The 119,808-nt window shown below is 47.1% G+C and overlaps 1 protein-coding gene and 2 pseudogenes across 2 annotated transcripts; 2 read left to right on the plus strand and 1 right to left on the minus strand.

The window, feature by feature from the left end:
* Nucleotides 1–62,405: 62,405 nt before the first annotated feature.
* LOC144096652 (uncharacterized) lies at nt 62,406–65,291 on the plus strand (annotated as a pseudogene).
* A 1,263-nt stretch (nt 65,292–66,554) lies between these two features.
* LOC144116973 (uncharacterized) lies at nt 66,555–68,867 on the minus strand (annotated as a pseudogene).
* A 24,935-nt stretch (nt 68,868–93,802) lies between these two features.
* Nucleotides 93,803–118,158, plus strand: Kpc2 (Kip1 ubiquitination-promoting complex subunit 2). 2 transcript variants are annotated; one of them, XM_077649012.1, is made up of 10 exons: nt 93,803–94,224; nt 94,401–94,462; nt 94,539–94,646; nt 94,797–94,899; nt 95,743–95,851; nt 100,572–100,696; nt 103,160–103,281; nt 103,376–103,462; nt 105,493–105,631; nt 112,745–118,158. In XM_077649012.1, exons 1-10 carry the CDS (start codon nt 93,969–93,971, stop codon nt 112,885–112,887), a joined length of 1,254 nt encoding a protein of 417 aa, XP_077505138.1. In that variant the 5' UTR covers nt 93,803–93,968; the 3' UTR covers nt 112,888–118,158. The 2 variants fall into 2 exon arrangements, with proteins under 2 accessions (XP_077505138.1, XP_077505139.1); XM_077649013.1 differs by having other exon boundaries at nt 95,755–95,851.
* The last annotated feature ends 1,650 nt before the right edge of the window (nt 118,159–119,808 follow it).

Below are 119,808 nucleotides of genomic sequence, written 5' to 3' on the forward strand. Positions count from 1 at the left end.
CATGGCTATCGGCGGAGAGCAGCGGGGGTGAACTGTCGGATTCAGCTTTCATAAACTCATGTACGCTCAAGAGTGCACTGGGCGGATAGTCCACCGAGCGCAAGACGCGCAAGATGGATTTGGGCTTTGAAACATAATTAATCCTGGCTGCGTACAGACTGCAGCGGTGGCACTTGCGCAAGGCAGTGCGTGTAGCTGGGGCCGTTCGGGGGGGCGGTCGTCTCACTCCCGGCCACCGCGATGATGCGATTCCACCCGAGAAGCTGTCAGACGAGGGCCACCGCGCGAGAGGTGATAGCGGCGGGACAGCCGTAACAACCGGAGCACGAACTTGTCCGCGGGAATGTTTCCGTCCGCGAAAAAGAAAAAAAAAAGAGGGGCTCATAACGGGAAGTTGCGGCGCGAGTAACAGTTTCCGCGTTTCTTTAAAGCGACTGGGGGGGATGATGTCGGGGAGGCGGTTCCCGCGGTGGCGCGCGCGCGGCGAAGGCGTTTCCAAGGTCAGCCGCTAATGGCGGCGGCCTTCCTCGTGAACGCGTCCACGGTCGAGACTGAGCTCAGCGAACGCAAGGCACCACCGCGCGGAAGAGGTCAGGCTTCCGAAAGTGCTCCGCCGCCGCCACGCATGCTTTCACTGAAGGAGCGGAGCTCTCGGGCAGGCAAACCGAAGTGGCGTAACGATGCGGCGGAAACCGGCGTCGGGGGAACGTGAGGAAGGGGGGAGGGGCGGTCACCTCTTCGCGCCAGACCCTCGCGCAAATACAAGAATCAACGCGCACGCAAAAAAAAGGGGCGGCCGTGGCACGAAGGACCAAGTGCGCGCGATCCTTTTTATCCGCGCGGAAAGGGCTTTAATTGCCCCAGAAGAAGCACGGGCCGGGCCGATTGCTCCCGAGCTCCTGCTCGTCAACATTTTTTTTTTTTTTTGCTTCTGCCGCCGCTAACGGGCCCCTCACGGGACACGCGCCGCGAACTTCCACTTCTGGGTATGTTTCTCTTCCCCCCCCCCCCCCCCCCCCCCCCCCCGACTCCCGTCATCCTGCCTGCTTGCCGGCCTGACTTTTTCTCGCTGAGAGCCACTCTTCGCCTCTCTGTATACGAGCTGCTGGCAATTTAGAGCGCTCTGCCCTTGTCACGCCACTGCACTCACTACGCAAGATGTGTTGCGAGTGCCGCCGGCCCCGCGCACGCGGCGCTCTTAATAGGCGGCATCTTCGAAGGCGCGCGGCTTTGGTCTTGAAAAGGAACCGCCCGAAAAGCGAGACTGCACGCGCATCCGTTGCGCGTCGGTGCGGCGGGCAGCAGTTGGGACGAAAACTGTTTGCTTTCGCGCGTTCACCCGTCTTCATTGCTTGCTTATTATACCGCGCGAGCAACAAAAAATCTGTAGTTGCATGTAAACATTGGGCCTACTGCGTGCGATGCTGAAGCATACAATGCCGCAAGCAACGACTTTTCTTTCATGCTTCGTTCTCGAAGCACATGTTGCGTCCGTTACACGTTTTTCTACACTTTTCGAGCAACTTTCCCCCGCATTAAACTAATACGCGTTCTAGTTGATGAAAAAAAAATTCAGGACGCTTGAGCTTCACCCCGGAACGTCATCGCCCGTTCGGCGCGACGCCTTGCCCGTTAGACAAATCCCTCTGCTACAGGTACGGTGAAACGGACGCGCGGAGCGGCATACCACGCTGAAGCGCTGCCAGGCGCCTTGCCGAAACGCGCGGGACTCAGGTTGCAGTCGTAGTAGTTCGTCGGCACATCGTTCTCGACAAACCCGATGCCACGAACGCCAGCATAGCTTCCGCGCCGAACGAACGGGCAGCAAGCCGCAAGCTTCGTGGTGAACGCGCTTTGGGTGTGCGCCGCGTTGTTCGCCGCGCGCTGGTGTTCCTGTATATATATATATATATATATATATATATATATATATATATATTATATATATATATATATATATATATATATATATATATATATATATATATATATATATATATACACGGCGGACGTAGTACGTCCTGTGTGTTCCCACACGGAGCATATACAGGAACACTAGGAGGCGCTGCCGTCGCGCGCCATCTGTTGGGGCAGTGGCGTACCTTGCGAGGAGGGAGGTGGAGAGATTTTTCGCTCACCGGGAGGACAAAAATTGAATATTGGCATTTGGGGAAAGGAAATGGCGCAGTATCTGTCTCATATATCGTTGGACACCTGAACCGCGCCGTAAGGGAAGGATAAAGGAGGGAGTAAAAGAACAAAGAAAGAGATGCCCCGTAGTGGAGGGCTCCGGAATAACTTCTACCACTTGGGGATCTGTAACGTGCACTGACATCGCACAGCACACGGGAGCCTTTTGAGTTTCGCCTCCATTGAAACGCTGCCGCCGCGGTCGGGTTCGGACCCGGGAACTCCGGATCAGTAGCCGAGCGCTCTAACCACTGAGCCACCGCGGCGGGTTAAGCTTCGCCTTTAAGAGCAGGACGCGACTGCGTGTTGCAGCATTGCCAAGGAATCGACGGAACGCCATCATCCTTCGGTGCGACCCCTTGCCCGGACAATTTAAGGAAAGGAAACATATCTTGGTGGACACCCGAACCGCGCCGTAAGGCAAGGAAAATGAAATAAAATTTTTCAAGAAAGGAAAGGAACGACGCCTCTCTCACATATCTCGGTAGACACCCGAACCGGCCCGTAAGGGAAGGAAATTGAAATGAAATTTCTTTTAAGGAAACAAAATGACACCTGTCTCACAGTTATCGCTGGACACCCGTACCGCGCCGTAAGGGAAGGAAAATCCCTCCCCTTACGGCGCGGTTCAGGTGTCCGCCGAGATGCGCCATTTTTCGCTCACGGCCAAAGACGACGACGACACCGGCTTTTGTGCGACACAGCTCCTTAACGCTGACGCGTTAAGATGCAAATACTCCAGTAAATCTGACTAAGGGGGCTGACTACTTTTAGAGCGGCGCTCCAGTGGTTCCGAAGCGCAGACACTTTGCGAGCCATATAAGCGTTAAGCTGCGCTCGCACGCGACTAAAACGTTGAAAGGGCTGCAGTCCTTCCAAGCGCAGCTTCCACACGTGCAGCCCTATTAACGTCGTTTGACTACCGCGTTTACGGGCCATTTCAACCTCCCCGTTAAATCACCTCTAAAGCTGAGGACAGGACGTCGGGTAGGGCAGCCAACGTAACCACCATGTTTATGTTAAGTACAAGCCTCCTGTAATAATAATAATAATTGGTTTTTGGGGAAAGGAAATGGCGCAGTATCTGTCTCATATATCGTTGGACACGTGAACCGCGCCGTAAGGGAAGGATAAAGGAGGGAGTGAAAGAAGAAAGGAAGAAGAGGTGCCGTAGTCGAGGGCTCCGGAATAATTTCGACCACCTGGGGATCTTAACGTGCACTGACAATCGCACAGCACACGGGCGCCTTAGCGTTTTTCCTCCATAAAAACGCAGCCTGTATCCTCCATTTCGGATTTTGTTTCACGTCGTGCTTTCAGATTTATTTCTGGCCCAGTCTACTAGACAAGAACAAGCACGTACAAAATCGCCAGGACAAAACAGGGACTAAATGTAGTGGAGTGAGGCGATATATGCCCACTGGTGCTTACGTATGCTGCGAATGAACCCATCAGGAGGGCCCAGAATAGAGCAGTAAGCGGCCGAATGTGACGTCTTGGCACATTGCGTTTCTGCTACACACAGGCGTGCGCAGTTTGGAAACCTTGGCGACCGAAGGTAAAGAGGTGAACAGAATGGTTGAGCCGTGACGGGGGTACCGTTGCGACGTTGCGTGAAGCACACACGTTTGCTCATCATCTTTGCCGTGGATGTTTACATTCGCATAACGACCGGAGACGAGCTGCAGCGGTGGGGGGTCCGAGCCAACGAGGACGACTCTCTCGAGCGAGCAGCAGCTGGCGTACGGCTGCGCCTGCAGCATGCATACCCGCAGGGGCCGTGCAAGCGTCGCTGCTTGGCCGCCTTTGTGGACGAAGGGGGAAAGCGGGGGGATGAAAGCCTCATCTCCGTTGTTCTGGCGAATCGCGGGGCATGCCTCCAACAATGGGGCGTCTTTCGAAAGCCCAGGGACAACAAACCCGTTCCGGGGCACTCACGCACGCGCACAAACATGGCCGACGGTCTGTTTATTTCTGCGAAACAGTCCCTCGCGGCCGGCGATTGCGAAAAGACGGCTCGCGAGAGGTTTCGCATGCAGGCGACGCGGTGTCAACAGCGCGCGAGAAGTGTGCCGCCTGCGTACGACGCAACCTAAACATTGCTTCCTGCCCTCTTTCCCCGCACGCGCATTTCTCCTTCTCGACCTCTCTTCGAGTGTGAGGCACTCTCAGTTTTTTGTGTAACCACCGCTGGCGTTGCTCTCGCTGCTCGGACTGTTTGTTGCGCACGTTGCAAGAGACTAGTGCCGAGCTCGTCTCAGTGTTGCGCGTGCGAAGACTGAAGAACAAAACAAGTGTTTGCACGGGTTTTCGCGCCGTCATAAACCCCGTGCCATCCCGCGATGTCTCCGGATTCTTTGTCTTCGCCGTCAGCCTCTCTACCGTCTAAAGCCGCAACCTCTTCATACTTGTCGCGCCCCCGCAGCCCGGTGCCTCCCATGTTGACGCGCAGGCGACAAACGCATACAGAGGAAGGAGCCCCTTCGTGACAGTCACGGCCTCTCAAATACATGCATTCGTGAGTGACGCAAATGGACAAGTCAAACGAAGAACGCGCACACGCGGCAGATAACGGCCGTGTCCACTTTCGCTGCCGTGATTACTCTGCCGTGTCCACTTTCGCTGCTGCCGTCTTGCCGGCACTGCCACTTGTCACGACCCTCGCACGTCATTCCTTCTTTCCCTCTCTGCTTGGCCATCGAACGTGAGGCACGAAGAAGCTGTGCGCAGGAACCGCGGCCGGATGCCTCTGCGGCGAGCCGAGGCAGGCATTCGAGAAGTATGCGCGGCCCCGCCGCGGTGGCTCAGTGGTTAGGGCGCTCGACTACTGATCCGGAGTTCCCGGGTTCGAACCCGACCGCGGCGGCTGCGTTTTTATGGAGGAAAAACGCTAAGGCGCCCGTGTGCTGTGCGATGTCAGTGCACGTTAAAGATCCCCAGGTAGTCGAAATTATTCCGGAGCCCTACACTACGGCACCTCTCTCTTCCTTTCTTCTTTCACCTCCCTCCTTTACCCTTCCTTTACGGCGCGGTTCAGGTGTCCAACGATATATGAGACAGATACCTGCGCCATTTCCTTTCCCCCAAAAAAAACAATTATTAAACCAATGCGCCGCCGCGGGCGGCACTTTTGGGCACCTTCAACAGTAACAAGAGAAGGGCTCGATGACTGTCCTAGCGTCAGACTACTTCCGCAGCAGTGTTCGCTTTTCTATTTCTTTTAGAGCGCAGCGCCCGTTCCTGGCTTGCGCGTCGTCGTCTTTGCAACCGGCAAAGCTATAGCAAAGCGAAGAGCACTGCGAAGGATGGTGATAACGAAGAAATTTTAGGCGAGAATGAAAAGGCGGAGGAAGGTGTCAGAGAAAAAGGCGGAAGCGGAGGTGAAAAGTGGAGGAGGAGTGTACCGCAGGGGCAGGCGAGAGGGGTCGCGCTCAGTTAGCACGGGCTGTTGCGCAGACATCCTAAAACGCGTTCACGGCGCTTGCCGTATCTACCGGCCGCGGTGGCTCAGTGGTTAGCGCGCTCGGCTGCTGATCCCGGGTTCCCGGGTTCGAACCCGACCGCCGCGGGTGCCTTTTTAAAGCGAAAGCTTTGCTGGCCGCGAACTTCCGATTTCGCCGTGGCGGTGCTCAGAGGAGGTTACATGAGGTCACAACGTGCGCCTCGCCGCGGATATTTCTCTCTCTCTCTCCCTTGTCACTACTGCGCATGCGCCACAAGTAGCACCGAGCCACAGGTGTCCCGCCGCTGCGCAGCGCCGCGCCTTTCCTCAAAATCCAACTTTCAATTTCCTTCCAGTTTTCTCCTTTCCTCCCCTCCTTATCCCTTCCTTTACGGCGCTTTTCGGGTGTCCATCGAGATATGTGAGACGGTTACTGTGCCATTTCCTTTCTTTACCCGCCGCGGTGGCTCAGTGGTTAGGGCGCTCGACTACTGATCCGGAGTTCCCGGGTACGAACCCAACCGCGGCGGCTGCGTTTTTATGGAGGAAAAACGCTAAGGCGCCCGTGTGCTGTGCGATGTCAGTGCACGTTAAGATTCCCAGGTGGTCGAAATTATTCCGGTGCCCTCCACTACGGCACCTCTTCCTTCCTTTCTTCTTTCACTCCCTCCTATATCCCTTCCCTTACGGCGCGGTTCAGGTGTCCAACGATATATGAGACAGATACTGCGCCATTTCCTTTCCCCCAAAACCAATTATTAATTATTATTCATTTCCTTTCGTCAAAAACCAAACAAAACAACTGAGGCGAACGGCGTTCATAGAATTCATTGGCGTTGAGAACTTTGCAAGGCCGTTCATTTGCACGACAGGAAAGGTGCACAACCGGCTCCGTGGGCCAGCGGAGACCTCAATCTCGCTTTCATGTATGTGGCGTTGTGTCCAACTGCAAAAGTCTGCTTTGATTGCGTTCCGCACACTGGAAAGGCCGCGCGCCCTCCCTGCCACCTTGGGAGGTGGCATGCAGTTAATGGCTAATCGCGAGAGATTGATCACCGAATGAACGCTGCGGCCTAGCTATTGCTGCAGTGCCGCGTGTCAGCCACAACGCTGTCAGCGCTAATGCATTCAGGCCACATCTCTCCACCGCCACATGTATCAAAGCACGAATGAGGCGTCCGCATATCCAGGGAGCTAGTTATGCGCCCTTTCTTTTCCTCAAAGCCATCACTGTCTAGAACACTGTCAACGCCGCATCTTCGCTTTGTATATCCTGGATTAGCTCAGCTAATCCACATTAATTTTTTTCTCTATCTCTCGCTCCCTAGTCACTACTGAGAATGCGCCACTAGTAGCACCGAGGCACAGGTGTACCGGCGCTGCGCAGGCGCCGCGCCTTTCCTCAAAATCCAACTTTCAATTTTCAGTTTTCTCTTTCTCCTTTCCCTCCCTCCCTTATCCCTTCCTTACGGAGCGGTTCGGGTGTCCACCGAGATATGCGAGACGGTCACTGTGCTTCGCGCGCTCGCCGCGCCACCTGGCATGACGTCACACCGCTTTCCCTCGTCGTTGCGCTCGCCTCTGCTGGCTTCACCAGCTGCGTCGCATGCCTGATAACATGTCGGAAGATTAAAAAGGAGAGCTCGCGTGCGCCGCAACCACAGTTGAGGCGACAGTATGGACGGCGACAAATCTGAGCAATTTGCCGTGAGCCGTTTGCCGTGAGCCGTTTGCCATGAGAACGGGCACGCTCTACACTGAATGAGCGGGCCACGCACGCCTCGTGGCCCGCTCCAAACGAAGACGCGTCCTTTGTGGCTTCAACGTTCATCCTCGAAGCAATGAGACAAGCACGTTGCAACGCGTTCTCGTATAGAGAGCAGCAAACCCGGGAGAGGACGTCGCAACCGGGCAAGGACTGCACTGCACGGCTCTACACCACTGAGGAGCGTTCGTTCGGTGCGACAGTTTAGAGGCCTTGTACGACAAAGCAGCAATGCTACGCGTTGTACTCTCAAGAGTATCTTAAGTGTCGCCCAGATTTATGCCAAAATCAAGCATCGCTCAAATTTCGCATTAGCGAGAACCGTAATAGTCGGTGTTTTTTTTTTTTTTTTGCACTCTCGAGTGGGGCTGTTGTGGTCTGAATCGCTTGCTTTTCTGTACACTCCCCAATTGCCCGCCGATTGAACGTGGTCGGGAAGACAAGGAAAAAAAATCAACTTCCTCAGCTGCAAAGATAACCTGGCAGGAAACAAAATTTTTCTCAGTTAAGCCAAATTCGACTGCCAACTTGAGGTGTCAATACTGCTGCTATTACTGACTTCGCACTTCGCGGACTGCTGCAGTTTGCCTTTCTAGTAATCGGCCAGCGTTAACATGTTGAGAGGAATTAAACTGTAGGCGAGGCAATTTAAGGGCAAATGTTGACGAGGTGAATTACTCCAGGCAACACACGCGACAGCGTCGACCAAATTGCCCGTCTCCCACATTTGTATGCATTGTCATTTCTCTAGCCACAAAAAAAAATGGATACCATATTAAATGCCCAGTGAAACAAGTAGGGGCGCGTACATATACTGCCACAGGGTGCATCATACTGTCACATATACTGTCACATATACTGTGGAGGGTGCATATACTGTCACAGTGCTTCTCCCTCTCCTTCGATTAGTCTTGAGAATGCACACAACTCGAAGCATTAGTCATGCCCATTGACCCGTGCCCACGCAGCATAGTAATGCGAATATTTTAATTAAGTTTGTATCCGCCTTCCGGCCTGATCACAGCGCTGAAACATTCGAAGCACAGCGCCAGCTTTTAGTGGTAGCGCTGCAGACTGGTGGCAGGCTGTGGCATTGCCGAGGAGATCAAGGCTTTCAGGTGCAGTCGGAAAGGTATTGGAAGAACAGATGAGCCTCGATAATGCGGTCGGAGATCCGACCTCGCTGACCTCGACCAGTTTCGGCGACAAGAGTTGTTTTGAAAGATCTGGCGGTGAAGCTCTTTGGCTTCGTTTTTTTTTTTTTTTGCACCTTGGCGACTTTACGAGCGGCTGCTGGATTTGATTACAGAGTGTGTAAAAGGTGCGCTACACGCTGATGAATGGCCAGTTTGAAACTCGCCACTCCAATGGGACTAAAATGAAGTTGAAAAGTTTGTAGCGGAATGTTAAATACGCTGGGATACCGAGGACGCGAAGTGCTTCGTAATAATTATGGCGTACCCCGTAATCGTTACCGCGTCGTCTGTTCGCTAACCAGCCCCGTTTTTCAGGCATATCCATAACTGGTATCTCCCTCCCTGTCCTTCTCTCTCGATCGCATGGTAAAGTAACTGATGTGCACCACTACAAGTGGTCGTCGCCCAGCCAGTGGGTGACGAGCAATGTATTGCCCACCCCTTCGTACAACGACTGGCCTCGAGCCCCCGGTTTTCCTCAAACAGAATTACCAGCAACGCAGCGCGGTATCTCGTACAGTCGTCCGCCTACGGCATGCCTCATCCTTCCCCGGCTTCGACGGCCCACCAGGAATCTGCTTCTTGGCAAGAAAAGTAAGTCGACCCAGCGCACGTCTTCGGTCAGAAGAGGGAGCCTCAACTTCCTCCAGCGCCGGTTCGCGGGGGTCGTATCTGCTTCCCGCTTCAGCTCCGCCATTTGCATACATACGCGGCGCCGTTTCCCTTCCAACAGCCACGCTGCGCGCATCAAATCCTCTCGCGCTTCTCCGAAGTGGCACGTAGCGGACCCGTGTTTTTGTTTCCCGCGGGCCCCGCGACCGTTCGCCGCATGAACTCAGCGGAGGGAGGTCGCCAACAGCTGAGCGGAGGGTCGCCGCCGCTGACGCTGGGCGCCCCCGGGGGCGAGCCCGGGATAGCAAGGTGACGACCGCTTCTGCATCCTCTCTCCCCCTCGGAGAGAGGAGGGGAGAGCAGCGCTACGCCGAGGTCAAGCCGAGCATGCGCAGTCCTCTCCACGGGCGCTGAGAAGAGCCCGCGACGTTGGCTCCTCCGTGGTCACCCGTTAACACAGTTTTCTTACGCGGCGGGGGCCCGGTTCTGCCGGAAAGGTCCCCGGCGCGCGTAGTGACCCGCGATGCGGGCAGGTCAACGACGGCTGACCTTGCGGCGGCAGCGGCGGTGGGCGCATTCTGACGCCGACCGGACAAGGGGAGCGCCGTGTTCAGCGTCTTTTCGCGGACGTGACCGCGAAAACGGGGCCACATCCCAAGAAGCGCGCGCTCGCAACCGCGGGCTCCCCCCTCCTCCTCCGCACCTTGTCACGCGCCGGCCGTTCAATACCGCTGCCGCCGAGCTCATTTGCGTGTCGCCATTGTGGCCGCGTGTGTTGGAACACACGCGCGCCCGTTTCCGGACATCGCCCCCTCCTCCTCAGCGCGGTCCCTCGGGCGGCCGCCGCAACAAAGCGGACCCGGCGGCGGCTCTTAATTCTTTCCCCTTCCTCTTCCGGAGTCCTTACGCGCCGTAATTGTGTGTGGTAAGCGGCAGCGTAACGCTCTCCGTCGTCCAGCTGCTCCCGCGCTTTCTGTTTATTTCTTTGTTTTAATTACGAAATGGCACTGTGCGTGTTGGGTGGTATGCTCGTCACGACGAGGCGCTTCATCGACAGGAGTTGCTTCATTCTCCTTATGTCAACATGGCGAGCGTTAAGGCTGAAATCCAGCGAGACGCCGCAATATCAGCGCCCGAACGGTGAAGAAAAAGCGCCAGTGGAAAAAACGGCAAAAACCTGTTACACAAACTCGATGCCCAACGAGCTGTTTTGCTTCCTTCGCTGCGTTTGCCGGCGTCTTCTAAAGGTGGGTGTGCTTCAGTACGATGGCTTCACATTATTATACGAGTCGTACCAGTATGACAACTAAAGAACTTAGGTCACGAGCGAAGCAAACAAACAATAAACAGAGGGAGGCAAACGATTTCGTGACCATGTGTTTCTCCCATTAGGATGCGCGACAGCCGCAGCGTTCTTGTGGGCGTAGTAGTCGCTTAGCTCGTCGGGCTGAGCTCACAAGTATTAAAAGTTAAATAACTTCTCGAGTAAAATCTCTTAACCCTAGATGGGGTATGAAAGGCGCCTGAGAGTGAATGGCTGACATATCTCCTCCGCTCCCGGCACAGCCAACTATCAGAAGCACGTGCCGTTAGCCTCCATAAAAGAAAAGCGCAAAGCGCAGCACACGTGCCGTCTTTAATTGTTTGCTTATTTATTCATTTGCTCCTTCCTTTCCTCTTCGTTTGTTATTAAGAATTTTGCGCCTCTACATGCGGGACAAAAGGTTCCGAACTCCGCCTGAGTAGGTTTCTGACCCCGCACAATCTGCGCGCGGGCGGGGAAGCATATAGAAACATGTGGCTTTTAGGCGAAGAGCGGCATAAAAGTCTCCGTAATGCAAAGTGCGATGTGGCCTGAACGTGATGCACCCCATATAGTCGCGCATTTTGCCCCTGCGCACTTTTATCTTTTTTCCCCTGGCAACGGGTATAATAACAATAATAATTGGTTTTAGGGGAAAGGAAATGGCGCAGTATCTGTCTCATATATCGTTGGACACCTGAACCACGCCGTAAGGGAAGGGATAAAGGAGGGAGTTAAAGAAGAAATGAAGAAGAGGTGCCGTAGTGGAGGGCTCCGGAATAATTTCGACCACCTGGGGATCTTTAACGTGCACTGACATCGCACAGCACACGGGCGCCTTTTGCGTCTCGCCTCCATAAAAACGCAGCCGCCGCGGTCGGGTTCTAACCCGGGAACTCCGGATCAGTAGTCGAGCGCCCTAACCACTGAGCCACCGCGGCGGGGCACGGTGCAAGGCCACCGCTGCAGAAGGACAAGTAAGCAGCTTCTGTTCTCTCTACGGCCACGAACACAGAGTTGCCAAATGAAGCATTTTCTCTCTCTCTCTGAAGCCGGTGCAGAACGTGCGCTCTGGTCACTCGACGATCCATCCGACCATTGCTCCTGTCGCTGCTTCGGGTAGCATTTAGCGACAGCAGCTACGCAAACTGGCTCTCACCTATTGGGCAGCCGATTACAAAGCGCTCTTCTGTAAGATGGTTTATGGGGTTTAACGTCCCAAAGCGACTCAGGCTATGAGAGACGCCGTAGTGAAGGGGTCCGGGAATTTCGACCGCGTGGGGTTCTTTAACGCGCACTGACATCGCACAGTACACGGGCCTCTAGAATTTCGCCTCCATCGGAATTCGACCGCCGCGGCCGGGATCGAACCCGCGACTTTCGGGCCAGGAGCCCAGCGCCGTAACCACTCGGCCACCGCGGCGGCTCTTCTGTAGGATAATTGTATCTTTGACCTCTTTGTGATCACCACCACGTGCGCTGTTGCTTACTGCGGTTCGACACTGTTTCTTGTTTTACTTTTGATGGTTCTTACTGTGGGTGTGATCTGCTCCGTTTTGCAATAAATCCGCACTTGCCGTGCGCGTGCCTGTCCTGTCAATTTTGCTCGTGTACCTTCCTTTTTGCGCGCGGCTTCTGATGCAGTGAACGCGTACTAGCTTGCCCAAATTTCCGCGTTAATGTGGCTGCCCCGCCAGCCTCGCGCTGTAGTCCGCTGCTGAGAAAAACCTGTCGCCAATGAACACTGCGAGAGATGCTGCATTGTCAGTTGCTCGGCTACTTGCATTCGAATCACGAAGCGCTGAAATAGGATCACTGTCCCACAGCACTTCCTGCGCGCTCCCCAGCAAGCACAAAATGTATGGCATGCGAAGAAAAGGAGAATGAAAGCCCATGCTGTCTAAAGCTAGGCGGGTACGTTCGAGTTTGCGCACGGAGCTAGCAGGACAAAGTAATGAATGGAAACATGGCCGGCGAGAATGATTTCAGTTTGCGAGGTATAAGACCGAATAAGAATATCACCGTCGCCGCTCATCCCAAGCGGCTCAGTATAGAACGCTCACACACTATACTTGTTTCATTGTGTGCGCCCCCCCCCCCCAACCCCCTCAATTCTTTTTCTTTTTTGTCTTGATACCGGATACTGATCCGGAGTTCCCGGGTTCGAACCCGACCGCGGCGGCTGCGTTTTTATGGAGGAAAAACGCTAAGGCGCCCGTGTGCTGTGCGATGTCAGTGCGCGTTAAAGATCCCCAGGTGGTCGAAATTATTCCGGAGCCCTCCACTACGGGCACCTCTTTCTTCCTTTCTTCTTTAACTCCCTCCTTTATCCCTTTCCTTACGGCGCGGTTCAGGTGTCCAATGATATATGAGACAAATACTGCGCCATTTCCTTTCCCCAAAAACCAATTATTATTATTATTATTATTATTGATACCGTTCTGCCTGTAAGGACATCACATGTCAGGCCAAGATGCAATCATAAAACTCTAGAAGCCTTCAAACTCGGTTTTGAGATGACGCCACCGCGGTGGCTGAGTGGTTATGGCGCTCGGCTGCTGGCCCGAAAGACGAGGGTTGGATCCCGGCCGCGGCGGTCGAATTTCGATGGAGGCAAAATTCCAGAGGCCCGTGTACTGTGCGATGTCAGTGCACGTAAAAGAACCCCAGGTGGTCGAAATTTCCGGAGCCCTTCACTACGGCGTCCCTCGTAGCCTGAGTCGCTTTGGGACGTTAAACCCCCATAAAGCAAACCAAACCGGTTTTGAGATGGTCTCTATATCGCGCACTCGTATTCTATTTTGTATCACCGAGCACCAGCTCCAGTATTGTACCGCGCCTTTAGAAGGCAGATATACGTTGAAGGACAAAAATCTGAATTTCAAGCACGTAACTTGTTGTCTTTCGAGGTAAGGCTAAGGCGCGGCCAAGATACAATCGTGGCAGAGCTCTCGGTTCCAGGCGAAGTCATTCCAAGATGCAAAATGCGAATTCTTTCATGCATGCACTGTGACAACGTGTCGCGAGACTGTTGCATATAAAAAAGCCGTTCGTACACCTCGTGTGAAGACAGTGACGAGGTTTTAAGAGATGAACTACAGTTAATTCCGACACCGGCAACCCACGCCTCCTTGAGGACCAGATACACTTCATATTCCTGCCGCACCGTTATTCCCGCAAGCACTTTTCGAACACGGCTCCACGATATAGGGGCATCTATCATCGGCCACCGCGACATGCACCTCGAGTGGGCGTCTTCCAAACCACGCGCTCTCGCAGGCGCGTCAAAGAGGCCGCGATTAGTAACCCAGCTCTCGACACGCTGACAGAAACAACCCCTGACAGAGGCGTTGTCAGGAGTAGTTGTGTCAGCGCGGTGTCAGAGGCCAGCGTCGAGAATCGGTGTCCCTCACTGGCGCTCGCACTCACCGGTGCGCATGTCCTCGGCGCTGGTCGGTCGCTACAGCAGCAGCAGCAGCAGCGTCGGCGGCAGACGCCCGGCGCTCGCTGGGCGCACTTTTCTCCACTGGCGTCGTCGCGGCGCCGGATGCTTTCACCACGAGCGAACTGCGCGCGCACTGGCTGTCCCAGCGGGCAGCAGCTTCCTGGTCTCGGAGGAGCGACAGCCCGCAGGTCACGCGGGCAGCCGCCGCGTTCGGCAGCCGTTGTCGGTGCGCGGAAGCTGTCACACGACAGAGCAGCGAACGCGCGAGTCGGGATGGCGCGAGCACGCGGAGCTCACTGGCAGCTCTCGGCGGACGCAAATCATCGGAGCAGGTGCGGCGCGAGAAGGGGTCTCGGCGCGAGAGGAAAGAACCGAAACTAGCCGGGCAACCTTCTTTCCATGCTCCTTCCGCGCCGAGCGCCTCCTCGCGCGCGCGCTCAATACAACAAACACGCAATGTCTCGCGCGAGCGGGCAGCTGCAGCAACAGGCGGTAGTGCGGCGGCATCTTCACAGCAGTCAACAGAAACGACAACACCGGCGGTGGGGAGATGTCGCATGTAAATGTGCTGCAGGGGCGCTCCGAGATCCGCGAGAGCACCTGACCGCGACGGCTGGCACCTCGTACGCGCGTCTTCTTCCGAAGAAGCGAGTTTCGCGCCGGCGCGACCTTTTCCTTTTTTCTTTTTCCTTCTTATTTCTTAGGTCGCGGAGAACATAACCGTTGGACCCATCACATAAGCCGCGCACGTCAAGCGGACTGCAATCGCGTCACTCAAGGCGCTCGGCGAAACAGCATTTTGACAGGACTGGAAGGAAATGATGGCGGTTTCCCTTATTTCTCTGTTTTCCTCGCCGTCGTTTAGGTACTTCGAGGAACGCATTTGCCACTTCAAGGAGTGGCGAGATGCTTTTAATGTAAGGGCGGAGAAACTACGTTTTTGGTAGCGGGAATTACGCACCAAAAAGGATAAAGACAGACGTGGCCATTACAGCCTCGGCTTTTGCGCGGGGAATGCACAACTGCAATAGAAGGGAGAGGCCTGGTGGCACAGAGCGTCGGACTGCTGTGCGGGAGGTTCTTTTTACGAATCCTGCAGGAAGACACTTCTTAATCCAGTGGTACACAGCCGTCTCCTGGCCAGGTGGCTGGTCCACTCCCGGATGAAACGCGCTGAAAATTTGACGCTCGGTCTCTGACCAAACCGTATATATAGATTACGAAAAGTTGGTTTAGGTTTCAGTGCTGTTCTCGAAGCGTTAGCTCTCCGGTGGAGGGTTAAAGCAGCTGGTAGCCACCCGTTACTCGTGAGAACTGCGCGGCCTTCGACGTTTATCCTGTTTGCCTTTTCTTTCTTTTTTTTTCTTGAAAGTTTCTGCGAACAAATCCCGCTACATAGAGCTGAGCGGTGTTTGGAGCCTGCCTATCCGAACAGTTACATGATAATTATTATTTGGATACCGTTCGCTAGGAGTATGGGTACAAAACAAGAGGCCCGTACCGTTCAGATCTCTCGAGCTGTCTGCTGTACATTGAACCACGCCTCGGTGTCTTGAACCTATTCGTCTCACTAGAGCCACAAGATGCAATATCTATGAGGCACCTCCGCAGGCTTCCTACTCCAGCCGAAGGCGTACGTAAGTGTACTTCCGACTTCGGTCAGTAGACAGCGGCTTCGGATCACTATCTCTCTACAGAGGGTGTGTCACGCGGAACATGACGTTTAAAGGCCTCGCTGCAGGCTACACGCACGTGACGAAAGAGCGTCCGTACACTACCAGAACGTACTCTCTGTTATCAGGAGAAAAAAGAAACAAAGAAAATGTTCTGAGAGAAGCGATGGACCTGGTCGCTCATCATCCTACAGCAAGCTGCAGCACTCGAAAGATGCTGTGGTTTTGCGTGGCCAACATGCTAAATGGAGTCCAGGGACCCCTGTTCCAAAGTAAGGCAGCTAAAATAAACAGGGCGTATTGCATGAGCATCCTGGACCATATATTCAAGAGTACATCACGGATTTGGCAGCTTTCATAAGATGTCTTAGAGGGCTGAACGACTCGGCACTTTCCTTACGGGTCCACAGCGTTCAGGGAAAATGGCGGCCGTGGTTAAATTTGTTTTGCTTTTGTTAGTGCTGCGCAGATTCAATTGGTAGCTTCTTGTAAGGACACCAAAGACGACAGTGCTTAGCAGTCTGCCCGGCACAAGAGCTGCTCTGTCGTCGCTCTCTCGCAGGCGAATTGTCCGATATCCTCTCTGCGATCTAAATTCGTCATCACGTTTTGTGGCGCACAGAGGCAAGCGGAGTGAGCGGAGGTCGAGGAAGGTAAACTTCCATGCGATCAGTGATGTGCCCTACGGCCGAGTCTCCATTTTAACACATCCTAAGCATTTCCAACATCGTTCTTCGCGTGTAGCGATGGCAATGAAGACATCCTATGTAGAACATGCTCACTACATCGCCGGTTTGCACTCCGGTGCTTTTTACTGGTGCGGTGCCACTTAACGGCATGTGAGGACTCTATCGCAAAGAATTGTTCCACGAAAAAAAAAAAAAGCTCGGGATTATTGAGACCGATACTACCCCTAAAGTTTCTTGGTCTGTTTGAGGTTGACTGAGTTGTTTCATTCACATAGTCATGTATATGGGGAGAGGGATATAGGGGCAGGGGGTCCCGTCCACACCTGCTAGACAAGTGCCACCCCCCACCCCCCTAATAAAAGATATCAACAAGAAGGCGCTACGATAAACTCCCCCAACTGAAAGACTTGTGTACTCTTGTGCTCACCCTTGGCGAACGAATGTGCTGCCAAAAATGCGATTTCAATCAGCGCTGTTCGCGAAACTCAAGAAGTCGTGTATTAACCCTGGTATTTCTAAGTGTTCTTTTCTTTTTATTTTTTTCATGTATTACCAGCGTCTAATCACATCATGTAGCCGGGTAGTGGAGATTTTAAAACAATGTGTGACATAACCAGTGGTGTTGTTCGCACACGGAAATGAATAGTCAGTGTAGTAATGTCTGCGGACGTCTTTAGCCGCGTTTACATGAATGCGACAGAAGTCGACTCCAGCCCACTTTTTCAGGGAAAGTACGAAAACGTCGAGGAAGAGATCAAAGGACGAGTCACGCTTTCCTTCTCGAAACCTGCTCTTTCCCACAAAAAGTTGACTGGAGTCGACTTCTGTCGCATTCATGTAAACGCGGCTTTTGTCGACGAAAGCAGTGCCCTTAGCTCCACAAGTATGCCGCAAAAGCCTCACACTGTACGCAGTGGCTTTTCGCCCAAAATATCTGTTAGAGTCAATTCTTACTAGTATCCACATTTCAGCACTGCTGTGCGATAAAGACCATAAAGGGAATGTAAACCTCGATTAACGGGCAAGTCGTCAGCATCGCCTCCAATCCCCGCGCGACCCTCCGAGAAAGGCCTTGCTCACCACCGCCAAGTTTGCTCACAGTTTCTAACTTACAGTGTGCCCAACCGGTTTGTCTGAAATTCTCAGCAGCAAAAATTAGCGGACGCCTATATAATGCCCAGCCTGGCTTGCGATAGCACAAGTTGTAGCCTCGTGTGGCGTTTTGGAGGCGGCGTCGGCGGCGAGAAGGTGATGAAGACGACGACATCTAGATCATTGAGCGAGAGACTGGCTGTTTAACACGCGGGATGTTCTGGCTGCAGCAGTGGCCATCCAATACCATCCCATCCCTAAAGTTTCTTGGTCTGCCTAGGTTGACTGAGTTGTTTCATACACATAGTCGTGTACATGGGTAGGGGGACACAGGGGCAGGGGGTCCAGTCAACACCTGTTAGACGAGGGCCGCCTCCTAATGAAAGACATCCTCCTGAATGGTTGCTGGTTCTTGACGCGTGTATATGTCTCCCGCAATTTTGATGTGCGGCTGTATGAATGCATGGGAATGTGTGTTGGCATCGCGGAACTCTGATGTGTGCGCAAGTCGTTTGGCAGGTCACCGAGATTGATGTCCATGCAATAAAAGGAAAGAAGACATGCTGCAGCAATGGCGTAGCGGTCTGAAGCACCGCAAGCAGAGAGCATCTGTTCGCGCATGCGCGGATTGGAATCCCACTCCTCCCCCTGTGGCGTTTATTATTCCTTTTATTTCTTCCACAGGATGTCACACGAGTGAACGCAAACCACCTCAACGGGCTCCTTATGCTATCGCACAAAACTGTGATAGCGCTGCCTTACCAACGCTGCATTTTCCGCGTGTCCGGGGCTTGAACGAAGGTGTACCATTCAGCCAGTGCCACAGCTCAGACGGCTTTGCCCGTGAACGCCTAGGACACCCTGCACTCATTATCGTCTTCGGGACCGAGAGAAGAAATCTGCCTGTGCAACTATCGCAAGGGTGTTTCATGAAAGACTGTTAGTAATTTTTTTTAAAATGGTCTTTTGACTAAAGGAGCGTTCTATTCGGTATAATTCTGGCAGCGGTGGTGTGCATCCGAATGCAACTGAGACTAGCAGGCTGATTTATTTATTTATTCTGAGTACCCCCAGGGCCGAACGGCATTATAGATGGAATAATAATAATAATTGGTTTTTGGGGGAAGGAAATGGCGCAGTATCTGTCTCATATATCGTTGGACACCGCGCCGTAAGGGAAGGGATGAAGGAGGGAGTGAAAGGAGAAAGGTAGAGGTGCCGTAGTGGAGGGCTCTGGAATAATTTCGACCACCTGGGGATTATAGATTGAAGAGTTTATAAAAACAAAAGTAAATGAAATAACATAACTGAGGAAAGAATAATGAAATAGTTACAATGGCTGCTTGGTTTCAAAATATTAGTTTAGCTACTGGATGAGTGTTGGAAGTGTTACGGTACATCGTTAGATGGCTGCTGTCGGTACGGGAAGCCGATTCCATTCCGTTCGCGTAATGTACTTGGTAGAGATGACTAAAAAAATAGCGCTAGTTATGAAGGATGGAATACCGACCTTGTAAGCGTGATCAATACGCGCAGTAATATGATGCGGAGAATAGATAAGTAGATTTTGTAACGCGATTTGAATGTCATCACATTCGTTCCGGCTGAAACGGACCAAGAAATTTTTTTCTGGCGTGAGTGTCACTTAGGGCGTAACCAACATGACGGTGCACGATAGAGGAATTCTTCGTCCAGCTAAGCTCATGAATTCTTTTCTGCGTTGTTGCGAAAATAAACCATTTTAGAGCAGTTTATTTTAAGTAGTTTAAGCCTGAAGTGATCACCTTCATATAGCGGTTGACTTCACGCTGCGTAAATGTGCATGGCGAAATATTTTGTAAAAAAGACAAAGCCGCAAGATTTTACGACGAGAAGCGAGGAATGGCCGATTAAGATTGGCCTTCATTAGTGGTGTGCTGGCTGTTCTGTTACAAATAGGACGAAGCAAATCGAATTATTTTGCATCATTTCTAAGGAATGGATGAGGTCTTGATTACGGTCCCCACCAGAAGCCGCATATTCGAGTGTGGAACTAATGTTTTATATAACAATAGTTTAAAGGATGGAGGTGCTTCAGCAAAGTTACGTCGAATGGATACCAATATGCGGTTAGCGCTGTTCATTATGCAACTAATATGAACGAACAAGTTCAAGTTAGTAGTAACATGCACACCAAGGTATTTGAAGGATGTGACAGACCCTGGGGAACGCTGGTAAGGCAGTAGGCTAGAGGGCAGTTAGATGATTTGGATACACGAATGAATTTACATTTTTTAGCGTTTGGTTCCATCAGCCATTTTTCGCGCCGTGAATAAATAGCACTAAAATTTGACTGAAGATTAGCAATGGCGTTTTTTTTTTGTTTTCGATTCCCCGATGCATAACACAATCATCTGCAAACAAGCGAATGCCACATGAAACTCAAGATGGTAAATCATTGATAGAGACAAGACAAAGCAGACGATCTAATACCGGACCTTGAGGTACGCCAGGATGCACGGGGGTAAGGTCCAAGTTACAACTGCTCGCTAAAACAAGCTGCGGGTGCTGGTCGAGGAAACACTGTAACCAACAATGAAGTTTTGGATCAGTGTTAATTTTATTTAATTTATACAATAGTAGTTTGCGGCACAATTCATCGGACCGTTTAAAAAATCTGAGAAAATGTAGTCCGCTAATGGTCACTCATAAAGGACAACACTTAGTTCGTGCGTAAAAGTTACTAATTACATTTCACATGAATATTGTCTGCGAAAGCCATGATGTGACACTAATATAAACTATAGTAGGATACAACTTAGAAAAATAAAGCCGTAGATAGCAACGGGCCATGGTCCGCGTTGTCTTTTGTTACTCCGCTGAACGATCACAATAGTAAACAGAACAAGCCAGATCTGGCATCCAAATTTTTGAGTCTATAATTTTTTTCGGTGGTTAGCTTCTTGAGTATAGAGTTTTGGGCTAGTTGGTGTGGGTTCATCTTAAAAACAGCGGAAAGGACGAGACAAGAAAGCGCTCGTCCTGTGTGTCTTTCTTGAGCCGTCCTTTGCGCTGTTTCTTTTAACTTCTTGTTTAGGTAAGAAGAAAAGAGTTAAATACGGACTACTTTTTTTTTAGTCGAGGTATTCTGTGCGGCAGTCCTGAACTATAATATCTAAAAGTTAACTTCTTTACTATTTACAGTAACGCTCCTCTTTATTTTCTACGGCTTGTAGCTCACAGTAAGTAATATCCGTACCACATTTTAGATAATGCAAAGAATTTGGGCCTGCACACAGGCGATATCGAAATCGCGGGGCCGACGAGCGCCCGTCACATAGCGGCGCGCGTCACGTGCTCTCTCCCTGCTAACCGCTCCAACCGGGACGCTGCGGCAGAAGCACGTGACACCCGGGCTGATGTGTGACGAGCGCTCGTCGGCCACGCGATTTCGATTTCGCCCGTGTATATATAATTGGTTTTTTGGGGGAAAGGAAATGGCGCAGTATCTGTCTCATATATCGTTGGACACCTGAACCGCGCCGTATGGGAAGGGATAAGGGAGGGAGTGAAAGAAAGGAAGAAATAGGTGCCGTAGTGGAGGGCTCCGGATTAATTTCGACCACCTGGGGATCTTTAACGTGCACTGACATCACACAGCACACGGGCACCTTAGCGTTTTTCCTCCATAAAAACACAGCCGCCGCGGTCGGGTTCGAACCCGGGAACTCCGGCTCAGTAGTCGAGCGCCCTAACCACTGAGCCACCGCGGCGGGTTTTCGCCCGTGTGCAGGCCCAAATTCTCTGCGTTGCAGTGGCAATGAGAACAGAATTCTTAAAAATCTAAAAACTGATATGAATATTACTTACAGTGAGTTACGAGCCTCTCAATAAGTGAGAAGCCTAACTTCAATAGCTATGCAGGTAACCGCCCGATATTACTTAACCAGCCTGCTAATTAGCACTTCTTAGCTGTATTCTGATGTGCACCATACCGGTATCGAACCTACTATACCGATGAAGAAAGCGATGTTTTAGCTGAAAAAGCATATGCACGTATATATATTTTAATTACTAATTTTAATACCATGCACACAGCCTGCATACTCTCAGCCTGAAAACAAAAAGTAAAAGGTGTGTTCAATAGGTTCTGCTTTGTGGGCTCTGATCTTTGTATTCAGACGCAGAATTGAAATATATTGCGCTGAAATGAAAGTGTACAATGTCTCCTTTGCCAGGAACTCATAACTTTACGATGCAGCCCCAACCGCAGCGGTGCACCGCCAGTCCCTGCACGCCGTCGAAAAAAAAAAAAAACGAGGGCCACCGTTTTGCCCCCGCTCCCTTTACTGCCCGCAGCTGGCGCCATCGGTCCTCTGGCGGCGCGTCCGACGATGAGGTCACCAGAGCAGTGCGGCGTCGGTGTCGTCAACAGGCGCCCTCATTCTTCCACGTGTACACCACTGCACGCAGACACTGGAGCACCGGTGGTGGAAGTGTACCGCCACTGGTGGGTACCATACACGAGAGTGATGTGCCTTTTGAAGAAAAGACAGTTCATGCTTTATTTGACTGCAAAACCTTTTTATTCCGTTTCTGAATAAAAGAGCTGGAGCCCAGGAGCCAAAGCTAATACCCGTCAGATGAAGGCCTCGCTGAGCAGAGTGCGCAGGGCTGGATTCGGTTTGGTTTGGTTTATGGCTGTTTAACGTCCCAAAGCGACTCAGGCTATGAGGGACGCCGTAGTGAATGCCTCCGGAAATTTCGACCACCTGAGGTCCTTTAACGTGCACTGACATCGCACAGTACACGGGCCTCTAGAATTTCGCCTCCATCGAAATTCGACCGCCGCGGCCGGGATCGAACCCGCGTCTTTCGGGCCAGCAGCCGAGCGCCGTAACCACTCAGCCACCGCGGCGGCTCGCAGGGCTGGATTCATTACATGTTGTAAAATTAACGAGGTGAGTGGATTTCATCACCATTAGCCGACTTACCGGCCTCCACTTACCGGTCACCCTGTTTCGGCAAATTTTTAAAGCCATCTGGCCTCTCGGATGCTCCGCACTGCCTTTTGCTTCCCTTGTTGTCCACTCTGTCATCATCCAGTACACGCCCTGTCAGTGTCCATTTCCTCTTCTTAATTTGTCCCGGGCTGCCGTCACTTGGTATTTGTTCTCTAATCCACGCCGCAGGTATGCTAAGCCATGTGGATATATTCTCACGTCACGGCAATACTGGACTAAGTTTCCCTGAGGAAGATATTCATTATACCGAATATCTTCCTGGTGTTACTTTACCTCTTGTCACTCGCTTCGATATACAATACGGACGCGAATTCAAAACAAAAAAAAATTACAGCCGATGTAGCTTACTTCGCCCAGTGCAAAGTGTGTGTGAGCCAGAAAGTCGCGTTTCATATCGCTTTCGGATCGAGGCTAGCGTTTCAAGGTCAGGCTTCAGGCAAATATCAGCGAATCGGTGATTGTGGACCTCAGTGAGGGCACTATAAAAGTTTGGGACCGCTTAAAGCACCAGCGGTGTGTTCCGGATCCACAGCGCACGCGTATGGAAGTTGATGAATACGACGACATACAATGTACAGCGCGATAGAGTGGCGGTTAAACACTAGAGTTGATCGGTTGTGGCGATGGCATAGTACTCTCATGCAGTGGCCAGCGAAGCTGATATGTTCGCGCCGGTTGGAAACAGGCGTGGCCATGTTCATTTTATTTCTGCAGGTCTAGCTGGCTTCAGACTAACAGACAACAGTTTTTAAGGCGAAAGCCTTCCATGGCTCACACATGCGGCGATGACCTTATCCGGTCGCAGATCATGTCCGGTCTGTAGTCATGTCAGACCGATGACTAAATTAACTCGATAAGAAAAAGAAATCCTAGTGCAACGCGGGATTCGAAGAACCATCCTTCCGTTCGGCAGCTGAGCGTGCTAACGACTACGGTACTTCCTGTGAACGCATATGCGGTTCTCCTTGTCTAACGTAAGTTTAGTGGCACGGGCAGGGTCCCTTCATTTTTCTTTCTTTTTATAGTCCCACAATTTTTTGTCTAACGTATGTGAGCCCCTTATACTCAGTGGCACGGGCAGGGACACTTTATTTTTCGTTCTTTTTATCGTCCCACAATAATTTTTGCCCAGCGTAAGGACGTTGGAGAGGGTTTGCGGAAAGGCGTCGAGTCAGACGGATGCCTCCCAAACACCCTCCAGTAACATTTTAACCATACATCAGTGACACAAGCAGGAAAACCGCGCTAAAGGCTTAAATAATAATAATTGGTTTTTGGGGAAAGGAAATGGCGCAGTATCTGTCTCATATATCATTGGACACCTGAACCGCGCCTAAGGGAAGGGATAAAGGAGGTAGTGAAAGAAGAAAGGAAGAGAGAGGTGCCGTAGTCGAAGGCTGCGAAATAATTTCGACCACCTGGGGATCTTTAACGTGCACTGACATAGCACAGCACACGGGCGCCTTAGCGTTTTTCCTCCATAAAAACGCAGCCGCCGCGGTCGGTTTCGAACCCGGGAACTCCAGATCAGTAGCCGAGCGCCTTAACCACTGAGCCACCGCGGCGGGTTAAAGGCTTTCGCCTCACCGCACTTTCGGTTAACGAACGCTCGTGTGCTGTGCGGTGTCAGTGATCGTTGAAGAACTTCATGCGGTCTAGCTTAATCTGGAGCCCTCCAAAACGGCGCCTCTTTCTCTCTTTTTTGACGCCCTCCTTCATCGCCCCGCTCACAGCAGCGCCGTTGAGCATATTCTCCACAGCCAAATTTTTCAAACTTCCAGCAACAGCCGAGCGTTCAAGTTAGTGTCTCCAATAAAAAAAGACCGTCCACACGCGTCGGTAGCGGGGTTGAAGTGTACTAGAAGAGGGCAGTGGGCGCACTGCCCGTCGTTCCCTGATGCCGTTCATGTCAAGCACGAAAGGTGGCGCCACCAGCAACTTCACTGTAGCTTCGTGCTGGTCGGCGCTGCTCGGTCGCTCACATATATGTACGCGCTGCTTTAATTCCTGAACCTACTTTTATGGGGGAAACGGCTGACGGACGCTCCGTACATGATCTGCAAAGGAATTCATTAGTTAGCGTTTTTATGCCGAAAGGCCGCGGCGCGGCGCTGATGTCAACTTCACTGTAGCGGGCCGTGTCGACCGTGTTGGAGCACGTGCGTGAAGCAAAAATCGTTGACATTTCCGGCGCGCCCGCCAGTGGGAGCTTGGCTGGAGAGTAAGCCCACTGCCCCCTTCTAGTACACTTTAGCAGGGTGCCACTGTACACACACATGGCACCATAGTCCGCCGGAGAGACGCGCGTTCACGTCTCGTCCATCCGAGCGCCGCATATATCGCCCTATCATCGACGGCGCGGTCGAAGGTGCGCACGTGCTGCGTCCCTCCAGCAGTTCCACCTCGCGTTCGCACTTCCAATCACATGTCCCCATCTCCGCTTCACATCTCGGGGGCCGCCGCTGCCGCCGTCTCGTATTCCAGCCGAGGCAAGTACGGCCGCAATTGCTCCTACATGGCGTGACCGAGGCGTCACGATGGGCGACGCGCGAGCCAGCAGTGCGCACGGCGTGCCACCGTCGCTCACGATGGCGATGGGTCTCTCTCTGATAGCTTGTTACTGCCAGGCATAGTGAATTGCACGTGCTCTTACTCGGGCGTTATTTTCTCTCAAGATAACGACTATATAAACACAAATAACGAAGACTCAGTCGAACGAAGTCTTCTGAGACTTTGCAATGGCCTCACGACGTTCAGGTGAAGAAAGCCATCGTTGGCTCGGAGACAACTTAGTCTCCGCAGAAGAGGCACAGTTGCCAGCTTATACCGCTTGTTATCGTCGCTACCGAATTAGACACCTCCTTTTTTTCACTTTGTTACCATACTGCATGAACGCCGGACAGAAGCCAGGCAAAAAAGTGTAACTGGAACAACCGCGTGGCCGTGATAGGAGGAGTTATACCACGTAATGATCCGTGGGTTTTATCAGCGCACTGCGTATTTATTTTAGTGCGCTGCAGAAGATACTCGTCTTTCGCGGTCCACAAACCGAGAAGCTGTATAAACTTGCACCCAAATTTTCTGCGTATCTAAGCGGACGTCACAGGCAAAGGCGCAAAAGACGCCGGGTACACTTCTGTGTCCACGTTGCGTCCAGGTGAAGATTCCTTCCAAAATGCCAGAAAATTGAACGACCGCACTCGGCGTTACGAAAGGAATATGCGCGAAAACAGACAGCGAAAGAAGGCATCCGTGAGGCGAGCTCTCCTCTAAGTTTACAAACTGCAAAAGCCACTAAATACAACACAGTACGCGCTTTCCCTGACAGGAAGGAAGCTAATGTCGCCACACACAAATCAATATTGCAGCCTAGTGTTCAATGGGAGGCATTTCTGGACCGATTACTGCTGTCGACGGCTCTCGTTCGGGTTCCGTTTCTCGGCGCGTTTTAGCACGCGACGTCAGATATGCGCCAACTATATTGCCCATTAAATATGGGCACGTTCAAAACACTTATTGCTCAAATGTGTACGTTAGTGGGCCAAAGAACCTGAAGCTTACGTCGGTAGCCACTCGCGTTTTACTCTAACCATTAGTGTGCACTGTTAAAGGTCTCTCCTAACCTCCCTATTAGCATCTGTCTTCATTATCAAAGAAGGATGAGACGAGCCCCTTTGTTACAAGCATGCGCTCCCACACAATGGACGGGACAGAGATTGAGATTCCTCCTAAACCACCTGCTGCGCAACCGTCGACTGTCGAGAGCCTGCGCAACGGCGTGCCGCAGTTTTGAAAGATAATCGCTTCTGTGGGGCTTCGTCCCGTGGAACCTCCGTTGGGCGTTTTTCCTGAGCGCGCAGATGCCTCAGCAGCCGCTTCAGACGGGCTCTCCTGAAATTGCCGAAGGTGCCTTGGTGGCCGTTAGTTTTCTTTGGTGCTCTCCCCGGCCGATTATTTCTTCGTTTCTTTATCGCTACCCTCTTCCTTCTTTCTCACATGCAAACCACCACGGTGGCTCAGTGGCTATGGTGCTCTGCTGCCCACCCGAAAGACGCGGGTTCGATCCCGACCGCGGCTGTTGCATTTTGATAAAGCGCATATTTAAACGGGAAGTCCTTTATAAGCGCAGTTTTTCATATATCGCGATTTCCCCGCAACAGTCAATATATGCGCACATAATCCTTCCGCGGGCTTTCATTTTTTTTTGTTACCGTTCTTACTGTCGTCAAAAACGTTCCCCTTTGGTTTTCTATGGCACTTTTCACTGCTCGATGCAAACGATGGAAAAACATTAAAATAAAGATTTTTCTACATGCCGGAAGAATGGATTCTTACCTCAAGATTTCCATAACGATTGCTGGCAATATTCCACAGTTGCCTCACAATTAAAATTCATGTCCAAGAATCTTGGACCTGGATGGTTGCTCCATACATTCAAAATGTAGGAAGGGAAATTTCTCCTTACATCTGTCGCTATTAACGCGACAAAAATACGTAGATTGTTACGAGCTGTGTAAATTTTCACACCGCCCACTGTACGAGCAGGGAATTTTCATATTAATGAGGCGCAAATACAATCAGAAAGTTTGGTCCACCCCATATATATATATATATATATATATATATATATGGGGTGGATAATATCAGTGGGATAATATTACTTAGATTAATAAATAGCTTAAAGAAAATTACTTATAAAAATATTATCCCACGGATAATATTATTATCCGGTAATAATCCCACTGATAAGCACAACACATTAAAAAAATAATAATAACCTTCCCCTATGCACCTTGGTTTCGGTGACTGTTGGCTCCCTTGATAAGTTTGTCAAACGGGCCCCTCATTTACTTTACCTTGTCTGCTAATAGCTTAACGAGGGTCTCGGTTCTGGCAGTCTTGATGCCACAGGTTGGCTCTCGCACAGTTTCCGCCCTCGCCATTAGATGACGTTCCACGTCACGCTCGCGGTATTACATGACGTGCTGCGTCCGCCGCTATAGTCGAGGGTGGCGCTGGTGAACACTCTCAAGATTCGCGTACACCAAATAATAAACATAAATACCCACGAGAGCAGCAGATTGGACGGCCGTCGCCGTAGCTCAGTTGGTAAGAGCACCGGACGCGATATTCGGGGCTCGTGGGTTCGGATCCCACCGGCAGCATGGTTGTTTTTTCTGCTGCTTTATAAGTAATTTTCTTTAAGCGATTTATTAATCTAAGTAATATTATCCCACTGATAAGCACAACACATTAAAAAAAATAATAACGTTCCCCTATGCACCTTGGTTTCGGTGACTGTTGGCTCCCTTTATAAGTATATATATATATATATATATATATATATATATATATATATATATATATATATATATATATATATATATATATATATATATATATATATATATATATATATATGAGGTAAACGAAATGAGGGGCTCGTTTGACAAACATATGAAGGAAGCCAACAGCCACCAAAACCATGGTGCACAGGGGATTATTCCTATTGTTCTCTTTAATTCCTTTTTTTATTAATACTTCGATTAATCTTTAGCTTAAAGAAAATTAATTATAAAGCAGCAGAAAAAACAACCATGTCGCCGGTGGGATCCGAACCGGCGGCATCCGAATATCGCGTCCGGTGCTCTACCAAATGAGCCGTGGCTACGGCTGTCCAATCTGCTGCTCTCGTGGGTATTTATTTTTATTGCGTGTAAGCGAACCTTCAGAGTGTTCACCAGCGCCACCCTCGGCCATAGCGACGAACGTGGCACGTCCTGTATTGCCGCGAATGTGACGCAGAAGGTCATTTAACGACGAGGGCGGAAACTGTGCGAGAGCCCTCTTATGCTACACATGACATCAAGACTGCCAGAACCGAGACCCTCATTAAGCTATTAGCAGACAAGGTGGAGCACCGGACACGATATTCGGAGGTCGTGGGTTCGGATCCCACGGGTGGCATGGTTGTTTTTTCTGCTGCTTTATAATTAATTTTCTTTAAGCTAAAGATTAATAGAAGTAATAATAAAAAAGGAATTAAAGAGAACAATAGGAAAATTCCCCTGTGCACCTTGGTTTCGGTGACTGTTGGCTCCCTTCATATGTTTGGTAAACGAGCCCCTCATTTCAAAACAACCATGCCGCCGGTGGAATCCGTACCCACGACCTCCGAATATTGCGTCCGTTGCTCTACCAACTGAGCTACGGCGACGGCTGTCCAATGGTTGTTTTTTCTGCTGCTTTATAAGTAATCTTCTTTAAAAACCAATTGATTGGCACTATAAATTTTAAAAAAATAAATTAGAAACATTCCCCTATGCACCTTGCTTTCGGTGACTGTTGGCTTCCTTAATATGTTTGTCAAATGAGCCCCTCATTTCATATGCCTTGTCTGCTGATAGCTTAACCGGGGTCTCGGTTCTGGCAGTCTTGATGCCATAGGTAGCATAAGAGGGTTCTCGCGCAGCTTCCGCCCTCGCCGTCAGATGACGTTCTACGTCACACTCGCGGTATGACAGGACGTGCTACGTCCGCCGCTATGGTCGAGGGTGGCGCTGGTGAACACTCTCAAGGTTCGCTTACACGCAAAACATAAATACCCACGAAAGCAGCAGATTGGACAGCCTTGATATATATATATATATATATATATATATATATATATATATATATATATATATATATATATATATATATATATATATATATAATTTGAGTCGTTCATGTTATAGGGGGTCGCATTAACAGGGTCACGACTGTACACGCCGAGTTTCAAGGTACCCTTTTTTGAACTTTGATAATGCTTGTTTGCTCCATGCATGCCCAACATTCTTGGACAAAAATTTTAAATATTGGAAGATTTTAAGGTACTATTATGGAAATATTGAAGGTAATGGTGTATTAAGACTGCCACAGAAAATCAATAAGGAAAGCTTTAGAGGATAGCAAAAACGCTAATAGCATAAAAATGCACGCCTGTCGACGGGACATCTGCGGTTATATTGATTCTTATAGCAAAATCTTACAAAGTATGAAAAAAAAACTGCGTTCACAAACTCTTCCCCGTTCAAAAATGGTCTTGTCCAGAATTGTGGGGTATGAACTCAGCGGCTGTGGCCGCCGCGGCCACAGCGCCCACGGCAAAGAATGGTCCGCGAAAGAAGTCGGAAACAAGCGTGACGCGTGGAGGACGAGTAGTGTATGCTCCCGGTCTGAATGCACTATTCCGCTATGCCTCGACGTAAGCTGACCAATGAGGATACTCTCGGCGCGAAGCAGTGAAAGGTAGACATTCGGCGTCGTGAGTCCAGGCCGATGACGTGAGACGCAGCGTGTTTGCCGTGTGGCGCGTTGATGCAAGTGACGTCCGAACGAGCGCTTCCTGTGCTTTCCTTCCCTGCCTGCCACGCGCACCTCAGGTTCACTCCGCTAAGAAGACGGGTATAGCCGTTGCGTGTATGCCATAGACGACTTCCTTAAAGGATTTCCTTACACGGTTGCCCCCATTCAATGTTAGCCAGTATGCTTAGCAAGCTTGAGAGTGATCCCCTCATTGGGATATACTCAGGATGTTTTTTTTTTTTCCAAGTAGCTCAAAGTGTAGCTCTTCCTGTACTGCTAAGACGTCAGGCGTCCGTTGTTATCGGCCACGCATTCTTTCAGGTTTATTCCTTTTTCTTTTAGCGACTGTGATGACGCTGCCATTTGTCGGCTGCCGGTCAAGTTTTTAGGTCTACTTTCATGCCCACTTTTTGGCGTGTCCACACCGGAAATCGCATTGCTCGCCGTTGAATGGCGTGGCCACTGTGAGCCAGTGGTAAGCACGACCCCATGGCGAAAATTATGGCTAGCAGTCGTCCCAGCTAGCACACGAGGCAAGGGGGAGCTTAGGAAGTCCGTGAGGGTGGGGCACTTTTACGGTAAGGAGCGACCCTCGCGTGCTGCGTGCGCTGCTCGTGCATCGAATGAGTTCCTTTCTGCGCACGCTCTGTGCGATCAGTGCCGCATGTTTATTTATGGTCCGTGCAGGGTGTTTAGTTATTTAGTTAGTTAGATAGTCAGTTAGATAGATAGTCAGTCAGTTAGTTAGTTAGTTAGTTAGTTAGTTAGTTAGTTAGTTAGTTAGTTAGTTAGTTAGTTAGTTAGTTAGTTAGTTAGTTAGTTAGTTAGTTAGTTAGTTAGTTAGTTAGTTAGTTAGTTAGTTAGTTAGTTAGTTAGTTAGTTAGTTAGTTAGTTAGTTAGTTAGTTAGTTAGTTAAGTTGGGAGCGAGTTGGCCAATTTCTGGCAGTCGCCCCGTGAATAATCCCAAGCTATCATTCCGCCGATGCACGGGGAAGGAAAATAACTCAATGCCAGAAGTAGGGACGCGTGGAAATGAGTGCCTGCTCCATAATAAGACCCTGTGGTGATCCGCCGAGTCCCAGTAAAGTCAAGCACTCCAGTGGGAAGGGGAAGCGTTTGGGAGAAGGAAATACGAAGATAAGGGAAGAGTTTCGTGTGCACGTGATCTGGACATGCCCTGATCAGCGAGCGGTTGGGAGAGCGAGCTTGTTTCACCCCATCCGAAGCTCCACAGCGTTAGTTGTGTGAGGATTGTGTGAGCGTAGATTTTGCGGTGGATGTGCGCTTGTTCTATGTCGGGCTCCTTTGTGCTAGGTGCATGTCATAAGAGAACTGAAGGTACCTGTTATGCGACTTCGAAAACAATCCTTTCATTCTGCCTCACTCTCTGAATTGACCGGCACTCACAACTTGGCTCAGGAGAGGTGGCGAAGTGTTGTGTTCTTCCCTGGCGTTTGTATGGCGCAGTTGGCTGCATTGCGTAAGCAGGAGAAGCGCGGCAGCTTCAAACCATCATCAAAAGAATACTAGCACGTTAGCTTCACTCCAGCCGCGGACGTTTTGGGCTCGTCTGCACTGCGCGCTATAACTCTGTTACGGACCTTTGTGGCACGCCACGATAACAGGCCGCTTTCAAAGACACCATAAAAAGGAGCCAATATTTATCACTGAATAAAATGTTGGTCCCACGGGGGCACGGCCCACTCCTCTTTGCTTTAAGACATTGGTGCCTCAGAGCTATGTGTAAAGGCTAAGATGTTTATCGTTGGGTTTGCGCGTAAGTTCACAGAGTGAGAATAACGCCGCTGCAGCACCAATACGTAGTTCGTCGCGAAGGAGTTGCGATTTGAGTAAAGCAGGAAATGCGTGGTAAGGGGTAGATCGGCTTGGCGCGAGATCGCGCAGGCCATAGTTTAGCCTTATAATAAGAGAGCAATGGCTCACCAGAATTCACCCAAGCGCAGTAATACGGCTACAATAGAAAACTACACAGTAAGGACGCGCGAAGAAGTACTTTGTCGAAACCGAATCGAATACGAATAATCTGGATTCGGTACCGAATCATATACGAACAATGTAGCTATAAACCGAATCACAGACGAATCGAATAACGAAAGAACCAAACCGAATATTCGTATGACTATTCGCTAATTGTCCGAATACCCGTACAGAACGAATATTCATGCGAAACAGTGAAGAGCTTGCGGCAGCGCTATAAATCATGAAGTTAAAGCTGAAGCTGTCGAAAGACGCAGCAGCGATCTCCACTATGAGGCACGATGCACGAAGTCAGCGTATTATCTCTGTGACCGCCATTTGATGCGCCTCAGAAAATTATCTTTTGCTACTGCCGACGACGGCGAACTAGCGCCTAATCTCAGTTGATGAGAGGAACGAGATTTATGAGTCATGGCTTCCGATATCAGGCGTGAGGGTCAAATTTGCTGAGTGCGGCTGAACCCTGCTGCGCCATCCAGCTTTGGAGGCCATATGTTTGAGAATCATGGACGTCGTCACACGAATAGACCGCATTAACCGCGTCGCGGCTGAACGTGCAGATGAATGGCGGCAGCAGCCGTAGCAAATGCTGTACAACTTCGCATGGCGAGACAGAGCTCACTGTCCCAACTGCACAGCGATCAGGGCAGGCACAGATTTCATTCTGTACTCATGCAACATTGCCATTACCTCTCCTTATTTCTCTTACCCTCCCCCTCCATCCTGGAGTGTTTGGTTTCACTCGGGCTCGGCAGATCATCAGCGGGACTTGGCGGAGCAAGCGCTCTTCTTCACTGGGTCATAGTGCTGGCCACAGTATATTATTCTTACACCTCCTCCTCTTCGAAGAGAACTACGGCGTGACAGATTCGAACTTTGTGTCTGTTATTAACGCGATATAATTTAGGTTGTCGTCTCGCAGAAAAAGGTTAGGCTTCTCTGTCGCGAAATTTACCGATTGCTCGAGAAAGATCACGTGACAGGTGACAACCTGCCCACCGGAGCGTGAGCAAGGTGCCCACCTTTGTCAAATTAAATGCGATTTCCACCTGCCCACCGTGGTGCTGCGCATGAGCCGTACGGGAGCTCGGGATGAGCAACTTGGGTCTCACAAGCCCCCACAGGTGGCTGTGCTTGAAACAGCCACCTGACGGGGCCTGCGGCACATCGCTTAACCAATGCACCGCTTCGCCAGTAGTGGTGTGAGGAGTCCCCGCGATATATTAATGCGATTGAGAGGGTCGTGACGTCATCAACAGAACGTGACCACCAGTGGGACAATCATAGGTCATCGCCAAATTTTAAAACCTGACGACTCCCAAAAATTTCGGAAGTAGGCCCACCCAAGGATATGGATAAAGGTGGATTAGTAGTAACTGGTAGGAGGATTCATATGGATTAATGTGTCGGATTAGTGTAATCCCACGGGATAATCCAATGAAAGGTACCCGAATATCCTAGAATGGGATGACTTATGCATGCCATATGAGGGCAATGGAACCGGTTACAACCTGAGTTTTGGCGAGAAAATAGCAAGGACATACGGTACTCATTCTATACGCCATAGCAGGCAACCTAAATGCCATCGCATTTTCTTTAAGAATGTGGTTAAGAAGGCACCCAAGTTCTTCGAAAACAATGCTGGAACTTGAGATCGTACTCGATTCGTTTCGAATAATTTTGGATATTCACTATTTGATTCGTTCAGCAAATCGAATAGGAGGATATTCGATTCGATTTTCGAAAATTTAGAATATTCCCACACCAACACTTAAAGCTTTCACAGAAGCTGCGCAGTTTAAGAAAACTTCTTCCTGGTCCGGGGTTCGAACCCGGGACCAGCGCGTATTCGGGGCAGTTGCTCTACTAACAGAGCTAACCAGAAATGCTAGAAGATCGCAGGGCGGGGCCTAATTGATGAACAACGTGAAGCGGGAAAGGAGTTAATTCAATGTGCTTGGGGAAATAGCCCGAGTGGATAAAACTTTTTAATGAGGTGCTGAGCAATTACTGATTAGAATCCAGCCAAGCGCAGCCATACGGCTACAAGGGACAAGGAAGAATTTTCCTTGAACTGCAAAGCTTCTATGAAAGCAGTATAGCTTTTCCTTGGAGCTGCATGGGTGGGTGGATGCTAATGAGTAATTGCTCCCTCACTGCAAATTTAATCCACGTTGGGGGATTCCCCTGAACACATAGGACCAATAGTGTAGCCTTGCTGCTTGTGCATAGAAGAGCGAGTTGACGGGCTAGTTGGCATTGCATGGTGAAGGAACAGCACTAAGTACGGGACAGGAGACAAACATGGAAGCCGTGTTTGTGCTTCCATGCTTGTCTCCTGTCCCGTACTTAGCGCTGTTCCTTCACCGTCATTGTGCATAGAGTTCTCTTAGTAACTTAATTCCATTATTTTGCAGTATAGTCTCTGTATTCTGTAGGCGACATTAGCATCCTGCATGGTCAAGCACTGACGGTTGCGATCTTTCATTTCTTTGAGTGGCTTGTTAGAAATTTTCTGAATGCCGGCAGTAATTCCGGGGTTATGTGCTGGTGGAAATTATTTGGATTTTCGATCTTTTGGATGTGTTTCGCTAACTGCATCTATAGCCTGCGCGCACTGTGGGTCTAGTATGCGTCATAAACGCTTAAACGAAGTCATAAACGACGTCATAAACGAAGCCTGCAATGCGTTTCCTCGTGGCCAACTGTATTCCTTCGAGAGCAGTTTTTTTGTCTCGTACAACATATGGAGGAGGCTAGGTATAGAGGATGCAGAGGGGGAACCGGCAGCGAAAAAAAAAAATAATGGCATCAAAATTTCGAAGATGTCAGACTCGCCCCACATCTCGTCTTTAATTACTTCATGGCGAATCTACCAGCGCGAAGGACAGGGTCCAACTTGCCCAAATGTCTAGCTTTCTTTAATTTCTTCCGGTGGTTACTTCTCTGGGGGAATAAGCACTTTGGGCTAGTTGGTGCGGCATAGCGAAGATATGTCTCTCCCGTGCTTTCTCTCCTCTCCTACCCTGCGGAGGCACGAGGTCACGGATAGCAAAAACTTTTAAATGCCGGTACTATGCATCTGAGCAACGCGCGTCAATTTCTCGACGCAGCCACGAGGAACGTCTACTTGACAATGCGACTAGCCGCGGACCGACCCAGCTGAGACAGCATGCCTTCGTCGCTGTGCAGCCTGAGCTGACAGTTTTATTCTCGCGTCAACTGAGCAGCCGCCTTTAAAAAGAACGGTGAAGAATATAAACTGGATGTGACGTTTTCAAGAAACGTCGACTCTTTGTACAAACTTCAGCGAAGCGGTGCGCGCGCGCTTGCCAGCTTGCTACGACAGCAGTGGACGGGGTAAAGCGGAGTGTGGGCGAAGGGGTCGCTGCTATAGCGGGCATTGTTGCCCGGTGAACCGCGGCGGGCGTCCGATCGTAGGGGAGCGCGCAGTCGATCCCCCAAAAGCCGTTACGTAACTGGTTCTCGCCGGGCCAGCGCGCACGCGCTTCTCGCTTCTGCTGTCATTGTTGTCCGAGTCGCGCCGCATCCCTCGGGATAGGCGCCGCTGTATACACACGGACAGATTTCCGCATCCATCGGCGGAACCGCTGCACGCCGCTCGGGTGAAACCGGACTTCCCCGCCGCGGCAGGGAGAACAACGTAGCGTGCGCTGCGAGCGAGAGAAGTGATGGATGAAGGAGCTGAAGGCGGGGAGAGAGGGGGGGGGGGGACGCAGCGACGCGATTCATCCACTTCTCGGCGGCGGTCGAAACCGACAACGGCCGCGCCGGTGTGATGCACGAGGTCGAACGCGCGTTCGGCAGCATCTCGCCGGTTGCCGCAGGGATCAGGAAAAGCTCTGTTCGCGTTCAAGGGCAGCCCCAGAGATTGGCCACTTTCATCGTCTTGCCTCGTCAGTCCCGTACAAAGTCCCGTCTTCGGAATGCGGGCCTTCGGGCGCATCACGCGGGTGGGCTCTTCTTTTTCCCTGAAGCGGGAACCTTTTTGGAGACGAGAAATAAATACCATTTTAGAAAATACCCATTTTCTTTTATTTTCCATTACTTTTCCGTGATTCCTATATATCTTTCTTTTTCTCTCGTTCGGTGGTGCAGGCATTCGCGTGTTTTGTGCGCGCAGTGCGCACGAAATATCAGAGATGCTTCTGTGCCGTCGTTATTGCATCTTCTCAACGCGAACGTCACAGGTGAGTGGGCTTCGCGTGGCCAGCCCGTTTCCTCTTCCGTCTCCTTTCTGCGTGCGCGTGCACCCCCCCCCCCCCCCCCTCCTTCTTTAATTTTCTTTTTATCCTAGCACGTGTACAGCTTAGGTGCTGACCAGCTTAGGTCGTAGTGCCAAAGCAACGTGTGTAAAACACCTCGTTTCCTAAGTAATGAAGCCCGACACGCCCTATCGTTTTACCACAGTTATCGAAGCAGGAAATGAATATCTGATGGACGAAAGTATTCAAAAATTTGCAGTCACATCCGCAAACGCTGGACGAGGCGACTGGAATACCTCATGCTCCTTTCCTTCGTATAGTCGTATACAGCTCACCTGATTGATGGTGTGAATTTGATCGATTGTCGAGTATCCTTTACAAAAGCCTGCCTGATCATTTGGTTGATTAAAGTCTAAGGTTGTCCTGACTCTATTAGCGGTTACCTTAGTAAATACCTTATAGGCAACGGACCGTAAGCTGGTCGGTCTGTAATTTTTCAAGTCCTGGACGTCTCCTTTCTTATGCATTAAGATAATGTTTGCGTTATTCCAAGCTTCTGGTACGCTCGGGGCCATAAGGCGTAGTGTGTACACGGTGGCTAATTTTTCTAGCACAATCTCCCCTCCGTCCTTCAACAGATCTGCCGTTACCTGGTCCTCACCAGCTGCTTTCCCGCTTTGCATTGCTCCTGAGGCTTTCTTTACTTCCTCTTTCGTTACTGGCGGAATGACGCATTGCTGTGCGCTACTGCCTGTCTCATTAACGTCATTATAGCAGCACATCATATTTATGTTTTCCTGGGAGCTCCGACTGCGGCGCAAACAGTTGCATGTGATGTTGTACCGGAAGCGCCTCAGCGCCTAATATCGAGCTAAAAGATTCTCCATCTTCTCTAAACTGCTGTTTAGGTTGCTACTGCACAACATTTGCAACGTAATCTTTAATAAACCCGTGCGGTTCACATAAACAAGACCGTGTAGAACATTTGATGGTCATGCCGAGAGCCTGTAGTGAAAAGTATAATTCTGTTGTTGCACGTCATCGTGGCTCCGCAAGAACTCAAGGAAGCGCGCGCACCGATGTGCAGGAACGGAAACAACTATGCAGGCGCCAGGTGGCGCGTGGGTATTCGCATTAGCTTCGGTAAAAGCGAGCGCAAAGTTAAGCTCTACCGGACAATCAAAACGTCGTGCTTCAGTGTGCTCCATTGAAGTCCGCAGTGTAGTATTTTAATGCACCCAATGTGGGAGTAAACGGCAAGAAAAAAAAAACATCGCGCAATTTTATAGTTGGTTCTGTGTTCTAACGTGTCAAATAAAATTTAGTTCATCACTCAGAGGAGTCCAATGATGTGTCATCAAAACCAATAAACTATTACCGTGACTTCTAAAGCGCACGAAAAAAAAAATGCAATATGACACCATCGCACTGCTCACCCGCTGGATAAAATAAAGTGCGACCAAACCACCAAAACGATTCACCGAAAAAAAAAATAAAAAAATAAAAACACGGGGGCCGCTAAGGAACTTACGTGCTGGTCATGCGAAAGAACTGATGGTTCGTCTGGAGTTCCAATAAATTTTTGGGCGTAATCTACTTATGTTGTATATGCCTACATTACCGCTGTACGTCGGCCACCAAATCGCAATCTTTCGGAATTCAGAGCTGCGCTCAAAGATGCGTTCATTATGGTTGGTTCAAGTTTTGCCTCGGTACACCCTTGAAATTTCCTTGGTGGCGGAATGACAGATCCACTAATAACCACTTAATCCACCCACTAATCCATCTTAATACGATTCAGTCCCGCACTAATCGATCTTAATCTGCTCTAAACCACCCACGAATTCATCTTCGACTTATCTAGCCACTAATCGATCTAAGCCTTTCAAACGTCATTTTCTGGGCGACGCCGGGTTTCGTGGTCGACGAGGCATCTAATGCTTTCGCACTGAAAATAATCGAGGGGATGTCTTTTTACGACACCGCCAAAGTTCTCCGGTAATAACCTGTCCTTCGCCATTTTCCTGCAGTGTCGTTCTTGGGCCCGCTTGGTTCGTCTACCGCTCGATGAAAGAACTGGGTGCTGTGGTGGCCCATTATTCGAATGTGGAAACAGCGCCCTCCGCCCACATGCCCGGCGCGCAGAGAGGCTACGGACACGCAGTCGTTACCTGCTGGATCTGACATGCTGAACTCGTTGAGCACGTTAAACGGGGTCCGTGCATACTGTGCAGCCCTGCTATGTGTGTGGCAGGTAGTGAAAAATTTGAGCGCAGCTCTTCACGGCTGTAGGTGGCGCTGCTAGCAACCCTCCGGGATCTTCCCGTGGCTGCCACCAGGTGGCGTTTCGCTCTGCTACAGGGATGCTGACGAAATCAGCACTGAGAACATACAGGATATTTAAGCAGGAAATTGCCAAAGAAACTATCTATGATAATTGTAGGGGAAGCTCTTTGTTGCTTGAGGCCAGGACGGGAGTTTTGCGGACTAAGACGTATAGAGTCAGGTACCATGAGATAGACACGTTGTGCGTTGCGTGCGGAGAGGAGGAGGAGACGGCTGAACACTTGATACTTTTCTGTAAAGGGCTTCACCCTACAGTGGAAAGCAGCGGGGCTGATTTATCCAAGGCATTGGGGTTTAAAGACAGTGAAGGGAAAGTAGATTTTAAGCGGGTAGAAATAACCAAGCGATGGTTATCTGATTGGTGGCTAAAATCAAGAGAAGAGTAAAATTTCATGTCATGGCTAGGTGGCTTGAGCCACCGCCCGATTTAAAGGGTTCAGCCGTATCCATCCATTCATCCATCCATGTACAACCGGTTACGCCGTCTGCGCTGACGCTGATGACTACGACGACTGCGACGCGGAAGCCAGGAACGGGCGCCTCAGAGGCTGCAGTGCAGTGTGCCGCTTGAGCAGCACTATGACTTCGAGCGCATCACATCGTATCTCCACGACGAAGGAATACGCACGGACTGGCTCTTGGCCGCAGACTGTGAGGCCGGAACAAGAAGCTGCACTGGTGGCAGCCGGCGGCCTGTCCTGACCTCACGGCGGAGGCCAGGGAGCACTGAGATCGGTCGCGCTCTGTGCTGTCGCGGGTGAAACATTCTCTTTTCCCTTTTTCTGTAATGAGCCGACAAACGTAGCAAACGCAAAAAGAAAAAAAAAAGGACTGAACGGCGTCCGGCCCGGCATCTAGAACCGTCGTGACAGTGTGCAAAGAGCCTTCACGCGACGTTCCGGCGTGTGGCGAAACGCCGCAGTGGAGTGAAGAAACCTGAGCAGAGAGGGGTCCTTGCTGCGTCTTCAACTCCGGAGTGCGGCATGCGTGCGGAATTAAGTCACTGCGCCTTCGGCACGAGAGCGAATGCGCGAAAGGTCGTGGTCGCGAGAGCCCTCCACCACTGACCTGCCTCAGATACCGGCCACTTTCTCTCACCACATGCCATTGTAACTGCACCGTGACCGCGGCGCACTGCGCGGGGACACGGGCATCTTGACGAGACCTTGGCCTCCGTAACGGCGCCATGGGGTGGTGAGCGGTGACGAGTGCTCCGTCATTCCATTCACTATTTGCTAACGAAAACTTTAAACGTCTTATAGTTCCCCCACTTAAATTGGGCCGGTAAGATAATGTGCGACGCTCTCGTCGATTTCTAAGAACAATGCTAAGGATGCATCATGCTAACTTGCTAGCTTGTTAAAAATGGGCTTCGAGAAAAAGTACCAATACGAAAGTTGTAGGTCTCTTTGATTAGCAGCGGGCTGAATTTTTGCAACAAAGTGCCGCTTAGGTAGCTTTCTTTACAGGCCTTAATAGAAAGCGCGCGAAATACAAAAGTGACCACCTTATAGCAATGCTACTTGGACGCCCCAAGGCTCAATCCCAGGGAACAAGATATGCTGATCGCACGAACGCTGTCTGTCTCCGCAGGGACAGATATGATGGTGTTAATAAGGTTGTTTTTTTTTTCTGAAGGTGTGTTTTGGAGCGCTCAAGCGGCACTGCTGTCAAGTGGCAGGTTTTGTATTTCGCGCGCTTTCTTTTAGTCCTGGTAAAGAAAGCTACGTAAACGGCACCTTGTTGCAAACATTTCAACCGGTTGCTTCTCAAGGCGATGAACAATTCTCGAATTGGGTTTTTTTTTCTTTTTTTTCCCCGAAGCCGGTGTTTAAAAACTTAGCAAGTAAGACTTTCATCATCATCATCAGCCTTACTACACCCACTGCAGGGCAAAGGCCTCTCCCATGCCTCTCCAATTAACCCTATCCTAGTAAGACTTTAGTCTTTACCAAGTAACAAACTTTCCTGAACGAAAAAAAAAACACTGCAGACTATAAGCCACACTACTCTCAACAACCCTCAGTTTCTTTCACTCGCTAAGAACATTCCATCTCTTCAAAAAAAAAAAAACACGGTTACATTATCTTGAATGCCTGGTATATGTATATAGTGGATATAAGGAAGGACAAGCCATTCCCCAGTAAAGCTCCCATAGAAGTCCATGAATTTGATATCTCTTTTTCACGGAGGAAGATTTTGTACAGCGGAATATAACTAACCTCCAGCTAACCCCACTGACTATTTCGTGCTGAGTACATCGATTCGCAACCGTGCCGACACTTCCGTATATCCATTTCATGCGGAAAACGGTAATCCCCGCGTAAAACTTACTCTGTCGAGCATCCCACAAAAAAATGCGGAAAACAAGAGGGTCCCGCAAAGGGCGTTTGTCTGCACAATTCGCAATCTCCGCCACGCGGTTTGACGCCGGCGCTCGCGTCGCCGAAAATTTGGTACTGGGCCCAACCCCCTGAACGACGCAACGTTGCTCTGTGCTCACAGCCGGCTGCGCCATGCTGCGCCTCGACAAAGTTGCCGAGGTCAGTGGGGTTGCCTCGTTCTCCTCGATGCACACGGGCCACTGCGAGCTTGTTTTGCTTCTCTCTTTTGCGTGTGCAGTTTAGTTTCTTTTTTTCGCAGCACCTTGTTTGACAGTATGTCTAGTCTGCTTGAAGGTGCCGACGATTCGCTGCTTTTACACGGCCAAGCGAAGGAAAACGATAGCGCTAAACAATTTCTATTTGCCCAGAAAGTGGTGATCATAAGAGCATTCAATCTGGCGTGTGCATTCTTTGCATGGCACTTCTGCATTGTAGTGAAGTGTTGTGTCACGCGTGCTTGTTAGTTGTGCGGCGAAGCCAACCAAAATGGGTACTTCCGCGCTTTCTGTTTCACAGCTGCCTGTATCCGGAGGCAAACAACAGCACCGACAAAACGCAGCTAAGTTTTCTGAGCAGGTCTCTGTCCTCTACGACGTCAATCCTATAGGACCCGTTTTCTAATCGCTGAGGCCCACACGGGGCCCGAAAGAAATTGCCGTGCATTGGTAAAGCAGTCTTATTCAGTTGGTGTGCAGTTGTTCCCCGTTAATATGACTCCGCTGTGCTGAAAATTGACAATGTGAAAATGCTCTGAGCCCATTCAGGCCCGTGCATTTTTTGTCGCTTTTTATACTTTATAGACAGCTATAAGAAGAAACCTCGATTGCCCCAAAATAAATATTAATTTGCCTGTATTTCCAGTTCAGGAAATCTTATAACGGCAGTGCAAATGCGCAAATACCTCAGTGACAGCCTGTCACCGTTAGTCGTATTGCATGAACGGCTGTGAAAAAAAAAAAACGCTTTCTGCAGCTCGCGCTACATTGAAAGGCAACTGAGCACAGATATGTACTAGATATTCGCGGGATGTCTAAAATCGTACTAGGACACACGTCCTCATGTTCATGAGACCTCATCACGCGTCTCATGCACCACTAGGGCACCTAGATTTCCCCGCGTTATTTTAAAGATAATGACAACAAAGATAACGCACTTGGAGCTCCCAAGATTGTCTAATTTTCACTGCGCTGCTGACTATTGTGCACAGAAGCATACCTTAATCATAAAGTGTTTTTTTTACTTTTTCCTCACAGTTCGTTATTACACGGACGATTCGTTTAATGGACAGTTTTGCTCGAAACCCAAAATGTCCATATTAAGGAGGCACGATTGTACAATACGTATATTCGGCCACGTGGATGGCGCCCGGTGCGCGTGTTGAAGGATCCCGCAAAGCACATTAGCAGCAGCTATGTTCTCTTCAGTACAAAGAATGGCAGGCAAACCCATTGGCATGCAGCAATTCCAACTAAAGTTACGTACCGCAATAACGGTAGTTCTTCCGCAATGATCCCAATATCGTTCTTCCAAGCATCTGGTACGCTCGAGGTCATAAGGCATTGCGTATGCATGGTGGCTAGTCTTTGTAGCAAAATCTCCCTTCTGTCCTTCAACAAACCTGCTGTTACCTGATCCACACCAGCTGCTTTCCGCCTTTGCATTGCCCGTAAGGCTTTCTTTACTTCCTTTTTCGTTACTGGCCGGATGTCCCATTGCTGTGCGTTTCTGCCTCTCTTATTTACGTCCTGATTACGTTGGCTACTGTATAGATCTGTGTAGAACTCTTCGCTACTTTAACTATCTTATCCATATTGCTAATGACATTGCCCTCCTTGTCTCTTAATGCATACATCTGATTTTTGCCTATGTCTAGTTTCCACTTTGCCTCTTTTAGGCTATCCCCGTTCTTTAGAGCATGCTCAATTTTCTTCAAATTAAACTTTCTTATGTCGGTTACCTAGCGCTTATTGACTCACATCGACACATCTGCCAGTTCTATTTTGTCTCATAGGGTAGACGCCCTCATGCTTTGGCGTTTCTTAATACGATCTTTCGTCTCCTAAGAGAGCTTGTCAGTACCTCGTCTAATCACCCCAGTGCCTACCTTTACAGCGCACTCCATAATGATAGCTGTGAGATTATTGTTCATTCTTTGCACATTAATGCCATCGTCCTCATTTAAAGCTGAATATCTGTTCTGCAGTGATATCCTGTATTACTCTACTTCCCCTCTTACCACCAACTCGCTAATGGGCTTCAGCTTCACTATTTTCTTCAATTCTCTCCTCAAATCTAGGCTAATCCGAGACCTTACCATCCTATATATATGGTCGCTACAACGCACCTTTTCGAGGACCTCCACATCTTGCACGATGCCAGGGTGAGCGCATAGCATGAAGTCTATTTTATTTTTAGTCTCACCACTGGGGCTCTTCTACGTCCACTTCCTGTTCTCTCATTTGCGGAAGAAGGTATTCATGATTCGTTAATTATTTCTATTAACGAACTCTACTGATAACTCCCCCCTGACATTCCTGCTTCTTGCCTACCTTGGCTTTGAAGTCGCCCATCAGTACAGTGTACTGTGTTTTTTCTTTGTTCCTAGCCGCTTCCACATCTTCATAGAATCTTTCGACGATCTGGTCATCGTGGCTGGATGTAGGCGCGTAGGCCTGTACCACTTTCAGTTTGTACCACGCATGGTGACATTGGCGGACTCTTCTGCGACTGCTCCTTGGAGGTGAGTACAGCTGCGCCACTCATTGTACCTTAGTTGTGTACGCGTGATACGGTGTATTTATTCAAAAAAAAAATCATCTGGCATGAAAGCTCGAGGTCGCGGGTGGAAGTAATTTGTTCGGTACTATATAACAGACCCATGTGTTCGCCACGTGAAAAGCACACAACTCTTAACCAGCTTCTAAAGCCACAGCTGCCACAGTGGAAGCGAAATAAAATAAACAGCCACTTCTACGCTGCAGCATTCGCTGACCATCCGGCGTTCGAAACTTATTTGGAGCTTCACTATACGACACCACATTGAAATTGCAGTACAGCAGTCTCACAAATTACGCAGATGTGTTGCATGGGATACTTACTACTGAAATTAAAGGGACACTGAGGTCAACTCCGTTAAATTGTTTCTCAGCGTAAAAATTGATTTTCTAGCTCTTTCAGGGCATGTATTCATTTCATTTATTAATACCCTCAAGGCCAACTGTCATTACAGAGGGGAGTGACAAAATGTATAAGACATTAATCAAATACAAACAACGCAGCAGAGAAACAAAATACAAGTGATTAGGCTTGTACTAATACAATCTTAACTAGTGCATTTAAAAAAAAATTGATGGCCTGCAAAGGAGGCTCTGAGTCCGAGGAGGCGGTTCAAACCTTGTGATTTGAGTGGAATAAAGCTTTGGCAACTTTGGGAACAGCAATCAGTGCGGCAATAAACAATTCTGACTTTGTGAGAGCGATCAATGCGGACAGAACGATACGACGATTAGAGATGCAGTTCATTGAGCAGGTGGGCGTTATGGAAGTATATTTTGTGATGTAGGCAGAGGCGAGAAAAGTAACGGCGAGAAGCAAGTGAAGGTAGACTTGGGGTTTGTTTCATGGCAGAGATACTGGCAGTCTTATTGAAGTTGTGAAGAATGAATCGAGTGGGGATTATTCTGAATAAGTTGAAGTAAGTTAATTTGGCAGAGCTCAGGTTTCATGCATAGGAGGCGTACCCAAATTAGGCCGGTCTAATGCTTTGTAAACAACCAAGTTTAGTGATACGGGGGCAGAAGAATAATTACTTCGTAGGTATGCGAGTGGTCTATTGGTGTTGTTTATTATGTTGTTAATGTAAAAGGACACCGTTAGGTCTGACGCGACATATTATCCATGGTAGCGGTAAGATGTTGCTGACTCAGTGTTATTAAATTAGCAGATTGCTGGACGTGACTCAGTACGGGATACGCCCAAAACTTTGCATTTATTGTTCTTAAGTGTTATATGCTCGTGGTTGCACCGATCAAGAATAGCGTTGTGTTCAGTCTGCAATATGCTAACGTTCCGGTCATTAGTCATCTTTCGGAGCATAACGCAAAAAAAAAACAGTTATGGCTGAGAAATCTGAATTTGAAAATTTGCTCGCCACTAGATTCAAACTCGTGACATTCACAACGAGATGTACTGTTTTGGAGTGGATAGCGGTGTAACGTAGCCTCCGGGATCCGCCTCTCAAATATCGGTGCCGACGTATGCATTTTACTTGCGAAATCGGCGGGTGATGGCGACACCTGTATTTCATTTTTCGGCCTTTTTCGCTAAGGTTCATGTGGCGTAGCAACCACTTCGGCAGCGAAGCATGCCAGACGAAGACGACCGCAAGGGCTTGGGTTGGCTTCGCCGCGTGACAGCGGTGTAGTTTAGAAAGTGAGCACAAGAGACCGCAGGTAACCCTCAAATACTCTCCACGTCCACCTCGTCACGCGGTTTCGCAGCGGCAGAACTGCCAGAAACTGCCCAATGCCGCGAAGTCGATCCGTCTCCGCGTGTGGAAAGGGTTCGAAGAGCGCCGTTACAAGAAGCGGCACTCAAGAAGCGCGGCGCACAGTGAAATATATCGAATGTTCCGCTGAACGCGAGTTCGATATACGAGAACAATAGTGCTATACCTTTCCATGGGATTTTCAAGGGGATGCTACAACAATAATTAGACATTAGGCTGTATTTCTTTACATAAAATAGCGTCTAATTTTTAAGCAGAGAATAGGTTTGAGCATGTTGGTGATTCATTCTTAAGCGGGAAGTCATAGCGCACAAAGGAAGACGAGAAGAACGAGTGAAAAAAGCCTATATAATTTGAAAAGGCTTATATAATCGAAAGCAGCACCTACACCTAGCAGCCAAGCGCTCTCCTTTTACATTTCGTTGGGACGGATAAATGTTCGCTAATAACGATTACGGGTCTGCATTCACACTCGCTAAAGTTGGCCGTCCGTAACACATATTTCCTGACACGCTTTTTACCGTGCCCCCCCCCCCCCCCATAACTCCTGAATATTACGAACCTATGTGTGAACGATTAAGTTGTCTGTGGTGACGAATTCTTCTTTGTGCTTAACACCGTTTTTTTTTTGCCAATAACTTTGGTACTTCCAGCTGCAAGCCACTACCACCCATTCGGCCTTACGAATGTATACCCATGGATCCCTTTTTAAACAGCCCCGTGGAATAGTAAATATTATTGACTACTAAAGTGTCATCCAGTCTGGAAGCCGACTTCATAAGCTCGATATTTTTAAAAGACACTGTTGCTTATTCTTCTCTTCTTTTTTCAAAACGTTTTCAGCTGTCACCCGACACTCATTCACTCCCTGCGGGCAGGAAGGGCGGGAAGGTGGCACCGCTTTACGAATCTGGAAACAAGAACCATTATCGACTTGTATATCTAACTAATATTCCTTGTAAAATCCTAGAATGCGTCTTGTTTCCTCATTTACTAAATTTTCTAGGACCCAACTTATTTCTGTCACTCGCGCAGCATGGATTTCGGAAACCATTATCATGTGAAACTCGGATGCTGCCCTTAACTCACAAGTGCCATCTTATTTTAGATCATCTCTCATGTGCTGAATGCATCTTTTTTTTGTTGCTTTTCTAAAGCTTTCGATGTGTCATAAATTACTCCTCTTCAAATTATCTCAGCTAAACATTGATCCCAGATCATTTCCTGACTAGCCGGACACAGTTTGTTAGCGGCAAAAATCATCTCTCTTCGATGTCCTCGCCAGTCTTTTGTGCTGCAAGTCTCCGTGTTAGGCTACTGCTTTTCCAATTTACATTAACGAAGTGCCTGTTTATCATGGGATATCCATTTATTTGCCAATGACTGTGTAATTAATGACAGTGATCCTTGTTGATGATAATGTAGTGATGCTTAATAATGATAGTGATGCTTGTATGCCCCAGACTGACATTAACACTATTTTTTACTGGAGAATGGAAGTACTGCCTGTATCACTGAAAATTTCTTCTTGTGTGTTCTACCTCAATCACTCGTTGAATTAAACTGGAAATTCTAATCGGTACCCCGGTGTTCAGTCACTTACAACCTTTCGTGGTGTTTGCACGTCAACCATATGTCACCTCCAATGCTAACCGCGGGCTACTATATCCCAGACGTAAATTTTCTTCCGCCCCTTTCTCGGTAAAACTGTTAATGTGTAAAACCCTAGTTCGTACTAAACTTAAATACGCTGCTACAATAGTGTGTTTTAACTCAGACACTCTCATCCTTTCATTTGAACTCGTTCAGAACAGCAATGCTCTTTTCAGTCGTACATAATTAGAACTGCATAGCTGGTATAACATCCATGAAAAATTAACTTCAGTTATCATTTCATGCTGCTAGCTGTAAACTATTTCGGCTTTCTTTATTTCTTAAGATCTACTTTCACAACTCCACTTTCCGCGCTCAACTAACCCTTCGACCATCATACGTTCCATCTCTTATAGACCATCGCCATAAAGTAGGGGTACTTTCATATCATACGAAAGCTTGCCTTCAGTCATGATTCGTCCCAAGGACTTTGCAATACCGGAACCGAGTATCTTGCCTCAGAGCCGACATTCAAGATCACTGTCAGTTTCGTAACGCGATCCGTGTGCCATCAGCATCTTTCTCGAACGAGTAATGAATTTCATAGACTCGTTGCAGACCATTTGTTTTTGCTTCACATCTATGTATAATTCGCATGTCAGCTTTTTGTGTCATACTGCTTTTGCTTCCCTTTGTGTATTATTTCAATGCAATTCCTGCCCCCTCCCCATCCCTATGTAATGCCTCATGCCCTTCAGGGTATAATGAAAGAAATAAATGAAATGAAAACATTGAGGGAGCTGTGCCGCCCTTGCGTGATTTCCTGGCGATCTTGTGTGGCCTCAGCGGAGGAACTGGTCATTCGCACGGTTTTTAAAGCATTTGGCCAAGATTTTGCATCGACATCGAAAAAAAAAATGGAGGAGACACTTAAGCTCCACCTTAAGGGTATGACGCGATAGCTTAATGGGTTAATGGCCATATATGCGGTATTGGTCATTCTCTACTTCCTACGTTCACAGATCCCTGGGAGTCCTCCTGGCGCAGTGGGTTAAGCAATGCACCACTGCCCTGCGGTGCCAGGCGCTGCCACCGGTGGGCCTTGTGCGCCCCAGGTTTCTCTTGCTGAGCAACCTCACGCGACCTATTATTAATTTAACTGCCACGGTGATCAGTTTACTCACAATCCGGGGGGCAGGTTGTGATGACGCCACAAGGTCACATGAACTAGGTGGCCCACCTGCCTCCTATAGGTTGCTTCTCTGGGGATTTTTCGTGGAATTTTCACTCACGGTCAACGACGCCGGAATTTTTTTTTTTGCGACACGAGCTTTTCAACGCTATCGCGTTAAAATGACAGCTGGCAGCCGATTTGCATCGTTAATTAAATGCTAAGAAGATGCATCTTTTGTAAAACAGCACGAACAACGTCGGACAAGAACAAGAAGGACACGGGACGAGCGCTGACTCTCAACTAAGGTTTTATTAGCAACACATGGTGCTTATAAAGGGAGAAACACATACAAAGTACATCACATGTTAGACTAAAATCGATAAAACATGAGGCAAAGAAGCACGCGACGCTCAAAGGCCAAGAAAAGCTATCTCTTTGTCACTGAGAGTGACTGACGGTTTGCTGACACACTTTGGCTCTTGATTGATATGAAAAGCTTCCATTACTTTTTGCGTGGTCTGATCACAGTGCGTGTAAAGCGCCTTTGTGCTGCGCCACATGGCTGTGAATTTTTCTTCTTCTTTTTCATTGCTTCACACTTTTTTACAGTGGCTCACCAAAAATGAACGTTTCTTGTCATTGTTTAGATTATTTCTGTGCTCCTGCAACCTTTTATTTAAACAACGTCCTGTCTGCCCCATGTACCGGGTTCCGCAGGAGAGTAGAACTTGGTATACAACCCCTTTGTGACAAGCGACGAACTTGTCCCTGTGATGCATCTGTACCATGCATCTATACCAATTTGCCCAACTGAACGTTCTACTTAGCTAAGAACATGCGCTAGCACAACGTGAGGGAGCGCGAGCTTCACACGTCCGCTAAGTCCGGAGTCCCCCGCGAGAATCCCGCAGCATCTGCGGAACGCGCGCTGACACGCGCTACACTGCCGCAGCTGTGATACAGCCTCTATCTCATTGGCTGCAGCTGTCCGACGTCACCGCCTCCTCATTGCCTAAGTAGCGTGACGCGGGCGTAGTCACCTGCTTATCTCTTGCTCTTCAAAGTCACGGCGTGACTTCGGACAGAACCCGGCAAAGTCTATGATTGCGGGAAGTAGTGAAAAAGCTGTTTTTTCTGTGAAGTCTGGTTTACGGCTTTTCATCTGGTTCACATCAGCTATTGCTTTAAAAATTTGATCTTGAGGTGTAATTCACCCAACAGCTGCTTGGGTCAGACCAACAAGACGAAGCCCCGCTTCACTAATGAGAGCAAGGTGAAAAGTGCCGCATGGAGAAAATGTGTTAGCAATACCACAAGACCGCAAACGTTTCTACCGGGTATGTTCAGCCTATCGTTGAGCCTTACAAAGTTGAAGGTCACTTCTCCGCATAGCTTAGAAACATGCGAAGAAACAAACTCTTTCTATCGAGAATGCGCGGTTTACCTTTACCTGACAAAATCGAGAAACTAGTTATCGTCATAGTGTGCGCACCATGTTAGCTAGTGCTTTCTTCTATTTTTAATTTGCATGCATGCGAATAACTCTACTAGCAACTTATTCCTACTTTCATTAGAGAATAGGCGTAAAACATCCCTTATTAATACCTTCATTACATTTATCATAATCCCACTAACCACACGGCAGCGACTATTACACCAGCACCAGCATTGCTTATATATATATATATATATATATATATATATATATATATATATATATATATATATATATATATATATATATATATATATATATATATATATATATTGCATCGATCATAACTTTAAAGCTGAAAACCTGTTCTCGTGCACTGACGTGAACCGTTCTTCATTTTTCTTTCTTCATCTTGCTCTCCGCCGGGAAGGTGTTTTCTGCCTGATTCTAGTTTACTGATTCTTTTGTCGCTCCGAAGGTGTAATAGGGACGTTCGCAGCATCGTGGCCGTTACTTGCCGCGCTTGTACATTATGTGGCCAAGATGTGGTACGAGCATGGCTTGAGAGACAGCCGTTTTGGCCGAAAGTAGAGAAGATGCCCTCTGCCTCCATCTCGTGGCATCGTGCCGTAAAGCCAACGGGTAAGGAGATGAAGTTACGTTGCCGGGCTGTTATGTTGCCCGGACACGCAACCAAGAGCTGTAGCCGATGGTCTTTGAAAAAAAAAAGGGGGTCGCAAGTGCAGTGGCGCTTCCATTCGATGCCTGGCTCATTTACAAGAACATCTTCGAACCCCCCCCGACATCATCTCTGCTCAAGTGGTGCCAGCCAGTTTTCCGGTCTTCTTCTTTGCAGGTTAATGTACACAAGAAATTTTGCTGCTTTTCCGTGTAAGTTAGATGTCTGTATGTGTCTCTCAACACCAAGGATCTGTTTCACCCAGTGGCGCCTGAGCCGTGGCCAGTGAAGGTCTTGTCTTGTAGCTCAAACCATTATCGAAGCGCAACTATAGGCCTATGTTTATGCATTACCTTTCAATTTAATTCGAAACACTTTGCGCACTTGGTACGCATTAGCTTTTCTTTTATGCGCTAGCATTACTGCCCGCGGTGAGCGACATCAGTGGTCTGTGTGCGGTCCTTCTGTGTCATAAAAACAGAAAAAAAGTCTCAGAACAAAAAGTTGCGTGGGTCGAGTTCCCGGGAATTTCTTGTCAGAAACGAGTACGGAATACCACAGCCATGACGAGTGGCGGTTTCTTGACGGATGGAGGTGAACACAGTCGGTGCGCAAGGCAGCAGCAGTGGCGGCGGAACTTTACATGACGTCATCCTTGGTGGCGTGAGCGAACAGAAGGTGGATGACGTATACAAAGTCTCCGTTGACCTCATGGAAAGCTACCACGTGCTCGCCTATAAAACCTCCGCGCGTCGCCCAGTCGTATCGGCCTCGCACCAAACATGACCAAACATAGACCAGACAAATGGGCAATGCACCCGCCGCGGTGGCTCAGTGGTTAGGGCGCTCGACTACTGATCCGGAGTTCCCGGGTTCGAACCCGACCGCGGCGGCTGCGTTCTTATGGAGGAAAAACGCTAAGGCGCCCGTGTGCTGTGCGATGTCAGCGCACGTTAAAGATCCCCAGGTGGTCGAAATTATTCCGGAGTCCTCCACTACAGCACCTCTCTCTTCCTTTCTTCTTTCACTCCCTCCTTTATCTCTTCCCTTATGGCGCGGTTCAGGTGTCCAACGATATATGAGACAGATACTGCGTCATTTCCTTTCCCCAAAAAACCAATTATTATTAAATGGGCAATGTCTTGGCGTGTCTTAAACAGTGTCTTAAGTACACCACTTTTGCGAATAAAAGCAACAAAAGAAGGAGAATGATGACGGTGGTGGCAGTGGTTCAGCAGGAGTAAACCAGTGCATAAAACAAGGTGTTGCAATGGCCAACAAAAGGTGTTTGCAGTGGTTTGAAAAATAGCCAAGCAGTCGTGTAGTTAACTGCTTGCTAGCGCATTCAAACTTTACTCTTGCAGAACATGACCTCTCATTTTTTTGCTTTCGTGATACATGCGCATATCTCTTCAAGTTTTGCTGCCATTGTCACTATATCATTTTGTATTTTATAATTTTTCTACATGTACATCATTATGAGGTGCATTTATCTTGGCTGACGTACGCGCTTGTACTTTCTGGTATTTCTAATCAAAAAATATTCAGAGGATAACTGAGCTTTTATAACACCTCCAGGCAATAGATTCGGTCTGGCAACTACTATAGCTTTTTCCCATGAGGCAGTAAATCCTTTTTTTTGCAGCTCGAAACCTGTAAACATTGAGTCAGTCGGCACGCTGGATTCTTTAGCACAGAGGTGTGTGGTTTGTTTGCCTGTGTGATTAAAGAGGTCTGGGAAGCTGGCCTACCTGTTTCCGACACCTGACCGCTCCCCTTTCTTCACAGAAACCTTCAGGTTCCTCATGCTATGAAAAAACTACTGTTCTTAGATTTCAGAACTTTTAAAATATTTTTTTCGTGTATAAGCATAACTTACAAATATTTCTCTGTTTATTTTCATCAAATTTCCTGCCCAATGATTGTTTCAAATACATACGGTAAAATATATGTTCATTTAGCTTCATTTGTATGGGTTGCATGCTAATGTAACGACCGCTAATTTTCAAGCAAACGTAATAAATTCAAACAGCAAAGAATGCCCCACTGCTTGGACCATTCAGGCTTCAAGTTGGTCACCACCTCAACATGTTTCCAACAGGTTTAGATATCCCCGCAGCCTCAAATTAAGCTTAGCCACTCAAGTTATCACTCCAATGCAGAGCCGTCTATGCTCTTAAACACTTCATAGGTAAGCCCATGCGGTCCAGGAGCTTTGCGACGAGGAGATTTGCGTCCGCCAATTTCCACTGACGGAAGGAACGCCAGCAGTTGCAGATGATGAGCCAAGATACTAGCACAAGTCCAGTTATGTCTTCTCATGAGCGATTTTCGGCCGGTGCTTTCACATGCAACTCCGCAGCGAATTCGGTCAAAGGGACAGTCAAGGTTTCTTGATGTTTGCAAAGCCAATCCATGATTAAACGCGACCGAAACGCTACACGAAATGCGTCGATCATGTTATGACGAGTGTATTTTTAGATGCGGGGCATTATTTCAATGTTTTGATTAGAATAAACAGTTTTGCTTACACCGCGGCAACAGCTCCCACGTGACCGCACGTCGCACGCAGCCTCGGCGTAACCAGGCTGCATGGCTGGCATCTTGCGTGGAGTGACTAATATGTGCAGGGTAAGAACCCTAGGATGTCCTCACAATCCAACACTTGTCTCTAGGGAAGGGCTGCCCTGTACAACGGAGATGCAAACCTTGAACCCTGGTTACTTTTCGCAAACATGGTACTATTCCACCTACCAGCCCGCACGAAGGTAAGAAAGAAAAGAGCCAACCAAAAGTATTAAAAAAAAGATCTTTATTCAAAGCAGCTGTGAGGCGCATGAGGTGGTGTGCCTATAGGCAGGGCTCGGGCAGGGATCAGGACCTGGAGTGGGGTGCCGAGCTTGTGGTGGGGCCCTGGGCATAACTTGTGGTGGGGTGCTGGGCAGAACCTGGGGTGGGGTACATTTATTTTCATGTTTGCTGCGTGGCGATGATTCAGGTTAGATAACACAGCTCGGCAATCTGCTGTAGCATGGCTAAGAGATCCATAAAGTGCTTAACGAAGCTGTCCTCCTGTAAACTGATCAGTCACATCTGAAGTAATCGTTGCACTCCTCTTGTAAAATGACTTTTCCACTGCACTCAAGTTCCTTGTCCAGCTCTTGCACGATGACCTCAAAATGCGTCGAGCCTGCACAGAGAGGCATGATGTCATGATGAACCTCAATATGGCCGTCACAGGACAAAAACAGAAATGATTAAATAACACTGAATTTTGTGAGGCACAGTCGGCGTGAAAACACTCGACACACATTTATAATTTGTAACAGCTAGCACCGCATTTTTCGCGCAAAGTGAAATTTAATTTGCCTTGTCCCAAATTGGTGATTTTTAGTTAATTGCGCTCCAGTAAGATATTCAATGTGAAAAAAAGCAAAGTAATGTAATATTGAAAGGAAGTAAATGTTTTATTTTCTTTTATTTTCATAACTACGTATCTCTAAATTGAGAGCGCATTTTTTATTCAGGTAAATATGCACAGGTTGTAGCATCTCCTCCATATGGACGTCAAAAGAGCAGTTTTGAACAAAGCTTGTTTGTTTGGGTGGGGTTAAAAATAAATACGCTGGACGAAAAAAACTCAGAACACCTTTTTTTTTAAATCCAACAGTTTATCTTAGTCGCTTCCAATGCATGTAATACAGATTCGAAATTGACTTGAAAACCACACAAAACACCCATCCGACCGTCCAGAGTAATGTATTTCTTTTTCATTGGGAGTTAACTTGGCAAAAGCTTTTGCCTTAAATTGCATATTTTTCATTGCACCTGCAAATGCGTTAACCACAGAGAAAGAGCACAGAAGTAGTACACATATCCTTACCGACTGGCCTCTAGTGGAACGCAAAACAGTTCCGATTCCTATCCTGCATAAGCTGTACATGACAAAGGTATTCCTTAATGAATTGGATAAAAGGTAAGAAGAATTGACCATGGATGGATGGATGGATGGATACGGCTGAACCCTTTACATCGGGCGGTGGCTCAAGCCACCTAGCCATGTCTTGTGAAATTTTACTCCTGTCTTGCTTTTAGCCACCAATCAGATAACCTTCGCTTGGTTACTTCTAACCTCTTAAAATCCACTTTCCCTTTACTATCCCTAAACCCCAATGCCTTGGGTAAGTCAGCCCCGCTGCCTTCCACTGTAGGGTGAAGCCCTTTACAGAAAAGTATCAAGTGTTCAGCCGTTTCCTCCTCCTCTCCGCACGCAATGCACAAAGTGTCTATCTCCTGGTACCTGACTCTATACTTCTTAGTCCGCAAAACTCCAGTCCTGCGTAGGGAGCCTACATGTCGCGCCCCCTCCCGGCTTAGGGTGGTGACATCTCTCCCAGTGTTGCCGAAAACGGCCGCTAAACATGACGGGCAGCCATGTTGTTCCCCTTGAAGAGAGCATCCCCGGCTTTCAGTGGCGTGGTCGCTGGGGCGATCTACAACATTAGTTTATATTCTAGTTTATCGGCGTTTCTTTCGAAGTTAGTACCAACAGATGACGCCGTTCCGACGACATAGAGCAGTTCTCAGCGACGGTGCATTACACTCCGAACGGGTCTCTCCTCTGCGCGCGTCATCGCGCCAAAAGGCAGCGCTTATCAATTACGTAAAAAGGGTTCCTCCTCACGATGAGCACTAACCGAGCTTAGGTGTTGGGCGTTCAGAATTTAATGTTATGACGGTAATCAAAAGATTACGCAGGCCCACTTTTTAATGCTTATCAATTACTTGGTTCATGCGCGGCCTGTACAGAATGTGGCCGTAGTGGCTGTGTAGCTTATGTCGGGCATAATCGCCGCAAGTGTTCTATCGTTGGATAGCTTATGTCGAGTATAATTGCACCGGACTAATTGTAGGTCTCAATTAATTACCGGTAATTAGTTAATTGTAATGTAATTGAAATTTACGCTACATCACTAAGTCGCTGGATAGCTTATGTTGAGTACAATTGCACTGAACTAATCTTGTCTTACCGACCATTAATTAGATAACCGTGATTAAAAATCAATCGTTATGCTCCATCATCAAGCTATATATCGTTGGATAGCTTATGTCGAGTATAATTCCACCGGAGTAATCGCAGGTCTTAATTACCATTAATTATTTATTTGATTTAAAATTGAACCTAATGCTATAGCATCGTCATATATCGTTGAAAGGTCTCGATGAGTAGAATCGAAAATGTAACGGTAAACCGAGCTAACGCTGGTCTATGTAGGTTCAAAATAAAACCACGCAACAGAAGCAAAACAGTAGCACCTAATGCTTATGCATTCACAGCACGGGAAGAGACTTAAGTGCCCCAGTAGTTCTATTACCGACATCACAATGGCATTTGCGTGTGCAATGTACCATTAGTTTGTGCATTTTGCTCTTCTGTGAGCAATTACACATGCTCTACGCAATGAGCTATGCAACCCCATACTAGCACACTGTAGCTTCAGCAAAAGGTATAAACATACTCAAAAAATTTAGGGAATCTTGAGGCTGATGTTAACAAATTAAGATCGAGTGTTGTAAGCGTCTTAGTTTTGTACAGATTGCCATTGAGTTAACATTAAAGCAGTGCTTCATTTCACATTGCCTACCATTTTTCCACGTGTGCTGAGAAACTAACTTACACAGGGTGTTCAGTAGGAGGCTCAAATGTTCAGAGTGTAACATGAGACTTGCTGGAATGGAATCAGAGAAAGAGGAGCAATACAAACAATGGGACAAGTGAGAAAACCTAAAATCAAGAAACCAAATGACATTTTCAGACGCCTTCGTGTAAACATTCAAGAAGCTTCTTTTATTGCCGACACACTTCTGGCAACTGTCAATTAAAGGGGAGGTGCTCATATTCTTTCTCAAGCAAACTGACAGAATATATAAGCATCCGCAGCAAGCTAAAGTGCATATGAAATTACATTCTTCCATTATCAGCATCTGTGAAACCAGTGAAATTTTTGTACACATATCAGTCACTCCTGTAAAACATATCTGGTGCGCACACTGATGGTGTAATTGCAAACAGGCTTATTATTTTTAAACATTGACCGAAGTAAAGCAGCTTCGTTGCTCAATGAACACTTCTACATAAAACAAAATATACTGATAGCCATGAACAAATTGCATGAGTGCAGTACAGAGGACACAATAAATGGGCTAAATTAGCAGGACTAGTAATGCAAACAACTCAAATGATAATGAGAAACACCACGGCAACTCTGTGGGAGCGTATGTTTTACAGCCCCTAAATAATGCAAGGCATGGTAGTGATGCTCCAGCCACAAAAATAAGACTGTTACGCACTTCACAAAAGACTTGAAACAGTGGTTTACACATTTGCATCTAGTTCCAACACTTGCTCCTAAAAACTTCACCTTTGATGAACACACTAGTGGCACGCACTGTAAATCAGTTTGCTATTTCCAAATGCTGACTGAAGCAAAGCAGCTTCATTGGTTAGTGCACACAATCTGCAAGCAACAGCTTGCTACAGAGAGGTGACATAAAAATATGCTGAAAGACGTGAACAATTTACAGGCGAGCAAAGTACACACGACATACACAGTGAAAGTGTCAGAGTGCTATATTCGGGTACAACCCAAGGAAGTAGTGGCAGATGCCCCCCGACCGTTTCCCTCCAGCCAATAGCAGTGACCGATTTTCATGACAACGCGGTCAATCCGATTAAGCCACGGTTAACTGCCGTTCATCTGCCACTCCCAGCGATGCAACTTCCCAGCATTAAACATGGTGTCATGAAAATCGGTTGGCGCCATTGGCTGGATAGAATTCTTTAAGGACATCTCCCCTATTTTCTTGAGTTGTGTCAAACTATAGAAAAACAACGAAAGCAAGGCCAAATCATTAACTAGCTGACTGCAAGCATCTAAGCATATGATGTTACCATCCTTCTCAGAGTTCAGACCAGGTTTGTTGCGGCACATGTTTTGCTAGACATTCCATCCACCCTCTGTGCATGCTGCTGTCGTAGATGGATCCTCAGTCTTGTCCTCACATATTTTGTCAGGAGGACCTTCCCTGCCTGAGCATGATGTGTTTCACAGCAACCTAAGTTCAACTTGACAGCCTTGCACAGGGCATTCAGAATGCTAGCAAATGGGGTTTTGAGCACCATGATTTCCTTCATATCTGCAAAAGTCTTAAACTGCTCCTCACATTCTATAAGGACATTAATCACTGCTTGCGTTGGATAAATGAGGTTCTCAGAATTTTTCACGTACTCTTTAAGCTTAATAAGATTGCTATACTGATTTGTAGCATCTCCAACAAGGGCATTTTTGCAGTCACTACAGTTACCAATGGACTTCATGACAGACTTGACCAGGAATCCTCCTAGATAAGCAAGAATGTCACATTCTGCTTCTGTGAGAGCACACACAAACAGGTTTTCTAGCTCTTCAGGCTCTTGGTTTTGTCCTTCATGTCTCTGGATAGTTGGGTCAAGGAGGTCAGCTAGATGCAAGCTGTCATCAACCTCGTAGCTAGAATTTGTAGGTGTGTGCATGAACTGTCCAACACAAATCAGCTTCAGTGCACACTTAACGTCGTATGCACTAGGGACCGGCTTCTTGAGTCTCAACACAGAGAATATGTTTTCGAGACAATCTTGTACGAGCCGGCCAAGAAGCACATACTTGTAGCTTTGGTTGTCCAAGAGGTCTTGCGACAGGCTGAGAGCAACAGTGGTCGATGCCAGAAGGCCAGCTTGTGAAGGCTTCCAATGTGCCGTTGCTCCCATTTTCATTTGACGGAAAGTGCTGCACGTCAGTTCCAAAAGCGCAGTGGCCTCTTTATGCTTTGAAGGATCTATATCGCTCAGAGCAACAACCGGATGTCTGGCCGACATAAGGGTGTACCACCTGCTCACGAGGTTAAAAAACCACGCTGTAGCCTCTGCTTCGGGGGGCAAAATTTTTTGTTGGATTAAATATCGGATAGCAGCAGGAGCCTCACGGAACAATTGCACAGCAATGTTCACTTTCATGGTAGTGAAATGTCCACTGCTGATGTGGATTTCCGACAGCCTATTTGCAATCTTCAGCTCACTTTGACAGTCGTACTTCAACACTGCTTCAACATGCTCCACCTTGACAGTGCCAGAAGGAAGACTTTGTTCCTTAACAGTTTCTTCACCCAGAGTGAATTCTCCCACTCGGAGTAGTTGGGCACGGATGTTCTTCAAGACGTGGGCGGGGTCAGCCATAAAGAATAGTTGCCTGCCACGGAGGTGCGGGTGCGGAATACAGCAGACAGTCTGTGAGTTTCTGTGGTTGGACAAGCCAAGCAGGCGCCAAACTGCACGGTTGGCAGCTCCCATGTCACTTGTGACAACAAGCACTCTAAGCGAGATTTGAAAACAAAGCTCAATCAAGTGGAACACAATGTCCTTCAAAATAGAGCCATCTATCGACCTTCCAGTGAAGTGATAGGCGATAACCTGTTTCCATCTCGTGTTCACGCCACCAACCATGAACACAAGAGCATGGTTGGCAACATCTGTAGCGGACTCCGGCAATGTAGTGCTCCCAAAAAAGCAATCAAGCGAGCGATCGTGGTCAAATCCTTGGGAGATTTCCATCTCATCCATGAAGAGCACACAGTCTTTTTCTATGTCTTGCATTGTGGCTACTTTGGATTTCAGGACATTAAAAACTTCATGAAGAACTCCAGGCAAATATTTAATATTTTGAAGCCTTCGTATTAATGTCCTATTGCATGGCAGTGGATATGATAATGATCTTAATAATTCATAGCCTGCTGTTCCACATGCGTGCTTTATTTGAAGGGCCTCTCGAATAGTCTTCTCAGACCACTTAAGGCCCTTCGTAGTTTTCACCGTCAAAGCCCTTCTCTGGTCGTGTTTGAGGAACGGTAATTGTTCCAAGGTTATCATTTTTTGTTGTGGCGACTGTGACTTCTTTACAAGACTGCGCAGTTTTCTCTTTGTTTGCTCGTGAAGCCTCTGTAGGTTTCTGTACTTTTGGGCCAAGTCCTTATTTCTCTTTCTCAGCTCAGCATTCTGTCTTTGAAGAGACAAGTCAGTTGAAGCCGTACTTGAACCAAGTGTGAATGCAGCTTGAGGTATTTCTTTACTTGATCGCTCATTACTATGCTGTGACCTTTCAGCGCTTAAGGATTCGGCCTCCATGGGTGAAGCTGCGGGCAGAGGAAGTCGACTTGCATCAGTGGAATCTTCCCCACTGGCTTTATCTGTTCTCAGAAAGGAATGGGCAACGCTGTCTGCATAGATAACAGTGTCGACAGCTTTGGGCGGCAGCAAGGTGGTTGTTAAAGGTAGATCATACCCTGGTACCTGAGCACATTGTAGTGGACTGACAGTGTCCTGGGAACTCATGCTGTCACTCACAGCCGAGTCTTGTGTTTGTTCGGCTGTTGATGCGAAGACAGGCTCTAGAGCAGCACTACCACATGGTTCATTTCCGGTGGGGTCAAGTACTGGGCTTTGCGTTGGCGTGGCCGGACGAAAGCAAGACCGCTTCTTCGGAGGCTTCCGGTGTTTCGGGATGGCTGAAATAAAAAATTCAGTCATTAGGGTAGCACTACACTCAAGAACTGCAGAAATTCTGCATTTACAGAAGAGCAACCTAGTACCTGCATAAAACTTCCAAATAAACTTCAGGAGTAGTAATATCAGTTGGGTTTTAAGATCCCAAAGCTGTACTGGGGGGCTTTAGATTTCTTACCGCCAGTGCATATTTAACAGCGTCGGAAAGCATGCTACAACTGGCAATGATTCAGTCGTGCAAAATTGTGCTCAACAGCAGGTTGTGTTAGCAGCTGAGGTACCATTGATGCAACTAGAATTACTAATCGTCCTGAATTTTGCCATTTTAGCTTCTGTGCCAGGTGACATAGAACAAATGAGACAGCACAGTATGCAGTCTGCTTTAGGATATTTGTTTGATTCTAGACGCACCCTTTCTCGCAGGCGTCGGGTGAATTATAAAGAAAAAACGATGCTATACAAAGTATAAACACACTATAGGTGGCCTTGTGCTCTTTGAATACAAGGCTATATCTGTGTGTTACGTTTTGGATCTTAGTATCATATATATGAGTGCATTCAATGTGTAGAGAAGATAAACAGTAGTCCCTTAGGGAAGCAGTGGGTGTTCAAGAAAAGCAAATATAGTAGGGGTAGGCAGAGAGTTAGGTGGCAAAAGTTTTGTTTAGTGCCATACTTTATACCTTTATGGCTTACATGGAAGATTTCAATTGTCATTCATTCATTTTTTTTCAATCTACAGTGAAAAATGAGCCAGAGGTAATGCAGAAGCCGTTAAAACACGGCTTAAGGTGATTTTATGTTTGAAGGTGCTGTTCGAATGCATGATCCTACAATAACGTGCAATATACATATTTTTTTATGCCCGCGATTTAGTTTTACAAGAAATGAATTGCATGGATCCCAACAAATTTCTAGCTAGGGATCTAGATGCTGATGCAAACATGCGCTGTAGGAATGCTTGGATATAAAAGCCATATCAATAGACCAAGAAGTTTGTGTGGATAATGTGGCCACAGATGGCACAGGAACCGGTTAAAGGGAAGTCAGTAGGATAGGCTTCGTCCTGCTATGGACCTTGAAATGCTGATGGTGATGAACCTTTCTTTGCAGCCTTCTAAAAGCAGATGAGCGCACATTTTTGAGCTTGCACAAAGCAACCACAGCACTACCGTATACGTGTAGACAAATTTCTTTGCAAACATTTCATATGAATGAGGCAGAGTTTTATTTAAGAGATGGATCAAAATTAGAAGCTTACCTCGATAAGTAAAAAGTGTGGGAACCGCATCTGGCCTTAGCTTCTTTAAGCCATCCTGTCTGTTTTGCTCGAAACTTGTTTCTTCAAAATGTGCCTGAAATGAATGGCAGCAAGTACTTCATAAGCATCAAGAAGTATATTCATACCTGCACATAACTGTGACAAATGCTGCAAACCGGAACATGACTAGCGTTACAACTACAGAGCTGTTTCTACCTGCTGTAATGTTTTCACATGCTGTCTTTTACCAGGCTATAGTGCCAAGCTAAAAAAACTGGATAAGGGCTTCCTAAAGGCTTCATATGCATGCCAGTAACCGGGCATATACAAAATGTGTTCTTTTAGTCTGATCTTGGGTTTCCAATCTTTTTCTACCGAATAGCGTCGTACAGCAGAACGGTGCCTAGATAACCAGACCTGACTGAAAATAAGTTCCTCCGACCACAGCGCTCACGAAACAGCGAACGCGTACAATGTCAGAGAGATGTAGAAATTTATTTTCACTACCTCAGTCATGTTCTCTGACATGAGTCTTGGCGCATGTATTACAGCGCAAACAAGGAAGCGGGCGCCAATATATCGTGAGTGCACTCGCGTGAGAATTACAGTCAGCGAGGGCGAATGCGAACCGTTGCTTCTCGCCCTTGGTGCTCGAGACACGCCGCCAGCGCATCTAAAAACTAACGAGAAGATTGCACCCACGCCCGCAATGCGTAGCCTGTTATCAAACCCACGCCGCGCACGCCGTTCGAGGCGGCCGTGGTTTAATTATCGTAAACGTGAAGCACAGTACACCAAACATAACAAGCGAGCAGGTAACAAAAGAGAAAAAGGTACGGTACTCACAGAACATATGCGAGAAGCAGCAGTGGGTTCCCAGCAGTCTCGCTTTACTTGTGCCAGCCAACGTTTTCTTCGGTTGGAGTCAGCCGGGAAACGAAACATCCGTGTGCCCTTCCTGCAGTGGTTCGAGCACTGCGGAACGCAACACCCGGGCATTGCTGCTGCGTAAGCTTCCTGGCGCACTTAGTGCAACAACCGACAACATATGACTGTCCCACTCAACGATGAACGGCGATGAAGACGCAACTGCTGCAGCAGCTAATGCGCGCCTATGCACGGCGGGGAACAAGATGGCGCGGCGTCTTCCCGTAACCATGACAACACACGCGCTGGCAACATGGGTCTTAGCGGGAGGCGGCATGTGCTGTGTCAAAGGAAGTCACCACCCTAAGCCAGGCGGCAGGCGGCATGTATGTAGGCTCCCTAGTCCTGCGGAAAAGCGAGCGCCCCCTGTCGTGCAAACGGGGAAGCTCCACCTGCACTTTTGGTTGGAAAGGGGTTCTTTGAGCGAGCATGTGAGAGGCAGCGTTCGGCAGTTGGCGTGCACTTGTTTTGTTGTTTTAGTGCCGTTTATTTGCCGGAAACGTGCGTTTTCCAGCCAAAGACGATGATGGAGGAGGAAAACATCCCATTTCCGTTTAAAGAAACGGGGTGGAGCGAAGATTTTTCGCGTTGTAGCGTGAGAAACGAGCACGTGTGGCAGTACCTGCACTCTGCTACCTCAACTGTTCGCCAGGCTCATCGCGGCTGGTCCTTCAAGGAGGAAGGTTACGTAAAAAACTTGAAGGTGAATCTTGAAACAGCTGACGATGAACTAGGTCTGATGAGAGCGGCGTGCGCACCGTCTATGAAGACCGGTGTTTACGTGACAACGGCATGGTTCGTCGTTGGTACGGGCCACATCGTTGGAGCGCACTGCGATTGTGTTGCTGGGTGAGATATTTTGTTTATAAACGTGTGTCTCTCTAGTGCAGAACGCCGAATGACTAAATGAAAATGTGCATGAATGTGCGCCTATGCGCGAGCGAGTTTAACAGTGTAATGGGGTGCAGTTCTAACGCGCACAGATGTTTATGTTTACGCTTTCTTTATAAGGCAGGAGTTTTTGCTAACTTCGTACAGCACCTTTTGCCGCTGGGCACACTTTACTGATTAGTAAACGACCCGTTGTACTATCTCATATACTGATCGTGCTGATACTGCCCGTTGCGCGCTAACGGGCCGCAGGAGAGAATGCGCGGATGTACGCGAGGTTGTGCCGTTGCGCTCTCCCGTGCTCCCGCTGTTCAGATAGCAGAGCTTGACATTGTAGCATCTATGGTCAGTGTTTATACTAGTATATCTCATGCGGTGTTTACCCAATACGCGAGTGCGTTGATGGCAAAACTCTTCTGGAACGACCGCGCTGTGTGCACTTGGCAGCAAGCACGAAATATAGCAGGAGCACCAGTTTCGAAACGTGCTGGATGCGCGCATTACTGGCCTCATCAACGGCTTCGTCTTTTGCGCCTTGTATCTTGTCGCGGCCTTTATTACGTGCAAGTCTCGCTGTTGCAAAACGCTTGCATAGTTTAGATAGAAACGCGTTGCAGTTACATGGCTGGCCTAAGATTTTGTGCGCAACAGTGAATATTGCGCTTCTTTGCTCTTGTAGACTCATCGAAAGCTGCCAACATGTGGCAGGGCTGCTGTTCAGTGCTGCTGCGAGGGCAGAAGATGCACCGTCTTGCACTGATGTACTTTGCAAGTGGATAGTCCCTGCTGAAGGTATAGCACACATTCCACCTACTCACATCTGCAATAATGCTAAGTTGCCGTTCTTGCTGTACACTAAGAGGCTTGTGTTTCAACTAGGTTCGTAGCTATAAAATTCCTAGTGCATGCATGTTATGATCACGATAAATATCAATGGCACAAGGGCAGCTTGGCTAAACTGTGCACATAAACTGGTTAACTCAATGTGGGGTCAAAGACCAGTTTTAGATTCATTTCACCTTGGAGAAACTGAGCACCAGAAAAGGGGGGGGGGGGTAACTTGGTCTCAGTCATGCACGAATGGCAACACCGGAGATTGAACCCCAAGGTGTTCCGTATATAAGGTGGATGCTGAAACCAATAGACCACTGCTACAAAGCACATTGTTTCATGAGTTCACATGTCATTGTTTCCTTCACAAAATGTACAGCTGCACAGTTGCATGATTATTTATACAGTCATGGCAATTTATTCAACAGAGTTACATTGTTTACTCAATACAAAACATAGCGGACACAATAAACTCAAGTTTCTCATATATTGAACAGCCATGTTTATAATTAATTTGGTTGCACATCTGAAGCAGCCTATTTTTCCTTCACTTGCAGCAAAAAAGGCAGCTCCAAGGAAGCCTTTGGTCGAAATCAAATTCCAAAAGTACTGTGTCAACAAGCCTCCACGTGGGAAGCGAAAGCGCGATTATGACCCCTGCCCCATTACACCACTCCCTACTCCCCACGACATTGAGTCACTCAGAAAAAAACTAGCATCCGCCTGTCCAGACCTGCAAGCACTCCGGTACTTGTGTCCCACCGACAAAGCCAAGACAAGGCCACCATGCAACAAAAAGGCTATAGAATACAGCGACGACCTCTGGAGCGAGCCTTCAGCGACTGAGGTGCAGTCATGTATGCAGACACACAAGCCACTAAGCCGAGAAGAGAGGCATGATATATGCGAAGAAACGGTCGGCCAAGCAGCCAACAAGAAGTGGCATGCAGCTCGGGTTGGCCGGCTAACAGCATCACTCTTTAAAAGGATCTGCCGTTGTACCAAGCCAGATGGTTTACTAAAGGGACTGCTGTACCGTTGTAATAGAGCCACGTCTGAAGCGATTGCATATGGCAGAGAGCACGAGGCAGATGCTGTAGAGGCCTATGTAAAGCTGCAGCGCGCTAAAGATTTGAGTGTAGCAGTGTAGGAAACTGGCCTTCATGTCCATAACCAGTACCCCTTCATAGATGCTTCACCAGACAGGATTGTTGTTTTAGAGGGAGAAGAAGGCCTACTTGAGGTTAAATGCCCCTTCTCCAAAAAAGGTATGGCATGCGAAGAAGCCTGCCTAGACAAAAACTTCTGCTGCAGGCTAACTGAAGACGGTGTAGACCTGAAGCGGGACCATGCCTATTTTTACCAAATTAAAGGTCAGATGGCAGTTACGGGCCATAACTGATGCGACCTTCTCATCTGGACCGAGGGTGACACGCCGGAAGACCCGCCATACCTCTATGCAGAGAGAATAAAGTTCAATGAAGAATTCTGGAATCGGAAGCTACTGCCAGGACTCCTGCACTTCAGCAAGCATGCACTGATACCAGATATTCTGACAAGGAGAGTCAAAAGGCTTGGACGGCTGTACACGTCCGGCACGTATGTGTCGCACAGCCAATTCAGACAGGGGTATTACGTGTGCATACCTCTTGGAGGTCTGCGTATAAAAATAAAGAAATTAAAGTAGCACACTAGACTACCTATCATCATTCTCATCTAGGGCACAAGAATTTCATCTTGTTTTTTTTTTATTTTTCAGTCTCAAGAGTTGCAATATAGAACTGTCAAAATGTCTCCTCACAATCGTGGCACAAGCATATGTCCAAGCATACTTTTCGAACTCGAGCCTTCACTCTAGCCTTCATTTTCAACTGTTCTGACCTTTTACGTTTTCTGCTAACCTGGAAACTTCTAGCTGTAAAATATTGGGTAGTTCACTTTATTTCAATGTTTGTGACGCATCTAATTATTCTGAACTTCCTACTGTACTGACTCCCCACATGCTTTGGTCTAAGTGGAGACCAGCAGTTTTGTAAATAAATAACAAAACAATGTTTTGAGCACTTTATATGCGTGTTCTGATGAAAGAAGCTGGCAGGTTAATGCGGCACTGTTAAGGAGCTCGTGTCGCAGAACAGCCGGTGTCAGCTTTGCAACACAACTTCCAAATAAAATAGAAATTGTGGAGATACGCGGAATCGAATCCAGGTCTTTGAGATTGTGAGGCGAGCACGCACAGAACACTACGTAGGCTCATTGGTTCGAACTGAATAAAAGGGGACGTAGTGAATGCGTTGTGGTCTGTGACTTCGTGAAAAGTCTGTGTACTGCTGCATACATAAGTAATTCCCTGGCAGCGCTGCAACATGCTGTCGCATTCCACAATTAAAGGCTAAGCTTAGGCGTCCTACACATTTTTTGTTCCCAAATATAGTCGGGAACAGTGTAGCAAAGGTAGACTGCTTGTTACATTACATTTTAAGACTGAAGGTATGGTACGTGGGGTATAGCTGCGAGATGTATTGAAAAGTTTGAGATTAATTTCAACAGCAAAGGGGTTCTCGAACGTAACGTCATGCAGCACAACGGTGATTATAGCATGCGTATAAATGCAAGGTAGATTGAAAAAAATTTAACCGTAACGGTTTTTCCGGTTATATCGATTTCAGCCAAATTGGCAGAAAGCATGCTGCATTCCAACAACATAAAAATTTCTATTGTTGCATCACCTGCAGCTACCAAAGCATTGCTCCCTAACTTTGTCAGATCAGTGGTAGAGAGAGGGCAGGCAGAAAGCTTCTTGACACTCGCAAGGTCAACAACCGAGGGGAAAACTTCAGGGTGCTTGCCAACGTTTCGACAAGAGGAGGCAAGTCGTCATGTCGAAACTTTGGTAAGCAGCCCGAGGCTTCCACCTCCCTTGTTCCTTTGTCAGCTCTAGCCGATTATATCATTCATATTTCAAAATGCCCTCCTTCAGCAAACAGACAACTCGTGCCCATATCAATCTGTCTCTTATCAATGGTAGCCTGAAATTGCTTAAGAGGCAGCAAACTTCAAAAACCTGCTCAGCGATATCAATCACTGAGATTGGAAAGGGCCTGTCTAATATATGGAATCCTTTGACTCTTGAAATGGCTCTTTCAACGTGCACCCTTGCAGAAGCAATGCGCCCAGTTTCATCTACTGCTTTTGCAGGCATCTGTTTTGGTGCGACTCGCGAAATGGAGGCCGATAAACTTTTATACATGGTGGCAAGTATGGGAACGTGAAGCCTTTGTCCACCATTATAGCGTCACCTGCATCCAGCTTGTCAAGAAGGCCACTGGCTTTCAGAATAGCTTAATCGGAGCTAGAACCCCCCCCCCCCCCCCCCCCCATTGACGCGACACATGTGAGATGTACCCATCTGGTGTACAGCCAATAAGCACCTTATAGGTGTTGTAGTGTTTGTAGGGAGAGAAAGTTTGGCGCTGTGCATTCATTGCTGAAGGCCGCTGTATTCTCACCTCCGTGTCATCAAGGACAAGACGGGTGTCGGGAAAATCGTGGAAGGAGTTAGGTAGGTGGGGTCCTATATCTTCTCGAGTTGGGAAGGTTGTCAGGTGCCTAAGTTCTCGTTGTAAAAAGTTGATCCACGTGGAGAAAATGCGGCTAACTTGACTTTCAGATATCGGGAAATTCTGAGCCAGTTCTTGGCCTTGCATACCTGTCCTGAGACGTACTAACACCATCAAAAACTCATTGCCCAGATAACTGTTTTCGATTGCCCCGGGGGTCATCCTTCTGCTTCTTATCAGAGCCCCAGTACATCATTTCTCTAGCACGCGGTGCAAAGTATTCTAGTAAAGTGTGAAAAACTTCGACATTTGGCAGCCCAGTATAATACATGCACTTCTTCGGAGTGTCAAGCATACTCAAGGAGAGAAAACTTGACATGGCTGCATTCAGCCGCATCTGGAGCTTCGCATTTTCATTCTGCAATCGGCGAATCAGCTTCTGTGACTCTCCGATTGTCTGCTCCAAGTCTTTCACCCTGTTAAGTGCGCAGACTTGACAACAGCAATCTGTCCAGCTGTGCCCCTTGATACCTGCAAGCAGCACAGAAAAAAAAGCGCACGTAAAGCACTTTAGAGCTTCCTCTGCAAGCATACTAGAACACATACTCTCTAACAAACGAGCTCTATAATTAATCTCTAGTTGATGAGTTTCTCGCGGCAGAAGCAGGCCATCTGCAACAAGCAGCCGCAGCGTTCGCACCATGTTGTGAGAAAAATCTCAGAAAAGCATTTCATTCTGCAAAGCGCGTGCAAACTCACCATTTTCAGGCTGCTGCAACTCTAATGTGTCCTCCTGAGCCGTTGTGACGTCCCGAGGAGAACTTGTGGCCACGTCAGAATTTTCTGCGAGCAAGACAATGGCTAGCACTCAGAACCTGGAAAAACCTGGGAGGATTCTCAGTCCAGCACAGACCCACAAGAACAGCAACGGCTGATCAAACATGTGCAAACTCACGATTTGCAGGCAACTGTAGTGCCACTGGGTCCTCATCTGCTCTGTTATCCTGTGCCGCATTTGTGTCCATGTCAAGATTCCCTGCAAGCAACAACAGCTGACACTCAGAAGCTGAAGAAACCCTTCGTGCATAACATTGACTGTGCTATGTGAGTATACTGCAGCAGAAGCAAGGCCAGGTGCAACAAGCAGCTACAGTGCTCACAACGCGATATGGGCAAAATCTCAGAGCATTACAGTCTGCAAACACATGCAAGCTCACCATTAGCAGGCTGCTGAAACTCTACTGTGTCCTCCTGAGCTGTTGTGATGTCCCGAGGAGAACTTGTGGCCATGTCAGGATTTTCTGCGAGCAAGACAATGGCTAGCACTCAGAACCTGGAAAAACATGGGAGGCTTCTCGGTCCAGCACAGACCCACAAGAACAGCAACGGCTGATCAAACATGTGCAAACTCACGATTTGCAGGCAACTGTAGTGCCACTGAGTCCTCATCTGCTCTGTTATCCTGTGCCGCATTTGTGTCCATGACAAGATTCCCTGCAAACAACAACAGCTCGCACTCAGAAGCTGAAGAAACCCTTCGTGGATAACATTGACTGTGCTGTGTGAGTATACTGCAGCAGAAGCAAGGCCAGGTGCAACAAGCAGCTACAGTGTTCACAAAACAATATGGGCAAAAGCTTAGAGCATTACAGTCTGCAAAGCAATGCAAGCTCACCATTAGCAGGCTGCTGAAACTCTGCCATATCTACAGGAGCAGCTACACGTCTTTTTTGCTGCACGCGCTGGCGTTTCAAGTTCCCCTACAACCATGAAACAGCGGTTATGCAGTAAACATACTGCTCAATATACAAGCAATGCGGGGTGAGACATTCACAGCCGCCACATATTGTAGGTCAGAGAAATATTGAAAATATTTTCAGTGAAGGCATTGCATTGGCGTTCACAATTCTGAAAATATCCAACTTTGTAATCTAAAAGCACTTCATAAACGCGGGTATCATTGGCAATATTTATCGACTGGGTAACAAATCTACACGCGGTATTTGCGCGGCTTTCGCCGTGCGGGTTCTCTAAACCATGCAACAGGTGACGGCCGCACTACGCTAGCCACTGCAAATAACAACGACAAGCGTTTACAGGCTCATCCCACTGACGATGAAAGCGACCACAAAATAAGAGACGCGAACAATGCATTACATGTGCTCCCCAGTTCTGCGTTGGTACTTCTAGACCCCGCGAGAAATCAACAGAAAAAGTAGCGCTTACCTTTATGTCGTTTCAGCCATCGGCTATGACGAAGCACAGCAGCATCACCGGGACTCCTAACGTAGTTGAACACACTTGGAACGAAGTCAGGATGGTTCTCGAATTTTGACGGCCGTCTTGCATTGAACGTTGTTTCTAATCGTACAAACCTATACATAAGCGTTTAAAAGTGCCGTACCTGTTATAAAATGCGAGCTGCAGATCCAAGAACGTTCGTTCGGCTCCCATGGCGAGCCATCTGCATTCTTTCTTCTCACAGTCGTTATCCACGCCGCTCTCTTTTCGGCGCGTAGCCTCGCGGACGGGAGCCTGTAGAACTTCGTGCTTCCTTTCTCAATGAAGTAATTCGTGCAACCGTAGGCCACGCAGTGAGCTAGTATTTTCATACACGCGGCAAAAGCGAGGCAAGGAGCTCACATCAGTCGCCGCACTACAACGTAAGACTGCACGGCCGGCTCGTGTTTTCCAACCAAAACCAAATCGCCTATAGAGGGCGCTGGCTGCGCCGTCGCCGCGCATGGGCAGAAACTTTTCCGAAAATGGTCCATTCAAACCCGCTGTTCGACAAAGTAGTGAATGTTTGTTGGATTCATTGCACCAAAGACGAAAAATAAAGTTCTTAACATTCGGGCAGATCTGCACTGCGCACGACGTCAAGCCAGACATTTGGCAATGAGAGTAGATACATAGAAGTCGTCCTCGTGCTTTGTCTCGTTCTCTTTTCCTGCCGGAAAAAATAAAGCCGCATGTAGTCAAAGCGACACTTACTCCCAAAATCACATTGATTTCTGAACGTACCTCAAGATAAAATATTTGTAGTACTTACAAGCAAGGTATTGCAGGCCAGGTTAGTGAACCGCGTCGGAGCTCTCATACTGGGGGTTTACATGAGCCCGACAAAAGTCGGGTCAAGTCGGCTGTCGGGCGGAAAACCGGTTGTCGGGCTCATGTATACGCTAGGAGGTCGAGATAAGTGGTCGTCGAGTCGAGCTGGGTCAGCCCGGCTGCAGGGGGTGGGTTGACTCGTCCCGATGTTGGCCCGACCCGGTTGGAAAGACCATGTATACGCTGCCGCATCGGCTTAGCGCCTCCTCTCTTGCCTCCTCTCTGGTCTGGCGGCGCTGCGCAAGCCTGGGCGCTCCTCCTCTTCTAGCATCCGCGCGTGGTTTGCTTGCTCGACGCTAGGGGTAGCGGCGATCTCTGCCCGACAGAAAATGGGTTCATATAAACGCTGTCGCGCGGGTGGTCAGCCCGGCATCTGGCGCGGCCCTACTCGACCCGCCGCTGTCGGGCTCATGTAAACAAGGCTAGACTGGGGGTTTACATGAGCCCGACAAAAGTCGGGTTAAGTCGGCTGTCGGGCAGAAAACCGGCTGTCGGGCTCATGTATACGCCAGGGGGTCGAGCTAAGTGATGGTCGAGTCGAGCTGGGCCAGCCCGGCTGCAGGGGGTGGGTTGACTCGTCCCGATGTTGGCCCGACCCGGTTGGAAGGACCATATATACGCTGCCGCGTCGGCTTATCGCCTCCTCTCCTGCCTCCTCTCTGGTCTGGCGCGCGTGGTTTGCTTGCTCGACGCTAGGGGTAGCGGCGATCTCTGCCCGACAGAAAATTGGTTCATATAAACGCTGTCGCGTCGGGTGGTCAGCCCGACATCTGGCGCGGCCCTACTCGACCCGCCGCTGTAGGGCTCATGTAAACAGGGATGTATCGGATGTTGGTTCTCGCTTGCGCAGACTACGAACGGAGCAGCTCGAGTGCGCATGCTCTTTCGTCGCGCTGGTTGTGCGCCGCCTTGCCAGACAAGGCAAGACTCGTCCGGTCAAGAATGTGTCGTCGCGATGCATCGCGCTGTGACGAATGGCAGGGGAGACGACGTTGATGGGAGGAAGGGGCAGCAAGGAGGGGGAGTCATTTTCTTTTACACAGCATTTTCTTTTACACAGCTGAAAGGTAGAGAAAAAAATCTTGGGGGGGGGGGGGGGGGGGGGCAACGAGCCGCGCAGCGCGTACCTGCGCATGGAAGAAACAGCTAGGAGAAAGCGAATAAAAAAAGCGCTTCGGGGGGGGGGGGGGGGGGGTGTAGCGCGCTGCCTTGAAAAGGGCACGTCCTGGAGATGAGTTGGGGAGATAGGAGACTTCAAAAGAGAGAGGGGGAGGGGGGCCGAAACATGTGAAAGAGGTTCGGAATTATCCGAGAATGAGTCATAAGTGTATCAGATAGCAGCTTATCAGCCCGAGAACGGCGGGCCGCATCTTTCCCTCCCTCGTTCCCCTTCCCCTCTTTCGTTTCGTGGCCTTTAAAAAGGAAAGGAATAAACTGCCGAAGGGGCTCTTTTCTTCGTCGGCACAGCACCTTGCTGCAATGTGTGCCTATTCCCTTTAGACGTACGATACATGGTGTCAGAAGTGCCGAAGCCCCGCCGATATGGATATTGTCAAGCCTCCACAGCCGCTACAGTTCTCCGGAAACCTACGAAGAAACTGGCACACGTTCAAGCAAAAACTGGAGCTTTTCTTCACGGCTACGCCCACTACACCGCCCAGATCGGAAGCCGCCAAGACGGCAATCCTTCTCAGCGCCGCGGGTGAAGAGGCTCTCGACGTCTATAACAACTTCTCCTTCGAAGCAGGTGAGAGCAAGGAAGACTACCAGACAGTGCTGCGCAAGTTTGAGGCGTACTGTGTGGATGAAGGAAACGAAGTTTACGAAAGACACGTTTTTCGCCTCCGCGTGCAGGATGAAGGAGAGCCTTTTGAGCAATATCTGCGGCAGTTAAAGAAACAGGCGAAGCTATGCAATTTCGGCACGCTCGAAGAATCTATGATAAGAGATCAGGTTGTTTTCGGCACTAACAATCCGAAGATAAGGGAGAAAATGCTACGAGAAAAGGACCTAACCTTACAGAAGGCGGAGCAGATGTGCAAAGCGGCCGAGGTCTCGGCGCGGCAAAATGCTGCTTGGTCGAATGACACCCTACAAGTAGACTACGCCCACAAACGGGAGCATGACCGGAAACCTTTTCGATGTCGACAATGCAACAGGGCTCATGCGCAAGGAGACTGCCCGGCGTATGGAAAGATATGTTATGCTTGCAAGAAGCCGAATCATTTTGCGGTATGCTGCAGGCGCCGCCAGAGCAGACAGGTAGATGAAGTAAAAGAAGATAAGATGGAGGACGGGTTCGATATTTTAGATATCGGAGTGTGCGGAATCCGCGACGGGGCCGGTGCAGACTGGACGGTCAGCGGAAACATACGCGGCAAAGAAATTAGATTCAAAGTTGACACAGGCTCACAAGCAAACATAGTTCCTGTAACTCTTTACCGTCGTTTGAAAAACACCGCGAGCCTCCAGAAAAGCACTGCAGTGCTGAAGGCGTACAACGGCAGTGCTATCAAGCATGTCGGAGTGGATAGAGAGATCCTTGTTCTCAACGGTGTGGCACACGTTGTGACCTTCTTCGTGGTCAAGAAGGGTCGGCAGGCCATACTAGGGCTGCAGACATGTCAGCAGTTTGGGCTAGTGCCGACGAAGAAAAGAGCCCTTCGGCTTCCAGCACATCACATCCAGCACATCACATCGAGTCCAGAATTCCCAAGATCAAATGGGCTTGCGGAAAAGGGGGTTCAGATAATTAAGCGCATCCTTAAGAAGACGAATGAGTCACGCGGTGACTTTTGGTTGGGTCTCTTAGCCTATCGTTCTTCTCCCTTAGAAGATGGCCGCTCTCCGGGCGAACTGCTGCAAGGCCGACGCCTCCGCACTTCCCTGCCTGAATACAACGAGGATTCCAGTGTCCCAGTGCGAAAGCATTGCCAATCTTCGAGGGGAAAGGTACTGCCACCTCTCAAAGAGGGCAGTTCAGTTCGTGTGCACGGCGACAACTGGTCACGCACAGCAACAGTAATCGAGAAAGCAGCACCGAGGTCGTACGTGGTGAAGACTGAGAACCAGCGGCTCTTGACGCGAAACAGGCAACACTTGCTGCACATTCCCGGAGGCGATGAAAGTACGCACAGAGATCAGGACGTCGACAGCCTGGGAAAACAGTGTCTCAGCGACAAAGACCAGGATATCGACCGCCCGGGAGGACACGCACATACAGACCGACAAAACATGGTGCATCCGACGCACGCGGCTCAGGAGACAGGCCGGGACGTCGACATCTCGCAAGAACAATCTCCACGGCACAGACAGAACATCGAAGATCCAAAAGCAGCTACGCATGAAAACGATCTCACCTCGTCAGGTCCGCGGAAATCAACCAGGCAACGTGCGGAACCTCGACGACTTCACTATGACTGCAGTTTCCGCCAAATATCGTAGTTTGTCTTTTTGTTTTTTGTTTTTTATACAGAAGAGAAGATGTATCAGATAGCAGCTTATCAGCCCGAGAACGGCGGGCCGCATCTTTCCCTCCCTCGTTCCCCTTCCCCTCTTTCGTTTCGTGGCCTTTAAAAAGGAAAGGAATAAACTGCCGAAGGGGCTCTTTTCTTCGTCGGCACAGCACCTTGCTGCAATGTGTGCCTATTCCCTTTAGACGTACGATACAATAAGCAGTTTTTAAGGTAAGGCTGCGGAAAACGTGGAAGCGTCAAAATATTCTTGCAAAGCCGCTGGAGAAGCATCATGCCCGGCGACCGAAAACTTTGAAGCGAAAAATGTGGAGCTCGAGATGGACTTCGCCAAAACGACTTCAGACACTCGCGCGTTCTGTGGGGCCGTGTGTTAGTTCAGGGTGGCTTAAATGATGTCATGAAATAACAAGAACATAAAACGATAAATTAAATATTATGCAAGCAAATTCGCACTCTTTCATAGTATTACATACGGGACATGTGGCAAACAAGCTAGGTTAGCATGCGCCTAACACCATTTGTCAGTACATTTATTCCCTGGTCGTAGAAGAATCCTCCAACGTTTTGTAGGTGTAGAAATTTCACACAAAAAGCTAAAAGAATAAAAATCGGGTTGAACTGTGGCTAGCAACTATTTCCGATGCTTTTCATCAATAAAGGTAATATTCGAAAGAAAAAAAATCAATTTGCGAGCAAATAAGTAAAGACGTCTGCAAGAGCTATAGCTCTCAATGCAAATTACGCAACAAAACAATAATATGCACTAAAAACGACATTTTGAAACATTACGATCTTCAGAAAACGAAGAAAAACCAAATCGGAAAACACGGGGCAAGGCGCGATCACAGGGAACGACGTACGGAAGCGTAGGAATCGCTTACCGCGTGTTGAAGCGGCGGCCTAATGTTTCGCGCGTGCGCAACTTATAATTGGTAATTACAAGGCCACCGCTTCGTTTCTGGACGTTGCTAAAATTGCGCACAAAGTCGGCTTAGGGAATGCACTTGCACTAAGTTATTACGTTTGACTTAGTATCTCTATTAAGCAGACATCCACTGCACAGTGTGGCACTGAATTCTCTAGAGGGAACTAAAAAGAGCTTTTCTCATTAAAAAAAATGAAATGAAAGTCATTTGATTTTTTTTTAGAGGGAAACCCTCTTGCGCTGGTTTTCAGAGACTCGCGCAAGCAGAGCGTGCAAGAACGCTTTAAAATAGATAAAGTTCATATAGATAGGCGGGTTATTATGCCCAGAAATCGGACAAAGGCCACAGCGTGAGCTCTGTCTCTGCACTTCTCAAAAAAGTATATTTCTTTATTAGCGGCCTGGCTGAGCCATATATAATCACACGAATCATTACAACTGGGTCATGCAAGCGCATATTCGTTAATTACTAAATTTACCAGACCTTTTCAAAGGAATTTTAGTGGTTAGTTGCAGCCGCTTCGAGTTCCCAGTATTAACGATACAATTCTACTGATCCGTATTTGTCTGTCTGGATGGTGTCGTCGTCGATCTTCAGCCCGTTTCACATGCATGCGATTTTCGTCTGCGACACTGCGAACTCCGTCGGTCTGCGACAGGGGAGGGCCGTCGGTCTAGTAGCAGAAGGCTTGCGATCGAGTTCCGTCCGGTTGGTACTAAGTCGCAGCATCGGTGGGTTCGCTCAGCGACTGAACAATGGGGAGCGCCGAGACTGCGTGCGACGTGCGGTCACGTGGGAGCTGTTGCCGCGGTGGAAGCAAAACTGTTTATTCTAATCAAAACATTGAAATAATGCCCCGCATCTAAAAATACACTCGTCATAACATGATCAACGCATTTCGGGTAGCGTTTCGGTCGCGTTTAATCATGGATTGGCTTTGCAAACATCAAGAAACCTTGACTGTCCCTTTGACCGAATTCGCTGCGGAGTTGCATGTGAAAGCACCGGCCGAACATCGCACTGCGGCGTCATCGGCTAGGCCGACTGTTTTCGTTCTAGTTGCAGCATGTGAAACGGGCCTTATGCGACAGAGCGGTTCCTCTGTGGCGGAATATGCACACTCGACTGACCACCACCGAAGTCTCTGTCACGTCGTTGCACAACTCAAAATCAGCGAACGGACCGAACAAAAATCGATGGCAGCAGCACACAGCAAGCGAATGCGTTTGGAATGCTTCGGAATGTGTTTGAAAATTATTGGGAAGCACCTTAGAACACAATTCATCAGCGGCGGAGCCCGCGGCAGACGTCGCCGCGCCGCGCCTCGACGGCGTCGACACGCTCCTCCTTTAGTTTCTCCTGTGCGAGAGCTCCCTCTGGCCGGCGCGATCTGCTGACCGCTTAATTCGGTTCATTTTTGTTTTTTCGTCGTTACTATGCCTCTATCTCCGACTGCGCAGCCGGAAAATATTTGTTACTTATCCAACTCCACACATATACCGCGAAAGTGTTCGGTAAGAAAAAGATTAATAAAACATCAAATTCTTGAACTCGCCCAAGCGCAGCCCAGGAGCTCAAACGAGTTTTAGCGCGTTCGAAAAATATAAACTATTATAAATAATAAATTTTAAAAGCAATCTTCTGCCCAGTATAATGGATGGTGCAATGTTCAACAACACCTGCCAGTATACTTTTAACACTGGATAAGGGGTGGCAAGCCAAGACCAATATAGCCAGGTTTCGAAAATGGCTTAGCGAATTGTGGCAGAGACTTGGATAACTCTGGCTAATATGGCCCATGATAGCCAGGTTTCGAAAATGGCTTAGCCCATTCTGGCAAAGAGTGGGAGAACTCTGGCTAACATGACCATGATAGCCAGTATTTGAAAATGGCTTAGCCAATTCTGGCAAAGAATGGGAGAACTCTGGCTAACATGACCATGATAGCCAGGTTTTGAAAATGGCTTAGCCAATTCTGGCAAAGAATGGGAGAACTCTGGCTAACATGGCCCATCATAGCCATAATTTTTGATGGCAGAGCCAATATCAGATCCTCATTGGCAAAACTGGGCCTACTTAGGGCCACGCTTTACCAGTGGTATAGTGAACTAGAATATAGTATTCTAGTTCACTATATTCCAGTGGCTTTCAAATATTGGCCCGCTGTCGTATTTTTTGGTGTGGTAATCTACTCGAAATCTAACGGTGTATTTCGAACCTCGATTAGGGAGGCCGCTAGAGGACAAGCCGAAAACACCCATCTGGGTTGATTTGTGTTTAGTGTGTAGTCACAGTTCTGCGGTCTTCTGCTTCGCTTCGTTCCTGCTTTCGAGGCGCTCAGCAGTGCGCACAAGAGATCGATGCTTTGCCGACGCAAAGAGTAGTGCATTTTATTGAAAGTAATTTTGCAAGTAATTGAATACTTTTGCTGCGAAATAACTTACGAAAGGTAATTCTTCAGATTTGTGAATTACTAACCCAGAAAATGGATTGCTTACAAATTACCAGGAAAAGTAATTTAATTACAGTGATTTCATTACAGTAATTCAATTACTTCCATCTGCAAAACAATAGTGAATGACGTGCAATGCACTTACGCCGGATGTATAATTTTTATTGGCTTTTTTCTCGTGCCGTTTCGGTTTCATTTCTAGAGCCGAACGATGGCTCTGGCGAACAGATGATTTGAGGTGACGTCAGTCATGCAAAAAACTGCGATATAATCGCTGTTTGTTCGTTTTTTGTGATTCCAATTCTTGGGCGTAAAAGTTGGTGTGAATTGAAATGAAGAAAGGAGCGACCATACTGCAGTCTTCGTATGCCTAACGTGACCTCAAATTGCTCAAATCGCCTGTTACGCCACAGCTGTCGTTAGGCCTTTGAAACCGAAACAGTTTGAAAAAAAAAATTCTCTTACTTGTTGGCGCAGTCCATGTGGCGCTCTGCGTTTTCTAATATGCTGCACATCATTCCAAAGACAGAACTCAAAACTGCCCGCAAATGCAGCCGAGGCGGAGTGGCGCGCTCAGAATACTGCACGTATGTGGGAAGCCAGAGCCACAAATTAGCAGCTGGTCGAACTGAGAGAAAACGCTTCCTGAGACGCTGTTCATAAATGCGCTGCGCAGGGGTTGATTCGCACCAAGTAGAACAGCCTAGCAGACTACGCTTGCTCCAACAGTAGGACTTGTGCGCATGCTCTTACCTTTGCCCGCTTTGCGCTCGGCTTCGTCGTTATAAGCGCCTGGTTGCAATGCGATATTTGTAGCTGACCGTTAGCAATAGCTATTTCACTTCTTAGAATTTCGTAAACGTGACTGCCCTAGGCGCTGTGGATAAACAAATTTTGGCCGTCTCGGACACGTTTCAAAGTTCGCGCGTCCCTGGCACGTGCGCTGCCACACCCACCAATCCACGTAATTCCGTGGCGCACATGCCAGGTTGCCTCCTTTTTGCCGCCCGCTCGCCCGCGCTGCGGTGAAAACGGAAAATGAAAATTGGTTTTTGAGGAAAAGAAAGGACGCAGTGCTGCCCGTGCTAGCTGCTGAACACGCCGGAGAGCCCTGAGATTAAGAACAGAGGAGAGGGATAGGGAGCTGAGTAAGTTTCGGAGACGGGGTAGCCAGAACCGGAGGCGTGTCCTATGCTGGCGGTCTTGCAAGGTCCACGCCGAAACAGACAGGTAGACACTACATGTAGGTAAATACGTATAGTCCGGAGATGGTTTAGCCGCAAGGCATGCTGGATACTCCGACTTCCGGGTCGTTCGGCGAGATACGTGTACACAGCTCTGGTATATAGTACAGCGCTTTGCTCGAAATGCATGTATTAATATTGTCACTGACAAACGGTCGAAGGACTCAAACCAGGTTTAATTAGACGTGCTGAGAGTGCCAGACAGCAGGGAGCTCGAGCGAGGAAGCAAACGAAACCTACACCCCTCGAGTGCGCAAGGCATGGCAAGTCCCATCTAAAACAGTTCGGTCGCGGGATGGCGCCACTGGATTGCTTGGTACTGTGGCATTACTCCCCCTCTCTGAAGGGCAACGACTCGGTGCCGCAACAATGAGAAGCAGGAAGGCAAGGGACGGCGAATGTTCCGGCGGCTCGTGCAGACACGCCTGAAGCGCTAGCGGGCGTGGTAAGGCTTCAACCGTGTGACATGGATGACTTCGGGGGTCGGCCGTCTAGAGGAGCGAACTGTTCCCTGGGGGAGAACTTCATAGTTCACCTCACTGACTTGGCGGAGTACCTTGTAAGGGCCAAAATATTGGCGCAGAAGCTTTTCGGAGCGCCCACGCATGCGGATTGGGCTCCAAGCCCAGACTTGTTCTCCGGGCTGGTAACTAACAGCTCGGTGGCGGAGGTTATAGCGGCGAGCGTCGACGGCTTGCTGGTGCCGGATGCGCTGTCGCGCGAGTTGGCGGGCGGCCTCGGCGTGACGAACGAATTGGGCAGCACCCATAACAGATGAGGTACTACTAGTCGGGAGCAACATGGCGTCCAGCATGGTTGTGGCTTCGCGACTATGCACCAAACGAAATGGAGTGAAGCGTGTCGTTTCTTGCAGAGTAGTGTTATAGGCAAATGTGACGTAAGAGAGTATGGCGTCCCAGTTGCGGTGGTCTGCGTCGACATACATAGAAATCATGTCGGCGATCGTCTTGCTGAGCCGTTCGGTTAGTCCGTTCGTTTGAGGGCGGTAAGCTGTTGTTTTGCGGTGACTTGTGCCGCTAAGGTGCATGACTTCCTGCGTAAGGGCCGAGGTGAACGCCGTTCCCCTGTCAGTTACAACGATGATGGGTGCACCGTGACGAAGCACAATATTTTGAACGAAAAAGTTCGCAATTTCATCAGCGGTACCACGGGGAAGAGGTTTAGTTTCACAGTACCGGCTGAGCTAGTCGGTGGCGACCACAATGTAGCTGTTACCCAGCGAGGACTCCGGAAATGGGCCGAGTAAGTCCATGCCGACTTGATGGAAGGGGACTTGTGGCGGATCAATAGGCTGCAGTAGTCCGCCTGGCTTAGTCGGCGGCATCTTGCGACGTTGGCACTCGCGGCAAGTTCTGACGTAACGCTGGACAATTGCAGCAACCCTTGGCCAGTAGTACTTTTGGCGTATCCGCGCCAAGGTGCGGGAAAAACCCAGGTGACCAGAAGATGGGTCATCATGGCACGCCTGCAGGACTTCGTCGCGCAAGGCCGCAGGTACGACGAGCAGATAGGCAGCTTCCGTCGGGTTATAGTTTTTCTTATACAGTACGCCATCGCGCAAACAGAATGATGACAGTCCACGTGAGAAGATTCGCGGGGGTGACGCAGCGCTTCCTTCAAGATACCCAATGAGAGGCCATAGTTCACTGTCGTCCCTTTGGTGTTGAGTGAGGACGGACGTGGAGATGGCGCCGAGAAAAATAGAATCGTTGTCGGGATCAGCTCGGTTATCCTCGATAGGAGCACGAGACAGACAGTCGGCATCACTGTGCTTCCTACCGGACTTATAAACGATGGTGACATCGAACTCTTGAAGGCGAAGGCTCCAACGTGCAAGCCGTCCCGAGGGATCTTTTGAGGTTCGCCAGCCAACAAAGCGAATGGTGATCACTGACGACTCTAAAAGGGCGGCCGTATAAATACGGGCGAGATTTGGTCACTGTATACAGAATTGCCAGACATTCTTTTTCAGTAGTGGAACAGTTCGCCTCCGAGCGTGACAAGGTGCGGCTTGCGTATGCGATGACACGTTCGATACCATCCTGCCACTGCACAAGGACCGCACCGAGGCCGATGTTGCTGGCGTGGGTGTGCAGTTCAGTGTCGGCTGACTCATCGAAGTGGCCAAGGATGGGCGCACTCTGGAGGCGAGTGCGGAGGTCTTCGAAGGCCTGTTGCTCCTGGCCCCAGAGGAAAGGTTCGGCATCTTTCGTGAGGCGGGTGAGGGGCTCAGCGATCCGGTAGAAGTTCGGCATAAAACGCCGATAATAGGCGCAGATACCCAGAAAGCGGCGCACACTGCGCTTATCGGTTGGCACGGGAAAAGCAGCGACGGCGGTTGTCTTATAGGGGTCAGGGCTGACTCCCTTAGCGCTCACGATGTGGCCGAGAAACTTCAACTCCTGGAAGGCGAAGTGACACTTTTCGGGCTTGAGGGAAAGACCGGCCCAACGAATTGCTGCGAACACAGCGCGCAGGCGCCTCAGGTGCTCTTCGAACGTGGCGGAGATGACTACGTCATAGGTACACTAGGCAGGACTGCCATTTTAGATCGGCAAGCACGGTGTCCATCATCCGCTGAAAGTTAGCAGGAGCCGAGCACAGGCCGAAAGGTAGCACCCGGAATTCGTACAGACCATTCGGTGTAATAAAGGCGGTCTTTTCCCGGTCGCATTCGTCCACCTCGATTTTCCAATAGCCACTGCGTAAATCTAGTGACTAGAAGTACGTGGCGTGATGTAACCGGTCCAGGGAGTTATCAATGCGTGGAAGAGGATAAACGTCTTTTTTGGTGACTTTGTTTAGACGCCTGTAATAAACACAGAACCGTAGGGTTCCATCTTTCTCCACCACTAGAACAACAGGCGATGCCCACGGGCTCGTCGACGGTTGTATCACGTCGTCTTGGAGCATTTCTTGAACTTGTCGGCGAATGGCATCCCGTTCCTTCGAAGAGATCCGATAAGGCAGCAGGCATAACGGTCGCTGGTTTGCGTCAACTATAATGCGGTGCTTTATGAGCGGAGTCTGCCCAACCTTGGAGGTCGAGGCAAAACAGTCGCGGAAAGATTCGATAATGCTCTCGAGGCAGCGTTTCTGATTAGGCGGGAGGTTCGGGTTCACGTCGGTTTTTATGGGAGTGGTCGGTGCCTCCACTGATGCCGGGATTTCTGACAGCGCGTGCTGTCCCGCGAATTCGCTAAGTTCTTCGAAATACGCTATAGCTGTTTTGCCAGGCAAACACTGGGGTTCAGAACCAAAATTGGTCACTAAAGGTTCGGTTCGCCCACTGTTCAATTCAATAATTCCGCGAGCTACATAGACTTGCCGACCCAGGAGCAGTGAGATGTTGGTTTCAGCGATGCCACGAGTGCTGGGGCTATTATCACACTCGACGGTAACAAACATGCTGGCTCTGGACGGGATCAATACGTGATCGTCACAGACGCATAACTTAGCCCTGCGTGGCTCGGTATCGTCGTCGACAGGGCCTTGGGTGGAAAACGACACAATTAGCTCCTGGAGGTTGATAACGGCACCGTACTCCTGAAGGAAATCCAAACCGAGTATGAGGTCTTTGGAGCACTCGGGTAACACAGCAAAGCAACCAGGGAAAGTAACACCGGGGATCTGGATTCGCGAAGTGCAGACACCGATCGGAGTTACCACGCGGCCACCAGCTGTCCGGATCTGCGGCCCGGACCAAAGGGTCAGAACTTTCCTCAAGGCCGTGGCTAATCGTCTGCTCATTACAGAAAAATCGGCGCCGGTATCCACGAGTGCGGTAACGTCGTGGTTGTCGGCGGATAGCGGTATTTCGGCGGAGACCAGTCGGTCACAGCGCGTCGTCGAGGTCGTCGGGTCAGGTCGTCGTCGGTCGGAGCGTCGCGGCGAATCGTCGGGCGGAGGCTCTTGACTCGGTCCTGTAGCCGCAGCCTTACCCCCGGAAGACGCCGTCTTCAGTTTTCCCGACGTGGGGACGTGCCTCTGAACTGGCCAGAGGATGACGGGCGGCCGGGCGAAGAGAACCGCCTTGGGGATGGCGATCAGGACTGGCGTCGCTGCGAGGTCGAATATTGCACGTTATCAGCCAAGTACTGTTCGATATCCCGTGGTTTTTCACCGTATCGTGGTCGAGGTGCGTCAGGTGAAAACCCCCTTAAACCCATTCTGCGGTAGGAGCAGTGGAGGAGGATGTGGTCGGGCTCCCCGCAGTGGTAACAGAGCGGCCGATTGTTTGGCGTACGCCAAACGTGCGCTTTGCTCACGGGTGGCCTGAACTCCTGCTGCACGGAGGGTACAGTTGCGACTGGCTCCTGCAGGTATGGCACAGGAGCGACGGGGGAAAAGGTTCGCATCGCTGGCCCGGGACTTCGTAGCGCCTCGCTGTACGTCATAACGGAGGGGGCCGGGTGTGGAGTTGGGGGTGGCTGCACAACTCGTCGAATTTCTTCGCGGACCACGCCCGTTACGGCAGCGACGCTGACCTGTGGAGCTTCAAAGCGAAGTTTCGCCAGTTCCTCGCGCACAAGGCTTCTTACAAGCTCCCGAAGCTCCTCGGAAGGCAGCGACGTAGGCGTGTACTGGGAAGCGGCTGCTACAGTAGCCTGACGTCCGTAGTGGGCGCCCCGTTCCTGCAGAGAGCGCTCGATACCCATTGCCTCCTTGGTGAAGTCGGACACTGTTCGTGGCGGGTCACAGACCAGTCCGGCAAATAGCTGCTCTTTTACGCCACGCATTAAGTGGCGTACCTTCTGGGCTTCGGGAATAGCAGGGTTGGCCCGATTGAACAGTCGCGTCATGTCTCATTCGGCTGCTGTGATCTTGAGCGCAGGGCGATTTCGGCCTTCTCTTTTCTTTCGCTGCTGGTAAATGTCGCTAGCAGCTCTCGACGAAAAGCCTCCCAGGTGGTAAAGGAAGCTTCGTGGTTCTCAAACCACGTTTTGGCCGAGTCCTGCAGCGCAAAGTAGACGTTGCGCAGCTTGCGCTCGCCATCCCACTCACTGAAACCCGCCACTCCCTCAAAGCTGGCCAACCAGTCTTCGGCGTCCTCAAACCTCTCACCGTGGAATGATGAGGGCGACCGAGGCGTGTGAAGGACGAACGTCGGGGCATTCCCGGAATGCTGACTTGTCTGGCTAGCCGTAGCGGACGTCATGGTTTTTGCTGGTCTTGCGAGTTGGCCGAACTCTGGCTGTAGGCCTCGCAGGCGGCGACTCGCCTTGTGGACTGGTGTTGTAGCCAAGCTTTGAGAACTGACGTCAAGAGTGTCCTCGAGGTCAGCGTACATGGACCGTTACCCAGCGGCTCCACCAAATATGTCACCGACAAACGGTCGAAGCACTCAAACCAGGTTTAATTAGACGTGCTGAGAGTGCCAGACAGCAGGGAGCTCGAGCGAGGAAGAAGACGAAACCTCTAGCCCCTCGAGTGCGCAAGGCATATCAAGTCCCATCTAAAACAGTTCGGCCGCGGTACGGCGCCACTGGATTGCTTGGTACTGTGGCAATATGCGCGAATAGGTGGTGTCTAGTCTAGAAAAACTTTATTTCTGGCAGATGGCGGCTTCCCTACCCCATCTCAGGCTCGGCCGAAGCCTAAGCCCAGTCAGGAGGAGAGGCCGTCGGCTGAGGACGGTGTAGCTGATGCTTCGCGGCCTCAGCCGCCATGCGGGTTGCTTTGCGCTGCGCGTTGGGGTCCTCGCTCCACAGCAGCGCCTCCCAGGCTTCAAAAATACGGCGGACATTGCGCCATGGCTAGGCTATGTCACGTGAATTTGGACTTCCGGGTCGTTCAGGCTGCAGTTTCGTTGCTTGAAGACGTGCGGTTTCGACCTTTCTTTCCTGAAAAAAAGGTGTTGTGCGCTGCCTCAAAGTGCAGCAACTTCAAAGCAGCGGAATACAACATGTTCCGAGTGCCGTCAAGTAGTGAATGGCCAAAACAGTACGCCGTTGCGATCGGGTGGCAGACTGCCTGCTACGAGCTCCACGAAGAGCTCTTGGCTTTGCTTCGCGTGTGTTGTTGGCGGTAAACGTTTGAGAGCGTTGTGGAAGTTTGTGAATTTGGTTAAGTAGGCTGTTTGCTCTCCTTAAGGAGCACCAATTTCTCGCTCTGACAACTGCGGACACAGCCGTTCTCGCATGACGGGGGTAGCACCGCGCGGTCGTAGGAGTGCAGATATGTCTTGTTTGGCCTCCGTCCCTAAAGTTCGACAAGATGTTAGAGGACAGAACGATTTATTCCTCAGTAATTTGTGCTGCATGCGAGTTGCTCGAATTCAGAGCTAACACTTCGAGCCTATGCGATCACAACCGTCAGCTGCCGAAACGGCGACACCGGCCACGGCGGCGTCGCGTTGCCTGACATTAGAGAGTTATAGCATATCGTTGCCGTGTTTACCGTTTACCGTGTTACCGCACGCCGGACTTCCCGGTTTGCGCGGCGCACGCCAGAAGACGTTTTAGCGTACCGTCTCTCCCGTAACAAGTTACCGTAAGGCTAAAAAGAGTAATGATGATGGCAGATGTCCAGCTTTTAATGAAAAAAATACGGATGCATTGCAATCATTTCTATGAAGTGAGACGCTACATGCACTTTAATAATCTTTTTTTCTGTATATAAAGACGTACCAACTGCACTTTAGCTAACAGTCGACTCAGCGGCATTTCAAATGTGCCCGTGAAGCTAGAAACCTTTGCCTACCCTGGCCAGTAGTCAATTCTCTGCGTACACCTCAGTAAGCTTGCATACGCAGCGCACGTTGCGTTGCGAGCGGTGTAAAAAAGCACATTTACGACACCTGTTTGCCGTGCCGCATCGTCGCTTCTTTGTGTGTTTGGATATAAGCACAGTTGCGCCATCTAGTGGGAGTAAGTTAAAGCGCACCAACCTGGGGCCGGATAAACTTTTTTATTTTCTGCAATTACTGATGAATATAGTACGAAAATTATCATTTTTTCGAGGAAAAAAATTGTGAAAATATAGAAAAAATGTTGAATCGGGCACAAAACTGAAGAGCTTCAGTGTAGTCGTTGCTATTTGGCTATGTTCACGACATATAGTCAGGCTTAACTGCTCAAAAATCGGCAAATAATCTCAAAAACATGGCCTAGTTGTTACTCAAACCTCAACGCATGAGTGAGAGTTCGCAAATTAAAAGCGAATGCCTTCATGTATAGCGAGAAATGGCGCCGAAGAACGCGGCGGCGGTACTGTATTTGGTCCGAAGCGGCAGGGCGCCGCCATGTTTGCTTACGAGAGAACGCTAACTCTCCGCAACGCTAAAAGAGATTCCGTAAAGTGCTTGCGGACAGGTAAGTGGCGGCGCATGCGCAGACATTGTATGCATGGATGGATGAATACGGCTGAACCCTTTAAATCAGGCGGTGGCTCAAGCCACCTAGCCATGTCTTGTGAAATTTTACTCCTGTCTTGCTTTTAGCCACCAATCGTATAACCTTCGCTTGGTTACTTCTAACCTCTTAAAATCCACTTTCCCTTCACTATACCTGGGAAGGGGCACAATGGTGCAAGGTTAGGTTAGAGCAGGCTGAAGGTGCCACTGGGTTTGCTGTGTCCTCTGGCCATGTTTAATGGCATGCCAGCACACTCAGGTATAGTGAAGGGAAAGTGGATTTTAAGAGGTTAGAAGTAACCAAGCGAAGGTTATACGATTGGTGGCTAAAAGCCAGACAGGCGCCCGTGTGCTGTGCGATGTCAGTGCACGTTAAAGATCCCCAGGTGGTCGAAATTATGCCGGAGCCCTCCACTACGGCACCTATTTCTCTTTATCTTTCACTCCCTCCTTCATCCCTTCCCTTACGGCGCGGTTCAGGTGTCCAATGATATATGAGACAGATACTGCGCCATTTCCTTTCCCCCCAAAAAAACCAATTATTATTATTATAATTCACTATACCTAAACCCCAATGCCTTCGATGGATGGATGGATGGATGGATGGATGGATGGATGGATGGATGGATGGATGGATGGATGGATGGATGGATGGATGGATGGATGGATGGATGGATGGATGGATGGATGGATGGATGGACGGACGGACGGACGGACGGACGGATGGATGGATGGATGGATGGATGGATGGATGGATGGATGGATGGATGGATGGATGGATGGATGGATGGATGGATGGATGGATGGATGGATGGATGGATGGATGGATGGATGGATACAGCTGAACCCTTTAAATCGGGCGGTGGCTCAAGCCACCTAGCCATGTTTTGTGAAATTTTACTCCTGTCTTGCTTTTAGCCACCAATCGTATAACCTACGCTTGGTTACTTCTAACCTCTTAAAATCCACTTTCCCTTCACTATCCCTAAACCCTAATGTCTTGGGTAAGTCAGCCCCGCTGCTTTCCACTGTAGGGTGAAGCCCTTTACAGAAAAGTATCAAGTATTCAGCCGTTTCCTCCTCCTCTCCGCACGCAATGCACAAAGTGTCTATTTCATGGTACCTGACTCTATACGTCCTAGTCCGCAAATCTCCAGTCCTGGCCTCAAACAACAAAGAGCTTCCCCTACAATTATCATGGATATTTTCTTTGACAATTTCCTGTTTAAAGGTCCGGTATGTTCCCAGTGCCGATTTCGTCAGCATCCCTGTTTTCCACAGAGCTCTCTCTGTTTCATTAACCTTTTTCTTAACCGATAATTGCTGATTTGCCCCCGTACTGCTGTCCAGATATTTGCTTGTCAATTTTCTAGTTCGCTTTCTCCATTTCGTGTCAACATTCTTTATATACAGGTATCTGAAAACTTTCCTAGCTCACTGCTTTTCCTCCATCTTTCTCAATCGTTCCTCAAATGCTATCTTACTGCTAGCCTCTCTGCTCTCGAAAGACGCCCATCCCATATCACCATGTACCCCCTGATTTGGTGTATTGCCATGTGCTCCCAAAGCTAACCTCCCTACTCCCCGTTGTTTAATTTCTAGCCTTGCTTGAACATCTGGCCTCATACACAGGACCGCATTACCGAAGGTCAGGCTAGGGACCATCACCCCTTTCCAAATCCCTCTTACCACCTCATACCTATTGTAATTCCACAGTGCCCTATTTTTCATGACAGCTGCATTCTTACTAGCTTTATTCATTACATATTTTTCATGCTCTGTCAGATACTCAGCACTGTTATTTATCCACACCCCTAGATACTTGTACTCATTCACTACTTTTAGCACGAACTCCTGTATTCTATGCTCGCCGCCCTCTTCATTAAATATCATGACTGCAGATTTTTCCTTACTATACTTGAAGCCTAATCTATCTCCCTCTGTACTGCATATGTCTAACAACTTCTACAGGTATTCCTTGTTGTCAGCCATTATCACTATATCGTCCGCGTATATTAGTCCCGGTAATGTCTGTTTAATCCATTCCCCTTGCTTGAAAAAAGATAGGTTGAAGCCTAGTCCGCTCCCCTGTAGCTTGGTCTCCAACCATTGCAGGTACAACATGAACAACAAAGGTGACAGAGGACATCCTTGCCTAAGCCCCCGCTGTATCTCTACAGGCCCTGATACATTTTTTCCCCATTTTATGAGCACTAGATCTGTTACCTCTATATATATCTTTTAAAAGATTAATTACTCCATTTTCCACATCCAATGTGCCCAGTATGTCCCACAAAGGCTCCTGAGTAACGTTGTCATAGACTTTCCTAATATCCAGAAATGCTAGCCATAAGGGCCCGTGTTCCTTTTCCGCAATTTCTATACACTGTGTCAATGAAAATAGATTGTCCTCCAACCTCCTTTGTTTCCGGAACCCATTTTGTAGTTCCCCTAATACCCCCTCGTTCTCCACCCAAGCCTGCAGTCTATCCTTTATAATCTGCATCACCACCCTGTAAACCACAGATATGTCACTGTTATGGGACGATAGTTACTTACGTCTGCTTTGTCCCCCTTTCCCTTATATATCATGTTCATTCTACTTAATCGCCATTCATCGGGGACTTTCTCATCCACTATCATTTTGTTCCCTACCTGTATTAATGTTTGCTTGGATTTTGGTCCTAACTTCTTTATCAACATAATCGGGATACCATCTGGTCCTGTTGATGTGCCACTAGGAACCTTCTTCTCCGCCTTTTCCCACTCTCCTTGCTCAAGTGAAGCTATTGCTGTAACCGGTCTATCCTCCTTCGATAAATTATGTACCACGTGCTTTGCTGTAAATTTTCCATCATCCTTGTTCCTATGTGTTTTATTGCTTCATCCCCTTCTATTCGAATACCCTCATCTGGAACAATAAACCTTTGTTCTAGCCTAGTCTTATTACTCATTGCATTTAGATGTTTCCAGAATTTTTGGGCTGCTTTTCTATCCTTTTTATTTACTTTTGACATCCATTGGGCACCATTTCTTCCAATTTTCTCATTAATCAAATAGGATGCATCCCTTCTACACTTTATGAAGGTATCCCATTTTCTGTCTACTTCTGGTTTTGGTTCCCCCCTCTTGGAATATCTGTGTTCCCTGGACGCTTCCTGGCGCTTCTCTATTGCCCTCTTGACCTCCTCATCCCACCAACACTTGGGTTTGCATCTTTTCCCTTTTAGCTATACTCGCACCTTAGCTAGCTCTAGCTCCAAGAATCGAGTTAATTTGGTATAAGTCCATTCTGTTTCACTATCCTCAAAAATTACTTTTTCGATTTGTTTGGCTGCTGCTTCCAATTGCTTTTCTGAGTAAAAATTCCCCCCTGATTGTTCATCTCGCTTCAGTCCTACATTTCTTTTTCTTCTGAAGCTCAACTTGATACGCTTGTGGTCACTACCTAGACTTCTGGAACCATCTTCATCTATGTTCGTTACCCCTAATCTATTATACATCCTCTGTGACATTAGTGCATAATCTATCGTCGAGTGTAGACTCCCCGCCTCCCATGTTATGAGCCCTTCACACTTCTCGGTGCTGTTGCATACAACTAAATCATGCCTGTCACACATGTCCTGCAGCATGCTTCCTGTCGAATCCATGTACCCATCCAGGTCTTCTATGTGTGCATTCATGTCGCCTAATATAATTATCTCGCCCTGTCCTCCTAGCTCATCAATGTCGCTTGCAATACATTCTAACATTTTCCTGTTTTCCTCTTTGGCATTAGCCCCTGTCCACAGGTATACAAAGCCAAGGAGTGTTTGTTTGCCTGCCACTGTTCTTTTTAGCCATAAATGTTCCTTGCATCCCAGTCTAACCCTTTGAAAATTCATACTTTTATGAATGAATGCCCCAATTCTGCCTCCCTTCCTGCTGCCCTCTGTTCTATTGCAATATTCCCATGCGTAGTCTGGGTTACAGGGTGGTTGCTCCATGTCTCTAAGATGTGTTTCCACTAAACCATATACCATTAATTCCTCCTGCCTTAACTGTTCTTCTATTTCCTCCCATTTCAGTCTATTCCTGCCACCTTGCATGTTAATGAAACCTATATCTGAATTAACTTGGCCCTGGCGCTTGCGTCTCTTTCTTCCCCTATGGTTCCATTGTCCCTTTGATCTTAATTCTTCCTTCTCTACACTGGTTCCTTCAGAGCTCTGGGTCCCCCCAAAAAAGCTGTTGCCTGGCGACCTATCTTACTACCCACCCTCTTGCCAGTGGCACCACCGTAGTGGATGCCATCCTGTGCAAAAGGGTGGGGCCTAACCTCGTTGACTTCCATCACCCCGTATCTTAGTCGTCGGCTCAATAGCCTAATTATACGGTTAGCCTCAACGACCCTACTTTTAGCGACCCTGGATGGATGGATGGATGGATGGATGGATACGGCTGAACCCTTTACATCGGGCGGTGGCTCAAGCCACCTAGCCATGTCTTGTGAAATTTTACTCCTGTCTTGCTTTTAGCCACCAATCAGATAACCTTCGCTTGGTTACTTCTAACCTCTTAAAATCCACTTTCCCTTCACTATCCCTAAACCCCAATGCCTTGGGTAAGTCAGCCCCGCTGCTTTCCACTGTAGGGTGAAGCCCTTTACAGCTACTATCATCTTTTAGCGCTGCCTAGCGGCCAGTCTGCGCAATATCGAGGCGATCTCGGGCCCATTGAAATCGAGGAGACGCTTCAGGTACAGTGTTCTAGAAGGTGTAGTGGCAAAAGCGGCGCGCTCCCCGTGAGGCTTTAGAAGCGGTTGCCGCGGTGTGGCGCTGGCGTAGACTCCCCGATTGGAGCATCGCGCTGTTTGTTATGACATTATCGCGTAAGTATCCCCATTTTTTATGCATCACCGCTTGGCTGCTGATGTAAGGCACAAAAGAAATGACTGAGGCTTTTAGAAGGAAATCAGGGAGTTGCAAGCACGCTTAATTTCGGGAAAAAAGAGCAACTGCTTACCTCTGTTCTTCCAACGTTTCATTTTTCTTATTTTCAGGAAGGTCAGGCTGAATGTGTTCCCGACGAAATGGGATAGTAATTGCTATGGGTCCGGAGATGACCTCGACGGTTTCACTTCACGGCACTCGTTATGATAACAACACATCGCAATATTAATTTGTCGATATTCTTCCTCTATTTGTTTCTTTGCAATATGAATTCACAGGCGTACTGAGCCTGGTTTTTTACAGTGGCGGAACAAGAACAATTAATAGCCGGATATAATATAGTTGTATGACATCACACCACTGAACAAGTTGATTGCAGCTAGTTGAGAAAGACGAAAATGAATTTAGTGAAAACGTACCACTAAGACGCTTCTCGATCAGACACGTCGATTTTGCAAATCTATGCAGTTGCTGCTTTCTGTGCATCAGAACTGCACTCCAAACGCAAAGGAATGCCTACATATATTCAGACGTGAAAGCAATGGGCTCACTACAAAACTTGAACAAGCACGAGAAAAGAAATCATGAAAACAGAATACCTTTCCGCAATAAAAGATTACAAAGACATGTATATTTACAGCAACATTAAATAATCGAATCTTAAAGGGACACTGAGGAGAAATTGAAGTTGGCTTGTATCCATAGAATACCAGCTCCTGATCACAAAAACGCCACTCTTCCTGAAAACAAAGCTCCTGTAATGTAGAAAATAGCAAGAACCAAAATACAGGTATCGCCGCCACAGGCCAATCTCGCAAGTACAAGCGTGATGACTTCCTAGGACAAGAGGCGCCACCATGGAGGAATTTTCCTTACTTCATGGATGTCACGAATCTCTGAGGCTTGCAAGGAAGGTTGCGCACCGCACCGCTAGTCGTCAGAAATCACGGAGTCTTCGTTTACGTCACGTTTCACGTCACTACGTTCTGTGTCGTCATAAGAGTTCTCGAGTTTGAATCGGAGCGGCGGGAAAAAATTTTTCAACTTCGAATCCAAATTTCTTTGAAATAAATGCATCTTTCGCTCCCGGACAAGCATCAACAAAGCCATGAAATGCCGAACTATCAGATATTGCTAACAAAAAAATTTTGATAGGTTTCTCCTCAGTGTCCCTTTAAATACAATAAAAATGCACGCATGAGAAATCGTATTACAAAATCACGAACAGATGTATTATATATACAGTCCTATACATGTTAAATAGTTACATACTGTTACAACCTAGAAGTACACACACTTTGAAAATAATGACTTTGATATGAAAAATATATAGGAAACGAAATAAAAATGTCGTGGAAAGTGCGACTTACGTGGTGCGACTAAGTTTAAGATATTTCGCGGCTTCGCGCTTCTGAAAAACTGAAAGAAAGAATTCGGCAACATAAAAACGACGTCCGCAACTTCGCAAGAGAGCGCAGTCCTGTGTACCCGGACATTCCGAATACTCAAACCACAGAATCAACTTTGACGAAACCTCGTACGTGCGTGCCATCTTCTGAACCAAAAAAAAATTCTCAAAAACGGCTATTCCCAGAATCCTGGCACATTCCTGGGACATCGAGCGCACAAAAGGAAACCTGGCCGCAGTATATGCGCAGGGAGCTTAATTCGCTCTGCAGCTCAAAGGAGACAAGTCGCCATTGACAGCCATTGACCGCGTCAATCCGACAACGTACGGTTGTTCTACACACCGTAATGTGAATCGCAGCCGTAACCCCCACCCTGCTCGCTTCTTTCGCATCACCGCTTTTCTTTTTTCGGCCTCCTGCTGCTCCCATCCATGCATACTTGAAGACGCCAACTACTCCCCTAATCACCCCTGAAGAAGGAACCCAGCTGGCTCCGCAACGTTGGGTTTTAAAATTAGTTTTTGGTTGAAAATGTGCCTGAATTTATTACAAAGCACTAGCGTGGCCGAATAACGAACAAGGAGAAGCCCACTATTCCATAGAACACGCGGTGCAAAACACGCCTTGTTCCAGCGATGAGAAGACAGCACGGGAGAGACACAACACGGACACAGTGACGAGTGCTGGCTTTCAACTGAGCATTTATTTCCAAGTAGCGAAGCAGGAGGAATGGGGAAGGCTAGAAAAAAAAAGATTGCACAAACAAGACGAACTTACCACAATTTGAAAGCTGATAAAAAATTCGAGGGGCAAAAGCACTGAAGTACGGGATATCTCCCTGCTGCATTCCTATTCACGCCTCATTCTCTTGTCCCTTTTCCACTTCTCGGTTCATTCTTTTTCCTCTTCTTCACACCCTTTCTTTCTTGTTCTACCGCCGCTTTCTCGCTGTACCTATGTGATTTCGCAACCCCTCCCTCGCTTCATTCCACCCATCTTCTTCCCCTTCGCCCCTCTGCTACCCCTCACTTTTGTTTGTCAACTTTTGCATTCGTTGGCCGCCGAGCTTACTATGCACTGCACTTTCTCTGTCCCATACGCTTTTTCACTCTCTGTGCCTTTGGGCAGCAATGTTTCCTCAGGGTGTCTCGTTCAGCGTGCGTGTTCGCAGGTGGCTTTTAATTGAGCAGGGCCACATGTCTGAGGGCCGCTCTCCGAGTTTTGTTGTCTTTTTGCACATTTTTGCGTCCCTCAAGGAATATTCTTATCTGCTGTTCTTACCCCAACTACTCCAAGCAGACGAAATCGCCACTTTTTTCCAACGGCAACGCTCAAACCCGCTCAATACAGCGACGCGGCGAAGCAGACGGCTCGCTTTTCTCCTCCAGTATTCGACGGCAGTGCCCCGAGCGGCCGACCGCTTTTTTTGCTTCCGCTCCTCCCGCCGAAACCCGCTTCGCTCTTGCCACTACAACCTTCTAGAACACTGTAAGTACTTCAGGCCAGCGCAGTATCTTCATGGTTTCTGACAGTTTTTTTTTTTTTGCAAAATAATGCATCACGATGACGCATTGAGATACCAAGGCCGAAACATACGATATAATTTAAAAATAATTCATGCACATTTTCATTTCATGAGGAATTGTAAAATGAGAAGGTATAAATTTATCAGCGCAACGCGTTTTTTGGTTTCCAAGCGTACCGAGAGTGGCGTGACGGCGCTTTGCATTTCTTCGGCTGCTGGAGGCGTGTGCGTTGCAAACAGCTGATGTTTATTTTTGTCTCATTCTTATTTAGTTGCTGCGAAAATGCACTCGCAAGCACATGAAAAGCTACGCCCAGACTTCTTCTAAGTGCGCTCTCCTTGCTATTTATGAGATATGTTATACCTAAGCACAGGACTCAGTGGTGCGTGCGAGATGAAGATCAGCGTTATAAGCAGCACTGGTGTTGAATGGACCGTGGAGATTTTGCCGGAGTACACGATAGAAAAGCTGAAGCAAATGTCTCTCACCCACTTCGAGAACCCGCTGGACTGCATAAAGCTGTCTGGTTACTTCAAGTTAGTATCTGTTTCCCAGGCAAGACCGCTGTGTGATCAGAGTTCCGTCAGGGAGGAAAAACTCCGCGATGGAGGTGAGCCTTCCGGCAAGCCAGGCTTGCACGCCTAAGAGTTCGTTCGAAATGTGCGCTTCTTTTTGCGGAATCGACGGCATACTCGTTTGCGTAACCCGGTGTCTCTTACTGGAGTATGACGCAGTTATGTCACATTTACTGAATGTGCTTACAAGCTACCCTTTTCCTGTGCGCAGATGAACTGCTGCTGCTGCAACGTAGCTCAACTTTTTCTTTCAACTCAAACAAATCATCCGAGGTAATTTATCTATGTTCCGCCGCTTTGTGCCCGCTGTTTCACTGCGTGCCTGTGCAAAGCTAACGTCTTATAACAGGTTCAGAAACAAGGTATTCCGGACAAAGCAGTCATCGATGTGGCGACCGCCAATGTTGAACCGAAGAATTTCGACAGACCTGCCATGGATGTACCATTTGTTCCTGATGTAAGTTGTAAATTTTCTCGCCGTTTTTACTTTGACATGCCATCTTTTCACTTCCCAATCGTATCTTGTTAACGCCATGCGGTTTCATCTATGCTTTGTGTTCTTTTATGTCTGCATGGTTTGATCTAGCTGCTTATGTCCCTGTTGCAGTTTCACACCGAGCTAAGAAGAATATTAGTTTCACTTGTGGAATTGTCTGAGAAACTCCTTCGTCATCACCCAGACATTGAAAATATCTTCAAGAACTTGCAGAGTGAGTTTATCTTAATTCACCCAGTTATGAGAACTTTCAGGGGGTATGTTTTAAACGTTTTTCCCTCTGGTGTGCGTCAACATTTGTGCTTCATTTTGAGCACAGGCCTCTTTCATGCCTTACGTTCAGGCACTGAAATTCAGGGGCAATAATAGCAAGCTGAGAGCACTTCCCTATTAATTCCCATTCTAAAGTTAAGAATAGTGCGTGAAATTTTAGACTACTGTTTAACATATGCATCATTATCTTTCACGAGAGCACATCCCTTAAGTTAGGCAATTTTACTTCTAACTCTGTGGGAAAAATGGCTTTGCTGCATGCAAAAACAAATTTGGTAGCAACCTGCAATATGTTTATCTCTGTACTGGTGATGGATGAAAACTTTCTTCAGGCACATTTTAGTAGGGCTTGCTGGATGATGAATTTATAGCAAGAGTTCCATTCTCTAGCATTGCTAGGTAAAGCATGCTGAATTTGGTAATGCCTTCTCATGCATGTTTCATTTGCTGTAAGTGGAGCTTGCTCATATTTAGACACGTGCTCATAGAAGCATACATAGTACTCTTAAAATGAACCACAACTGTGTCATTTTTTGATTTACTGTAATGAAATTGTATAGGATCATATGGGGCTGCTACCCTACTTGAACTTATTGAACTGCTTGTAGTGAATGCTTTAACTTCTCATAGTAACATTAAACCATTTCCAAAGCAATTTCCTTTTAATAAAGCTGTACTCTTGCAGAGTGTTGAGGTTGACAAGCTTACTTTTGCATTGTTTGCAAATTGTACTCCAAGCAGTCCTTGCAGCTTTGTTTATGTTGGCTTTTGCATTTTACACAAGGCAAAATTACAGAGAGAAGTGAGCCTGAAATTGACGGAGCAGCTTTGAAAAAGCTATTGGAGATGGGATTTGAGGAGCAGCAAGCGATCCAAGCACTGAGAGAAAACAAGTAAGTGTGGCTAGACTTGATTTTTTATGGGGTGCAGAAGTGTAGATTTAAATGCTTTACTTTTACTCTCATAAACTGTGAAGACTTCATGTAGTCACCATAGAGGTGTCTTGAAATCACCTGCACTTTTCAGAAAAATTGAGCAGTGCAAAGTAGTGAGCCTTTCCTTCTTTCAGCATTCCTTCCTTTCATACTTTTCATTCAGTCTCTCAATTTGCTGTTCTCTATTCTAAAAGCAAAGAGGCAAAATGAGCATATAGGAGTTAATTGTCACTTTTGCTAAGGTGCACGTGACAAAGGCACAGCAGTACACAACATGGTTTGGTGCTTTTTTGGGAAATAACTGCATTGTTATATGATACAATCCAGAGCTCTCCTGCTTGGTCCAATCTGACCTGCAGTATTGTGAAATAAATAAATAACTTGCAGACATGAGCCATTAAAGCTGAACTAAAGGCTTGGAAAAGTATTTTACGACCAGTGGTGTCGCTGTACTTGCCACAGTGACTCAGTGGCTTTGGCACTCGGCTGCTGACCTCATGGTCGCAGGTTCACACCCAGCTGTGGCAGCCGTATTTCGATGGAGGCAAAATACTAAAACACCCGTGTGCTATGCGATGTCAGCTCATGGTAACGGACCCCATGTGGTCGAAATTAAACACGAGCCCTCCGCTATGGCGTTCTTCATATATATTGTGTTGCTTTTGGATGTTAAACCCCACAACAGAATAGAATAGATAATTCTGTCGCTTTAATGAACAGAGAAACTACATAAATCGTCTGAAGCTACCAAAAAGTATGCAGATGACGAGGTTTCATTTCATTTATTGCATATTGCAGGCTACAGGTTACAAAAACACTGGAATGCAGAAGGAGGTCCCGAAGTCAGAGACTGTGGATGGGACCTCCTGTAAAGACAGTTGTAAAAAAAATATATACGGTCAGCAGTTGCAAATGTTATACAGCCATTAGCATCAATAGGGAGCACTGAATGAAACATGAGAAAAATATTACAAGCAGTTTTGTTTGAGTCAAAATTATTACACATCTAAACATATAATGAACAACACGATAAATAAGTCATAAAATGATGTATTTGATAATACTGGAACAATTTATCTTGAGAAAGATAATTAGGATGATTGTAAAAACTGACAAAGAGCGAATTTAAAGGCATAATTATATTACCCGCCTTACCGCTGCGATGGCTCAATGGTTAGGGCGCTCAACTACTGATCCGGAGTACCCTGGTTCGAACCCGACCGCGGCGGCTGCGTTTCGATGGAGGCAAAAAGTTAAGGCGCCCGTGCTGTGCGATGTCAGTGCACATTAAAGGTCCCCAGGTGGCCGAAATTATTCCGGAGCCCTCCACTACAGCACCTCTTTCTTCCTTTCTTCTCTCAGACTCTCCTTTATCACTTCCCTTAGGCGTGTCCAACTATATATGAGACAGATACTGCGCCATTTCCTTTCCCCAAAAAAACAATTATTAAAGGCATAAATACTTAATAGTACTAACTGGTAAGGAATTACAAAGTGTGGAATCGAACTGTTTGTTTTCTTTAATTAGTGTTTGGTTTAGGCAGTAAGAAGTTATTGTTGTTAGCAAACGTGTTGTTGCAATGTGGTATTTGGTCACTGGAGGTTAGCGAAAATGGAAGTAGTTCTCTAACAGATTTATACATAAGGGTACAAAATTGTAGTCGAGTATTTTGAGCATTGATAAAATATTGTGTGATCGGAGCAGACGAAGGGCATTTTCTGAGCCGTGACTATAAGTGATAATGCGTATAGCTTGATTTGGATGATTTCCAGGCAAGATAAATACGAATGGTATGTGTTTCTCCTAGAAGAAATGCAATACTGAATGTGGGTGTGAATGAACAAGTAATGGAGGGAAATGAGAGTGGGAACATCCAAATATGGGCGAACTTTAATTAGTATTGTAATGCCGTTTTTTTTTAGAAATGAATATGATGCGAGTCCGAAATTTGAGATGTCTATCAAGTTCCACACCCAGAAAGGACACATAGTTAGCGACAGTGGTCGAGTTTGAGGCAATGTTGACAGACTGGTTTTCGCAAATAATTTTATGAGGTGAGATGAAAACTATAAAACTAGATTTGGATGCATTAATAGACAGCAAATTATTCCGGCACCAGTTGAATACGTTCTCTGCAGCTTGTTTATGTGTAATTCGAGGTTAACATGGTTGTGTCATCTGCATAAAGAAAACAGTTAGAATTATTAAGGCTCGTAGGGAGGTCATTAATGTATAATAAAAATATGAGAGGACCAAGAAGTGAGCCTTGCGGAACTCCAATGTTAGCAGTCTTGTATTTTGAGTATAACCCTGAGATGAATACGGCTTGCTTTCTATTGATTAAATAACTTCTGATTCACATAAGTGCAGGCCCAGTTATGCCAATAGCGTCAAGCTTGTTGAATAGAATAGTATGGCACAAGGAATCTGTGCGTATCTGCACAAGCCACACTAATGTAGGATTTAATTTTAGTGGTGAGAGCAATCATAGCTAATTCCAGCAGACAGCTAAAGAGGAAGAGTGCAGTGACTGAATCAAATGAAAATATATTTTTATTAGTGAAAGAAGCTGCCCAGAAACCTTTGAGACTAATCCAGAGGATCCATCTTGCTGGTTCCATACTTGCAGTGCCCAGAAGTCACCTCATTTGGGGTGGTGCCTTGTACCCACCTCGCAACAAGCCTTATGATTATTTGGTCACATTTTAGGCGCACCTGGCATGTTTTCATATATCGTTATGCATATTATCACCTGCACCACCAAGACTTACTGGTCTTCTTGCTTTTGTGCAGGCTGGTGTATTCGAACATTTTTGCAACAGTGGCCATGGCCACTACAGATCACAAAGGTTGACAGGTCTGTTTTCAGTGAATGGTAGGGGAGTTGTGCGATGAAGCAGAAGAACATCCTTTTTTATAGATAACAATATTGTCGAGCTTACTACCGCATACAGATACCTAGGAGTAAATTTTGAAACTGATCTAACATGGCATCATCACATCAACGTTACTCTTGCAATTGCTAATCGCTCACTCGGAATCATTAAGACAGACTAAGGGAAGCACCCTCACACTTAAAAAAAGCTCGCATACACCACCTTAATCAGATCTAAAATTTAATATGCATGTGCAATCTGGGACCCGAGCCAGGATTACATCATACGTAACATTGAACCCCTGCAAAGCCGTGCTGTTCGCTTCATTTTTTCGGACTATTCCCCGTACAGCAGTGTTACATCTTTAAAAAATCATGCCGAATTAGGTCCACTATCACTACGACGAAAACACTCTCGCCTATCTCTGTTTCACTAGCTTTATCACCACGACGTTTTGCATGATGACTTCTTCCAGCCTCCTTGCCTCATCTTCCCTCGCCGTGATCATCCTTACAAAGTCAATCGCCCAGCCTGTCGGTCATCACTTTACGTGCAATCATTCATACCTAGAACCATAAGTGACTGGAATAACCTACCATCAGATATTGCCACCGAGGTTCACCCAGGCAAATTTCACAAAATGCTGCATACTCACATCAGAATGTGACGTCGCTGTGCACCACTTTACATTTATAGAGTTAGTAATCCTTCTTTTGTGCGCCCTCGAATACCACTACCTTCTTCCAGATGTTTCTTTTCCATTCTTTTTTTTTCTGCGTTGTTTTTGTATTCTTAATTCCAGCTGTTTGAATTTTTACGCTTTTCTATTTGCGTTATTGTGTTGTTGTTTTTTACTGTACTTCAAAATGGTGACTGTATTTTTTTTGTTTCTCTCTTTTCTGTTTCGAGCAAAGTGTTGTCAAAGTGCTTCGTGACCCCCCCCTATGTAATACCCTCCCCGGAGGGCCTTTAGGGTATTTTAATAAATAAATAAATAAGTAATAGAGTTTCTCTCATGTAAACATAATAACAAACACTGTGAACTGCTGACTGCATGCCATAATTAGGGAATGCAGACTGTTGGGCACCATTTTAGGTGAACACTAGTGGTATTTGTACATGATTCTGCTCTGTACATCAAGAAGATTCTGATGGTGGCTGATGCCAGAGTATGTCATGCACAGAGTGTCTGAACAGCTGGTCAAGTTGATATCATAGCAAGTTACGTTTTAGCGTCTGGGGTGAAGGCTTTTCGAGTTATAAAATTCATGCATATCTTTCAGTTTTGTATGTATAAGCATTTTCTGTTTCTGCAGTCTCATTGCTGAATTGCTGTAATCATTTGATGACATATAGAACTGGATTGCAGATTTTTACAGGCGTGTAGTTGACTAGGAAACAGGTTGTGCATTCTTTAGTTTGTCAAGCAGTAATGCTTCCGTTGAAATAACTTGGACCTTTAAAGCACTTGTGCATTAAGAGCCTAAGTGTCTTTGGAGTTGTTCATCATGTAATCATTTCAAAAGAGGCTCCTATATAGTATATTTTTTACTGGTAGCCTGGAAGATTTTTTTTTGTTTAAAAAAAAAACATTCAAGTATCATCACATTACACCTAGAGCATTCATTTTAAAGTTGTTTTCTAAACTAAGTGGTTTTTTCTTGGCTGTGGTTTCATTGAAGTATTTACAGTAATCTTGGGGATATCAGTTTATCTTGGCAAATTGAGGTTACATGTAAATTCTATGATTGCAAAGAGTATACTGATAGAGTACATCAGAATTGTATGTTTTTATGTCTAGAATGTGTCCTATGGCTGCAATGGAATGGCTTCTTGCGAAGGGATGCAAGCAAGAGAAAGAGGTAGAGTCTGAAACCTCTGCAAAGGATGCCAGTTCTGCTGCCCAAGCTTGTGCAGATACGCAAGGTTAGTTGATGCTTGTCCACTATTGCTGTAGATTTTAAAAAACTGTTCTCTTTTTTGCATGTGGTGTTTCCTTTATTTAAAGAACATTAGAAATGGCTTTGTCCACCATGCATTTACTTCGAAAACTTGAATATCATTGTGTTTGTACCATATTCAGTAGACCTTGTATTACAAGTCTTGAAACAATTTTTTTTTTGTTTCTCATGCTCTCAAAGCAGTTGGCAGCATTATTCACGACATCGCAGTATCACTTCAAGTTGTAAAGCAGAATCAAAACTACTTGAGAAAGTAGCTTTACTACTTGTTTTTATAACAAAAAGCTCTTTAAAGTGAGATATGTATTGCAAAAATAATTGCAAAAAATAGCCATACTGATGGCACATGCCTTGTGTAAAAATCTCAAACTGTCAACCAGAGGCATGCAAGGTATTTCGCATAACGGCGTTAGTTCACACTATGCCTGCCTTGGGCTGCCCGTGTTTCCAGCATTGCCAGATGTCTTCTCTTTATCTGTATTTTATAAATGAAGACTGGAGCATGGTGCTCTGGAGCAAGGAACGGTTGAACAGTGACTTGCACAACTTACCCTACAGCAGACAGTAGTAACTGAAATTCAATTTAGTGTCTTTTAATGCTCTGATTGTTACATTATTTGAGGCAGATTTACTTTATGGTTGTCCTCTGGTTGATAAACAGATTGTCACTTAGCTTCTCCCCATGAGCTCATGAATGACTGCCTATGTCATGCAGCTGCTTTTGCTTATTTATGCTGATGTGAGATAGCAGTCAGAGTTGAGAAGCATCCTGTTTAACTTGGGTATATGTGGCGAATTAATGGCATGTGACCATTAGCCTTGTACCATAATATACCTGTTTCTGGAACAAAGACTGTAGCTTTAAAACCTCACATAGTAGAGGCACGGGAATAGAGCTTTAAAGCATCACGTTGAAAAGGCAAAACATAATGTTCAGTACCTATTTCACCACCATTTGTTTTCTGTTTTATTAATGTTCTCAGCACGTTCTGATTTAATTGCGTGACAGCATACATGAAGTGCTAACATAGTCATTAGTCCTTCTTTGTTGCTGTGAGATGTGGAGTCGGGAGCAGCAGCTAGCATTTCTAGTTTTTTCTTTGTTTTCTTATGGCCACATGAAGGGCAGCAGCTTTCTTTTTGTCCTTTTGATCAAGAGAAAATGCAGGTGTCTGGCTGAACAGAACAATAGAGTCTTTAAGATGAACTTAGACTCTTATCAAAAGTGCCCCCAAAAAGGCTATGTAAGTGTACAAAAGTATGTTCAGATATCTCTTACATGAGGACAGGAAATTAAATTATCTGGCAGCGACAGTATGAGAGAATTTATTGCGGTAGGTACGCATGAAGTGAACTGAAGAGTCAGGGCATGAAACAAGCTCTCGTCATAGCTCTTAAAAGCAACTCTGGTCTTGTTTCTTTTTTTTCCTGATTTCTCTTTTTCTCTCTCCCGCAGCAACGTCTATTTGTGTTCTATTTTCGCTTTCCCTTCGGCTCCGATCACTCTGAAAGTGCCCAGCTTGCTAGGCTTCGGAATTGCATTATCTATACCTTTTAAAACTTTTCTGTCTCTTATCTCACTCTTCCCACATCTTGGCCATTATAAACGTCACGAGCAGATGCAGCACATCTTTACGTCCATCACAGGCAACGCGCCTACGGCACCATATTTTGGCGAAATCAGATCTCCGTGCTACGAAAGCGTATGTTGCAATACTACGTCGGTTGAAAAACTGTTTAAGCTCGAAGTCAACAAACGGGCACACTCCACAGCTTTGTGCGAATGTTCAGGCAAGCTTTCTTGGTGGGGAAATGTTTATTTTTTTCTTGATTGTCTTCAGAGTGCTGCGCGTATGCTCCGGACATTGATAGATGCGCTGTGGTGTTTGTGGTCACTGCAAATGTTCCTCTTAACTGAAAGACATGTGAAACAGTTCGCCTTAAGCTGACTTTTAAATTGGGCCTATGGGAAGCCAATCAAACGTTCTTACATTGCTCATCTTATCCAAAAATTTATCTTAACCAAGTTCTTAAAATAAGTCTACTGTATTTGCAAGTGCTCTGTTTGTAAGTCCTTATGTTGTGCACTTGCCTGCTGGTTTGAATTTCTTATTACGAATAAAGGTTTTATGAATGAGGTAAGATTTAGGAAGCGCTGTCAGAAGCTGACGAGTGACACTGATTCTTTTCTAGCAAATTCTCAATGACAACGATGTGCTGTGTGATGTCAGTGAATGTTAAAAAACCTCAGGTGTTCTGAATTACTGTGGAGCCCTCCACTATGGCACCTCTCTCTCCCTCCTTTCACTCCCTGCTTGATTCCTTCCCTCATAGTGTGGTTGAGGTGTCCACCAAGAGTGAGACAGTTACTGCCCCTTTTCTTTCCTTATAATCAGTTTATTTATTATTTATTTGTTTATTATTCTAGCAAATGCTGAAATTTCAAATAGCAATGCGGTACCTGGTGGACTGGAACAAAAAGGAATTGTGAATGCCATGCTTGAATGCTTTCAAGAATACAAGCGCAAAGATTTCAAGCCGAATAAAAAGGTATTAAAAATAATGCAAGGACACTGAAGTCAAATTCAATTTTTTTTTTGAAATTGAGCTAAATTTATTTCAGCTTATTCAATTTTGTTTTTAGGCCATGAGCAATCTCAAGGAAATGGGCTTCTCTGAAACTGCAATCTTGGATGCTCTTCGGATCCACAGCAACTGCCAAGAAGCTGCAGTATGTGCTCACCATTTTAGCATTAGTAGATTGGCCTCAGCTTTCATGATTATTTATTCAAGTAGAAACTGGTACTGTTATGCACGGCGTTAGCAAGGAAGAGTGATCTTTTAAAGGCCAACTCCGGTGTTTTTTTTCTTCCTACTCGGATTTTACTGAAACTTTTACGTTATGTTCTTTGCAGTTTTCTGATCTTTTGCATCAAATTTCGCAGTGGGGTGACGTTTTGTTGCAGTGCAAGTTTTAAAGTTCCCATTTCATGACCTCAGTTCGGGAGATTTCTATGGGCAACCTTAAGTGCGTGACGTCACTGGACAGAGGGCTGTCTGCATTAGCTCTGCGTTTGCTGAAAGACAAAATTTCGAGCTTGCTTTTGGTCATTTCAGACAAATAATGACCCACAGTGTCGCTTGCAGTCGCCAACTTAGCTAGTCAATGCGCACACTATAGATTGTGTGACAGTATCAGTAACGTCATAGGTTGGTCTGTCGTGATGTCATTGTTTGGTTGAAACCCAATTTCAGTTTTGGTTTCTTGGTTTTTGCTGTTTTAAAATACTTCTACTTGGTGTTTCAAAAAACAGTTTTTTGTGCTGGAGAGGGGGGCTGTAAGGAGTGGAATGTTTTTATCGACGTAAGATGCTCAAAAAATGCCTGGAATTGCCCGTTAACTGCTTCTAAAATGCTGCTAATGTGTCCCCTTTCAGTGTTAGTACCATCTTTTAATCAGCTTTTGGTGCTGAGAAGCTTTAGGATGCATGTTTCAAGGAAGTCATATGTGCAGGTCCGTAATACTGCTGAAACAAAAATAGTGCATTCGGATGAGGTAGCCTACTCTACTCCATCTTAATCGACTATAGGCTCCTAATTTCAGTTGCATGTTTTGTTCTTTCAAATTGCACATTGGACATTAGAATATGTGTATCACCATGTGGTATTTGCTTATGACTGCTAAATACTTTATAATTGAATTTCTTCTTTCATGCTGTTTCAATTTCAGTTTCATCAACCGAACGATGGCTGTGACGTGTAGTTGGCCTTGAGGTCATGTGAGGAACGAAAAAAACTCTGCAATATAAATGCTGATACATCATTTTAATTCACAACAACACTTAAACCAGCCTGCTTCAAGAACTGGAATGACAACAAACGACATGTCAGCAGTTATATTGCAATTTTTTTATGCCTCACATCACCTAAAGACATACTACACGTCACAGCCATCGTTTGGTTGATGAAACTGACGCCGAAACAGCGTCAAGAAGAAATTAAATTATAAATTATTTAGCGGCCGTAGGGAAATGCCACGGAGTAATCCATGTATATTAATGTCTAACGCATCATTTAAAACAAGAAAAAATGCAAGCAAAAATTTGGTGTCTGTAGTCCTTCAATTTCTATGTGCTCTTACATTTACACCTTCTATGTTGCAGCGGCATCTCTGGTTGATTTGTGCCAGTTCCAAAAGTGGCGAACCTTGCTGAGAAGTGCTTCTACATGGTCCAGCTGAAACTGTCTGGAAATAGGCTACAGCTGCTAGCTATTTCAGTATTAAAAAAAAAGCTTTGGTGACTTCATAGATGCTGTTTTTCAGGTACCATAAGCAAAAATTCAAAATTTCTTATTTTAATATGAACAGGCTTGGTTGCGGCACAATTCTTTTTTCAGATACTTGAGTTGTTCTGGAGGGTGGAATGGTGGACAAGTTAGTTGGAACCTAATATTGTTAAAACAGCACAAAAGATGATAGACAGAGAGGAAGCAAGAGAAGCAGCACAAATGAGGTGTCTTGACTCTTCTTTTTTCATCGTATTTTGCACTGTTTCAACGTTGTTAAGCAGAACGGTTGGAGTCAGCTGAAACAATTTCACTGTATTTTTTACCTGCTTTTGTTGGTCATGAAGAAGACTGTGATAAGTGCTGATTACATGATTGCTTGATGCATCAATGATTTTTTTTTATATATATATCTATGTAGTAAGAAGATTTTATGTAATGATGCCTGCATTTCATTTATCTCTGCCTCTGCAGTGTGAGTGGCTACTTGGGGATCGACGACCTAAGCCTGTGGATTTGCAAGTGGGCCTCGATACCAGCAGTGCAATTTATAGGTCCATTGTTAGCAACCCGGTGGTGCAGCTCGGTTTGTGTTCTCCGAAGACACTCCTAGGTGCGTGTAAAATTTTGTGTTGCCTCATGCACTGGTGTGGAGGTGCCACCATTCTATAATGCCCAGTGCCACCTTCCGAGCGAGTCGAGCAAACCATAGATGTTCTCAGCACATTGAATGCTATGTGAGAGCACCGCAAAGTGGCAGCAGCTGCAGGATCGCAGGTGAAGAAAAAATGTCAAGGAGTACTTCAAAAACAACAGTTTTTAGCTTTGTGGGGCAGGCAGCTGGTTTAGTCACATCTCAGATATGCAAAGTATACATGACATGAATGGTAGTGGGGCTTTTCTTGTCCTAATAAATGTTTTCTAGTTTGCCCGAATATCCTAGTTTTCACTTAGATGAAATTACAGTCGATCCCGGATATATCGAACTCAAAGGGAGTCTTGAAATAGTTCGATATATCAAAATTCGATATAAAAAACATGGCAACAGATAAGCTTATCTGTAACCTAGAAGTGTGAATACGGTGCTTTGGGAGAAGCCTCCGCTAATATTAAGAGGTCTGATTCTGTTGCTGGTACACTATAAATGCAATAACATCACAATTAAAGTTAGGGTACAGTAGATTTGTGCATCAGCGTCGGCAGCAAAGCAGGCCACTTGAGAGCCGCCACAAGTCTTTGGTCAACTAGGCTGGTTTCACCAACCGGTCCAGCGAATGCTGGCTTCCCCACATGAGAGCAGTGTCGTGTTTAAAATAGAAGCATGCCAGACAAGGCTACCCTAACGCACACCCCACGTTCACCGCATGCGGTTTTATTGTGGTAGCGGTGCCAGCAGTTGTTAAGGCCGCACATCCCTCGTAGCAAAAAAAAAGATAGCGGAAATGCCATTAAGAGAAGCGCCATTTGCATAGGTGTGGTGTGCAGTTCGATATACTGAATATTCCGCTGAACGGGAGTTTGATAAACGCAAAGAATACTGCTGTACTTTCACGTGCGATTTTCGAGAGGATATTATGACAGTTTGCTATAAGCAATAATTTGACATATCTGGGTTCGATATATCCAGGATGGACTGTAGTTTTTATGCAGTGTCTATTTGTCATTTATATGAAACCCTACTTAAACTAAGCGCACCATCCTGCAACCTGTTGCAAGTGGGTAGCAGCTACAAGCACGAGGTGGCAACTTCCAGGCCTGTGAGGGTTGGCTCAGGAGTACAAGGGGAATTTTCACTTTGGAATTCTTCTTCTTGATGTGTAAGCATTGCTTCATGTTTGTAGCTGTCACTCTACTGCCAACAAGTTGTGAGATGGAGCACACTCAATGATTTTTTTATAGACTTGCATGCTTTGATGTGCCATTCTTTTCATTGGGTTCCTTCATCTGTAGGGTAACTCTCGGTTCGGTGTGGTTAGTGTTCAAGGGCTGCTTTTTAGAATTTTAAAGTTTGGCAATATCTGTTTTATAGCTGGGGGTTAGACTTGAGTTTCTATTTTTTCAAAATTCAGCAGAATTTTTTGTGGTGTTCATTTGAGGGCATAAATTTCAGTTTCTTTTGGTGAGTATTATTTTCCATTGAACAGTTGCCACCTTTTTTGGGGGATATGTGGCACCTCTGTGTGGTCGAGAGTCATGCATAGTTTCTCTTAGCTTGTCTGCTAGCAAAAAGTTAATAAAACAGTAATTAACGCATAAATGCTCTTGCATAGAGCAACTGTTCTGATATAGAATGGGTTCTGTTTTAAAAGTGATCATGGTGAAGTCCTGTTATTAAGGCAGCTTAAAGAAGCCTGCAGTGTGGAGTTGAACTGAGCTATGCTCACCAGAGTGTTTGAAATAGGCTGTGTTTTAGGAGATCTTAAGTCACTCTGTTTTTAGTAACAGTAAGCAGTGAGATCACAATTTAGTATATTTAGATGTTAACATTATCCTCCATGTGCCAGGTAATAATTTTGTAGCGATAGCTACACTGCGCCAGCCACTTCGTGAGGTCAGCGTGGCTGCGCGCTGAGCCGCGGCACCACCGCTCCGCCAGCTGTGCGCATGCGAAGAGTGATGTCATAGCCTGCTGCTGGTGTGTGCGCCGCACGCCTCGCCGCTGCACTGACGGCGGAGAGGAGATGCTGCCCGCCTCGTCAGTTGTGCGCATGTGCAAAGTGACGTCATAGCACGCAGCTGGTGTGTGCGCCGCGCGCCTACATTACGCTAGCATTTCGAGCCTTCAGCGTGGTGGCGTCATGGCCACTGTGGCAGCTGCCGGCGGTACGGCGCGCCGGCGAAACAGAGTGGGGGAGTAGTGGAAAGGGGGAGAGAGTGAATCCACGTCCAGGGACAAAGATGAAAAAGGAACGCCCAGCGAAACGCAGCGGCAAAAGACACTTTGCAATTCAACTGAGCGAGTTCCACTCGGACAGCTGTAGCTATCGCATCACTCCAGGGCTAAACCACAGCCATTTTTGAAGAGAACAAAATATGCAGTAAAGCCAAGTGGTTGCACATACAATCCTTGTGTGGTTGCATTTTGAATGTTCATGTTAAAGTTCATTAAAGTGGACTTCAGAATCACTCACTCAAAAAAAAAACTGCGGGATTGCTTAAATATTTGTGCTGATTTTTAAAGGCACATTTTGTTAAAGGCACATGGCACAGCAATTCTTTTTAGATGCAAGCAGGTGAAATGAATTCTAAACTTTTCCAAATATTCTTCATTAGCTATACTTAGTGGGAGATCTACAAGATGGTCGCTAGCTTGATGAACAGGGGGGTGCAACTTGCTTGCATTCACTTGTGTTTCACTGTATTTGCAGATGCAACAGTTTGCTGTTATGTGCCAATTTCGCCAGAAGGGAAAAAAAACACAGTTGTGGTTTGAAGCAGGGGGAAGGTGTTTCACTTTCTTCGTCATGCTGAAATAAGCGATGCAGATATGGCAGGCTCTTCCTCGTCCTGAAATAGCTGAAGAAGATGTGGCAGTCTGTGGCTGAAAATGGTTTAGGTTTATAGAGTTTAATGTCCCAAAGTGACTCACGCTGTGAGGGACGCTGTAGTGAAGGGTTCCAAATAATTTCGACGACCTGGGGTTCTTTTATGTGCACTGACATCACACAGTACACAGGCCTCTAGCATTTCGCCTCCATCCGGGATCGAACCCACATCTTTCAGGTTAGCAGCAGGGCACAATAACCGCTGAGCCACCGCGACGGGTGGCTGAAAATGAACTATTTTAGTGCACTTTCAGCACATTTCAGCTTTTAATCATATTGTGGTTTTAATTATTGAACCAAAATTCTTGACATCATAGCTGTGTGCTCCAATTACAACTAGTCATGACATTTTAATGGCATTGGTTGCAAGAAGATATGGCACAAGTAAATTTTTCATGTTGATGTTTCATATCTAAGCTAGAATGGTGATGAGCAAGGTGCCTAGAAAAAAAACACTGAAACGGCTCAAAAATGGATTTTACAAATGAGAAGACTACCACAATGATTTGTTAGCTGAGCCTTGTATTAATGAGAAGAGAACCAGTCACTACCACAATGATTTGTTAGTTGAGCCTTGCATGCATGGATTAGTAGATAACAGTGTTGAGATGTAAAAATTGCCACGTTGGGTACCAGTGAGATGTGAGCAATTTATATTTATATTGAGATTTAATGCATCACTGGTGTTAAGAAGATGAAACATTTGTCAATACATGCAGGCCAGCATGCATTGAGTTGCAAGCTATCAAAGCTAGCTTGCACCTGCCATATTGAATCCACTTCACTCTTCCAGCATTGCAATGTGGATGCATGTTTCATTTTATACCAAACGCATGACATTTTTCTCCTGAACTAATGTTTTTCTTCACAGTACTACGAGTGAAGTGGCAGATGTATTTGAAACAACATATGCACAATCTTTGTCCATAAAGTTCCGAGACTGAGTCCATTTAAAAAAAGATGCGTTTAACATTGAAATCATTTGTGTAGCACCCCTTCGAAATAGTCTCCCTTGCAGTCTATACACAGCTTCCAATGCTTCTTGAGGTCCTGGAAACAGTTGGAAAACGCTTCTTTTGGGAGGGCTGTCAGCTCCTTTGTTGTGGCGTCTTGAATGGCCTCCACGCTCCCCATCCAGCGACCTTTTAGGGCTCTCAATTACACGAGCAAACAGGAAAAAATCGCATGGGGAGATGGTTTGGTTTGGTTTATGGGGGTTTAACGTCCCAAAGCGACTCGGGCTATGAGGGATGCTGTAGTGAAGGGTTCTGGAAATGTCGACCACCCGGGGTTCTTTAACGTGCACTGTCATCGCACAGCACACGGGCCTCTAGAATTTCGCCTCCATTGAAATTTGACTACTGCGGCCGGGATTGAACCAGCGTCTTTGGGGCCAGCAGCCGAGCGCCATAACTACTGAGCCACCGCGGCGGCTCCACATGGGGAGAGGTCAGGCGAGTATGGCGGATGGGGAAGAACAGTAATGCTGTGCATGGCGAGAAATTTTGTCACGCTGAGAGTGTGCGGCCTTGCCGTTATCGTGAAGAAGGGTCCATTGTCCAGACGCTTATAAGTCAGGGCGACGGCGTCGCAGTGCATCACACATGTTGGAGCGCGCGGATATAAAACTTATGATTCACCGTCTGCCCTTGTGGGACGAACTCGCGGTGTATGACACCTCTGGCATCGAAAAAAACTAAGCATCGTCTTTGTTTTGGTCTTCTGTCACCGTACCTTTCTTGACACCAGAGAGCTTGTGGACCGCCATTCGGCGCTCTGCATCTTTGTTTGAGGATCGTATTGAAAACACCATGTATCATCTTCAGCAGTGATGCTGGCGACGAATGAAGCATCCTTCTTTGCCTCGGAGAGCAAATCAGCACTCACTGATGCCCGCGTGTCCTTCTGGTTATGTGTGAGGGAGTGCGGCACAAGACTGGCATTCAGCTTTCGTTTCCCCAAGTTCTCATGCAAAATTCGGTGGCATGTTGTCTTACTAATGTCGAGAGCATCTGATTGCGGACTGTAGTGGTGCGGTCTTGCTGTACGATTTCCCTAATCCGATCCATGTTACTTTCAGTCCGTGAGTTTGAAGGGCGCCCCTGCCTTGTGTCGTCTTCCACAGACGTCCTCCCCGAAACGAACCTCTTGTACCAATCGAAAACTCGCTCCCGCGATGATGTCCCGCTGCCGTAAGCATCACGAAGGAGCTCATACGTCTGTGTGGCTGTCTTGCCAAGGTTCACAAAGAATTCTATGTATACACGCTGTTCGAGGTGAACGTCCATCTCTCCACATGCACTCACAGTAGAATGCGCAGACGACTAGCGACAACGTATTTTTCTACATGTTGTGCCATCTAGCGGCTGCCACAGCAATTAACATAAATAGCTCAGGTTAGCCTATAAAGATGGCGCTACACATACGCACCAACATTTGTTTTGGGGAATCATTTCTAGAAAAGAAAATAAATCAGTCTCGAAACTTTACAGACAAAGGTAGTAATCATAAATTCTAACAAATTGCTGTTCTTGTATATCCCAAGGGCTGCTGCAGTCAGCTACACATTCCTTCTTCAATGCTGGGATCAGGCCATGTGCCTGATGGTATTAATTATGCGAAAGCATTATGTTGATCATGAGGTGGAAAATCCGGTGTTGTCGTTGTCCACGCCGGACGGTCCGAAAGCACATGTGACCTCATGACGTCATAGACGGAGCGTACATCATCAGGAAAGAAAGAAAAATACAATTTCTGAATAAAATTTCTCCCATAGTGGGTTTCAAACCCAGGCAGGTGTGAAAAGATAAGTTTCGCTGGCCATTTCATTAGAGCACTGCGCCATCACCAAAGCGCAACACCCCGCGCTAAACTGCCAGTCTCTCGCACTAGATTTGGGTATCGTCGTCTTCATCAACTTCCATTGAGACAACACTAACAGATCAGCTTCATTGGCCACTGCATTAGAGTAGTACACCTTCACCATTGCACAACACCCCATGCGCTTAACTGCAAGTCTGTTGCGCTGAGTTTGCATATCGTCGTCTGCAATTTTCATTTGGGCATCGCGAACAGATCAGCTTCGCTGACCACTGCATTGGAGTAGTACGCCATCGCCACAGCCGATCACCCCGCGTGCATGCTTTTGCATTCAGAGCACATAAGTAATCTTAAGTGCCCTTCGAAATTTTTTCACCCAGGATTCTGGTGTTCTGGAAAAGCAGTCTATTGTGCTTTAAATATGGCAGTTCACAAAATTAAATGTGATGTTTTTGATAGCATGCAGTAACTTGGAATACTACAGTAGAATCTCAATGATACAAATCTCATGGGTTCCTGAAGCTCATATCATCTAGAACAAACAAAATCTGGATGCAGAAGCATGGGAAATGCATTCACACAGATCTGTTTACGGCTGACGAGATATGTTTATGGCAGTGTGCTACCACTCTCTGCTCATGGTATGTACTGCATGACTGGCAACTGCAGCATTGGTGATGTGTGGGCCTCATGCCAGTGGTCACTCACGAAGTCAGCGATGTGCGAGCGGGAAGCACTTAGTGCTCGAGGTTGCGGGTGAGAGTGGGCTCACAACATGTGAGCATGCTGTTGTTGCCTTGCCACCAAATGAACTTGTGTTCCTGTCTGCAACTTGCAGAGTGTTAATTGTGCTCCACGCCCAGATGAATGCAGTCATGCAAAAAACCTGCGGTGACGGTAGCACCTGCTGAGGTGGCCGAGTGGCTGTGGCATTCAGCAGCTGAGCCTGAGGTTGTGGATTCAAACTCTTGTTATGGTAGCCACGTTTCAATGGGGGCAAAATGCAGAAAATGCAGTGTGCTGTGCAATATTGGTGCACATTAACTAATCTGAAGTGGCTGATATTAACTAGGAGCCCCACTTCCTGACATGCCCATATGCACCTTTTAAATGTTAAACCCAACTTTCGATACATTACCTTACTATGTGATTGCAGTAGCATTATTCCTTTAAATGGTAGTTAAGGCAAAATTAACTTCCATTGCTGTCATTACAAGCAACTGCTAGACTATTTATCCCACAAGTTAGCCGTGATGAAAGTCTTGCGATGATGAGGATCCTAGAAAACTTATTCTTTTATGCGAAAATAAACATGCATCATGGCCAGAGGTTGATGTGAGGCATTTTCTTTTTGCTTGCAGCTCTACTACAAATGCTGGAAAATCCTGGATGTGCCTCCCGATGGCTGAATGACTCTGACACTGCTCCTATTCTGAGCCAAATCTTTCGCATCTACCATGCTGAGAAACACTCTGTACAACTTTCCAGGCCCTTAGTGACATGAACTCAAACAGTATAAGAGGGAAGTGGTGACATCACGATCGAATGAGCCCAAAAGCTACAAGGGGCTCATAGGCTGTTTAGTGAAGCAAGGTAGCCAGTTAAAATATAATCCAGTCATCTGCTTTTCTGAAGGCATCCAGTGCCTGAAAGTCTTGCATTTTTTTAACTTTATGAGTTTGTCAGTCATTTCAGTACTTGACTTGAGATACCTGCCAAGTAAGAATGGTCATAGTGCAAGTAGAGAAATTTTTATCCTAAATTTCTTAAACCAGCATTGTCAGTTTGATGGTTGCAGTAAGACCTTGTCAAGAACCATATGAGTGTCAAATTTTATTTAGGATCCCTTCATTAAAATGTTAACTCTGCAAGATGTCTCGCGGCACATCCCATTGGTTGTTTTCTTGTAACCACCGCTTGGAGATTGCATCTTTTGCGGCTTTAGCTACTGAGTGCCATTGCTAATATTTAATTATTCAGTTAAGCCTAAGCAGTTGTTGCTATTGTGACATTGCTCGCCATATTCAACAGCCAGAAGACCTGTTTTCATTGCTTTGCAAAGAGTACAAAAGTACCAAACTAGTAGCGCACAAAAAAGTCGCAGCTAAAGGCAGTTTGTCAGTGTTATGTTCTATAGGCAGAATAGGGGTGAAACAAAGACTCACTTGGCATATCTCTTACTGCATAGTTCTCATTCACAACCTTTCATGTGAGTGTTGACATGTTCTACTTTGTATTTTTATGCTGTGAACAGAATGGCATGGACAACTTTGCTGCTTGGTTTATTGTTACGGGATCAGAACCGCTGCTGTGAACTCCACACTCCTAGTTCTTTTCACTACTGCTTGATGTGCTTTTGTTGTTTCTATTACTTTATCCTCCTTCATAATTGTAGTGTGGGCTGTCATGTGGTTTCATAATTCACTGATGTTTGACCGCCTCAACTGGCCTGCCACTGCAGATGGGTCAGCAGTCTTCTGCTTTCAGAAATGCCGAAGCTTGAGAACTTAAACTTAAATAGTCTAAAATGGTATTCTGGGGCAGCCAGCATGGCATCAAGTGTGACAGTATTCATGTTCACCGTTCCAATGAGAAAAAGGAAAACAAATGCTGTATATCCCCTTCAGGCACTGGGTCCACATATATGGATGCTACTTAAGCCTCGTCATATTTTCGTACGCAAGGCGAATTTCCACCTTTGAATACCGCACTCTTACCATTTTGACCCTCCCTGTCAAGTTTGTGGCACCATTTCTTGCAAATGCAGTGAAATGCATTTGTAAAAAAATAAAATGTGTGTCACGTCTTTCTTTGGAGGCTTGAGTAAATGGCTTTCTTTTTTGCATTCTGTCTTTACAAATGATCATGAATGGTGCAATTTAGGGCTCGGAATATGTCGATAGGTTAATGTAGAAACGGCACAGCAATTTTCATTGTCACAGACGAAGAAAGAGTGCTGCGGTGGACGTTCAGAGTGGTGTGTCCACATACATGGATATGATGCCTTAATGCCGAAAATATCAAAGTGGCGTTTTCTCGCCACAATGCGCTGTTTTTGTGTTCATGTATGGTAGGAAATGGGCTTACTGCTTACGGGCGCTGAAAACCATGCTTGTACAAAGAGAATGTTGGACAACTACAGCGCTGAAGCGTTTCTCATGAAAATAGCCGATGTAGAAGCACTTCCAAAGAAGTGCGGCTGACCGAGCAATGAAGACCAGCAGATGGTCGCAAAGAACCGCCACTTATCTGAGCCACTGCCAACAAACACAGTGTGCTATGACCAGTGAATAATGTCAGGGAGGTCTAGGAGGGCCTTAGGCCCCCTACAAATATTCAAAAAGGGATCAGAGACCACCTGTGCTAGATTGTAGAACGCATGAATCCGGAGGAAGCAACCGTTTTCAGTGGCGGTCAAAACATTTTTTCTCTCGTTTAGCAAGAATCATTACATATTCTGTTAAACCTGAGACGGAAAAAAATACAAACTGGCAGCGCTACACAAGGGGGGATGAAAAAGGGGAGCCCGCGCCCTCACACCATGGCCAGTTCAGAGCTGGCCGCTCAGCTCCAAGGCTACAAAACAACAATCAGCACATTGGTAGAGCGAGGGGACAGCTTGTTTCAGGTCTCTGACATAAATTGAGCGAACAACGACCTTTGAAAATCACTTCTCATTTTTTGTAAATACCATGTGTAAAAGAGGCTGCGAGATGCTATCTCTCTCTCCCTTTCCACCTGTGCTCAGATCACTCGAGGCCCCTTCAATGCAGCCGGACTTGAAGCATTACTTATGATGAAAGCAACCATTGGCCTCAACTTCTGAACACGTTAATTACAGAATGGTGCCGATGTGAAGGCTGCACATCTAAAAGCCACGTTCGGTGCTCGAAATACCAAATTTTCTTCTGCCTGTCATCACAGGCTGACTGCTTTTATCTGTTTTATAAGTCATGAACTACAGAATTATTCTGTGAAGCGTATATTCTTACAGCTAAACTTTTATTCATGTCTAACGATCAGTTAGAAAAAACAAGCAAATGTAGCAGTGTTTACGTTCATGTATCAGGTTTGAGGCACTATGTCCACAAATGTGGATGCAAATTAAACATGCATATGAATATTTTTGCATAATTTTTTGCACATCACTTCTGCTTAGTCTACTGATGGTCATTTATGCAAAAGGCTTTTCCTTTCAGCAGATTTAATTGGCACCTGAAGGGGATATCAGCAGTGTAAGAAGCAAGCAAATGTAACTATGTTCAGGGCGAAGTCAGTCGTCACAGACTGACTGCTTTTATCTGTTTCATAAGTCATGAACTACAGAATTATTCCCTGCAGCGTATATTCTTACAGCTAAACATTTATTCATGTCTAACGATCAGTTAGAAAAAACAAGCAAATGTAGCAGTGTTTACGTTCATGTATCAGGTTTGAGGCACTATGTCCACAAATGTGGATGCAAATTAAACATGCATATGAATATTTTTGCATAATTTTTTGCACATCACTTCTGCTTAGTCTACTGATGGTCATTTATGCAAAAGGCTTTTCCTTTCAGCAGATTTAATTGGCGCCTGAAGGGGATATCAGCAGTGTAAGAAGCAAGCAAATGTAACTATGCTCTGGGCGAAGTCAGTCGTCACAGACTGACTGCTTTTATCTGTTTCATAAGTCATGAACTACAGAATTATTCCCCGAAGCGCATATTCTTACAGCTAAGCATTTATTCATGTCTAACGATCAGTTAGAAAAAACAAGCAAATGTAGCAGTGTTTACGTTCATGTATCAGGTTTGAGGCACTATGTCCACAAATGTGGATGCAAATTAAACATGCATATGAATATTTTTGCATAATTTTTTGCACATCACTTCTGCTTAGTCTACTGATGGTCATTTATGCAAAAGGCTTTTGCTTTCAGCAGATTTAATTGGCACCTGAAGGGGATATCAGCAGTGTAAGAAGCAAGCAAATGTAACTATTCAGGGCGAAGTCAGGGCAAAAAAAGGACAACTATTTGACTTTTTCACCTCAGGACAGAGAAGTCTCAGTGAAAAGTTTTTTTTTTCTTCCAAAGAAAGCTGCTTGTAGGAACTTATTTCACAGTTGGTGATGTCGTTGGCATTATTGTGAGCACTAGTAACCAAAAACAGATGTCATCAAGTCGCTTGACCATCCATCAGAAGGTGATCACATGGAAGCAATGTGCGCGTGTTGACATCACAGCTTTTTGCAACCACCTGTAGGGGTGTGCTCTTGCTAGCCAGCCAGTATGGACAGGGTGATTGGCACAGAACAGCAATTGTGGAACCGGTGCACCTAAATACGTGTAGTTGTTGCATTGTACCCTGCATGGTGAAGGTAGACATACTTGCATACTGAGGTTAAAAGCTGCTATTTTTTTAGTGTAGTATGCATATTACAGAATTTGAGGTTCAGTTCTGTTTGTGAAAAATAGTTGCACTGCAAAACATTTGCCACATCCGTCAAGTTATGAGAAATTGGCGTATCCCATTCGACAGGTCCCATTGAATGCTTTCTTGTGGCATGAGCTCCGTAGGCTCAGCCAAAATATTTCGGGAGTTGGGGCCTGCTGTATCTCCATTTCGCTTGATTGGGTGTGTGACATAGTCTCTATTCTGAGCTTTACACCGCAGCAACAAAAGATGCATTCTTGTGTGCAGATGGCGCCATCATTTTGGTTTAACACACTCACTTCTAGTAGGCCATTGTGTTCGGAGGGAGGAGCACAGATACGGGGACCAGTATCGGTAAAGCAGCAGATGTTTTGCAACACTGATGCAGATAAACATGGTACATTGAAAGCAACGGTGCTGCAACGAAGGTCTAAACAGTGATAAGCAGACAATCCTGCTAATTTTTTTTTGCTATCTTTCATGTTCTTCATGAAACTGCTTAGTTCTGATCGCTGGTTTAGTGGGGAAGAAAAAATTTTTCTTGACTTTGATATACAGTACGCTGTGTAAGGCTAGCTGTAGCAACCATAGGATTGTGAACTATATAATTAGCCTAGATTTGAAATGGAACAGGGAAAGGATGTCGTGAAGAACCACATGAATCATTTAATCCACATATGCCTAGTGTCCTACATGTAAGGCAGTTTAGTTTTACGGGGGTTTAACATCCCAAAGCGACTCAGGCTATGAGGGACGCCGTAGTGAAGGGCTCCGGAAATTTCAACCGCCTGAGGTTCTTTTACATGCACTGACATCGCACAGCACACGGGCCTCTAGAATTTTGCCTCCATCGAAATTCGACCGCCGTGGCCGGGATCGAACCCGCGTCTTTCGGGCCAACAGCCGAGCACCATAACCACTCAGCCACCGCGGCGGCTTGCATGTAAGGCAATGCCTTTTTGTGCAGTAACTCTAAAGGTTCTAAAAGTCTGTGTAAAAGCTTGCACCCGCGTTAGCATAGGTTCAAGAGGCTCAAGTTTTCCTGTGGAAGGGTTGTGTTGTGTGTGTTCAGTTCTGTGCGTTGACTGCATTCAGAAAGATCTGCAAGTCTTCTCTGGGCGCCATTTTTCAGACTCAGCCCCATCGACTGTGTTGCGGTTGTGCTAGAAAAATAATTTTTGTGTATTGTCATAACACCTCCGCACGTGATGGGAAATGTGATTTTAAAGTTTGTCAGATGTTTGAAGCTTTACCAAACGTATCAAGTGGCAAAATCGTCTAATATTCTACATTGTAAGATGGCTGAAAAGTCAGTGTTGAGAAAATTATTTCGACCAATAAAAGACTGATTCTGAACTCTGAAGTGAAGTTAATGTTTTATATAAAAACATATTTTTTTTTTTCAAATTTTGGAAGTTCCAGCATATGTGGGTTAAGGCGGGATGCAGGTCTTCAAAATATTTTTATTTCCAGCACAATCCTGATCATAATTGCCACGAAAGTTTGCTTTTTTATGTGGAGTCCAAATATGCAATTAGATTTTGAATAGCTCAACTGTAGTAGGATACAGCTTAAAAAAATGGCAGTTGCTAACACTGGGCCACGATCCACGGTGCCCTGTATTACTCCACTAGCCAAACACAACAGTAAACTAAATTGGCTTTTTAATGTTTGACTTTATTAAACAAGCCCAGTATCAAAATTATAAGGCTTATAATTTTTTTTCTGGTGATCAGTTTCTTGTTTAGGTTACGAGAAAACTTTTAACTACGGGCTACTTTTTTGTCGTGGAAGAATTCTGTGCAGTGGTCCTGAATGTGGGCGGAGCTTCACTGCAGATTTAAGTTGTATCCGACTGGAATATGAAAAGTACTTGCTGTTGGGCTGGTTGGTTCATCATAAAGTCGAATGGTGCAAGGGAACGAACACAGGAAGACACAGAGACGGAAAGAGCGCCTACTACCAACTGAGTTTATTGCGGAAAACACCACCTTTATACGCCAGTACATTATCACCACCAGTGCATTATCATAGCCAGGACAAGCTAACAAGAAAAAATATATGTACAGAAAATGATTACATTTATGTATGAAAGCCAGAGAATTGCTACTTGCAGAACAAGGCTTGAAAAATTTACGAACATGATAGCAAGATTAAAAGACAAGATCTACACATGACCATCTAAAAAATCCAGTTCCTGCCCGCTGAGTTTGACGAACGAAGTGCTAATGCACGTGGGCCTACCTTTCTATATGTGAAATGCTTCTATAACTTCCCTTTCAACTTGCTCTCTGCCTCTGCCGATAAGCTTTGCCTCTGCCGATAAACTTTGCCTCTTCCAGCACCGGTCCACAATCTTGGCAATCTCTGCAGTGATCAGGAAGGTTTCCCCTTTCATTGTTTTTATTGTCCGTTTATGCTCAATCGCTCTCTCATTGAAACAATGGCCGGTCTGCCCAATGTAGACCCGCCCACTCTTGAGCGGTATCAATCCGTATAACGCTGCCTATGCTTGATAGCGCACCTCGGGGACCGTTTGTCCATCATGGAGCATATCTTGCCAAGCTTGCATGGTGCTAAAAACACTACATTCACACCTTAAAGACCCCCTATCTTCTTGATGTTGTGCGCTATTTTGTGCAAATACGGAATCACTGCCACAGGCCTCTTATCTCGCTGCTTGCTTGATAGAGCACTGCTCAAAGACTGCTTAGTCTTCTGCAGCAAGGCTTCACAAACCGGTTATAACAAGGCAGGGATAACCAGCCTTGTTTAATCTCTGAAGTTGCTTTTCAAAGCCAGCCTGCACGTAGTGAGAACATGATTTTGAGAGAGCGGCGTGTAAGTACGTCATAGCAATACTTCGTTTCACCAGTTTAGAATGGGCACTGCTGAACGGCATGAGGCTTTTCTTGGAGGGGGGTTACACACCCAACACACATGATCTACGCCAGTGAAATCAAACTGAATGTCCAGAAACTGCATCATGCCCCCTTGCGGCAGTTC

The sequence above is a fragment of the Amblyomma americanum genome, chromosome 1 (assembly GCF_052857255.1).
Source record: "Amblyomma americanum isolate KBUSLIRL-KWMA chromosome 1, ASM5285725v1, whole genome shotgun sequence".
Taxonomy (NCBI): Eukaryota; Metazoa; Arthropoda; class Arachnida; order Ixodida; family Ixodidae; genus Amblyomma; species Amblyomma americanum.

Excerpts from the sequence above, each read along its gene's own strand:
- Kpc2 (XM_077649012.1), top strand. The coding sequence starts at position 93,969 with ATGTTATACCTAAGCACAGGACTCAGTGGTGCGTGCGAGATGAAGATC. Across the intron at positions 100,697-103,159 it reads AGCTTGTGCAGATACGCAAG|CAAATGCTGAAATTTCAAAT; the intron begins GTTAGTTGATGC and ends TTATTATTCTAG. Across the intron at positions 103,282-103,375 it reads ATTTCAAGCCGAATAAAAAG|GCCATGAGCAATCTCAAGGA; the intron begins GTATTAAAAATA and ends TTTTGTTTTTAG.